Source organism: Schistocerca americana, chromosome 2, assembly GCF_021461395.2.
Source record: "Schistocerca americana isolate TAMUIC-IGC-003095 chromosome 2, iqSchAmer2.1, whole genome shotgun sequence".
Taxonomy (NCBI): Eukaryota; Metazoa; Arthropoda; class Insecta; order Orthoptera; family Acrididae; genus Schistocerca; species Schistocerca americana.
In genome coordinates this window covers 630,820,355-630,964,533 of record NC_060120.1, presented here as the reverse complement: position 1 = coordinate 630,964,533, position 144,179 = coordinate 630,820,355, and positions in this window count along the sequence as shown.

Below are 144,179 nucleotides of genomic sequence, written 5' to 3'. Positions count from 1 at the left end.
TTTTTAAACTCTACCACCTCTGATGACTGTTTCGTTTTTAACTCATCAGATAAACTATAATCCAATAAATTAACGATTTCTGATTTCTGCTTTACTACAGGGGTCTCTATTATTGAATCATTGCCCCTTTTCACACTACTGTCAGGAGACAATACTTCATATTTCACTTTAACATTACTATTTTCATGCATATTTACACTTGAACCGTTGTCTGGATTTACAGTTCCCTCAACAGACGTAGGTTCTCAGTTTCTTCTGGCGGTTCCATCGTGGACAGTCTTTTAGTGAAGGTTAGTAAAAGTGTTAACAGCTTTTCACTTAACTTAGTTCCTATTGCACGACGTATGGCATTGCCGGCGCGGCGTACCAGGATTACTGATGCGACACAGCGCGTTGAACTGCAGACGGCACTTCGACGGCTGCTGTCTGTTTGCGTGACCCGCAACTCCAGGAGCGGCTCCGGTTGCTCCGGCAGACGACTTCGGTGAGGCGAAACTGGCTTCTCGCGATGCTGGCGGCGCCGCTAGACTCAGTGCCAGCTCTGTCATTCCAGATGCGTTGTTAATCCAGTTGCGTCGTCCACATGCACACGTAACACCATCACTGTTCTATTACTCAGCTGCGTGTCGCATTTCACTCCCGAATCCGAATATTTAAAGATCACTTTCACTTTTACTCAGTTTCTTTCCCGGCCAATTGGCACCATATGTGGGGCGGCGGGTGGAATAATTGTTAATGTTCCTATTATTTATTTAATGCTGTTGTTTGCCATTCTCAACACTGGCTCTCTAACTACAACATTGGCAACCAGAAAGTGATTACCAAATGTGAAGGCTGTAATTAGAATTCCTAGTGCCCACTTCATTTGAGAAATACATTTATAGCTACAGCTTATAGCTCTGAGGAATTAGGAGATTGTTCATAATCAAAAACCATCCTCTCTAAAATGTTCACTATATTCTGAAAATCACAGACCAAAAAGAATGCACACAATCCAACTACCAGAGCAGTTGATGCAACTATAACTGTTCAAATTAAATGTTTAAGTGAATGCTCGCCATAATTTCATGATAATATTCATCAAATGCCTCGCTAATAATGGTAGAATGTCTGTCCTGCGGCGGCACGTGAAAATATGACATACGCAAACTAAAGATAGATCATTAGTGTCATCCCAAAATTAACACTTCACTCGAAAACAATTTCATGGTTACGCGTATCCCGAGTAACTTATTACTGCATCCGAGGCTGTTTATATCAACGATACTGACGCGACGCGACTCCCGGCACAGGTGGTGCGCTAATCAGCGTCTGGAGAGAACTGGGCCTTCCTTCTCTCCTGCAGCGTTCTTACATATAAAGCCGCGGTGCGGACGGCTAAGGGAACGCCTGATCAAATCTGCTCTCCCGACTAGCCACTGGGCTAGTAATGCACTACTTTAAGTTATCGAATAAATCATTGCTTCCTTTGCTGATGAAGCTCTCAATTTAACTGTGCAATCATCACACAGGTAAGTAATCATAGTAAAAGTCTGTCGTGGCTAAGTCAAATATTTTGGGCGAGTTTCTAGCTCTTTTCTGTTGCGCCAATGATTTTTACAGAAAAATGTCCAAATTTTGAAAATGGTTAAAGTTATTGAACTGATATTCAACACATGCTGATTCAGTATTATTCCTGATAAGCTAGAAACGTTTCAGGTTACGTACTTGATTGTTAAAGTATTGCGCAACATTTATGACGTCAGAGCTAGTTACAGTGGACTGGCTGGCAGACAATGGAAAGACTGATGTGAATTTTATAAGGCATGAGTAGGCTGCTTCCCTACAATGTATTGAGCTTAGTCTTCTGGAATCAGGCTATAAATTGTGAGCTACTCTCAGAATGTGTTACTGAGTTTGAAGCTAAGTGTGGAAAAGTAGATTTGGCTTAGTTGAACTGCACGTTCTTGTATTACCGCTGGTTCAGGATCTCATCAATATTTGTAAAATGTAAACATTTTACGTGACTACAGTTACAGTTAACTGCGACTGGCTTTATAGAAATATATTTAAGTTGAAGAGAATTTCAAGTTGTATTCGTGAATCGTTGTTTTTCCATGCTGTGGCCTTAAAGTCATCTCCGTGGTTGCCCGCATTAATATTTCTTTTAACTTAACTTACCTCATAATGGAGTGTCAAAACTTTACCTTGTAAACAATATAACTTGAATGACCAGGTCAGAGGTTTTGAGTAGAGTCTTTGATCATTTCATGCAGTTCTTCAAAGTTATCATATTACGTTTTCATAATTTATTTGCGGCCCAGCACTTTAATCCTCCATGCCGTCTCCCTACCACTACCCAGTTAGCAAGATGCTTTATAAACCAAAAGTCATCAAGGCTGAATCGAACTATCTTAGTAGTTACGATTACACGCCCACCGTTTGCCTTACCATAAATATCTGTCTCATCTGATTCTTCTATCTTTTTCGTGTTTACAGCTGCCAAAGCATACATTAAAAATGTATTATTGCCAATGTGAATGTTTTATTCTTGTCGTTATTGTTATTCTATAGTTTATTGCAACAAATCACTTGAGAATTGATATTATTTTCCTTATCATTATTACTATCACTTCTCACTAACATTATTAATAATTATATTTTGATTTCATTTTATTATAATTTATTGTGTTCATTAATACCCAGTGGCTATTAGATGATGGAAGAACTTGGGCTGAATGGCCAATTTCAGATAAGAGATGACATGATTGTCGTCCCTAGCCAGCTATAACTAATGCACAGATAAACTAAATTAGTGAATGGCCGTATCTCTGACAGACGAGCAAATTTGATTCTCCGATTAGCTTCTCCGTGCGGTGATAATGTCTTATATCATTGAGCGAGAAGCTACATTTTCTAGTACTTCTGTCGGTCTTTCATCTTTATAGGAACCACTTAATACAACTGCCTCAATAACGGAAACATTTCGTTTCAGTGATTAAATTTCGGACTGCAAGGTGTCGTAACTTTTTGATAAGGGAATGCGGGTCTTTTGCGCTCTTGTAAGCTCTAAAGATGCCTTATGTTTTCTCCACTTTCATTTGCGATTGAAACTTCGTCCACACTGCCCCAACGATTCTAAACTAAAGGATAGTCCTGAAAAACTTATTGACGCCACTGAAGTTATTCAGTAAGTTACTTCCTCCTATCCCTGTAGTGTACCTAGCTTTTTCACTTTGGAAATGTCTGGACATACAGAAATTACCGAATGCGGGGTTTTTAATATACCTTGTTTTATTTTCGAACAAATACTAAGTATAAAAATCAGTGTACAGTGCACATGTATACACCTCAAAATAAGCGACCAGTCATTCTGTATCATCTTTTGACTATTGACTTTTCTTTCATGATGCACCATCTTGGTAACAAGTTGGCAACAAAATACAAAAAATAACACCGACAAAATAACTGCTGTTGATGTGACAGAAAAAGAGGCAAGAATTAAGGACGAAATGGCTTGGGTGTGGTGATTTCTATTGGAAATCCTGGCAAGCAGATGGAGAAGCCAGGTAGATGCTGTTAAAATTCACACGGACTTGACACAACCACTACGTGTTCACGATACAGCTGTATGTAGTGAACTGTAAGAGTCAAAGATATCCTTCCTCCCGGAGACTAAACTCACTGCCAATGAGTCTTGGTTCCTCGTACTTACATCATCGATAGTGAAGATTCCACAAATGATAATGCGTTTGGAAGAATCCTGAGTACAAACATTAATCATATATCAGAAAACAAGGGATGCGAGATACTCGATCGCATAAAAGTTGACGTCATTCTTTTTAGCTGTGCATGCCGTTGTGTGGTAAACGGCGGGAACTGCAAAGAGTACACGGCTCGCCCTGAATGTGGACCGCGGCCGGTGAACTGCCACGTGACGCTGCGTGGACGCTCTGGCGATGCCGCGCTCTAAGGAGAGGTCGGCCGCTCTGAATGACGCCGCAACTCTTTGGATTATTTGCGCCGCTGCTACTCGAGATGCTGCTGCGGCAAAAACGAAGCAGACGCAGATAGCAATTAAGATAAGAGGATATCCCATTTCTGAGCCCTCGGTCGTTGCATTAATCTGCAGAATGCCTGACCGGCGCCGCGGCTGTAACCTCCGAGTGGTAAACCAACTTCTTGCGCCGAGGCCGCTGGCCTCACATTGAGGAACTGCCATGGCCGGTGTGTGGTGTGCGTGGCACTGACAACTACTTGGGGCTAATATTTTCTCTGGAATCCATTATTGTAAATCACGCAAGGTCTACATCCTATTTTCTCGGTTTTCTTTTGCTATCAACTTGTACCGATTAGAAAGGCGTGTTCAAGATGGGTTAAGAGAAGTGTAACATAACATTGTAAACGCTGTAGAGTAATGACTTGTTAAAAGTTAAATTAATTAAGCTTTTAATGTAAACGGTACTTATCTCTGATGATGTACGATGATACTCAGTTAATTCGATTAGTACACAAAGCTTGCTTAAAGAAAGCAAAGAACTCCAAACGGTGTTGTGCATATTGGTAAAATTATTTTGTCGATGGATGGTGCCTGCCTTCTGAACACTTCACATCGGCGTGGTATGACGGAAATCACACGATAACCTACGTTTGCAGAAAAGAATCCAAACAACTGCAACAGCTATCGTGCATTTTTCTTAAAGAGATTGTCAAAGATGGCACGTCTCGCCTTGTTCTTATAAAAATACTTTCAAAATATTTTTTTTAACGAAGACAATATCTATAATTTTCTAACTTAAACAATACCTTTAAAATATTTGATTCTTTTTAGTGATTATTAGTGAACGTAATCTTGAAAGATAAGCGGCAATCATTAATTCTGGTTAAGTAATACTGGAGACATGTTCGTAGAAGAGCGAGTATACAAGGAAATTTATTAAGAAATCGGATTTTCTTTTCGTAGCGTGTATCAAAGCAAATAATTTATTCTTTACCTTTTGTGTACTAATTTCATTTCCTCAGGACTAGTTTCAGCCTCCTAGGCCATTCTCAAGTGATTGTGTCATATATTCAAATGTCAGCGTCTTAAACTTGTGTTTCATACTCATTTTGGTTTACAAATGCTATCTTGTTGGTTTGACAAGCCGACATTAACAAACGTACAACCATTTTACGAAAAATTGGAGGTCAGATTTTTGTAGGGCATGGAAACCGTTGGACGGGGGCTGTGCAGCATGAACTGGGTTAATCATTTACCATTTACATTTTAATTATGACGGTGTTTCTGAGTCCGGAAGTGTGTGCGAAGCAGTACCAGAAACATCAATTTAGGCCTCGATAGCGATCCGATCCTGGGATTCAGGTCGGCGGTGGATCGACTTTAGATTCGAGTTAGAAGCCGTCTTGAACGATGTAAGAGTAAATCGCTGCCCCATTAAGCACTTGAGACTGGCGTGTCAGCATCATAAGCTCGCAGTGCTCTGTACAAACTCAAACTGAAGCCTTTGCAGCCACCAGTAGTGCATCTTCTGACCAATTCAGGCACTGTTGCTCGACATCAATTTTTCAACTTGTTACTGTAGTCTGTGTGTGACGCAGAGGTTGCTCCTGAAATGAACGTTTTGGCGACGAATCATGACGCATTTACTGAGGTATGTGATATCATGTTACTAACGACGTTGGAATTTTAGAGTAGCGTTCAACAACTTCAGCTGTTTTTCTCAATCAGTTTAGGTTGAAAAATTTCGGAATTAGCTGCAGACGCAATCCGGGACCAACAACGAAGAAGAATGCCTGAAGCGATGTTATCCACGATAACGCCCGCCCACGTTCTGCTGAACTACCAAGAAGCACCATACAGAAAATGAATTACGAATTCATTCCACACCCACCTTATTCACCGTATCTTGCAACATCAACTTCTAAGAAAAATCTTACGGTGAAAAGGTGGCAACTTCATAAACTAAAGTGATTATTGAAATAAAAGCCCATGAAATGCAATCTTAAATAAAATGCTACAAGGTTGGCCAAACAATAGTCAAGAAGCTCTACAGTACACAGATACCGCCTCTCAAGATCATAGGCTAAAATATCAAGCCAAACAATAGTCAAGATGCTCTACAGTACACAGATATCGCCTCTCAAGATCATAGGCAAAAAAATCAAAGTTTCCAAAGATCAAAACATATTTCAGGTACTAGGACGTTACACTCCAAGCAATAAACTCGTTAACACACCAAATCCGACAAACATGACAGAAGCAGCTACTAACGTACGGTAGATTGATAGGGAGATTACCGAACAACCCGAAACGCAGGTTGCTCTAACCTACCCAAAGGGGAAAACGGACCACCCAATTTATAAACAACCACCTACCCACGGGTGGGCAAACCGAGAAAAATCGGGGTACGACCCCAAAGCAAAACGGCTGGTGACCTCACCAAGAAAATAAGTAGAATTTAGCAAGAGTAAATCAAACAACATATCACCAATCACTTAACTTCTAATAAAGTGCGATTTCTCGAGAAGAGCTGGCGCAGCACCTCCAAATCGCTCTCCCGAACCATCCGCTGCCAGCAGCATCAACGGACACAGGAAGGCGCGCCGATCTCCCGTCTCACGGCGTCACAGCTCGCACCGGCCTGACTGATGTCGTGGCTTGACTGCTGTTGCTCTCGTGTCGACCGCGAAGCCACTACCCATCGCTATACGCCGCGGCCCACTGGACTGACGTGGCGACCTCACATGCGCCGACGCTCAAGACGGGTAAGTCATATCGTGTCTCAGTGCGCGACCGACCAATCGATCGATCCAACCGCCAATGACCATTGCCTTAACAAACTCGAGCAGACTGGTGGCCTAACGCGCAGACTCAGATGCAGGAACTAAGCCTCGACCGGGCGACCACTCGCTGAGTTCTCTTACTGGCGGAGTGGAAAGACTTTCATTTTGCCGGCTTTAAAGGTTGATCCGAACGACAGACATACTAGCACTCCGAACGACAGACAGACACTAACCGCCTAACAAATGCGGACGAGAGACGGACTAGCAAGCAGGGGACGAGAGACTGACCCAGACTGACTGACTGGCGAGCTCATAGTGCCCCTTAAATGCACGTGAACAGTCAACCTTCCCGCTTTCCGACCAGAGGGAGACACCAAAGATGCGATTGCCACCGAAGCGCCACCGCCAGAAACGGAGAGCGACTGCTTCACACTACGCGCTGCGGCGCGCTCTTCAAAACAGCAATTTTTACCACGGCTCAGCTACTCCTGTGATTCTTTAACAGGGCATTCACTATTACCAGCTGGAACTTGTTACAGAACTCAATTAGATTTTCTTCTCTCTCCCCCTCGTTCCAAGCCCATATTATCCTGTAACCTTTTCTTCTACTTCTTCCCATACAGCTGCGTTCCAGTCCCCCATGACTATAAGATTTTCACCTCCCTTTACATACTGTATTACCCTTTCGATATCCTCATATAGTTTCTCTATCTCTTCATCTTCAGCTTGAACATCGGCATGTATACCTGAACTATCGTTGTGGGTGTAGGTTTGTTGTCGTTTCTGATAAGAACAACTCTGTCACTAAACTGTTCACAGTAACACACTCTCTGCCATATCTTCCTATACATAATGAATCTTAGTCCCGTTACACCATTTTCTGCTGCTGTTGACATTACCCTGTACTCATCTGACCAGAAATCCTTGTCTTCTTTGTATTTCATTTTAGTGACCTCCACTATATCTAGATTGGTCTTTATCATTTCCCTTGTTATATTTTTAGTTTCCCAGCCATTTCAGACTTCTGACACTCCACGCCCCGACTCGCAAAAGTAATCTCTTCGTTAGTTATTCAGTCTTTTTCTCATTGTCGTCTACCCCTATGAAGTGCCCTCCGGAGATCCGAATGGGAGACTAGTGCAATAACAAACATTGTAGCCCATCTCTTAACTGCTTCGATTTCTTCCTTGAATCCGACCTCTTTCGAATCTAAAATACTTGAACTGTACTCAAGAATAAATCGTACTAGAGTCCTATATGCCGTCTCCTTTATAAATGAAACACACTTTCCATAAATTCTCCCAATAAACCGAGGTGGTTCATTTGCCTTCCCTATTTCAATCCCTACATGCTCATTCCGCTACATGTCGCTTTTCAGCCTTACGCCCAGATACTTAAGCGACGTGACTGTTTCAAACAGCTTACTGCCAATGCTGTATTCGAAAATTATGAGTTTGTTTTTTCTGCTCCACACTTTTCTACATTCATCCCTTACCCTTTCTTTTATGGCGTCAGCATCTTCCTTCAGGATAACTGTCCTTGTGGCAAGGCCAGAATCGTCGTACAGGAGCTTGAGGAACATAATAGTAAACTGACTTCGACGTCTTAACTATCATATTCACCTGATCTGAACACGACGCGGTTGATATCGCGAGCCATATCCGTGCCTACAAACCACCGGTCGTAATTTAAAGGAACTGCATGATGAGTGCTTAGGCATTCTGTTCCACATACGTCTCGAAATATTAAAATAACTTGTCAGATGCCTGGCACGTCGAAACGTTGCTGTATTGCATTCTACACGTGGACATTCACGCTCTTAGGCAGTTGATCACATCATATGTCAGATCTTTCTTAGCTATTAATCTAGTTCCTTTCTTGGAGTAAAACCCTTTCTTTCAGACAACAATGTTACCTCATGTCAAAAAAAAAAAAAAAATGGACCTAACGCATCTCAATAAGCAACTGTTACAGTCTCAGAAGGGATAGTTTCTACAGGATGTTTCAAAAATGACCGGTATATTTGAAACGGCAATAAAAACTAAACGAGCAGCGATAGAAATACACCGTTTGTTGCAATATGCTTGGGACAACAGTACTTTTCAGGCAGACAAACTTTCGAAATTACAGTAGTTACAATTTTCAACAACAGATGGCGCTGCGGTCTGGGAAACTCTATAGTACGATATTTTCCACATATCCACCATGCGTAGCAATAATATGGCGTAGTCTCTGAATGAAATTACCCGAAACCTTTGACAACGTGTCTGGCGGAATGGCTTCACATGCAGATGAGATGTACTGCTTCAGCTGTTCAATTGTTTCTGGATTCTGGCGGTACACCTGGTCATTCAAGTGTCCCCACAGAAAGAAGTCACAGGGGTTCATGTCTGGCGAATAGGGAGGCCAATCCACGCCGCCTCCTGTATGTTTCGGATAGCCCAAAGCAATCACACGATCATCGAAATATTCATTCAGGAAATTAAAGACGTCGGCCGTGCGATGTGGCCGGGCACCATATTGCATAAACCACGAGGTGCTCGCAGTGTCGTCTAAGGCAGTTTGTACCGCCACAAATTCACGAAGAATGTCCAGATAGCGTGATGCAGTAATCGTTTCGGATCTGAAAAATGGGCCAATGAGTCCTTTGGAAGAAATGGCGGCCCAGACCAGTACTTTTTGAGGATGCAGGTACGATGGGACTGCAACATGTGGCTTTTCGGTTCCCCATATGCGCCAGTTATGTTTATTGACGAAGCCGTCCAGGGAAAAATAAGCTTCGTCAGTAAACCAAATGCTGCCAACATGCATATCGCCGTCATCAATCCTGTGCACTATATCGTTAGCGAATGTCTCTCGTGCAGAAATGGTAGCGGCGCTGAGGGGTTTCCGCGTTTGAATTTTGTGTGGATAGAGGTGTAAACTCTGGCGCATGAGACGATACGTGGACGTTGGCGTCATTTGGACCGCAGCTGCAACACGGCGAACGGAAACCCGAGGCCGCTGTTGGATCACCTGCTGCACAAGCTGCGCGTTGCCCTCTGTGGTTGCCGTACGCGGTCGCCCTACCTTTCCAGCACGTTCATCCGTCACGTTCCCAGTCCGTTGAAATTTTTCAAACATTGTATCGCTTCTCGGTCCTTTGGTTACATTAAACCTCCGTTGAGACCTTCGTCTTGTTGCAATAACACTGTGTTCTAGGCGGTGGAATTCCAACACCAGAAAAATCCTCTGTTCTAAGGAATAAACCATGTTGTCTACAGCACACTTGCACCTTGTGAACAGCACACGCTTACAGCAGAAAGACGACGTACAGAATGGCGCACCCACAGACTGCGTTGTCTTCTATATCTTTCACATCACTTGCAGCGCCATCTGTTGTTGAAAATTGTAAATACCGTAATTTCGAAAGTTTGTCCGCCTGAAAATGTACTGTTGTCCCAAGCATATTGCAACAAACGGTGTATTTATATCGCTGCTCGTTTAGTTTTTATTGCCATTTCAAATATACCGGTCATTTTTGAAACACCCTGTATGTCAGAATAAGAAAATAGCCTGAACAACTGCTACCAGTATATCTAAAAACATATGTGTTATGTAACTGAAAACAACTGCATGAAACTTATATAATTTGGATAAATTGAGTGTATTTTTTCAGATGATCTCCGAAATCTGTTCTTTGCAAATGTGACTTTCTGTTAGAAGACATGTCTACAAAGCCGGCCGGTGTGGCCGTGCGGTTAAAGGCGCTTCAGTCTGGAACCGCGTGACCGCTACGGTCGCAGGTTCGAATCCTGCCTCGGGCATAGATGTGTGTGATGTCCTTAGGTTAGTTAGGCTTAATTAGTTCTAAGTTCTAGGCGACTGATGACCTCAGAAGTCGCATAGTGCTCAGAGCCATTTGAACCAACATGTCTACAAAGCCTGTATTTCGGTAGTTTCAGCCATCATACATACAACATATCCAACTGAGCAGTCGAGCACAGATAGGACGTCTACATCTGCATCCATACTCCGCAAGCCACCTGACGGTGTGTGGCGGAGTACCTCTATCGATTCTCCCTTCCATTCCAGTCTCGTGTTGTTCGTGGAAAGAAGGATTGTCGGTATTCTTCTGTGTGGGCTCTAATCTCTCTGATTTTATCCTCATGGTCTCTTCGCGAGATATACGTAGGAGGGAGCAATATACTGCTTGACTCTTCGGTGAAGGTATGTTCTCGAAACTTCAACAAAAGCCCGTACCGAGCTACTGAGCGTCTCTCCTGGAGAGTTTTCCATTGGAGTTTATCTACCATCTCCGCAACGCTTTCGCGAATACTAAACGATTCGGTAACGAAGCGCGCTGCTCTCCGTTGGATCTTCTCTATGTCTTCTATCAACCCTATCTGGTACGGATAGTATTCAAGCAGTAGGCGAACAAGCGTACTGTAACCCACTTCCTTTGTTTTCTGATTGCATTTCCTTAGGATTCTCCCAATGAATTTCAGTCTGGCATCTGCTTTACCAACGATCAACTTTATATGATCATTCCATTTTAAATCACTCCTAATGCGTACTCCCAGATAATATATGGAATTAACAGCTTCCAGTTGCTGACCTGCTATATTGTAGCTAAATGATAAGGTATCTATCTTTCTATGTATTCGCAGAACACTACACTTGTCTACATTGAGATTCAATTGCCATTCCCTGCACAATGGGTCAATTCGCTGCAGATCCTCCTGCATGGCAGTACAATTTTCCAATGTTAAAACCTCTCGATATACCACAGCATCATCCGCAAAAAGCCTCAGTGAACTTCCGATGTCATCCACAAGGTCATTCACGTACATTGTGAATAGCAACGGTCCTACGACACTCCCCTGCGGCACACCTGGAATCACTCTTACTTCGGAAGATTTCTCTCCATTGAGAAAGACATGCTGCGTTCTGTTATCTAAGAACTCTTCAATCCAATCACACAATTGGTCTGATAGTCCATATGCTCTTACTTTGTTCATTAAACGACTGTGGGGAACTGTATCGAACGCCTTGCGGAAGTCAAGAAACACGGCATCTACCTGTGAACCCGTGTCTATGGCCCTCTGAGTCTCGTGGACGAATAGCGCGAGCTGGGTTTCACACGACCGTCTTTATAGAAACCCATACTAATTCCTACGGAGTAGATTTCAAGTCCCCAGAAAAGTCATTATACTCGAACATAATACGTGTTCCAAAATTCTACAACTTATCGACGTTAGACATATAGCTCTATAGTTCGGCACATCTGTTCGACGTCCCTTCCTGAAAACGGGGATGACCTGTGCCCTTTACCAATCCTTTGGAACGCTACGCTCTTCTAGAGACCTACGGTACACCGCAGCAAGATGGGCGGCAAGCTCCTTCGCGTACTCTGTGTAAAATTGAACTGGTATCCCATCAGGTCCAGCGGCCTTTCCTCTTTTGAGCGATTTTAATTGTTCCTCTATTCCTCTGTCGTCTATTTCGATATCTACCATTTTGTCATCTGTGCGACAATCTAGACAAGGAACTACAGTGCAGTCTTCCTCTGTGAACAGCTTTGGAAAAAGACATTTGGTATTTCTGCCTTTAGTCTGTCTTCTTCTGTTTCAGTACCATTTTGGTCACAGAGTGTCTAGACATTTTGTTTTGATCCACCTACCGCTCTGACATAAGACCAAAATTTCTTATAATTTTCTGCCAAGTTAGTACATAGTACTTTACTTTCGAGTTCATTGAACGCCTCTCTCATAGCCCTCCTCACATTACAATTCGCTTCGTGTCATTTTTGTTTTCCTGCAAGGCTTTGGCTATGTTTATGTTTGCTGTGAAGTTCCCTTTGCTTCCGCAGCAGTTTTCTAGCTCGGTTGTTGTACCGCGGTGGCTCTTTTCCATCTCTTACGATCTTGCTTGGCACGTACTCATCTAACGCATATTGTGCGATGATTTTGAACTTTGTCCACTGATCCTCAACACTATCTTTACTTGAATTAAACCTTATGTATTGAGCCGTCAGGTACTCTGTAATCTGCTTTTAGTCACTTTTGCTAAACAGGAAAATCTTCCTACCTTTTTTAATATTTGTATTTACGGCTGAAATCATCGATGCAGTAACCGCTTTATGATCGCTGATTCCCTGTTCTGCGTTAACTGTTTCAAATAGTTCGGGTCTGTTTGTCACCAGAAGGTGTAACATGTTATCGCCACGACTCGGTTCTCTGATTAACTGCTCAAGGTAATTTTCAGATAAAGCACTTAAAAAAATTTCACTGGATTCTTTGTCCCTGCCACCCGATATGAACGTTTGAGTCTCCCAGTCTATATCCGGCAAATTAAAATCTCTACCCAGAACTATAACATGGTGCGGATATCTACTCGAAATATTTTCCAAATTATCCTTCAGGTGCTCAGCTATAGAGACATCCAATTACCATGTCTGAGTCTGGTTTAATCGTGACCTCCACCCAAATTTATTGTGAAATATGTTATATTACCGTCTTGAGCTGCTTGTAAGATACTTTATTTATATAACCACATTCAGTCGGCTGACGATCATCAGGTTCGTAAAACTATTCACAGCATCACTTAGGCGAAATATGAAATCGTTATCGTCAGGTAAAAAGACCTCGAGAGCTACATTGTTATCATATCTGGCAGCTTTAACATGAATGCACTTTCTAACAAAATTTTTAAACAACGCAATTTATATTACGATATGATAACGAATTTATATTTCGCCCTGTTTTGATGCTGTGAATACTTTCATGAAACTGATGATGGTCAGACGAGTGAAACTGGTTTCATAAATAGATTAATTTACCTGCAACATATTTAAAAGGTATAAACTCTGTGCGGCTCCAGCTCCTGAACGTAGTTTCATTGTGTTAGGAACAGAGTTCTGAAGGCGGAGAGTCTCATACTATTTCCTTCTCAAGGTTTTAGTTTGCAGTCAGCGAAATACCAAGTGAACATTTATAGATAATTAAAAGTGCATCTCACTGGAAAATCGAGTACAAGTTGCGGCAAATAACCAGCGAGATTGCAGTTGCAAGTTACAACTTGCTCTTTTTGTTTCCTTCGTCTCGCTGCAACCACGTTCCTTTTGATAAATATGTTGCATCCCTTAAATTAATCTCGTAACTCATCAGCCGTCGTCCTGTGCAACAGGCGTACCGTTTCTGTTCCACATTTCATCCAAACTTAGCACGTTTTTGTTTCAGTACAAGTTTCATTTATAGAAACAGAGAGAAATCGCATGGAGCGGTTATTTGTCACTTTCTGTAGCTTACAAGTTTGAGCGAGCGTTAAACAGTTATTAAGGTAGATCATTGCTGACTGACGCGTTGTCTTTATATGAAATAGATTATAAGTTCCTTCGCAAATTCGTTGTTATCACCACTCGTTGCCTATTGGTTGGTACCTCAATATATCATTCGATCCCTCAATCTGGTTGGAATATGACAACCCTTATTAAGACGTTCTAGTGAGTGGCTATGTCTCACTCGATATAGAGAAGACATTCACCATTGTCTTCAGTTCCAACTTCGTCATTCCTATGTTGGTCCTCTTCATGTTCCTACTTTTTCTCAGTCTGGAGATATGCATTAACTTTAGATCATGTATAAACGTTGGCGCTGACAAAGCCTATGTTTTTAAGTTTTGCCTTCTTTTCGTGGTCAGGAGCTTTTGAGACCATTTTTGTCCTCTTTTGTCATGTTCAAGTGAGTTTGTCAATTGGTATTTTGTGTGCTATTATTCTGATTCTCTGCTATGGGATATTTATTTAATTATTTATTGGTTAACCCTAATGATTATATCGTTATTTTTTGTACTCACAGTTCGACCGGATCGCTTTCCTCCCGACTCTCGGAAAGCGGATGTGTCACTGAAATAGTGACACACATGAGGTAATCGTTACGCTCAATAAATAACACAACATTTTTTCATAAATACTAAAGGACACACACAAAAATCCAACAACCGAGCAGTCTGACGACATAATCAACTACTTCATTTCAATATCATTCTTCCGCCATATGCATAAAACTTGTTATAATGATTTACAACTTGAACTGTACGGTTTTACCGCGCTAAATGGTTGGCCATACTGCCCTCACCCAATACACCTAGAGATGAGTGTGGTTGGAATAGGTCAAGGAACCAACAAACTCATAAACAAAAGGATACAACGAATTACCACAAAAATTACTTAAGATAAAACTGTGGTGTCACCGCCAGACACCACACTTGCTAGGTGGTAGCCTTTAAATCGGCCGCGATCCGTTAGTACACGTCGGACCCGCGTGTCGCCACTATCAGTGATTGCAGACCGAGCGCCGCCACACGGCAGGTCTAGAGAGACTCCCTAGCACTCTCCCCAGTTGTACAGCCGACTTTGCTAGTGATGGTTCACTGTCTGCATATGCTCTCATTTGCAGAGACGACAGTTTAGCACAGCCTTCAGCTATGTCATTTGCTGCGACTTAGCAAGGCACCATATTCTTCTAGAATGTATTCTGAACAGATAAAATTGTGAATCATCTACCGTGAAGAGCGACGTTCATCATTGAAGGATTAAAGTTAAGTATCAAACTAATTACGTCCGCTTTCTGAATTCTAATTCCTTGTCATGTTCCTGACCTCACGTCTGTATAGTCCTTCCCTCCTCACGCCAGCCTGCGTGAGCTAAAACGCGTGTATTTCGGCCCACACTAGTAACACGGTGTTGGCTCTTCTGCCAACACAACAAAAACAACCACCTAAAGAAGTTCATATAAAGGAGTTACATGAGACATGGGCAAGACATAATGGGGAATAACTGTCGAAAAAATAAATCACTAAGTAGCAAGACAGAAAGATCTGAATGGGTGCGAGACTACTGTGTCTTGTTAAGAGTGGTGTGTCAGACAACAAACTGTAACACACTCTTATCTTCCCAACATTAGGGCAATAGTGACACAAAATAGACAGTACCCTAATCCGCGTACCACGTAGTCTCATCGTCATTTGAAGCAGTGGTCGAGACTACAAAGAAGGGTAAAGCCTCAGACCATGAAAATACCCAACAGTCAGATGGACGAGGTGTCAGTTGTCACCTAACAGAAGCCTAGAAATAACTATGTGTTTTGATATTAGACACCACCAAGGATGAGCAAGTGAAAAGTCATCAATCAAAAAAATTGTGAGAAACAAACTAGTGGCAGTAAAAACATCAAGACAATCAAGAACTAGTCTAAACCAGTCATGAGATACAGTGCATGCACCCAGAACCGTGCATAAGTAGAGCTGGATTTCCTAGACAGGAACACAACAGAACCTATGATAATTCAACAAGCATTTCGCTCTCACAGTGCCGTTGACAGCCCATGTTTGCTGAAAAAAACAGGTGGTAGAGAACTACGGCGGTTGAGGCAGACAGTGGAGTGTAGAACGGTTCATTGGCGGACTGTTTGAAACATAGTTAACAACCGTCTTTGAGTGAAGTCAACGAGAGAAAGCTCCTCATAGTAGTGGAAACCTAGTATCAGTACCATAAAGTTTTGTCCTATGCTGAACTGCGAGGTCGCGCAATAACTGACTGTATGGGCAGTTTGTGGAGGAGGTTAATGAAAAAATATTTAAATTACGTATACTGGCTGGCCAAAAACCCTTAAGAAGGAAACTTAGGAGATGAGTTCGCTGTGCAGGAAAGCGACAGATGAACTAACACCATCAAATCAAAAATCGCTATCTTAGCACAATACCCAAAGAACAAACACTGTAAATAAACTTGGAAAGACTTTTCTTTTGTGTCATCAGTCTTCTGACTGATTTGACGCGGCCCGCCACGAGTTCCTCTCCTCTGCAAACCTTCACATCTCAGAGTCTCACTTACAACCTACGTCCTACAGAACTTGCAGGATGCATTTCAGTATCTGTCTTCCTCAACTACTTTTACCCTCTACAGTACTCTATAGTACTGAGAAAGTTAACCCTGATGTCTTAATAGATCTCTTATCATCCTGTCCCTTCTTCTTGTCAGAGTTTTCCATATATTCCTTATTTGGTCGATTCTGCGGAGAGCGTCTTCATTCTTTACCTTATCAGCTCACCTAATTCTTAACATTCTTCTGTAAAACCTCATCTCAAATTTTTCTATTGTCTTGTGGTGTGGTTTGCCCATAGCCCACGTTTCACTGCCATACAATGCTGTACTCGAAACGTATATTTTTAGAAACTTCTTCCTCAAATTAAGGCGCATGTTTATTACTATTAGACTATTCTTGGCCAGAAATGCCCTCATTACTAGCACTAGTCTGTTTTCCATGTCGTCCATATCCCTCCATCATGGGAGATAGCAGAATTAAGCAATTCTAATGTTACATTTCTCGCTGTTCTCACTTCAGATTACTCTCCTCTTTCTCCGATTTTCAATTCTTATTCTGTAGTCATTAGATTGTTCATCCCATTCAACAGATCCTGTAATTCATCCTCACATTCACTGGGGATAGCAATGTCATCGAATGTTATCACTGATATCCCTTCACCTTGAATTTTAACCGATCTCTTTAACCTTTTTGTTATTTCATAAGTTACTTCTGCGATGCACAAATTCAATAGACGCTTAACACTACATTCCTGTCTTAAGCCCTTTTTAATCCGAGCACTTCGTACCTGATCGTCGACTCTTATTGTTTCCTCATGGTTCTTGTACTTTTTACATTACCCGTTTCTCCCAGTAGCTTACCCATATTTATCTCCGAATTCCGATCTTCCACTGTTTGACATAGTCGAACGCTTTTTGCTACTAACAAGCGACAGTTTTTCTTCAGTCTTGCTTCCATTCCCATCCGCAACGTGAGAACTGCCGCTCTGTTGACTTTACCTTTCCTAAAGCCAGACATCGTCATCTAACTTGTCCTCAATTTTCTTTTTCGTGCTTCTATGAATTATTATTTCCAGCAGCTTGGATAAATGAGCTATGATGATGATTGTGCGATAATTGTCGCAACTTTTGGCTATTGCCGTGTTTGGAATTGTGTGGTACTTTTCCGAAAATCTGACTGTATACAGATTCTTCACACCAACGTGAATAGTCATTTCTTGCCACTTCTCAATACGATTTTAGAAATTGAAGAAAATGGCTCTGAGCGCTATGGGACTTAACATCTGAGGTCATCAGTCCCCCTTAAACCCAACTAACCTAAGGACATCATACACATCCATGCCCGAGGCATTATTCGAACCTGCGACCGTAGCGGTCGCGCGGTTCCAGACTGAAGCGCCTAGAACCGCTCGGCCACAAGGCGGGCTTAGAAATTCAAATAGAATGTTGTCTATCCCTTGTGCAATATTTGACCTAAGTCATCCAGAACTCTCTTAAATTCTGAATTAATACTGGATCTCCTCTCTCTCCTAAGTCGACTCCTGTCTCTTCTTCTATCACGTAGACAAATCTTCTAGCAGAGAGGCGTTTCTTGTACTCTCTCCATCCATACACTTCTCTCCTTTGCATTTAACATTAGAATTCCCACTGCACTCTAAATATTACCACACTAACTACTAATTTCACTGAAGGTTACTTTCACTTTTTTATACACTTTTCGATTTCTTCACATTTTTCATACAGCCGTTTCATCTTAGGTGCCTTACATTCATTATTTATTTTCAATACTGCTGAGCCATAGTCATAAGGTATATTTTGAAAGATTACGCCGCCGTTTAAGTGTATATTACTGTCTTTTCTTCTGTAGAATCTAGACTTCGGCTTTTATATCATTATCGAATACTGATTCCTGCACCGTTAACGCGTCATATCTGGTAAAGATGTGTTAATGGTAGAAGAACTTTAAGCATTGTACTCGATAATGGCGTAAAAGCCAGAATCTAGATGGTCCAGAAGAAAAATTTGGTAATATATAGTCAAATGGTGGTGTATTCGTAAAATAATCCTATTTATCTCATTCCAAAGTGACAGATTTTCCTGTATCCCAGAATTTTGCTGATCATTTTTTGCACATCTTTCTTTTGACAGTCAATAGAAGTTTTTCTTGTCGTTTCTTCACAGTTAACTTTCTAGTACCTATCTTTTTCTTTCTATCTTCAGTGCTTGTCCTTTTTAGAGATGTCCACTCCTCTTCAACTGGATTGCTCATTGAGCTATTCATTACCGCAGAATCTATAGCCATAGAGAACTGTTGACGTTCCTCCTTATGCTTGGCATATCCGTATGTTACTTCTTTGCGCATTAATTCTTCTGGTATAGTCTCTTAAACTTCATCCTACTCTTCATGATTACCAAATTGCGATGGAAGTCTATATCTGCTCGTGGCCACGACTTACAATCCAATATCTCATTTCAGACACTTAGCCTGACCATGAGTTAATCAAAGTGAATTTTTCCTGTATCTTCCGGCGTTTCCCAATGTATCTTCACCTCTTGTGGTTCTTGAACAGAGTATCTGGAATTGCTAGCTGAAATTTAGTGCGGAACTCCTCTTTCATTCCTACCAACAGGCCCACATCCTCCCGTAACCCTTTCTTATACTCCTTCCCTTACAACTGCATTCAAACCCGATATGACAATTACATTTTGGCTTCCTCTTACGTACTGAAGTGTCCTTTCAGTGTCATCATGTACATCTTCTACCACTTCATCTTTTGCATTTGGCGACAGCGTGTATACCTGAACTGCTGTTATTTGTGTTGGTTTGCTGTCGATTCTGTTGAGAATAAGTCTATCAGTGTGTAACGCCGGAAATGCATATCCTCCTCTTTCCATCTATTGTACTATAAATTTTTTTCCTTATTTTGTACCTGAAGATATGTCGTTTCTGTGTCCTTGTATATTGTAATTGTTTTACTATTTGTATATATATATGCATTTATGTCGATGTCTAATTGGTTTGTTTTGTAAATATTATTTGATTTTTTACGGTGGGTCTGGCCTAGGGAAAACTATGCTATCGAACGATTGCATCTATAGGTCGTGTGGAGAACCAAAGTGTTTAGGATCTTTGGTAGTGTTAACTCTGCCACATGGAGCGCGGGCAGAGGGTGAGTCTGGCGGGAGTAAGGCAGTGGAGGAGGTGTCTTGTGTGACGCTCCCGCGAGTTGCCGCGCTTTCGGGGTTTGGCGGCATGTAATTGCGCTCCACTTGCTATGATAGTTTCTGACATGGTGTCGCGGACGGGAAGCATTAGCTGGCGCACATCATGAGCCCGTTTCGCCTGGTGACAGTGTCGAGAAGAAGGCGCGCCAACATGCAGCTTCTGCAACAGTGACGGCCGACAATGAGTGACTGTCGCCACCTCCTCGATCGACGGCTTCAAACCTTCAATCAACCAACAAGGATGACTGGAAGCACGTAAAGTTTTAGATCTGTATGGCAGACCTCAGCTTTTAAAATTGTTGCATCACAAAATTACAGCAACTTAGCATGAACCTCTGTTGCTCAATGTCCCAATTGCATTACCAAGCAGGGTCCCTTCCTTTTCCGAAATGAATCCGAGTGTCGTTGAAATTCAGATGCCAGCATTAAAGTAATATCATTCCATTTCACTGCTTTAATTTCAAAGTTCAGTTAAGGTATTCATAGCTGGCTACAATATTTAGATTACACAAGCACAAATTAAGAGTGCGAGTTTTGTTAGCATATTTTAGCTTACCTGTGACTGCAGCTAAGCTTGATACGTACTAAGTGTCACTATTGTTAATTGTCCAGAATCATTTAATTCAAGTTCAAAGTTAAATCTCTTATTTCTAAATTGCGTAGATTCAGGTAGCTTTTGAAATGATTGCTGGGGTAGCCCAAGACTAACCTTATTTTACTGAACTTCGTAGTGCTTCAGAAACAAATCTCACTATTAAATTCAGTCACTAAATTAACTTTCAATTTTCTGGTTCTGTTAATTCTTTTGCTAAACTAAGTCAGAGTGTAACGAAATTTATTACTTCTGACAAACTTTCAGTTTTCGCGCAACACGTGTCAACCTTCAGTTGTCACGCTTTTAGTGCTAACTGTATGCGCAATAACCTTTCTTTTTCAGTTATTATAGTAGTTGTCCACAGGACTGGCGACCATAATTTTCCCCAAATCTCAAATATCTAATTAACGCCAATTAATTGTTAACGTGACGACCGCACATTTACTTTCTTTATTAATATTACCCTTTTCTCAAAATTAATTTCCACCAATTTAATTTGCATTTTTCCTATCATTTAGATGTAACCCTTTCCTCCCTCTTTACCGACAGATTAACTTCGGTGACGATTGCTTTCCCCAAACTTCCATTAGGTACACGCGGGTTAATTTTTCACTGTCATTAAGGTCGGTAAGTGAGGGGGAGGTTACAAGTGAGCTGTTCACAGTAAGTCACTCTCTCCGTACCTTCCTATTCATAATGAATCCTACTCTCGTTATACCATTTCCTGCTGCTGTCCATATCACCCTACATTCATCTGACGAGAAATCCTTGTCTTCTCTCTGTTTCACTTTTCTGGCCTCCTCCTCTAACATCTACATTTAGGTATAGCATCCCCCTTTTCCCCTAGCTTTCCTACCACGTTTAGACTTCTGACATTCCACGGATCGTTCGTTGTTCAGTTTTCATCTCATGATCACCACCCCCGTGGCGGTCTCCTTCTAAAGATACGAATAGGGGACAAGTCTGGGATCTTTTCGCAAAAGAGATATCATCATGGCATTTCTTCAATTACTTGGCACAAGTCCATTGGATACATATTACGTGTCTTTGATGCTGAGGTTTCCGTGGTCGTCTACGTCCACACGCCATTGATCATAGCCGACTCTTCCGCCTTTTAGTGACAACTTCCCAGCCGACGGGCAAGAGAGCGCCCTAAAACTCTGTCCGCTCTTCTGCTCTCTTTGACATGTCTGCTGGCAGTACAAGGATAAGTTCTTGTGCCAGATGTCACCGACCGCCACTGCTGATGATTTTTCTGAACTTTTAACAGTGGCAAGGTTCAAACCCGGGACCTAGGACGGTTTGATTACTGGTCAAAGCAGTTACTGCCCTCCCCAGTTTCTTCTTTGTTTTTCATTTTTGTTGGATATTGACATTTTGGTCTGGATGGACATCGTATGACAACTCTTAGTGGTTCATTGTTGAACAGTTCTCTCACCTTTTTTTATTACAGAAAGCGCCCTGACCGAAAACGCTGAGCCCTATAGCCTTCCTAGACCACGGTTTTACTGAACGAGAAAAGCTTACCTTGATACATTGAAAAATGTCCCTCGCACATAGATGCACAATGAGGGAGCACAGGTAATTCCCTGGAAATGGGCAGTGGAAAAGAAGTAGTTACAAGTATTAAAAAATTGTCGAAAACGAATGTTCCAAATTATTATGAGACTTGAGACCTCAGGCAGATCGAATGCTGGAACGCAGTACACCAAATGTCATACCTGTAGAGGAAAGGGAAGTGTGAATCGTTGACAGAGCTGAATCGATGAGAAACAAATGGAAAAACTAATAAGATACTGACTTGAAAACATAACGCATGCGAGTCTGGATTCATATGTTGAAAGTGGTCTCAGTGGTGTGTAATACACAGGAAAAGGCAACAAGAAATCACACTGGGCACTTGAAATCCATTCGTATAATACGAGGGACATTCAATAAGTAAAGCAACGCATTTCTTCCTCGGTCACTTCCGACTGAAAAAAATGCGGAATATGTTATGTGACATAATGGACTATTTCCGCTTCAGTCCTTATAGTTTCATGAAAATCATTTTGGGTCAGTTAAGAATGCACTCCGTGGGAAGCAGTATGTGGATTATGAGGAGATTATTTACGCAGCAAGGCGTTGGCTCAGATGTCGTCCAGTCGATTTTTGCCATGCATTCACAGTGGCCCACCCATTACGCCAGCGCAAGGCCATCACATTTTTAAAAATCGAGTTTCATAGCCAAAAGATTGAGGAGTGATATGCTCTATTGGAATCTTGAAGAAAATGTACCTGGTTCAGAAAAATTGTGTGTTGCATTGCTTACTGAACGGCCGTCGTATATATGTACCAATAGCAAAAAGCCAATTTTCTGGGCTCTACACAAAGCGCTCGTCATTATATGACGTATATCCAGACTTTTCGGAAGTGTCAGATTAGTGATAAAATAAGAAACCCAGTGTAATGATGTCATTTACTGTGTTTAATACAACAACGATGGTAATAATAATAATAGTAACAATAACAATAATATTAATGTGAAAGATATGCTCATTTTTCCAGATAGCCACAATGAAAGAGTGAGCACCGCAACATATGACACATGAAAAACATTTGCATGTATCATCAAACATTTTGTTGTATACTGCAACGCAAGACGCAGCTGCAAAATATGTTTCCGGTTGCTCATACTCTCTACCATTTTCACTTATCGTTGAAACTGCTGTAACGCTCGTGTAAAACCTCGAACTGGTTTGTAAGTTTCTCGGTGAAAAAGATATTGTCGGAGGTACTGGAGGAGAAGCCGTTATCAGGTTGAAACGGTAGCCAGTGCCGCCGCGCCCAAGGGACGGCGTCGCAATCTCATTGTGCACATGTTAGCTGCGGAAGAGCCAACATTCGTCGGCAAACAACTTCCACGGGTAGAATTACTTTATTCCCGGCGGGGCCGCAGCGGCGGGCCTGGTCCGCCGGCCCTGATTGGTGCCCACCGCGGCCGGCTGCCAGGCTGGCAGGCGGGCTGCCTACCTCGCGTCTCTCTGCCGGGCTGCCGTCTGCTGCCGCCGACTCCTTCGTTCCACAGCCATGAGCACCTTCCAGTACAAACAGCGGCACGGCAGTAATTTAGTACCGACACTGTGGCGCTACCCACCAACTGAATTTCGACAAATCCTGTCATAAAGTCATCCACTCGAAAGCGCTACCGCTACCACTACATTGGTCGCAGAAGAGGCATGCTGCTACACAATTTCGCTAATGTTTAACCAGTGAAAAAGAAATTAGTAGGTGTACCTGTATCACTCAGATATTCCAGGTTGCTACCTTTTATTGAGATGCTCTGTGATATCTGTTGAGAGCAATGGAATACTACGACTATGATAATGTTAATTCATATTTTATTTCATATGTCACGCAGCCACAACTCCTATCGTTCGCACTAACCGTGACCTCGCAAAAGGAGAAATACCGGGTGTTCAAAAAGTCAGTGTAAATTTGAAAACTGAATACATCACGGAATAATGTAGATAGAGAGGTACAAATTGACACCCATGCTTGGAATGACATGGGGTTTTATTAGAACCAAAAAAATACAAAAGTTCAAAAAATGTCCGACAGATGGCGCTTCATCTGATGAGAATAGGAATAATTAGCATAGCAAAGTGAGACAAAGCAAAGATGATGTTTTTTACACGAAATGCTCAGTATGTCCACCATCATTCCTCAACAATAGCTGTAGTCGAGGAATAATGTTGTGAACAGCACTGTAATGCATGTCCGGAGTTACGGTGAGGCATTGGCGTCAGATGTTGTCTTTCAGCATCCCTAGAGATGTCGGTCGATCACGATACACTTACGACTTCAGGTACCCCAAAGCCAATAATCGCACGGACTGAGGTCTGGGGACCTGGGAGGCCAAGCATGACGAAAGTTTCGGCTGAGCACACGATCATGACTAAATGACGTGTGAAAGAGATCCTTCACGCGTCTAGCAATATGGAGTGGAGCGCCATCCTGCATAAACATCGTACGTTCCAGCAGTTGTTTATCAGCCAGGCTGGGGATGATGCGATTCTGTAACATATCGACGTACCTCTCACCCGTCACGGTAGCAGTTACAAAACCAGAATCACGCATTTCCTCGAAGAAAAAAGGCTCGATAACGGTAGATGTGGTAAATCCAACCCATAACGTGACTTTATCGTCGTGCAATGGAGTTTCCACGACAGGTCTAGGATTTTCTGTAGCCCACATTCAGCAGCTGTCGGCGTCGACAGACTCTCCGAGCGTGAAATGAGCCTCGTCGGTCCACAACACGTTACTCAACCATTTGTCATATTCCGCCATCTTTTAAACGCCCACACCGGAAATTCCCTCCGTTTCACTAAATCGCCAGGTAACAGCTCATGATGCCGATGGATTTTGTACGTATAGGATCGGAGGGTACGTCTCAGTGCCAACCAAACAGTAGTGTATGGAATGCCGGTGCGACGTGCGACTGCACGAGCGCTGACTTCCCCGCGCGTAGACGAACCCGCTACAGTCTCCATTTGTTCCTGAACTGTCTCAGCAGCATTACGCCTTGTGCTCGGTCGGCCACTACAGGGTCTATCGTCTAAACAACCCGTGGCTTCGAACTTCATAATCATTCTCGCCACAGCTGCATTTGCCAACAGACCTTTACCCGTTTGCATCCCCCTCCTATGGCGATAGGACCGTAACGCTGAACTAGCACATTCCTCATTCTGATAATACAGTTTCACTAAAAGCACCTTTCCAGGTAACGTGAACATGCTGCTACTGCTGGCGCATCTGATTCTCTCTCTTTTTACAGCTCTTTTTATACACAATTGTCAAGCGCAGTCACTGACGTTTTGCTGTCCAGCGCCATGTGTCGGACATTTTGTGAACTTTGTTTTTTTTTTGTTCTAATAAAACCCCATGCCATTCCAAGCATGTGTGTGTCAATTTTTACCTCTCTATCTACATTATTCCGTGGTTTATTAAGTTTTCAAATTTATACTGACTTTTTGATCACCCGGTGTATTACACTGAGATGACAAAAGTCATTGGGTACCTCCTAATACAGTGTCGGACCTCCTTTTGCCCGGCGTAATGCAGCAACTCGACGTCTCACGGACTCAACAAGTTGCTGGAAGTCACTTGTAGAAATACTGAGTAATGACGCCTTTCGATTGTGTCCCTTAAATGTTCGATAGGATACTTGTCGAGCGACCAGTGTGGCCAAATATTTCGCTGGCATTATCCATAATATTATTAAAACCAATTGCGAGCAATTGTGACCTGGTGCCATGGGACATTGTGATCCATGAAAAAAATCCATCGGTGTTCGGGAAAATTAAGTCCCTAAATGACTGAAAATGAAGTAACCGAACAAAACTTTTTCCTATAGATAGTCGGTTCAGTTGGACTAGAGGACCCAGGACTCATCCCGCACCATTGTGGAGCCAAAACTAACTTGGACAGTGCTTTTTGGCATGTTGGGTACGTGGCTTCGTGGGGTCTGCGCCTCGAACCGTAGCATCAGCGCATAGCAACTGAAGCCGGGACTCATTAGATCGGGTGAACCGTAAATTTACTTTCAAAATCTTTTTTTAGAGAATCTACTTTATTTACTAGCGATTCATCAAGAACATTAACACATTTAATCACGCAAGGTGACCGTGGAAGTAGTTGCCAGGAAGTAACTGATGGAAAATTAAATTACTTTTAACAAATGTGAATTTTATTCCTAAAAGCTTTTTCAAAAACAGATTTAAAATTATTAGCAAAAAAGCACCCTCGAAATATCAAGTTACAATTATATTTAGAGGCAGAAAGAACAATATTAACAGCATGAGCCTTCGGGCTGAAAAGCTTGCCTGCTCCCTTTCAACACGGCCGTAGTCATGACCGCTCACAACAACCTCTGAAAGAGTACACTAGTGCAAACCTGCAACGCAACAGATTACATTAAACTAAAAAAATTTTAACAACTCACACAAACACGTAAACTATGCACCCCGTAAGAGGGTGGAAATGGTACAGCACTCAAATTATTCGCCACCGTAAGTGCAGTTTTTTTAAGGACTCTTACGGTGGAAGGGTGGCAACCTTATAACGTAAAATGACTATTTAAATAAAACCCATAAAATGCAGACTTACAAAAAATGTACAACATGCTCTACATAACACGTATACCAAATCGCAAGATGACAGGCAAGATAAAAACATATTTCAAGAATTCGGCCTTTAAGCAATAAATTCGTTAACACCGAATCCGACAAACATGACAAAGGTAGCTATTAACGTATTGCAGATTGACAGCGGGGGGGTTTACTAAACAACCCGAACCGCGGATTGCTCTAAACCTGCCCAATTCCACAAGGGAAAAACGGACCAACCAATTGACAAATAACCACCTTCCCGCGGGTGGGAAAACGGAGAAGAATGGTGGGACGAACCCAAAACAAAGCGGCTGGTGACCTCACCAAGAAAACAAGTAGAATATAACAAGTAAATGAAACAGCGTATCTCCAATTACTTAACTTATAATAAACTGTGATTTCCGGCGAAGACCTGGCGCAGCACCCCCAAATCGCTCTCCCGAATCGTCCGCTTCCAGCCGCTTCAACGGACGCAGGAAAGCGCGCCGATCTCGCGTCTCACGGCGTCGCAGCTCGCCCCGGCCAGCCCGATGCCGTGATTTCGCTCCTGTTGCTCTCGTGTGAACCGCTAAGCCACTACACCTTTCTATATGGCGCTGCCCACTGGACTCACATGGGGACCTCGCATGCGCCGATGCTCAAGGCGGACAACCGTCAATGACCGTTGCCCGAGCAACTCGAGCAGACTGGCGGCCTAAAGCGCAGACTCAGATGCAGGAACTCAGTCCCGACGGGGGGCAATACTCTCATTTTCTGGGTTTAAAGTTTGATCCTAAAGACAGACATGCTAGCACTCCGACGACAGACAGACACTAACTGCAGCACAAAATGCAAACGAGAGACAGACCAGCAACAGGTGACGCAGGACTGACCTAGACTCACTCCGACTAACCCTCTTAACGTACGGCAGACCAACAGACAGACACACACCGACTGCCCCACACTGAGCCGGCTGACCAACTGACCGGCTGACGAGCTCATAGTGCCCTTTAAATGCAGGTGAACAGGCAACTTTTCCCCTTTCCCACGAGAGGGAGACACCAAAGCTGCGATTACCACAGCGGCGCGAGCGCCAGAAACGGAAGGCGACTGTTTTACATTCCGCGCTGCGGCGCGTTCTTCAAAACAGAAAATTTTACCACGGCTCATCGGATAACGTGTTTCTAGTCGTCTAGGGCTCAACCGAAGTCGTCACGACCCCGGGAGAAGTGCTGCAGGCGTTGTGTTGTTAGCCAAGGCACTCGCTTCCGTCGTCTGCTGCCGTAGTCCATTAACCAAGACTTTGCTGCACTGTCATGAGGGCTATGTTCGTCGTACGTCTGCCGTTATTTAACGGAATGCTGCTCGTCTGTTAGCACTGACAACTGTATGAAAATGCTGCGGCTCTTAGTCGTTAAATGAAGGCCGTCAAGCACTGCGCTGTCCGTGGTGAGAGGTAATGCTTCAAATTTGGTATCCTCGTCTTACTCTAGGCACTGGGGATCTCGGAATATTGAATTCCGTAACGATTTCGATAGCACAATGTCCCTTGCCACTGGCTCCAAGTACCATTGTGAGTTCTAAGTGTCTTAATTCCCGTCGTGTGGCCGGAATCACGTCAGAAGCATTTTAACATGAACTACGTAAAACCGACAGCCCGGCCAATGCACCACCCTTTTATACCTTCTGTATGTGATACTACCGCCATCTGCATAAGTGTGTATCGCTGTCACATGACTTTCTTCAACTCAGTATACAGGGTGAGTCACCTAACGTTACCGCTGTATATATTTCGTAAAACACATCAAATACTAAGAACCGATTCCACAGACCGAACGTGAGGAGAGGGGCTAGTGTACTTGTTTAGTTCAAACCATACAAAAGTGCATGGAAGTATGTTTTTTAACACAAACCTACGTTTTTTAAATGGAACCACGTTAGTTTTGTTAGCACATCTTAACATATAAACAAATACGTAATCAGTGCCGTTTGTTGCATTGTAAAATGTTAATTACATCCGGAGATATTGTAACCTAAAGTTGACGCTTGAAACCCCCGACGTTCAGTTGCGTGTTGTATCATACACGGGCCACGGTCAACGAGCAGCATCTGCAGGGACATGTTTACGATGACGACCGTGTTTACGGGTGTGGCTGTAGTGCACTGTTGTGGTTTAGTCTAGCTGTCGCAGTGTCCGCATGTAGCGCTTGCTGCTATTGTTATTCTGCATCCGTCTCCGCACGCAGACCAACTGAAGTACACCGTGTTACCAGACGTCTGTGATAGTGTAGTGTTGTAGGAACTGTGACCATGGTGTATTCGAACTCTGAAAAGGCGGAGATGATACTCATCTATGGCGAGTGTCGACGAAATGCAGCTCAAGCCTGCAGGGTGTATGCAGAACGGTACCCGGACAGAGAGCATCCAACGTGCCGCACATTGCAAAACATCTACCGCCAACTGTATGCAACAGGTATGGTCGTAGCACGCAAACGGGTCCGTAACAGGCCCGTCACAGGAAAAACGGGTGCAGTTGGTGTGTTAGCTGCTGTTGCCATGAATCCACACATGAGTACACAGGACATTGCGAGAGCCGGTGGACTGAGTGAAAGTAGTGTCATGCGCATACTGCATCGTCACCGCTTTCGCTACATCAGCAATTACATGCCGATGACTTTAATCATCGAGTGCAATTCTGTCAATGGGCATTAACAGAGAATGCGTTGCAGTTCTACCTGTTTACCGATGAAGCGGGTTTCACAAATCACGGGGCAGTGAATCTACGGAACATGCATTACTGGTCTGTGGAGAATCAACGCTGGCTCAGACAGGTAGAGCGACAGCGACCGTGGACTGTAAATGTATGGTGCGGAATCATTGGCGACCACCTCATTGGTCCTCACTTCATTGCAGGGGCCCAAACAGCTGCTACATACATCGCGTTTCTACAGAATGATCTGCCAACGTTGCTCGAAAATGTCCCACTGGAAACGCGTCGACGTATGTGGTATCAGCATGATGGTGCACCTGCACATTCCGCAATTAACACTAGGTTGACCCTTGGCAGGATGTTCGACGGGCGTTTCATAGGATGTGGAGGACGCATAAATTGGCCAGCCCGTTCTCCTGCTCTTACACCTCTGGACTTCTTTCTGTGGGGTACGTTAAAGGAGAATGTGTACCGTGATGTGCCTACAACCCCAGAGGATATGAAACAATGTATTGTGGCAGCCTGCGGCGACATTACACCAGATGTACTGCGGCGTGTACGACATTCATTACGCCAGAGATTGCAATTGTGTACAGCAAATGATGGCCACCACATTGAACATCTATTGGCCTGACATGTCGGGACACACTCTATTCCACTCCGTAATTGAAAACGGAAACCACGTGTGTACGTGTACCTCACCCCTCATGGTAATGTACATGTGCGTCAGTGAAAAAGACCAATAAAAAGGTGTTAGCATGTGGACGTAATGTGCTGTTCCAGTCTCTTCTGTACCTAAAGTCCATCACCGTTCCCTTTGGATCCCTACGTATTTCGGTGCTCTCCGATACACACGATCGAACAGGAGTGGTACTCAAGCGTCAACTTTAGGTTACAATATCTCCGGATGTAATCAACATTTTACAATGCAACAAACGGCACTGATTACGTATTTGTTTATATGTTCAGATGTGCGAACAAAACTAACGGGGTTCCATTTAAAGAAACTTAGGTTTGTGTTAAAAAACGTACTTCCGTGCACTTTTTTATGGTTTGTATTAACCAATTACACTAGCCCCTCTCCTCACGTTCGGTCTGTGGAATCGATTCGTCAGTATTTGATGTGGTTTACGAAATATATCCAGCGGTAATGTTAGGTGACTCGCCCTGTATATAGTCATTTTAGACGTCGAGTCATGGACTGATGGTTACAATTTTTGTGTTGATACAGTGTGTACATCTTCACATTACAAAGTGTTTCAGACGTGCATTGTCGTTGGCATTTAATTGCGAGGGTACACGCACTGTATAAAAACAGAGAAGGTAACCGTCAATGATGGGTCCCCACCTCGATGGGTTAGACTGCCGGTGTAGTATTTATCTCACCTTGTGGGAGTCACGAACTGTGCGAGCATGAATGTAGCGACTATGCGACATATGGGAGATTGGATAGGTGCTGTAGGCGTGCTTAGGTATCCGGTGGTTAAGGCTAACCCTCGCGAAGTCAATACACAGTCAGAGAACACGGCTCTATCTCGTAATGGTTGGTTCAAATGGCTCTGAGCACTATGGGACTCAACGGCTGAGGTCATTAGTCCCCTAGAACTTAGAGCTAGTTAAACCTAACTAACCTAAGGACATCAAAAACATTCATGCCCGAGGCTGGAATCGAACCTGCGATCATAGCGGTCTTGCGGTTCCAGACTGCAGCGCCTTTAACCGCACGGCCACTTCGGCCGGCTCTATCTCGTAATGTTTACCGCAACTGTAAGCGTCAGCGAAAGTGAGTGTTACTCCAGGCATGTATGCATTTTTAAGAACAGTGTAATGTCCTTCAGACCATGATTATCGTCACCATGGTATTGTGATGATACAGGCAGTGTATAAACACAGAAATTATAACCATAAATGATGCATTGAAATATGTTACGCTTGTGATTGGTGACTGTACTGAGTTTCTGCATTAGTTATAACGATCCTAAACAAAACTTCAGGTATCACACATTATACGTTAGGACCTACTGATGTGCGATGTACAACTGTGACAAAGCTGTGTCCAAGTATGATGTGCAGAAGGTGTGCCACAAATAAGAAAGATTTTGATGTAAATTTTGTCAAAAAACACCTGTTCACTTGAATACGAAATTTCATGTGTCAACCTCTTCTGTCAAGATGTTTTCCTAATAATGTATTTTTACATCGACTTGAAAATGGTACTTCCTAACCCAACGCCCCATGATAGTTGGATGGGGCATCATCCCGCCGGAAAATGAATTTGCAAGGTATCTATGCTACTGCTTAGTTCGCCAACATGTCGAGATAGATGTGCCCTGTCAATGGCGCGCATGTGCCATGTGACTTAGCGCTGTTCATGAAATGGTAGGGACCACTTCTTGGAGTCTCTCTCTCTCTCTCTCTCTCTCTCTCTCCCTCGATTGCATAATCACCCAGCAACATAAACTGTTGAGCTCTTCTTCATAAGCATTTGATTGTCTTTACCTCTAGCCCACACATCCTATATTAGAGCTGTGAGCACATCATTTTACAGAAAATATCAAACTCAAAAAAAAGTATATATCATTCCAAGCATAGTACCGTATATACAGTTTGAAAGTTTCAATAAGTTGTGTCTTATATTAGTAAGTAATGTCAAAAGTAAGAGGATGCCCAAGCAATTTAATTCGTATGTGTGTGTGTGTGTGTGTGTGTGTGTGTGTGTGTCTGCGCGCCTATGAGAGAGGCAGAGAGTGAAATCACTTTTCCATAGGTTCTTGTTTCTTACAGCTTTTACAAGATAGCAAATAATCTAAACAAAATGTGTCACTATATACTAAATTTACAATTTACTATCGATTACACAAACAGCTTCGGATACTGTTATTGCTCGCTGTTTTCTTATCAATAAACCATAAATGCTTCCACTCGCATGTGGTATTTCATTCTTCACGGGAAAAGTTGTATTACCGAATGCAACATATTCCAGGCTAGACAAACCCTGTGCAAGCATTGACCGAAGTCCTCGGCACTTGCAGTGAATGTGGTGTAACGACACTATTGTTCCATGAATTAGCGGGTCACGGCACAGTCGTATTCCTCCCTCACTTGACTTCTGGTGCTAGGTTGCTGTAATCAGTCAAAGCAGACCGATGTGTGGAAGTGAGCAGGGAACAAGTGAACAGTCAACATTAGCTTTAAACCAGCAGGGGGGAGGCGTTGGGCATGAACAGCAGGCAGATAAGCCTTTGTTTAAGCGCCAAGCTATGAATGAGACGCTGGCCCACTTCTCTGTGTCCCGACATGGCTGACCCACAAGTTGTTTGTGATAGCGGCCAGTGTACACAGACTGGGCGACCGCTATTGTCATCAATGGAGTCTCGGAGGAAGGCATCTTTCAGACGGACAGTTAGGAGGTACAACAGCTAGACACTTTTTGATCATGCTAAAGGAAGAAACAGTGGACCAAAGTAGCGTGGCAGCCTGGTGCGATTACAGCCAGGGTTGGTGGTGGCTTGCTGTCTTCATGAGGAGCAGCCTTCACGGGTCCGGTGAATGCAGCGCAGTTAGGAGTCTAGCTAGCCGCAGAGTGTTTTCCAATACAACGCTTAAATGAATTGTGCTGGTTGCAATCGGTGCAGCCTTGTAGTGCAGAAGAGTGTTTCTGGGATGGCCAGATTATGTAACCTACAGATCGCAGTTTTCAACTATGGCCAGGTCGTTGTGGGACGTAGTGTGTTAAAGTGGGAAAGCTTTGTTACATTGCTGCCGTATTCAGTGACATTTTAGTATCTTCTTCTTGCTCGCACTCACTGTTTTATTGTTCTTGTTTATTGCGCCTAGCAGACACTAACATTCGCAGGCGTATTTTATTCCTGATTATCGCTCTCTTGTTCATTGTCTTTTTAGTCTTAGCTAAGAAGTCGACTTTTGGACCAGCACATTTTAAGGCATAGATATTGTGGGCTAGGTATGATTATTGTATGTATCTTTCTCTTCTTTTACTGTTGTGTAACTACTTTTGATATAATGTTTCTTGCCCTCTCTTATTGTTCGAGATTTGGTAAAATTTAAATGTGCAGATTACTTTATCACTTTTATATTGTGTTGGATGTTAAGATTTGCCAGCCGGTGTGGCCGTGCGGTTCTAGGCGCTTCAGTCTGGAACCGCGTGACCGGTACGGTCGCAGGTTTCGAATCCTGCCTCGGGCATGGATGTGTGTGATGACCTTAGGTTAGCTAGGTTTAAGTAGTTCTATGTTCTAGGGGACTGATGACCACAGATATTAAGTCCCATAGTGCTCAGAGCCATTTGAACCATTTTTGATATTAAGTTTTTCGGATTGGTAAATTGAGCACTGTGAACTTTACTTTGGTCTTTTGTGCATGCGCTTAGAGATTTTGAAATTGTTTAATAAACATTTTCCAGTATTGAAACTTCCTGGCAGATTAAAACTGTGTGCCCGACCGAGACTCGAACTCGGGACCTTTGCCTTTCGCGGGCAAGTGCTCTACCAACTGAGCTACCGAAGCACGACTCACGCCCGGTACTCACAGCTTTACTTCTGCCAGTACCTCGTCTCCTACCTTCCAAACTTTACAGAAGCTCTCCTGCGAAACTTGCAGAACTAGCACTCCTGAAAGAAAGGATATTGCGGAGACTTGGCTTAGCCACAGCCAGGGGGATGTTTCCAGAATGAGAATTTCACTCTGCAGCGGAGTGTGCGCTGATATGAAACTTCCTGGCAGATTAAAACTGTGGGCCCGACCGAGACTCGATCTCGGGACCTTTGCCTTTCACGGGCAAGTGCTCCTTTTCCAGTATTGTTAACTATCTACACCCAAAAAATTTCAGGAGTTTCACTCCAAAAGCTACCTGTGCCACATTATATTTCCTGTTTTGTTGTAGTGCCTCATATCCCGCTGAATCTTGCGGCCATATGCCATCTATGTATGTCACGGAACGAGTTGTCTCGTGTCGTTGAAGTCCTTTGTCCCGTGAGTGACCAGACATCCGTCTAATACTCTCCAGTTTCATACAAATTCCATGACAATTATTAGGAAACTGGCAGGCGACTGTCGACAACTTTAACCAACAAACACTCGTTTACGTATCTGGGAAATGTGAATTTAGTGCTGATTACATTTTACTGAAACAGATTACATGAATCTGGGTAGTCCGATTAAGTAGTGCTCGCCCAGACAGATCTCACGCCGTGCCTGAAGGTATTAAATATATCAAGATAGTTTTGCATCACCCCAGTTCGAAGAACTCCTGATGATAGACGTTGACTGTGGATATTGTATCACAGACGCAGTACTTTGACTGTTAAAGGTTGTCACTAAACCACCACGCCTGTTAGACGGAGGTGGTCCGACAGCCGATCAGTTCCAGTTATTCCGCCAGGAAGGAGGTACACGGCTCGTGTTGTCTGTAGTTCAGCCAAGCCTAGACGGTCAATACTAAGGTTCGATCGCGTTCGCATTGTTCAACAAGGGAAATGTCCAGGCGTCTCGGAGTGAACCAAAGCGACGTTGTTAAGACATCAAAGAGATACAGAGAGACAGGAACTGTCGATGACATTCGTCGCTCAGGCCGCCCAAGGGCTACTACCGCAGTGGATGACGGCTACTTATGGATTATGGCTCGAAGGAACCCTGACAGCAACACCACCATGTTGATTAATGCTTCTCGTGTTGCCACAAGACGTCGTGTTACGACACAAAATGTACGCAGTAGGCTGCATGCTGATGCGTGACTTCACCCCCGACGTCCATGGCGACGTCTATCTTCGCAACCACGACACCATGCGGGGCGGTACAGATTGGCCCAACAACATGCCGAATGGACCGCTCAGGATTGGCAACACGTTCTCTTCACCGATGTGTGTCACGTATGCCTTCAATGAGTGTCGCATATGCCTTCAACCAGACCATGGTGGGAGACGTGTTTGGAGGCAACCCGGTGAGGCTAAACGCCTTAGACACACTGTCCAGCGAAAGCAGCAAGGTGGTAGTTTCCTGCTGTTTTGGGTAGGCATTGTGTGGGGCCGACGTACGACGTTGGTGGTCATGAATGGTGCCGTAATGGCTGTACGATACGTGAATACTATCCTCCGACCGATAGTGCAACCAAATCGGCAGCATATTGGCGAGGCATTTGTCTTCATGGACGACCATTCACGTCCCCATCGTGCACACCTTGTGAATGATTTCTTTCATGATAAAGACATCGCTCGCCTAGAGTGGCAAGCACGTTCTCCAGACATGAACCTATCGAACATGCCTGGGATGGGTTTAAAAGGGATGTTTATCGACGATGTGAATCCCCAACCACTCTGAGGGATCTACGCCGAATGGCGGTCGAGGAGACGGACCATCTGGACCAATAGTGCCTTGATGAACTTGTGAATAGTAAGAGACGACGGATACAGACATGCATCACTGCAAGAGGACGTGTTACTGAATATTAGAGGTACCGGTGTGTACAGCAATCTGGACCTCTACCTCTGAAGGTCTCGCTGTATGGTGGTACAACACGAAATGTGTGGTTTTGATGAGCAATAAAACGGGCGGAAATGATGTTTTCTGTAGAGGTTCCGGATCTCTCGAAACCGAGGTGATGCAAACCTTTTTTTCACGTGTGTATTAATTATTTTAGATAATATTTTTGACAACATGTGAGAATTATCTCCATAACTGTTATTACATTCATCCCACTATGATACGAGGCAGTCAATGCCCACAACGAAAACTGCTTGCGGTCCCTATGATTGAACCTAGACGTGTACCTCTTCGTCGGAAGCAAGTAGATGGCGACGAATGTCTCTCTTCAGGGCTGCAAAACTGTGAAAATTGCATGGGGACAGATCTGGGCTGTATGGACGATGTGTAATGGCTTACCACAGAAATTCTGCAGTGTAGTGGAAACAACCTTAGCAACATGCGAGTGCGCTTTAGCCGGCAACATTCCTGCCTGGGCGTTTGGCCGACCTTGGTGGCCACGCGCTTCTAGGCGCTGCAGTCCGGAACCGCGCGACTGCTACGGTCGCAGTTCGGATCCTACCTCGGGCATGGATGTGTGTGCTGTCCTTAGGTTAGTTAGGTTCAAGTAGTTCTAAGTTCTAGGGGACTGATGACCTCAGATGTTAAGTCCCACAGTGCTCACAGTCATTTGAGCCTTTTTTTTTATTTTTGTACCACAAAATTCTGGACACACCCGACTTCACCTCCTGTGAGATTTTACGTCGAAGATATAAGTGATTCTCTCAGGTTGGTAAGCAATCATTATTCCTGTAAGGACAATATAATCCTCCTATGTAGTCTTAGAAGAAAAGCGCGACCGCTCTTTGTAATTAATAGCTCTATACTCCATCCGAACAGGCCGCAGAAGGCCCTGTGGTTCTGACTGGCCGCCGTTTCCTCCTCCGGCTTGTCCCGGAGGAGGTTCGAGTCCTCCCTCGGGCATGGGTGTGTGTGTTTGTCCTTAGGATAATTTAGGTTGTGTGTAAGCTTAGGGACTGATAACCTTAGCAGTTAATTCCCATAAGATTTCACACACATTTGAACATTTTTTGTTTCCACCTCAGGCGACAGGCGTCGCTGAATGTGGGTATGGAGAGGCATGCCGTGAGCACACCGCTGTCCGATTGTTATCAGCTTTCATGAGAGGAGAGGCTACTTTCAGTCAAGTAGGTTCTCATTTGCCTCACAAGGGTTGAGTGCAGCGCGCTTGCCAACAGCGCTCGACAGATCAGGACGGTCACTCTTCCAAGTGCTAACCAAGCCCAACACGCTTAACTTCTCTGGTCTGACGGGAACCGATGTTACCACTGTGTCAAGTCCGTTGGTTCTTCACAATTAATAATTACTAAGTTTCTTCATGTTTTTCACTTGAACTACGAAAATGGTACGTTAAACTCTATTCCAAGGCGGAAGGTACAATTTTAAGATGCGACTTTCTTATTTCTTCAAGTCATTAGTCTTTCGACAGATCATGCCGTCCTTAATTGCTTCCTATGTTGTCCTAACTTTGTTATCTATATTGACGTATAAGTCAGACACTGTATTCTTGGTTTACCCATACACACTCCTGGAAATTGAAATAAGAACACCGTGAATTCATTGTCCCAGGAAGGGGAAACTTTATTGACACATTCCTGGGGTCAGATACATCACATGATCACACTGACAGAACCACAGGCACATAGACACAGGCAACAGAGCATGCACAATGTCGGCACTAGTACAGTGTATATCCACCTTTCGCAGCAATGCAGGCTGCTATTCTCCCATGGAGACAATCGTAGAGATGCTGGATGTAGTCCTGTGGAACGGCTTGCCATGCCATTTCCACCTGGCGCCTCAGTTGGACCAGCGTTTGTGCTGGACGTGCAGACCGCGTGAGACGACGCTTCATCCAGTCCCAAACATGCTCAATGGGGGACAGATCCGGAGATCTTGCTGGCCAGGGTAGTTGACTTACACCTTCTAGAGCACGTTGGGTGGCACGGGATACATGCGGACGTGCATTGTCCTGTTGGAACAGCAAGTTCCCTTGCCGGTCTAGGAATGGTAGAACGATGGGTTCGATGACGGTTTGGATGTACCGTGCACTATTCAGTGTCCCCTCGACGATCACCAGTGGTGTACGGCCAGTGTAGGAGATCGCTCCCCACACCATGATGCCGGGTGTTGGCCCTGTGTGCCTCGGTCGTATGCAGTCCTGATTGTGGCGCTCACCTGCACGGCACCAAACACGCATACGACCATCATTGGCACCAAGGCAGAAGCGACTCTCATCGCTGAAGACGACACGTCTCCATTCGTCCCTCCATTCACGCCTGTCGCGACACCACTGGAGGCGGGCTGCACGATGTTGGGGCGTGAGCGGAAGACGGCCTAACGGTGTGCGGGACCGTAGCCCAGCTTCATGGAGACGGTTGCGAATGGTCCTCGCCGATACCCCAGGAGCAACAGTGTCCCTAATTTGCTGGGAAGTGGCGGTGCGGTCCCCTACGGCACTGCGTAGGATCCTACGGTCTTGGCGTGCATCCGTGCGTCGCTGCGATCCGGTCCCAGGTCGACGGGCAAGTGCACCTTCCGCCGACCACTGGCGACAACATCGATGTACTGTGGAGACCTCACGCCCCATGTGTTGAGCAATTCGGCGGTACGTTCACCCGGCCTCCCGCATGCCCACTATACGCCCTCGCTCAAAGTCCGTCAACTGCACATACGGTTCACGTCCACGCTGTCGCGGCATGCTACCAGTGTTAAAGACTGCGATGGAGCTCCGTATGCCACGGCAAACTGGCTGACACTGACGGCGGCGGTGCACAAATGCTGCGCAGCTAGCGCCATTCGACGGCCAACACTGCGGTTCCTGGTGTGTCCGCTGTGCCGTGCGTGTGATCATTGCTTGTACAGCCCTCTCGCAGTGTCCGGAGCAAGTATGGTGGGTCTGACACACCGGTGTCAATGTGTTCTTTTTTCCATTTCCAGGAGTGTAGTATTTCTTATGTACTGTTTCTTCCACATTTAATAGCATTGGAAGGAATAATATAGTGCAAAAGGTCGTAGTGACTCATCATCCCTAACCGATTATAGAAAATTTTCGGTGTACTGAACAAGTCGTGTGTCCTGCTTGGCTGAATCTGTCCATCACGCCTTCCTTTTCGGCGAACTAGATTATTTCCTAAACGCAGTTTTATGTTATGCTTTGCTGTTACATGAGTTCCACAAAATATGTAAATTACGTAAGTACCAGAGAAGATTAGTGCAGGGCAGGATAATATGGAGAACAGCATCATATCCGAAAGGGAACAACGTCTCCTTTGAGCGATGCTGCAGCAGATGTCCCATTAACTTTTTAATCTACCCATCAGTCTAGTAAGACTCTTCTGTATACTTTGTGCCCGAACTACTGTATTCAATACGTCTCCGTTAAATATTTCAACTGTCTGATTCATTTATAACAATTCACGATATCAGCATATTTGAAATGCTTCTAGAGTGATTAAATTTTCATTGCCTTACATTTATGTGCTCCAGATTTACACTTTTCAGGATTTTTCCTGCAGTGAATGTAACTACAGCTCTATGGCTTGTCTCCCTTATTTCGATCATTCCCTGTAATGGATTTTGCTTAATTCTTTGATTACTCTGAAACTCCTAGTTTTGATGTTGCTCTCTTTGTTAAATTTATTCTTAATCGTTGTTTTGAGCTAAGTGTACTGACCATTCATCTCAGTAGGTCTCGTATGTCTTCTTTAAATCCTATTTGAAGGCTTATTGTATGTCGTAGCCGAACTTGGCCACGGTATTTCATCCCCTTAACCTTTTAATCGAATACAAAATTCTCCTCCATTACCTTTCGCCAATTTCAATCTATTCTTCTGGATTATGCAGATGTATCAGTCTTGTTTTTCTCAGTGTGTAATATCTAAGTGCTCTAAATCAACAGCATAGCTCCAGCTGTTACCAATATTGATTCCTGAAGCACGACACTCACTCAAAAATTACCTAACGATGCGCAGTCATTTTACGGCCAAAAACGTGTGAAAATAAGAAACTAAAATGTAATATTGCCATTTTCCTGAATTCTTACCATCGAAAGTTAACCAACATCGAAAATAACGTATTGGATATGTTTAACTCGAAATAGTTGGATATGACAGCTGAAACAGAGCTGCAGACTACGACAACCAAATGATACTCATTTCGCCCGAACAGTAGGCCACGTTAGATGACTGTCAAAGGATATGTGGCAAATAATCCGTGATACCTCAAGCGTCGAGGGTCAGACGCATGTCATATATGCAACTTCTATCGAAAAAAGGAGACAATGTTACTAGTCAAATAAACACCGTCTTACAACCGTGTCACAGGGATAGGAACCCGTTAACTCTTACAACGTACACCCACAGAATTTCATTCTCATATTGCACCAAAGTTGTCTAAACTTGCATTTCTATCAAGCCTATTTTATCGCTTTTTCTTTCTGGTCTGGTGGCCAATTTGAAGGATTTCGTGGAATATTGGTGTTCGTTTTCCTTACTATCATCATTCCTCAAAACGCTACGCTTTTCTATGATTCACGCGTCTTGGGGAAGAAAAAGTACAGTGAAACGCTGCGACCGCTATTCAGGCGTGAAGTACGTGGATGCGCTCAACAGCAGAGTAGCGAAACCGGGAACAACTTCAAACTAGCGCTTGCTCGTTCTGCTCAACATAAATGTTTCAGCGCGGATGTTCTGTCCTCCGTGGGGTAGTTTTATTTCAAGAATTTACGGACAGAGCTGTGGTAATAAATAAAACAAAACTACACCAGTGGGGATAGCGCGCCAGCGTTGAATCATGTACGAGCGGCTAAATAAAAACAAGGCCGACATGTCGAGGTCCGTCCCACACTCGCTGCGCCAAGCGAGGCCCGGCCCAAACCGTAAACAAATGAACACAGGGTAAACACGTGCTTACTGCTAGAGGCCGGAAAGCGTTAAGTTCGTCACTAAAAGCGGAATAATGACAGAATTTGGGGGTGGATAAAAATTCCTATGTCTCATAGGGATGCTGATACCTACTATTGATGACAGCGTCGTTCAGTGCAATGAAGAGAATAATTACAACGCAAAAATTGTTGGGAAATGATACTGCACTTGAAAGGTTATGTTTGTATAACTTAAACTAAATGAAAATAGCTGTATAGCATGCTTTACGCGAATCAGTAATGATCATACAGTACCATTAATCTACACTAATCAGACAGCCTTAGCACGTAACGAGTCACGTATTTGCTTACAGTTTCAAGAATTGCTGTGGTGCAGTTCACCAAATGATGGCTATGACACAGACAGAAGGGATACATACTGAAATTTCTTCACTTACAAAATGCATTGTGAGTATTATTTTATAGGTAGATATACATTTTGTGAATGAAGGTTCGTCAGATGCCTGTTATCGTTGTTTATTAATCCACATGTACTTCTGATGTTTCATAAGTGACATGAAATTTTTCTACACAGCCTGATAAAACAACGACCACGTGATAGAAACACATAAAGTCAAGAAAACGCTTGAGAAGGAGGTAGTTAAACCCAATAACAGAACTAAACAAAACACAAACAGTATAAACCGAAAGAAAAGAATGTAACGTCGTTTTCGCTATGGTAGGTAATGGAAATACTATGGTTGTTTTGCCAGCAGCAACGTGTATGAACTAACCATAGTTCATTGATGGCAGCAGTGTCAAATTAAGAATGATTCAAATTTCACGTTTTCAAAGAGCCATTGTCTCTGACAATGATGGCCTCTCGTAGGCCTGTCCACTGGTACGCCACTGAACTCTATAAAGTTGATATACATATATTTAAATTTTTTTTATTTTGAGTCATCAGTGCTCTCAATGGTTTGATGCAGCCCGCTACGAATTCCTCTCCTGTGACAACCTCTCCATCTCAAAGTAGCACTTGAAACCTATGTCCTCCTTTATTTACTGGATTTATTCCAGTCCCTGTGTTGCTCTTCCTGCCATCTGTCCCTTCTTCTTGTCAGTGTTTTCCACATATTCCTTTCCTCACAGATTCTGTGGAGAAACTCCTCATCCCTAACCTTATCAGTCCATCCAGTTTTCAACATTCTTCTGGACATCCACATCACAAATGGTTTGATTCTCTTCTGTTCCGTTTTTCCCACAGTCAGTACATCACTACCACACAATACTGTACTCCAAATGCAAATTATCAGAAATTTCTTTCTCAAAATAAGCCTATCTTTAATAGGAGTAAACTTATCTTGTTCAGAGATACCATTTTGCCATTGCTACTCTGCATTTGATGTACTCCTTGCTACGTCTGCCATTTGTTATTTTGCTGCCTAGGTAGAAGAATTCCTTAACTTCATCTACTTCATGACCATCAATCATGATTTTAAGTTTTCGCTGTTTTCTCTTCTGTTACTTTCCATTACTTTCGACATTCTTAGATATACTTTCAGTCCGTATTGTGTACTCATTAGACTGTTCATTTCATTCAGCAGGTCGCTTTGGATGGAAAAGTAATCAACGAATCTTGTCATTAACATATTTCACCTTGAATTCAGCTCCATTCCCGAAGTTTACTTTTATTTACATTAATGCTTCTTCGATGCATAGATTGAACAGTAGAGGCGAAAGAGTACATACATGCCTTGCACCCTTTTTAATCTGATCATTTCCTTCTTGGTTTTCCTCTCTTATAGTTCCCTGACAATTTCAGACATCTTGCAGCATTTGATACAGTTGAACACTTTTTCTGGGTCGAAATATCCTATGGACGTGTCTTGATTCTTCTTTAGTAACCCTTCCATTATTAACCGCTAAATCTGAGCTGCCTCTTTGGTGCCTTTAGCTTCCCTAAGGCCAAACTGATCTTCATCTAACACATCCTAAATTTTCTTTTCAGTTCTTCTGTACATTATTCTCGTCAGCAACTTGGAGCATCAGCTGTTAGGTTGATTGTGCGGTAGTTATCGCACTTCTAGGTTCTTGCAATTTTCGGAATTGTGCGGATGATATATTTCCAAAATTCAGATGATATATCGCCAGACACATATATTCTTCCCACCAACGTGAAGAGTCGTTTTGTTGCCACTCCCCACAATGATTTGAGAAATTCTGACGGAGTGTTACTAAGCCTATTTGCTTTATTTGGTCTTAAGTCGTCCTAAGTTCTTTTAAATTCCGTTTCTAATATACTAATACTGGAACCCTATCTCTTCTAACTCTACTACTATCTCTTCTTCTATCACCTCAGACAAATCTTCCCCTTATAGCGGCCTTATATATTCTCTGATCACCAATCCGCTCTCTCCTATGCATTTGGCAGTGGGATTGCCTTAGCTCTCGTAGAGTGTCACCCTTGATTTTAATTTCAGCAAACGTTGTTTTGACTCTTCTACATGCTGAGTCAATCCTTCTGACAGTTAATTTCTTTTCGATTTCTTGACATTTTTCTTGCATTCGTTTCTTTGTAGCTTCCTATATATTTCATCCCAATGCGACGCTTTTCCATTTTCCTGAATTTCTCTCAACATTCTTGTATTTCCTTCGTTAATCGATGCTGTCCTGTCCCCCCTCCACAACCTCCTATACACATCTACATCTACATGATTACTCTGCAATGCACATTTAAGAGCTTGGCAGAGGGTTCATCGAACCACAATCATACTATCTCTCTACCATTCCACTCCTGAACAGCGCGCGGGAAAAACGAACACCTAAACCTTTCTGTTCGAGCACTGATTTCTCTTATTTTATTTTGATGATCATTCCTACCTATGTAGTTTGGGCTCAACAAAATATTTTCGCATTCGGAAGAGAAAGTGGGGGACAGAAATTTCGTAAATAGATCTCGCCGCGACGAAGAACGTCTTTGCTTTAACGACTTCCATCCCAACTCGCATATCATATCTGCCACACTCTCGCCCCTACTACGCGATAATACAAAACGAGCTGCCCATTTTTGCACCCTCTCGATGTCCTCCGTCAATCCCACCTGGTAAGGATCCCACACCGCGCAACAATATTCTAACAGAGGACGAACGAGTGTAATATAAGCTGTCTCTTTAGTGGACTTGTTGCATCTTCTAAGTGTCCTGCCAATGAAACGCAACCTTTGGCTCGCCTTCCCCACAATATTATCTATGTGGTCTTTCAAACTGAAGTTCTTAGTAATTTTAACAACCAGGTACTTAGTTGAATTGACAGCCTTGAGAATTGTACTATTTGTCGAGTAATCGAATTCCAACGGATTTCTTTTGGAACTCATGTGGATCGCCTCACACTTTCCGTTATTTAACGTCAACTGCCAGCTGCTACACCATACAGCAATCTTTTCTAAATCGCTTTGCAACTGATACTGGTCTTCGGATGACCTTACTAGACGGTAAATCACAGCATCATCTGCGAACAACCTAAGAGAACTTCTCAGATTGTCACCCAGGTCATTTATATAGATCAGAAGCAGCGGAGGTCCCAGGACGCTTCCCTGGGGAACACCTGATGTCACTTCAATTTTACTCGATGATTTGCCATCTATTACTACCAACTGCGACCTTCCTCACAGGAAATCGTGAATCCAGTCGCACAAATGAGACGATACCCAATAGGCCCGCAGCTTGATTAGAAGTCGCTTGTGAGGAACGGTGTCAAAAGCTTTCCGGAAGTCTAGAAATACGGAATCAACTATAGATGCCCTGCCGATAGCGGCCATTACTTCGTGCGTATAAAGAGCTAGCTCCAACCCCCTGACCCCTGCAGTCCACCTCCTGCAGTATGTCGATGATACCGCCTTCCTTGTCCTCTGTCGTACCCTTCAATGGGCCCATCGCCTTCTGCAGAATCACTTTGACCTTTTTGCCACATGGTCTGACCAGAGGAAACTATAAATCAATCCTTTGAAGATCCGGGCAATCATTGTAGGTCGTTGAATTTTCCCTTACTATCTGCACTTATCCTGTCCATCTCTCCCCTCCCTCACCTACCTTGGTCTCACCATTGATCATCACCTGACCTGGATCCCTCTTCTGCGCTTTATCCAATCCATAGCCCATAGCCATCTCTGTCTCCTCTCTCGCCAGACATGGGGGATAAACCCCTCTACCATCCTCCACTACAAATCCTTAATCTGTCCCATCCTCTGTCTTACCAGTCCAGCCAGGATATCTGTCCTCCCCCCCCCCCCCCCCATAATTCTTTAAGTCCCTCCAGATATTCGAGCACCGTGCACTCCGCCTTGCCTTTCGTATATGCCTCCCATCCCCTTCGTAGATCCACTATGACTTGATTCCTTTCACCCAACTGCTTCTTTTTCTTGAACATATCTCAGTCGTATACACATCCTGCGAACATTGTCCCCCTCACCCCATCCCCTTGTTGCTCCTCTCCTCTCCAACACCCTCCCACTGCTGCGACTACATTGTTTGTGCCCCCTACCCTCCACCTCTAAACACTTCATCTCCTTTTCCAAAGTGGCTTCTGTCAACTCCTCCTGCTGGATGATGCCCTCTCTCCCTCCATTCATCCCTTCTATCAACTCCGATCCTCACCTCCCCCTCCCTCCCTCTGTCTTTTTCCTCTGCTCCCTCTCCCCCCTTTCCGTCCTGTTTTTCCCTGCCTACCCTCTCTTTGACTCAATTCTCTCCCCCATGTCCTTTTGCTATCCCCTCCACTACCTCCCTCACACCTTCTCACATCCACCCTGCCCCCTTTTCTGTCCTATCCCTCCACCGGCTGCCCCTCTTTTCTGCTTCTCCTATCATCCACCCTTTTCCCCTCATCTGTCTGGGGCCTCCGCCACCTCCCCCCCCCCCCCCCCCCAAATCTGTCTTCGTGTCTACTCTATCCTGCAGTGTTTACATGAGTGTTCAGTGTTGTGCGCCCTTTTTTAAGTGTTGTGAAAAGACACCATGAGCTGTGGCTGGCTCATGCTATGCATTGGATTAAACCTTGGTTGCTAGTCCGCAGCTCGTGATCGTGCGGTAGCGGGGGTCAGCGATTTTCTCTGCCTCGTGATGACTGGGTGTTGTGTGATGTCCTTAGGTTAGTCAGGTTTAAGTAGTTCTATGTTCTAGGGGACTGATGACCATAGATATTAAGTCCCATAGTGCTCAGAGCCATTTGAACCTTGGTTGGTATTCTGTGTTTAGACTCCCACAGTTATCTAGATTAAGCTGTTACCCTCTGTTTCTGCTGGTGGCAGTAGCGGTGTGTATCGATATTCGCACCTTGGACTATCTTTGGCCCAGCGCATATAGTTTCCCGCCTGGACCGTGTGCGAGAAGTTAATCGGTTCACATGGAGTAGCGAGGAAATCTCCGCGGCGCACAGTTTGGCCGGGCCTCTGGCGGCCTCTATACGGTGTTGAAATGTGTGCTGCTGTTCCCCTTGCTACAAGATTCGTGGCTCACCGATCCTGGACATGAAAGTTGAGTTTTGACTTAATCTACCAGCAGGTCACGACTGTTCACGTTGTGTCGTTTGGAGTTCATGTGAGCTGTTGGGACATTCCCTCAAGCAACAACGTGTTTTCAAGTTTGCAAATTTTAGTCACCCTCAGGTGGAGTTTGACTGTACTTGGTTATTTGAACTACAAATGTATGTACAACTTCATTTCGATTTGTAGATCCTTTATCCTCGAGGGTTTCTTCTAGTTCTCAGCATTTATCTACTGTATTGGCACCTCTGAACGAACGAAGTCAAAATCATTCACTGTCAATCTGCAATGTTTTCTAAACTCATCTTACGAGATACACATGCTTTAATGTTTTACAAGCATGATATGAAATTCATGCATTTCTTCTGAATCCCGCAAAATTGTTTTGCATAGCAATAGAATGAATGAGTGCAGCGCTGAATATAAAGTAGAATCACCTTCGCATTTATTTGCTTATTTATTTAGCGTACGGTAAGCATTATTGTAAATGAAAGTAATAAAAATTAAGACAACAAATATGAAACAATCAAATAATATGTATGTAGGTGATGAAGGAAGCTGAGAACTTGCCGTATCTGAAAGAAGTTAGCTACTTTCCATCATAGTTGGATATCCGAAGATTTCAGGTACTTGACTATTGAAAACGTTGCATCTCTGAAGTGTTTCGGGGAAACCATGAATTTTTGTTTTAGGCATTCGTGCAAAATGTCAAACAATGTTTGTTCCGATTTTCCGCAATCGCACTGGTCGTCATCAGTGATTTCTCATTCAAGTAGAGTTGCTTTGGTTCAGGAGTGGTTAAATATGATACATTTGACTGAGTTCCCTAATATTCTTCGTTAGATCGTTCCCAGGCGTTTAGTGGTCGTATTTATTTTACCTATCTTCTCTTGACCATGGAAGGACGTCCACTAATTTGTCTGTTCTTCTCTCACACCATAGATTTCTTGATCAAACAGAGCCATTGAAGGTCGTGATGCATTTACCAAGGAAATGAGTTTCCTGTTATGAACGTTTTATTGTCGCTCACGCATACAAATCAGGTTATAACTACTGCCATGAAATATGGCCCTGTACGTAAGCCCCTGTCAATGACAAAATGCTTAACTATAACCTCCCTTCCATTGAGTAATTTCTCTCAGAGCATTGTAGCAGGATACTGCGTAGCTGTACAGTATTGTGTGGAAATAAGAAATCATATTATCTGCTGAGTGAGAGCGTATTAGATTACCAGAGAGACAACATTATCGTATCCTTCATCCCAAGTGCTGTGAACCAGTTTTTAAATTTATTTTTTGCTACAGTAACTAAGCATCATGTTTCCATCGCACCTAGTCGGTTTTTAAGCAGGTGTAGTGATATAGTTACTGAGGTTGACAGCACTACGCAGCGGTCACGCAAGATGTTTTGTTCTCTCGTAATTGTAAGGCATTTGGATTATAATAACAGTACAGTGTATATCGTAATAACACATCAGTATTGATTACTCGGTAAAGACGTGTATTAGATGTCATTGAAGCTTAATGTCAACGAATTCACTTATCTTTACACAATATTTGAGAAAACGCGAGAAAACCGTGAAGTTCGTGTGGAAGTGCTTGTGTTTGCATTTAAATCTGTAAAGTTAGGCAGTGTAGAATAATTCTTACTTCATTTCAGCAGTTTAAATAAAGCTTATTCCTTCATTATTTTCAGAAGTTGATGTAAACTCTCAGTTAATTCGCTCAGAAAATTTGCACAAGTAGTTTGTTTACACACAGTTATGTTTGACATTAAGTTTTGTACAAGTGTTTCCTTTCTTGTCGCTAAATTAATGGATTTGTTTTATCATATTAATACTTTTACTATGAGACAAATGTGTGTGACTCATCTTAATATTATTAGATTCTGTGTAGCCTGAAATGGATGCTATAACTTTACCATTGTTGGTAACTGCACCGGTGTGGGAAGTACATGAAGATCTTCACTGATTTTGATGGAACTCAATACAGGTAGTAAGATAGTGGAACAAGTTGGGAAAGTTACTGGTCTTCTAGCTAAATTAGATAAGGCTAGGAAATATTTTCACGTATTAAGAAGGAATAAGGGTAAAGAGAGGGGGAGGGTACCAGCAGATAATAGGAGGTAGAGAAAAGTGAAAAATATATCTGCTTTAGTTAGGAGCGGATGAGTCGCAGGCAGTTTTAAGTGCAGACAGCAACCAACAAACTTTACACCAAAAACAAAAATTGTGAGTATCAGTGAAATTCTCCAACAGCTGTTTAACTAAGATGTTTTGCTTTATTTTCACGACAAACAGTTTCGGCATTCCACCGCACCATCTTCAGGCCCCGTGTACATCTCACAAAATAAACGGTAATGCCATACAGAGCCATATATCCAGGGATTCCGTGAATTCAGACCGTTTCCCAAGCGCTTCATTCTTAGACTTGGTACCAAGTGTAATGTTGAAACTGGTTGCCGTCAGAATAAAATAATGTAACATCTTAGTTACACTGCTGTTGGACCATTTCATTGATATTGACAAACACTTAACCAGCTGATGTCCCTGTCCTTGATGGGCAAACAGAGATAAACAAAAATGGAAGTATCCATAGTAGCTAGTAAACGGAAAGAAAATTTTGTCGTTAGGTATTTCCCATGCTGGAGACGTGAGGCACATTTTGCAAGATCAAATGGGATATTTCTACTAGGTCATCAATCTTATACTTTAATGGAGGTTTGGGTATGCTAACAAAGGACGTATTTTCAGTTTGTTAACTATTCTCGAAGGAAAACACTTCAATTATTAAGAGAATTGTGTACATAATTTTGTACAGTTTTGAATGTAACTCTGTGTTGAAACTTGCCAATTTTGAGTTTGTATCGGTTATGGGACACCGTAACCGACCTCATTTGAAGTCGTCTGCAATGAGAGTCAGTTAGGAGCAGGAGCATGTGCGTATGTCTGTAGCGGTGGCGTGGTTCTTATACCTCTAACATGAGAACTAAGAAAGACCAAATACTCTTTTCTATTTCTGACTTTCCTCTTTTTATGCCAACTGGGACTCAAAAACTCCACTACGCAGTGAGCTGGAGTAGTATATTCCATGAGAATATTAACATAACAAGCAGTTTCTTTTGTGAAACGTTGCGACTGCAAAATCGCAGTTCGGGAGTGTACTCAATAAACGAAAAACCGCTTACACCTTCTAGCTACGTCTCTACATAGTCGTTGCTCCGATTGAGACAATCGTCGTAACATTGCACCAACTTTCCAATACCCTCGGCATAGCAGGCAGCCACTTGTTCTTTCCGTCAGTTCTCTGCCCTGATCTGCAGCTTGTTTTCTGTGCCACAATGGTGTCTTCATAGTCAGCGGTTCATGTGAACTGAGGTGAGACTCAGAGGGAGCCAAATCCGGGCTGTATGGAGGGTGATCAAACACTTGTCATCGAAAACGCTGCAGGAGCGTCTTCTCTGGCTTGCAGTGTGCAGCCGAGAGGTGTTGCATAAAATCTGGCGAATTCTCGCACAGGCACTCATACTTGACGGGAAACACAATATTCTAGGTATCTTTAGGTGCTCACTGTGGGCTCAGAACTGAAAAGAGCGACGTGACGTGATCGACAGGAATTCTAGAGACACCGCTACGCAAAACTTCTTCAGATTTTCCCTGTGGTCTCCACTTCGTGATCGATCAGAACTTACTTTCCAAATAGCTTTCGCATTTGAGTGCTAATGGCTTAAATGAAAGAAAACAGTTCTATTAATAAATTCCTTACCTTGTTTTAAAGCGGTTTTCTTCCAGTAGTAACCCAGTTTACATCATACTCTAAACAAAATCCGCAGGTTACTCAAGGAACATGGGTAGTTTGTAAGACAAAAAGTGAACTACACCTGTCAGTTGCTATCGGATGTGACGTTTGTGCTGCTCCTCCTCCATGGCCGTTGACAGCACTCCCGTATCACGTAACTAATGAGAAGGCATTTAGATAATGACTATCTTTTAGTCTCCGACCGTATAAGACGTGCGAAACGTTTCTACTTGCTGGAGGTTCACAATTAGAATGGAGTCTGAGGTAGACTGAGGGGGGAAATCTGAACACAAACAGAAAATCACTAGCAGGCTTAACAGAAAAATATAATATTCAGCCAAGGGTACGCTTCACTGACGTTAATCTTTACAAAGTTAAAGTACTTGAATGTATAACATATCTATAATGCAGAGATACTATACAACTCGCTGCAAATATACACTCCTGGAAATGGAAAAAAGAACACATTGACACCGGTGTGTCAGACCCACCATACTTGCTCCGGACACTGCGAGAGGGCTGTACAAGCAATGATCACACGCACGGCACAGCGGACACACCAGGAACCGCGGTGTTGGCCGTCGAATGGCGCTAGCTGCGCAGCATTTGTGCACCGCCGCCGTCAGTGTCAGCCAGTTTGCCGTGGCATACGGAGCACCATCGCAGTCTTTAACACTGGTAGCATGCCGCGACAGCGTGGACGTGAACCGTATGTGCAGTTGACGGACTTTGAGCGAGGGCGTATAGTGGGCATGCGGGAGGCCGGGTGGACGTACCGCCGAATTGCTCAACATGTGGGGCGTGACGTCTCCACAGTACATCGATGTTGTCGCCAGTGGTCGGCGGAAGGTGCACGTGCCCGTCGACCTGGGACCGGACCGCAGCGACGCACGGATGCACGCCAAGACCGTAGGATCCTACGCAGTGCCGTAGGGGACCGCACCGCCACTTCCCAGCAAATTAGGGACACTGTTGCTCCTGGGGTATCGGCGAGGACCATTCGCAACCGTCTCCATGAAGCTGGGCTACGGTCCCGCACACCGGTTGGGCGTCTTCCGCTCACGCCCCAACATCGTGCAGCCCGCCTCCAGTGGTGTCGCGACAGGCGGGAATGGAGGGACGAATGGAGACGTGTCGTCTTCAGTGATGAGAGTCGCTTCTGCCTTGGTGCCAATGATGGTCGTATGCGTGTTTGGCGCCGTGCAGGTGAGCGCCACAATCAGGACTGCATACGACCGAGGCACACAGGGCCAACACCCGGCATCATGGTGTGGGGAGCGATCTCCTACACTGGCCGTACACCACTGGTGATCGTCGAGGGGACACTGAATAGTGCACGGTACATCCAAACCGTCATCGATCCCATCGTTCTACCATTCCTAGACCGGCAAGGGAACTTGCTGTTCCAACAGGACAAAGCACGTCCGCATGTATCCCGTGCCACCCAACGTGCTCCAGAAGGTGTAAGTCAACTACTCTGGCCAGCAAGATCTCCGGATCTGTCCCCCATTGAGCATGTTTGGGACTGGATGAAGCGTCGTTTGACGCGGTCTGCACGTCCAGCACGAACGGTGGTCCAACTGAGGCGCCAGGTGGAAATGGCATGGCAAGCCGTTCCACAGGACTACATCCAGCATCTCTACGATCGTCTCCATGGGAGAATAGCAGCCTGCATTGCTGCGAAAGGTGGATATACACTGTACTAGTGCCGACATTGTGCATGCTCTGTTGCCTGTGTCTATGTGCCTGTGGTTCTGTCAGTGTGATCATGTGATGTATCTGACCCCAGGAATGTGTCAATAAAGTTTCCCCTTCCTGGGACAATGAATTCACGGTGTTCTTATTTCAATTTCCAGGAGTGTATTTGGACTACACAGACAGCCACGTGTTGCAAGATATATATTGTTGGAGAGAATTCGTTTAAGCCAGAGAGGGGGTGATGAAACGCAAGATAGCGATTCAGGTGACAAAAGATGAGATCATGGTGGAATCATACTGCGTGGGTGGTGATATGGACTTGCTTGATCTGTGAACTCGAGCGGCGTTGTACGCGGACGACGTTGCCGAGCTCTGTTCAAGTCAGTCTCTCACCTAATTGAAAATGGCGAGTGCCTATAGGAAGTCGCGTCCACGAAGGAGATGAAGCTGCATATGTTGGTCGGCATATATGATTATTTGAATTGTTTGGGGTGACGGTGATCAGACCTGTTGTGGCTCCAGACTCTACTCGCCCTCCGACCCCGAACCGTAGAGCCGTTACTAACTTATGTGGAACAATATGGGCCGAAGCCTATGTACTCTGACATAGGAAACTGACATTATCTTTTGCGGACAAGAGTTCTGAATTCTAGCCCAGTCCCATTTGTCAAAAAGTGGTTGCCACAATGTTTCTAAACGTCCATGCGGAACAAGAACGAACTGTTTATACTTGAATAATTTTTTTAATGATTTTACGCTACTATGAATAAATTAACAACTTTCCTGCGAGAGACTAGTGCTGTAATCCGTTTCTAGAATTCGGATCCTTAGTACTTCTGGAATGATGACAATTGTTATAGATAGATTAAACTACAACTGAAGATTGGAAGACATCAAAATAGAAGTTAAACCTTAAATTGAGTACAGCAGTTTATGTTCGTTATCAAAGTCTTCTGAATCTATAAAGCCAGGAACAGATTTTTATTAAAACAAATTTTTTTCTTTATCTGAAGGCTAAGAGCATACACACTTCCGCATCTCAAAACATAGCATTACAACTGTCACCCTCATTGGCTCCGAGTCTGAAACAGGTATGGTTTAGTCATCCATTCCTCTGGTATAAGCCCATTCCTCTATCTCAAAAGTTTACCAGCCGGTACACATAAACATTAAATAAGGGGAACCAGTGCAAGTATGAATAGTTTTCTAGAGTCTACGTTATTACAAATAAATATTTACAGGAAGAAACCAATACCAAGTTCACGTAGCACATAATATAGAGCAACAAATGACTTCATGAACAACATACAAAAATGAATGTAAGTAAAAAAAAACAGGCATGTAACTGCAAATATAAATAGCTAAATCCAAAGATACTCCAGGGGAAACTCTGCAAATCTCACGCCAAAATATGTACAATCCAATAATTTTGTATTTTGCATACATTGGAGATGCCTAACAGGAATATCTGGTATTCAAGAATAAATTTCAGTTGCATTAGACTGAAGTCTTCTTACCTTTACGATAAGACATAATTGAGTTTATTATTAGCAACTGAGGAAAACTGCTGCAAGTATTAGCAATATTATTACTGCTTGTCAAGCATTTCCATCGCAAACTACGAGACACACAACGACTCTTTTCCAACTCCAAAGGCCAAGAAACTTTTTAAAGTTCAACAAAAGCGTAAACAGTACCATTTCATTTCGAATTACATTAATGTTAAAATAAGTAGTGAATCTCTAGAGGCTCAAAAGGCCAAGGTAATATTGTAGAGATCGTGCTCAATTAAAGAAATTAGGCAGTAGTATTCCGTAAACTTGAACTGATAAAAAATCTGTGTGGTTTGCACCTACAGATGGCACTTTACCTGGACATTCCAGCTGTGCTCAGCTGGTAGATCCGACAATATGAATTCACGCAGCCCTCTATGAAGATGGACTAGCTTCAGTCACATTATGGTGGTGCACACGAACTCAGGACAGTGCTACAGGGTTCAGGTCTTTGTCTACTATCATCTACAACAAATGCAAACCCTGTGAGACATCAACCCTTAGATGTTTGAAATTAACAAACATCTAGTTTGACTCTACTGGATTTTCTTCCAATGGCGTTGTCGACCTTACTGTCGTTGAGACAACACTTAAAAAACTAGACATTTAATTATATATGAATCTTGATCTACAAGTCTTGTATGGCACAAATGAAGGACAAGTCTGGAGTCTTTACATTGGTCAGTATTTTTTTATTCAGCTCACATATTTCTTAGTACTCTTACCCTGTCAAAATCTTTTTAAGATCTGTTTCCTAAATCCTCTAGCAGATTCCAGCTGTATGCTATGCAATTGTCTACTTTATATGATCTTTGGTTGGTTCGGAACAAGAACAAAGCCCTCTATTTCAGATGGAAATACCTTGTCTTTCCTGTCATGCTGCTTCTTCTAAATCTCTTCCCTTTCCCGGATTTGGGAATAGCTACGACGATCTCCTCCAAAGTCCTATCAGACGGCTGAGGAATCCCGTGACCCTTCGAATTGGCATTTCAATTTAAGCTTTGTTAACTAATGCAGTGGGGTGTCATTCAGTATTGTGTAGCCTGGTTAATTTGCCCACCTCTCGGAAACATCATTATGCAAGGTTCCCTGAAGCGCGATAGAAACTTGTGTTAACAGTAATGTGGTACTGTCGCATCTCGCTAATTAAGGATACCCTAATACCAGAATACCCTTAGGCATTCCCTGCACTGCTGGTAGTCAGTCCTTTGCCTTACCGGTGCGGTTAGTTCAACGACTGCAGGGAGCTGACTGTCGCGAATATTATTCCGTGGCCACATCCGCTTTCGTCTCCAGAGGAGGGCCTTACATTACCATAATCTGATTCCCCTAGGAGTCCTGCGGAAGCTTAGATGTGGCTGACTGTTGACTATCAGGATGAGTGTCACTGTTTTGTTGAATGTTGCTGGGAATTCACCTCTTCGATACATTTGAGCCAACTACCAAGGAATACATTCTCTGTCTTTCTACGTAGGACGCATGGTGGAGAGACTGAAAACTTGCTGCTAAAAAAATTCACGTAACATACCTCTTGTGGCGTCATAAGGAGGACCCTTACTGATATACTTTCCTCACTAATGCTGTCGAGAACAGGAAACAGTCATAGTACGTGCAAGTAATGTCCCACGAGAGAAGAAATACTGACGTGGGATGACGACCAAACACGTTAATCAGTAGTCTGTGTGAAGGCGAGAATGTGTCATAAATATCCTAAGGCAACATGCACTGACTGAATCTAGCAATGCGAATTTTTCCCAAGAAGGATGTTGTAGACTGGTAAGCATTTATCAAGGAGGTGTTTTCTTCAGCTACAACAGATCATGATGTTTCACAAGACTTGAAAATTAAGTTAGGTGAATCTGTTCTTAGAATGTTGTATGGCGAGCTGCTTTAGCGAAAGTTTTCCACTAATTTGTGGAACTATTCCATCCGGTTAAAATCCATGGAATTTAAGTTTCTCAGAGCGATATGATCGTTATTTCCCTACGTTGAGGTTGCTATTAATTTGATGTAAATCTATTACTTCCCTGTAATTAGCTAATACTGTTTCCTTGGGTGTTAGCAGGTGACCAGGTGGTAAGAAAGTTTGTAACATCATCACGGAATCGTCCTGTAAAGAAATAGTAACCTCTGCGTTTGAGACAGCAAAGCATTTTTTCTGTGTTTGTTTAAATAGCTGTAAACATTGCTCACTTCCAGAACTTGAAACGGAAGAAAATTTTATGTCATTTTTTGTATCAATATTCAGGTTAAGCAGAAAGAAAGCAGTCAGCTTATAGTTACAAATGTTTCGACTTTGCCTGAAAGTTGTCTAAAATCAGTCCATCTTTCACCTCTCTTTGCTTACGTCTTTTCTGGTAACAGAATGAAATGGTTGTAAATCTAGAGCACAGTAAATAAGATGTGCAGTGCTTCGTCAACTCGTTAGCGACGTGCCACACAATAAGCAAGTGAGACTAAAATGATGAAATGTTGCTATCGATAGGAAGAAAGTGTTCCCTGAATTTCGTGTTAGAAGACATGCCCATTTCTTGATGAAGAAGTTGCCCCAGATGAAACAGGTCATTTTGTAAATGCACGACTCCGTGAACGGGTTACGTTTCTGTGTGCTGTGCCAAATATCTTTCCCGAAGAGTCATTAAAGCGAAAACTCATGTTTGACAACAGACCAGTCTCCGCACTACCATACGTACGAACAACTTCAGCACACGTCAACTGGTAGAACACATTTTTTACTATCCAAGTGGAGGATTCTCGTCTGTAAAGAAATATTCTCTCTAAGGTGTGCAATTTGTAGGAGACGGAATTAGTCACAGCCGTTGTCATTATGTTTTCCCACTTTCGTCAACTCATACCTCAACTTCATAATCTGTATTTGTCGTGTCCACTTTCCAGATGTCTTTAATACAATAAGATCGATTCATCATTTCTCTTTAACTCTGTGTATATTCTTCTACATTTCCTCCTTTATAAAATATTACTCGTACAAGTATTAAGTTAGGTACTTTATAGTGTCACTAAATACGCTGTCCACCAGAAAAAGATAATTTACAAGTGATTGTGTCAGTCTGAAAGACAGCTTTTCTGTTATATTTATATTTCATGGTAATTTTTCACCGCCCTCTATTAATCCTCCTGTGACTCAGCTGCACTCATCAAAGTATAAATTTAAAACGTAGCTACAGCTTTATGTTCGCTACTCGTCGTTGCGAGACGCAAAATCGTTGTGAAATGTAAAACATAGCCGAATGTAATATGAAGTAGTAATGACTGGTTCATGTGGCGATACTTTTATGGCTCCCTCGTTGATGAAGTAACAACGAAATTAGGGTGAACGCGATAAAGCCGATTTTTAAATTTCGATAAAAATTCGTAATGGTGGCACACTTATGGTTTATTGCAAATATACGACGATCTCCATATTTATTAGCGTACGGCATTTAAATACGCATTTATTGTGTGCGTAAGTCCAGCATTTCTAACTGTGGCCTATAAAAAGCAAGTTTTGAGTATGGCTACGTAGTCAGTTAACAGTAAATACAGCTCTTGATCACAAAATTTAGCCCTTTTGACCAGGCTTCGACACTTATATCAGTGTCTACATCAGAAATTAAATATTCTAATTGGCCTATAAAATAAATACAAAATTAAGGGAAATTTTTTAAAATAAAGACGTGTAAGTACTGACTAACAGTACAGGAAATAAAGTACTAACATGTCACGTATATGATAAATATCTAGCGGGAAAGGCTTTAGTCACAAAAATTTTCAAAAAGAATATGTGGAAGGCGAGCCACTATGGGCTGCTCATACATATAAAGCCACAGGTAGCAACAGACTGAAGCGCCCGCGCTAACAACTGCGGGAAGGTGAACATTACATCAAGAATGCCATCTAGTAGCTGTAACTATAAGTAGGCTACTTAATATTTAAAATATAGACAGTTGAATGTTAAGACGAACAGTGTTTAGTATATGAACCAAAAGGCAAAGTTTTATTTGACAGCAGCAGACACGGTAACTTTTTGTTTATGCAAAGCCTTACAAATGTAGTTTTAAGACTGAAAACTGATTAACAGTACAAAAAGAAACAGTACTTACAAGTCACGTATAAATTAATTACTAAACTGTAGTCACAGTTTTAAAATATAAAGCGTAGAAAACAATCCACTACGGGCTGCTCGCATACGTCGAGCTACAGGTAGCATCAGACTGAGGTGTCCACGTTAACAACTGCGGGCAGGTGAACGTTCCATCAAGAGTGCCAACTGGTAGCCGCAACTGCATCCTCGCTACGTAACATTCAAATAAAGACAGACGAATATTATGATAAACATTATTCAGTACATGACGTGATTAGGTAATATTTTGTTTGACAGCAGCAGGTAGGGTAATGTTTTGTCTACATCACACCTTAGAGATACTGTTTAAAGGATGGAAACACGATTATGGAAAATACAAAGAGGTCTGAATGACACAACCTGAAGAAAACTGATATAACATGAAATGCAGCCAATATAAACCAACGAAAAATTATGACTTAGATGGAAAAACATTTCGGTAACTGCACGAGGAAACCCGAAATCAAATATAAAGAAACGGCTTTATACCGTTGAAGAAGTTTTTACTATTCAACTGCAGCTGCTTATTGACATTGAGGCTATCATTTCAAGAAAGATGGTTAAAAATTTCTAATTCTTCGATAATATCTAAACTACGCACTTTCTTCTCGGTGTGCTAAATGTTGATATCGTGAACAGCTTTAGGCGCGTGATCTTTAATCAGAAGGTGGTCGCAAAAAGACGAATTATGGGTGCTACTGCCATTTTTGTAAAAGATGTTCTTTATATCTGGTTGTGAAGGCATTTCCTGTTTGCCCTATGAAGTAAGAAGAGCAGATGTCGCAGAAGATCTTAATAGACGCCAGAATTTTCCAAAGGGGAACGAGTCGATTTCCGTTGATGAATTAAGTTAGTTTATCAAATTATTATTGGTGGAAAAGGCAACGTCACAGCTCTATTTATTACGAAGAAGACGCTGAATGCGATAGGAAATGGGCTCCAAGAAGAGAATAGAAAAAAATGTTTCGATTAGATTCAGTGATAGAGGTGGCGAGCGTAGTAACTCTTTTAATAGCTGTCTTTTTAAGGATGTCACCTACTATGCCAGGATCATATTCGTTATTAACTGCCATCGAGTAAATTAATTTCTTTTTTCGAAAGTGGAATAGAGGTAACTATGTGGACAGCAGAGTGAAAGAAAGCGTTTTTATCAGATTGTGGATGCATGGAAGTCGCAGCTACGACCTTATCAGTGTGTTTCTTTACGAAAAACATAGAATAAGATTTCGCTTTCTTCTACTACAAGCGTCAAGTCAAGAAAACTTAATTGGCTGGCCTCGTTTTAAGCTCCATGGTGACAGATATTTTCTAATGATGTTCATTAAAGAGATTGAAAATACGGTCAGTGCCATCAGCAGGTCCCTTGTAGACGACTAAAATATCATCAACGTAACTGAAATAGGAGGGAATTCCCAGTTCTGTAACTGAAAAACTGATCAAAATCTTTTCTTCTAGAGAGCTGAGGAAAATATCAGCAAGAATACTAGCTAACGGATTTCCCATAGTGAGATTGCTGCTACAGTTGTTCATTAAATTCAAAATAGGTATATTGGACTAAGACTAATGAGATTCATGAAGCCACAGATTTTTTCTTCTGAAAGATTTTTATGAAGTGACATAAATTTTTTTCTACGATTGTAAGCGATTCTTTCACGGGAACGTTAGTATAAGGATTTTTCATGTCTAATGAAAACAACTTGTTATCTTTTATTATATGGACGAAGTGGTGAATATTGGGGATGGAATAACTGTTCTCGAAAAAGATTTATTTTTTCAGAGTTTCATACAGAAATTTGGGTAAATCATGGTACGCGCTATTCATACTACTAGAAATCGGCCGTATCGGATGGTTAGGTTTGTGAATTTTAAATTGAGACCTAAATTTTTGGGGCTGAGGGTTCATGTTGATAAGCATTTTCTTTAGAAAAGGATCGCTTAGAAATTTTGTGTTATTGATGGCAGACCTGATTTCTTTTTGTAATTCTGGAGTCGGATCCTCATGCAGTTCTGAAATATTATTTTCGTTAAAAAAATCTAAGGTTTTAGAAATATGTTCAGAATTGTAGGCAATAACTAAAGAGCAACCTTTGTCAGACTTGGTCATTAAAGCATCAGCTTCTTTAGGATTACCATTAATGGATTTAACCAAATTTCTATCGTTATGCAGTAACATTATGAAGAGAGGCTGAGTTTTTACTGAGAATGTAGGCTACACCATAAGCAATTCTAGTTTGATATGAATTACCGATTTTTTTACAATCAAACCAATTTTTAGGTCGACAAGCCTTTCTTCAATTACATTTTTTGTCTGACAAGTTGGGCATGACATTGTACTTCAGATCTTTTTCAAGCAAGATAGTTTCATTCTGTGTAAAAGTAATGTTAGTCTTGTTTAAAATTCTTTTATAAAATACGTCGCTGCTTATCTTGAATGTACTCTGAGGACAGTTTTCAGCAGGAAACAGGGAAAAAAGTTTACTAAATAAGCAATATGCCCTGTTTACAAGTTTTTAAATATTCATTAATCTGCATCCAGAAATCGTCAATGTTAAAATTATAATTAATACGAAGGATATTTGTGACGTCTAAATACAGATAATATGCCTCTTCATTAAGAACGTCTTTTTTAGCGTATAGCTATTTAACATTAGCAGGAATGAAAATGTTAACAAAAGGTTTGAAGGACTTGGGAACCTTCTTACAATTTGACAAATTGATTGCATCTTTCACATAAATAGAGACTAGCCCCCTTTTTTTCATATTGCTTATTAAACAGAGTGGCCTTACCTGTTCTTAGTAGTTTCTTCTTTAGATCTTTATATTTAGAGGCAGCCTTGGATCTACAACCACATCTAAATGAATACTCTGCAAATCACATTTAAGTGCCCGGCAGAGGGTTCATCGAACCACCCTCACAATTCTCTATCATTCCAATCTCGTATAGCGCGCGTAAAGAAAGAACACCTATATCTTTACGGACGAGCTCTGATTTCTCATATTTTACGTAGGTTATCGTTTTTCCCTATATAGATCGGTGTCAACAAAATCATTTCACGTTCTGAAGAGAAAGTTGGAATTTGGTGAGAATATTTCGTCACAACGAAAAACGCCCTTGTTTTAATGATGTCCAGCCCAAATCCTGTATCATTTCTGTGACGCTCTCTCCCATATTTCGCGATAATACAAAACGTGCTGCCTTTCTTTGGACTTTTTCGATGTACTCCGTCAGTCCTATCTGGTAAAGATCCCACACCGCGCAGCAGTATTCTAAAAGATGACGGACTTGTTACTTTTTTTAAGTGTCCTGCCAATAAACGCAGTATTTGGTTAGCCTTCCCCAGAACATTTTCTGTGTGTTCCTTCCAATTTCAGTTGGATGCACGTGCAACCAATAATCTTGAGGTTTTAGACACGGCTGCGTAGTCAGCGAACGTTTATAAATTAAAGTTAAAGCAACTACAGCCCTGACTCACAAAATTTAAGCCTTTTGACGAGGTTTCGACACTTCTGTCAGAGTCTTCATAAAAAATTAAATATTCGAATTGGCCTATAAAATAAATACATAATTATGGGAATATTTTTTATACAGAAGTGTAACCACTGAATAACAGTAAAGGAAAGAAACAGTACTTACATCTCATGTATAAGATAAATATCATGCGGGTAAAGCTTTAGTCACTAAATTTTCAAAAAGAATATGTGGTAGGCGAGCCACTATGGGCTGCTTATACATATAAAGCCACAGGTAGCAACAGACTGAGATGCCAGCGCTAACCACTGCGGGAAGGTGAACATTACACCAAGAATGTCATCTAGTAGCCGTAAACATAAGTAGGCTACTTAATATTTAAAATATAGACAGTTGTATGTTAAGACGAACAGTATTTAGTACATGAACCAAAAGGCAAAGTTTTATTTGACAGCAGCGGGCATGATAACTTATTGTGTATGTAGATTAGAAATATAGTTTGAGGACTGAAAACTGATTAACAGTACAAAAAGAGACAATACTTACAAGTCACGTATAAAATATTTACTAAGCGGAAAAGCTTTAGTCACAGTTTTACAATATAAAGCGTAGAAAGGAGTCCACTACGGGCTGCTCGCATATGTCGAGCTACAGGTAGCATCAGACTGAGGTGTCCACGTTAACAACTGCGGGCAGGTGAACGTTCCATGAAGAGTGCCAACTGGTAGCCACAACTGCATCCTCGCTACATAACATTCAAATAAAGACAGACGAATATTATGATAAACATTATTCAGTACATGACGTGAAAGGCAATATTTTGTTTGAGAACAGGAGGTAAGGAAACTTACTGTCTACATCGGAGCTTAGAAGTACAGTTTAAAGGATGAAAACACCATAATAGAAAATACAAAGAGGTCTGAATGACACAACATGTAGAAAACCGGTATAACATGAAATGCAGACAATATAAACCACTTAAAAATCGAAAAATTATGAGTTGACTTAGACGGAAAAACATTCGCGGTGGAACAATTTGTCACGAAATAGAATGCCGTCCGTTGTGGCTGAGCGGTTCTAGATGCTTCAATCCGGAACCGCGCTGCTGCTACGGTCACAGGTTCGAATCCTGCCTCGGGCATGGATGTGTGTGATGTCCTTAGGTTAGTTAGGTATAAGTAGTTCTAAGTCTACGGGACTGATGACCACAGATGTTAAGCCCCATAGTGCTTAGAACCATCTGAACAATTTATTTCCGAAAAAGAATGATCTTTTCTGAGTTTCATTCTGAAATTTGGGTAAATCATGGTACGCGCTATTCATACTGTTAGAAATCGGCCGTATCGGATGGTTAGGTTTGTCAGTTTTAAAGTGAGTCCGAAATTTTGGGTGCTGAGGGTTCATGATGATAAACATTTTCTTCTGAAACTGTTTGTTTAGAAATTTTGCGTTGTTGATGGTTGACCCGTCTTTCTTTTATAATTCCGGGGTCGGATCCTCATGCAGTTCCCAAATATTATTTTCTTTAAAGTAATCTAAGGTTTTAGAAATATATTCAGAACTGTAGGCTATAACTAAACAGCAGCTTTTGTCAGACTTTGACATTAAAGTAAAAGCTTCTTTAAGTTTATTATGCATACCAATATGAAGAGATACTGTGTTTTTACTGAGGATGTTTGCTAAATCTTAATCAATTCTAGTTTGACATGAATTATCTACTTTGCTACAGTCATGACTTTCAAGGAATGCATCGACGTATTTTTCAAAAGAATTTTAACTAAGACTTACTTTACTTTTACGCAGAATAAAACAGTCTTGCTTGAAAAAGGGCTGGAGTAGAACGTCACGCCCAACTTATTAGATGAAAATGAAATAGAAAAAATGCTTGTCGACCAATAAATTGGTCTTGATTATAAAAAAAGAAAAGGAAAATCGTGTCAATTATACTTCCTTCGAGAGAAGTAACTTGCTTACACATGAGGTTACTTTAATTTGATATAAAACTTTACTTCTCTCTGCTTAGCTAACTTTCCTCCCTTTGGCATTATTATCAGGTGACCAGGTGGTAAAGTATGTAATATCATCAAGTAATCATCCTGTAAATAAAGTATCCTATACTATTTGTGAGAGTAAAATTCTTTTTTTTATTTATGTGAATGGTTTTAAACATCGCTCACCTACACATTTTGAAAAGGAATAAAATTACATCTTCTTCAAAATTTAGGCAGTAAGGGGGGAAACCACAGTAGGTGATTCAAAACATACGATTTTTTAATTAGACAAGTCGTTAGCTTAAATATCCAAGAATATGCTGTCAACATTTGAAAGCGAAATTCGCATTTGTTTAGATTTTATGAGCAAAGAACCGAGTGCATATCGGACATACTATCATATCATTTCCACGGATGAAAATCCTCAACAAGATTTTTGCCCAGAGGGTGAAGACAGCTGGTGCGAGTGGCAGAAACGAAGAGATCTTGGAATGGAACATGAATCGCACCCCATTCCATTGCACCCCGACGTAGAGAAGGAAATAAATATTAAGTTTTATCAAGGGATCAATTGCTGGAGAGATGTTTAGCTGGTCATACACAATATGGGAATGAAAGTTTTAATTCCACTATTTGACGATTGGCTCCTAAATGCACTCCTAAAGAAAAGTCGTTGAATTGGTATCCTATTTAGCAGCGGGCTTATTCAACGAAGGATATTCATCTCTTCTGATGGTCATGAACGAGGCAAGAGTTGTAGTATGGACGCTAAGCTTCAGTTATACCGAACAAATGGATAACCAGCGTGCGAGCCGGCAGAATGGACCTTATTCATTGGAATCGAAGGAACAACGGAAAGCTCGGAAAGCACTGCTGGAAGCACAAAATGAAGCCTTTGAGGAAAAAGAATGATTTCTATATAGTGCTGGAATCGCAGATTAATCGGTAAGTATTTTACATTATTGTTAACATACTTGAATTTCTAGTTTCCGACAATTTATTTTTCAAACTTTGTTACCTCTTAATGATATATTTCACATTTGTGTGCATTTTAATGAAAAAAGTATAGGGCCGATTATTACGAAAACTGATTATTCATAAAATTAAGAAATTATATGAACCAACTTGTGAGATGATATCATGGTTTTAAGGGTATTTTTATTTGCATAATTAGAGAAACAAAATCGTGAAAATGGAAGTAAATTGTTACAGCGCCTGCAAAACTTGTAATTTTCATTATTTTCACCTGAATTGAGATTCATATTCTTAGAAAAGAAGTTATTAATGTAAATCATAACCTTTCTGATTTCAGATGAAAATGAAAATGGCTACAGTGCACTCATAGAGAACTATACTCACAACCTTCAGCGAACATCAAAGCGTAACTTTGATATTTATGCCTGAAATTATTCCAAAATATTCACTAAAGTTTTTGAAATATGAATGAAATGATCTCAAAATTTCATTAATTCTAATTAATTCTCCCCCCAAAAAAATCTCAAAAAATCAGTGTCAAACAGCCTTCTAATGTCGTTCCCCCCTTAAGATTCATCAAACGCAGAAGGAAAACAATCACCATATAGCTACAAATGCCTCAAGTTTGTGTAATAGTTGTCTAAAAGCAAACCATCTTTGAGCTCTGTCTGTTCGCTTAATGTCTCTTCTGGGTAAATAATAAAATGGTGAACCCGTAATTAATATGTGCAGTGTGTCGGTAACATCCATAGCGACGTACCAGTCAACATGCAGGTCAGAATAAAACGATGAAGTTTTGCTAACAATAGGAAGAAAGTGTTCCCTGAATCTTATATTTAAAGATATTCCTGATATTTATGAAGAAATTACGTTATCGTTCAGGATATTATCTCCACCATTGGTTACAGGTTCAGACGTTGTGCTGAAAAGGCGATATCAGTATCAAATGAGACAAATTTTGCACCAACGAGGATGTATACACTATTTATTTATTTCACCATATCCGATAGATGTTTGGACTAGTAATTTGTGTCAAAATGTAGTTATTTTAACATGCTATTCGGTTATTTGTGTTTATAATTTTTGATCACTTGCAAGGCTGTTAATGTAGTTGACAGCTATTCTGGATCACTATTATTGGGAATTATAGTTTGACATCTTAGGATGGGAATTCTGAGGCTCATTACTATAGAGACCCTAACCTACTGTCCTGAAAACAAATGTCTGATTTTCGGAGCTTTTTCAATCAACACAGTAAATCTATTACTTGGATCTTTTAAAGACTGGTAACACTGTAATATCAAATTATCTCATGTACCTTGTTGCTATATTCTTATTGATCTATGATGACTAATGTTTTACTTTTATATGCTTTTAGCGTCATCAAAATGGTTCAAAATGGCTCTGAGCACTATGGGACTTAACATCTATGGTCATCAGTCCCCTAGAACTTAGAACTACTTAAACCTAACTAACCTAAGGACAGCACACAACACCCAGCCATCACGAGGCACAGAAAATCCCTGACCCCGCCGGGAATCGAACCCGGGAACCCGGGCGTGGGAAGCGAGAACGCTACCGCATGACCACGAGATGCGGGCTTTAGCGTCATCGCATTGTGCAGACACATCATACTGTTTACATCCTATACCACTTTGTTTGTGTAGTCCCCATTTTGTTTTGTATTGGTGTCGCATGTAAGGTGCTCTTCAGTTGCTTGTAATGACTCTTTGCTGGCAAAACGGCTGGTGAGCCATGTCAGGTGACACTTTTGTGTTTGCTGTTTTGTGTTCCATCCTGCTGTTCCTAAATCTGGGTTTAAAGTTATGTTTAAAACCCTTATCGAGTACGCTAAGCTCAGATTGAGAAAACATGACGGTAGTAAGGTTTCCTACTCTTCTAAAAAATTTGAGATTAGAAGCATTATGTATCTCTTGACCTAATACAAACCACATTAAAAGCAATCTGCAAACACTTCACTGGTCATCCAGCCTCTATTCGTAGCGGGTCTCATTCTACTTCACTCAATCTGTTTCGAGGCCGACGATGCCTCTGGAGACGCCCCGGGCAGCAAGGAGACACCGATTTAACAATCGCCCGACAACAGGGAGTGGTGGTCTGGAGTGCGTTCCTTTTCACAGCAGCAGTGTGTGACGATATTCTACACCCTGTTTTGTTTCCCTTCATGTCAAACGGCCTGGACTTTTATTTCAGCAAGAAACTGCCTACCAACACGAGTCAAGAGCTTCTACAGCTTATCTTCGTGCTTGGAACACCTTGTTTCGTCTGGAGGATCGACGGATCTCTCCCCAACTGAGGACGTTCGGAACATATGGGTAAGGCTCTCGGACCAGTTCCGGATCTTGATGATCTAACGCCGCAGTTGGACAGTGTTTCGCAGAATACCCATCAGGAGGACATTGAATCAATCGATAACTACCAATGCCAATGCGAATAAGGATAGGTGGACCAAAGCGTTATCGATTCGCCCGCTATTTGGAGCTCTTTCCATTGCATAAATCGTACAGTTATTCTGATATCGTAATATTTTGTCTGTACATGTACGTCACATCTACTCATATGTATCTCATTTGGATGATTCCTTCGCGGTACGGCGTTTATTTTGTCTACGAGCGTAAATCGGAATTCCTGTCTGTCTAATTGGCGCTGCACGTACTCCCCTGCACCACTTTTACACTAGAATTCTCCACTGGTATCAGACTACTGATATCGCCTTTCAGCACAACGTCTGACCCTATAGCCCACTGTACGGTTTGTCAAGATGTTTAACTGTTATGGTGTCCGGCAAAAGGCTTGACAGACGTGCTCTTTGTAATGTGAACTTTGTTGATGGTAAGGAGTCAGTGGATTTGCCGCACTTTTGAGGAAACGGAGGTCACGATTGGCTGGTATCTTTCAGATGAATGCAGAGTAATTTTTAAGGTCGTTCGGCACCTCGTACAGAATTTACTCATGTAAGCATCATGGACATATAGCTGCACAGCGCCGAGTATCGAAATGGTTGTTGATTTGACGTAAGTGTTAGGTCAATGTACTATGTTTGGCATGCAATTGTTGGTGTTTCAAAGTGAGTCCTAAGAAGGGCAAGGATTTGACGAAGTCAGAGACGCAAGGTGTAAAGGAACCACAGACATTTCGCATATTACTGGAAAAGGCAGCATAATTAGAAAGCAGACAATATGGAGTTATTGTTTATTCATTTTATGTGAAATGAGGTTGGAGGGGAGGGGGGGGGGGGCGGAAGGAAAAGGAAGAGGAAGGACTGTTGATTCCAGCTGCAACGGGAATTTCTGCCGAATCAACAGTGACTATTTTAGTGATGCACGATTAAGTATGCTGTACCGAGACTCTAACGTGGGATTTACGGCTTACCAGGCAGTTACGTTAACCAATGCACCACCCATGCATATTTTTCGACGCAACTGCTTGGACAATTTCTGCAAGCTTCTCGGCCAGACCATACCTACACCTAGCGCCACCTATCCGTAGTCTCCGTCCATGTCTTCCATAACCGCTACTTTCAGATTCCCACAGGAGGTCAGACGTAATTGTGCATCCGCACTGAAGGCAGTGGATTCATTGCCCATCAGGGGGAATCAGTTGTAAGAATGAGTAGTTTCTGTTCTTTCGGTCAGATATAAAGGCACAACCACCACTCATTCATATAATACAGTAAATTATGAAGTTGCAATGTCTAGCGGAGTAGCAGTAGCCACCGCGAAGTATAGATTTGTGAGCCCCCATGTTCAGTTGCTCATTTTCCTGGTAAATCTGCTAAGGATGTGGAAGCGTTTGTGGAGGATCTTAGGAAACTGGTAGAGATGGGAGGATTGTCTGATACGTACGTTTTTTCATTAGCAAAACTAAGATTGGAGCTAGAAGCACAAGCTTTGTGGAGACCACAGAGACATTCAAGGGGGCTGGAACATATGAATTTTTCAGCACAATGGTCTAGGGGTAGTGTCTTTGACTGGCAATCGAAACGTCCTCGGTCCCAGGTTCCTGCTTAAATTTTCAATAAAAGTCATCATAAATGGCAGCCGAAGACTTCCGACATAATAGGTCACTCTCGTTGTGCAACAGACTTGTTAAAGTCGAACAGAGGCAGACAGAAGTTCAGGGCACTCTATTTCCCTTGGAGTGCGAAATTTCCCCTACGGTGGAAGAATCAGCAATAATCAACGTAATGAGGATGCAGAAGCACTGGAAACCTCTGCATTATACACACATAATACGTATCCACAGGACTTCTTGCCTTAAATTCAGAACATGTCATCATGATCTCTCTATTAGCAATAGATTCCGCATCAGTCACCCATTCGGATCTCTGAGAGCAGACTACAAGGGGGAGATGACCAAGAGACAAAGAAAGGATAACAATCTACGAGTCGGGGCATGGAATGTCAGAAGTTTGAACGTAGTAGGGTAGGTATGAAATATGAAAATGGAAATGCTCAGGCTCATTCTAGGTATGGTGGGGGCCAGTAAAGTGGAATGGAAAGAAGAGAAGGATTTCTGGTCGGATGAGTATAGGGTAATAACAACAGCAACAGATAATGGTACAACGGATTAGGATTCGTTATGAATAGAAAAGTAGGGAAAAGAGTGAGTTATTGTACACAGTTCACTGACAGTGCTTTTCTCATTACAGGAGGCAGTAAACGTTCACCGATAAAGATGGTTCAGGTATACTTACCGACGTCGTAAGCCGAAGAGACAGAGAAAGTATTTGAGGGTATTGACTGGGTTATGCAGTACCACAAGGGAGATGAAAATCTAATAGATATGGAGGATCAGAATGCTGTTTCAGGGGAATGAGTAGAAGAAAGGGTTACGACGCAATAAGGGCTTTTACTAGGGATTAAAGAGGAGAAAGACTAATTCAGTTCTGCATTAAATTTCAGTTGGTAATAGCGAATACTCTGCCAATAATCACAAGAGGAGGATGTATACTTGGAAATAGCCTGGAAATATACGAAGGTTTCAATTAGATTACATCATGGTGTGGTTGAGATCCCGATATCAGATATTGGGTTGTAAGATGTACACAGGAGCTGATGAAGACTCTGATCACAATTTAGTGATGATGAAGAGTAGGCCGAAGGTTAAGAGACTGGTCACAAAGAATAATGCGTAAAAGAAATTTGATACGGAAGAACTAACGAATGAAGAGGTACACTTCAAGGTTTTTGAGGCTATAGATACGGCGATGGTTAACAGTTCAGTAGGCAGTTCAGTTGAAGAGGAACGATGTTTAAAAAGGGCAACCACTTAAAAATTGGAAAGAAAAACATCCACATCTACCTCGATACTGCGCAATCCATCTGATGGCGCGTGATGCCGGGTACCCTGCACCACTTCTAGTCATTTCGTTTTCTGTTCAACTCGCAAATATCCTGCCCCTGTACGAGCCCTAATTTCCCAGAGTTGTTTTCGTGGTTTTTAAGCGCAGTGTATGTTGGAAGCGAAAGAGCCGTTCTCAAGTCAGCTTCAGATACCGATTCTCTAAATTTTTTCAATAGTGCTCTTTGAAAAGAATGTCACCTTCGTTCTACTGATTCCCATTTGAATTTCCGAAGCATCTCTTTAACACTTGCGTGTTGTTCGTATCTACCAGTAAAAAAACATAAAGCCCAACACTGAATTGTTTCGATGTCTTCCTTTAATCCGATCTGGTACGGATCACAAATACTCTACATCCATGTTACTGGAAAAAATGATGTCAGTTGTCTTTTTGAGATGATATCAATGGCTTATCTGCTATTTTTAGCAGGTACACTCCCTTAACCTTCTTGACTGGTTTATTAACTTTCGAAACAATAGTTGCTATACTGATGTCATGGTCAACTAATCCTCGTCTCTATACTGACGCTGTTGATACTCCTGCCTGTTTTGCTGACACAGTGTCTAAGATATTTCCTTTGGGTAGGGCTGCGAAAATAACTGCCCAAGACAGTTATCAGAAAACGTGTTGAGAAGTACTTCGAATGACTGACTGTCTGTACCCCATACAATGAATCCATAGACATCGCAGTCTACAATCAGTAGCCAAAACCGCCTCCAATTACCACTGCAGGTTCTGGATATTTACACGCCACTGACTATACACATTCTTTGAATGACTCTAGAGCTGTCACAGCAGAATTGGGTGGCCAATAAAAAATGCAACAATTAACATGGTTTCAAGTAGACCTGGTATACGTGTCCTGATGACTTCACTGCCACACTCGACTTCTACCTCAATAGAGACAACATAGGTACAAAGAAGGTAATTACAAAGAAATCATGAGTAAACTGAGAAATACTTCAGCTCATCGAAGAAAGTAGCGAGTAGAAAAGTGCTAAAAAAATTCAGAAATACAAGTCCCTGAGTAATGAAATAAATAGGAGGCGCAGGGAAGCTAAGGTGAAATGTCTGCATGAAAAATTTGAAGGAACCAAGAAAGAATGATTGACGAAAGGACTCTCGCAAAACATAGAAAATTCAGAAAAATTTTCGGTGAAATGAAATACAAGAGTGGTAAAATTCAGTTGGCACTCGGATTTCCAGTGCTAAATGCACAGGTGAGGGCGGATAGGTGGAAAGCGCATAGCAATTCACTACTAGAATCAGAACATAAAAGACCTTTGGAGAATTGAAGATCAAGTAAGGCAGATGACATAGATAATATTCCATCATAATTTGTAAGGTCACTAGCGGAAATTACAACAAAATGACTATCCAAGATAGTGAATAGAATCTATGAGACTAACAACATACCATCGAAAAAACATAAGCTCCATAATTCAGAAGATTACAAGAGCCGACGTGTGAGAAAATTATCGCAGTCACCTTAATAACTCATGTATTCAGTTTTCTGAGAAGGATAATATAAATAAAAATGGAAAAGAATGAGGACCTGTTAGATGACGATCCGTTTGGCTTTAGGAAAGGTAAAGGCACCAGAGAGTAAATTTTGACGTTGCGGTTGATAATGGAAGCAAGATTAAAGAAGAATAAGGACACCTTCAAGGGATTTGTCAACCTGGAAAAAGCGTACGACAATGTCAAATGTTTCAAGCTGTTGGAAATTGAGAGAAAAATAAGTGTAAGGCATAGGGAAAAACGGGTAATCAATATGTATCTTAAAAAGTAAGTGCGCAGAGTGTGTCCGATAAAACTGAGAAAGGAGTTCGGGTACGATCAAGGGAGTTATGTGGTGCGATAGCCCTCCATCCTCCATGCATTAAGAAGGTTGCCGTTTTCTCTAGAAGGGCGTGCTTTTGAAGATATAAGGACTGGGAAGATTTGCCCTCTAGAGATTTCTTGAACATTCCAAAATATTCGAGAGTATTCGAGAAGATTCCAGAACATTCGTGAATATTCGAGAGCATTCCGTAACATTCCAGAAGGTTCTGGAATTAGGATAAATGATTGACGAAAGGACTCTCGCAAAACGTAGAAAATTCAGGAAAACTTTTCTTAATCGTGGACGATAAAAACACAGGCTATGACATAACATTACAACGAAAAGGAGGACTGCAACCCATTGCACACACATCGTTCATATGATGGTCTCCAATATCCATTAAAATTGTCACGGAGAGCACGGATATCAATTGAATGTGAAACAAATCCAATCTGATATAGGCGTAGGAACAAACAAAAAAGGCATGATGGTCTCCAATATCCATTAAAATAGTCACGGAGAGCACGGATATCAATTGAATGTGAAACAAATCCAATCTGATATAGGCGTAGAAACAAACAAAAAGGCACTTCCAAGAAGTTATGTGCTTACTGCGTAATGATCGGAGAGAATGAAACATACAATTACATTCTCAAAGTTCGCTGTTTATTCCAGCAATTCCGGGTGGATACGTATGCAAAAATGGAAGCGGAACGGATGTTTTACATACGACTGAATAAGAAGAAACTACACAAGGAAGAATATTTACCGCCTTCGAGTCACAGTCATAAATGACGGAAACATTGACGACATTCGAACTGTGGTAATCTTATCCTTATAATAAATAGGAAGTCCGTGACATATGCAGGAATACACTCAAGATGCCTGACCTCTTCGTAACATTCACATGCAACTCGTCGTAGCCAGAAATCCAGTAAAGCCCGCATGCATCGTCACGACGTAACAGTCTGACTTCTCAAACAAAAACAAATGAGATTTACTGAAGACATCAGAGGATACCATGACTTGGGAATCATTAGATGTTGGATATACACAATCCAGCGGCAAAAACGAGGACTGCCTCGCTCACACAATCTGTATGGTTTCACAATAGAGTTCATCCGTTGAATATCGACAAAATCGTCCAAAGTGAATTTCCTAAACCACAAAAGGTCCGTAACTATATGACATAGTAGTGAAAAACTTTATTTCCGGAACATTCGGCCCATTAAACCCCAATTCGCCCCGTATGAATGATGTAAAATGTACCAAAAAAGTACCCAAAGCCATACGTGGACGACACACAAGCCACAGCTGATTGCTATCGCTTACACAGAAATCACAAAAAAACGGCAGCGACGAACAGATAGTAGAAAATCAGTACCACATAACACGCTGATTACCAAAATGTGCCAAGCACATGTAAAGCTAGAATAATGCAAATCAGAGAAATCCGTCAAATACGTCATTAAGGTGTGACAAGGCAGTATTTCAAATAGCTAAAGACAGCGAAAAACAAAACAGAAAAGGCGAGATCCTCATGTAGCAAATGGGACGGTACATAACAGTAACGAAGGAGTGTGGCAGATTTACGATTTTCCCGCACACGAACGCGAACGAACAGTGCATCATCTAGCAGTACATTTGGAGAATGGACAGAGAGATTACTTCATAAAAGACACCGTCAGAAAAATTGTAAGCTAACCGCCTCAAAACACAACAATAACAGCTTTTTAACAACTGTGCCAAACGGATCCATTGACGAAGACATTACTATATGTCGGCGTCTACACCCATTATACTTGGAACACAACAAGAAAAATCTTTTAACGATGAAAACAAGGAATTACAGCAGAAGAACATCCAGGAACTATGAAAACTGGCGCACTAGGCCGAGTATACACCATACATCCGAACAGTGCCGAATGTTTCCGTCTCGGGATGTCGCTACACGAAATACAGGGACCAACAAGTTTCACAGATCTCGAGAATGTTGACTGGTATCTGTGCCAGACGTACAGAGAACGACTCCAATGCTTAGGACTACTGGGAAACGACATCGACTGGGAATTATCACTACAAGAAGTCTGTCTCACAACCTCAGATGATCAAATGGGAGACTTACTACCCATAATTCTAGCATGTAACCTATCGATTCCAAGTAGCTATGGGACTCTGTCAAAGAGAGTATGAGTGATAACACACTGTACCAAAGCCGATGATCTCATCCTGAACTGACCATCGAATAAAACGACAACATCTTCAATCAAACACTCATTCTCCTAGATGGTAAATGTGTAGCAATAAACAACCTGACACTAGCATATTTAGGGATGCAAACACGACGAAATGATACTATCAGTGTGCTGAACTTCTAAATGACATAGGAAAAAAGCTACAGCACCAATGAACTACTTCAATACATTGCTCGCAGCGAACCGCTCCTGAGTGAGAATCAAACGGAAATTTACAACGTTGTCATGGACCAGATCGACAACAACAATGGCGGAATTATTTACTTGGACGCACCAGGAGGCACCGGCAAAATGTTTCTAAGAAATATATAACTGGCGCAAATACGTGCTAAACAACCCATCGCACTTACACTGGCATCATCCGGCTTTGCAGCCCCACTTATGGAAAGAGGACAAACTGTATATTCAGTCCTACAACTGCCTTTGATGTTCAAATGTGTGTTAATTCTCAAGGGACCAAACTGCTGAGGTCATCGGTCCCTAGACTTACAGACTACTTAAACTAAACTATGCTAAGGACAAACTACACACACATGCCCGAGGGAGGATTCGAACCTCCGGCGGGGAAGGCCACCCAGTCCGCGACATGGCTTCTGAAACCGTGCGGCCACTCCGAGCCAACTGCCGTTGAATATAGCCGAAGAACTATTCCCGGTATATAAAATCTCAAGAGCATCCGGATGGAGTGAACTAAAGCAAGCTAAAGTTATTTCCTAGGACGAATGCACAGTGGCACATAAAACATGTACTCGAAGCCATGGACAGAACAATGCAAGACTTGCGAGGAAACTCTGAAGTGTTGGGAGGAGCTCAGCTCACATTCTCAGAAGATTTTCGACAAACACCTCGCTTTATACCGAAGTCATTACACAGTAGCCGAGATCGATGTATGCTTACAAAAATAACATTTCTGGCCACACATACAAACACTGCGACTAACAAAAAATTTGACAGCCGAACGATCGAAAGACGAAACAACAGCACATTTTGCTCAACAACTTTTACAAATAGTCGAAGGCACGTATCCTACTCACCAGACGACTGGCTTCATTAAGCTCAACAGAAATTTGTTTCTGCAGCGTAGCCGCTGCTGAAAACTAACTCATAGACCAAATATATCCAAAATTTGCGCACAACTACACAAATCCGGATTGGCTATTTCAAGGGCACTTTTGGCAAGTAAAAATAATATTGTCAGCGATATCTATATATTCAAAAGAAAATTCCAGGTGAAGAGAGGATATACAAATCGATGGAGACGATGGTAAACGTTGGTGCAAGTGTGAACTTCTCTATAAAAGTTCTACACCCTTCGCTAGTACCAGGAATGTCATTACACTGCCTCAGTCTTAAAATTAAATCTCCGCTTATACTACTCAGAAATTTCAACTCATCAAAGCTATGTAATGGAAAAATGATGTTCGTCAGACAGTTATCGAGTAACATCATCAAAGCCGCACTTCTAACTGGAGAGTAAAAAGGTCACACACTATTTTTCCCCAAGACTGGCACTGACCTTTACTGAACTGCATTCCAATTTAAAAGACTACAATTTTCTATCAAATTAACTTACAGTTTCACAATTAACAAAGCGCAAAGACAAACTTTAAAATATTGCGCCATCAGTCTCAAGACTCCTCTTTCTCTCACGTAGCTTGCTCTCGAGTAGAAGATCTCATAAATTTATGCCTATACACCATGGATAACAAAATTAAAAAATGTTTTTTTATAAATAAGTGTTTTCAAGAAAAAAAATTCCCTCATATACTTCAACAGGCATTGTAAACAGTTGGAATATGTTTCCAATAAAATTGTTTTATCTCTCTATGCTTTAAACTTTCTTGTTCTATTCCAACTACCACACAATCTCATACTAACTCCCTGAGCGAAGCCGGATACCCCAGCTTGTACACAATATTTACAAGAACCAAGACGGGACAATAACAGCGAAAAGGGTTAAGAAAGGGATGTAGTCTTTTGACCCAATGGCTCAATCTATAAACAGAAGTAGTAATGACGGAAACAGAAAAATTGAAGGAGTGGAATTAAAATTAATCCCGAACGTCCATGGAATATAACAAATGTAGTCTTGCACGTACCAATCAGCTTAAAGCGCAACGTTTACAACAAGTCATGTACGCAAAAAACCTTACAGACTGCTAGGTTACTACTGCTTTATATTCGCTTAATAGCATACCATGTATTATTACGCTCTCTGCTATAAATCGCGGGAAACATGCATCATCCAAAGAGTATGCGAAGCTCTGTCATTTTGGAGAGGCAGAGTTGTCGCCACAGGGAGCTGTAGCCATGCAATCACAGTCTTGGGAAAGTGTCAATTGCTCGCCGCGGTGCCCGAGAGGTTCTAGGCGCTTCAGTCCGGAACCGCGTGGCTGTTATGGTCGCAGGTTCGAATCCTGCCTCGGGCATGAATGTGTGTGATGTCCTTAGGTTAGTTAGGTTTAAGTAGTTCTAAGTCAAGTGGACCGACGACGTCACATGTTAATTCCCATAGTGCTTAGAGCCATTTTGAACATGTCAATTGTTATTAATGTTCTTATATAATATGCTTCGACATTACTTACAACCATTACAGGCACAGTTAAAATTCGTTATTGCTGCAAGGGTGTTACTGTGTCGCATTGAATCTTTTTAAAAGTACCTGACAGTATAGCTTCTGCAGCACAGTAATGCACAACGTTTTTCACTCCGACAACTCTTAAGGCAAGATAATCCGCAACACCACACAGAAAGGTTACCCGTTTACGCACGTTCTCGTTTACAAAATCAGCTGTTGCTGCTGGGACAATTGCAGGTAATTTAACTAGAGATTCGGGGAACGCATTCTTCCTAGCGACAGCAACGTTTCATCATTTCAGTCCCACCTGCGTGTTGTTTGACATGTCACTATAGATACTAAGGACAATTTGCAGACATTACTCAAAACTGATTAGGACCGCATCATGAATATTTTGGAAGAAATCTAAATTTATAGCCATTTTAATAAACAGTTAGAGAAGACGTTAAACGAAAGACAGACTGTTTCTAGTCAAATTTATATGAAATTGAAACCTTTTTAGCTATATGCTCATTTTTCCTTTGTGCTTGCAGTGAATCTTACTACCAAATAAAATATAAGATATAAATTTCCTCATTTATAACATTCTGAAAGTGAGGGATATTTATAGCCAGGACCTCCCTTTTACAAATAGCAGAGGACACCTTTTTAAAATATACCTTCTTATTGATATATACTAAAAGAATTTTAATTTCCTTATAACGTTTTCTGACTGTATTCTTGTTTCAGTATTTAACTTGCTGACTGCAATACGGGCTTGAACCATCCTAATTTGCAAGGTATGAGATGGTCTCACTGAATGTGGGAATATTACACTTAGCTGCCTTTCGAGCCGGTAGAAGATTGGAAGAAACTTACATTCGCTCTATACATGTATTGTAACTACTTTGTGATCAAGTTATGTTCTACTACTTCTAATGTCCCATTATTTTTATTTTATTTGACTAGTTGTTGCTCTATACGCACATAAGAAAGTCTTGTACACTTCTCATCCCCCTCACTTTTATAATCGACATGTCGGCGATATAGGTATGTTTCGGTTGCGATATTTCCTGTAAGACTTTATGCTAGTTATATGTAGTAGTATCGTCGGCAAAATGTGCATCTCTTTTTGCATATTATTTTATACCCTTGACGACACACTCGTGCACACTGAATCCGTTCACGTGGACTCCATTTGATTTCCAGGTTGTGACCCACCAGGTATAGATTTATTTTAAACGTTACAGTAACGGATTTGAATGTGTTGTAAGCTGGCACGACGACAAAACAGTCAATAGTGTGGTACTTTTCTCTTTTCACTTATGAAAAACATATTTCTTTTCGATTTTAATGTGAGATATGCTAAATAGCGATAAACATACAAGTTTCGCCCGTAACTGTCTTGGTCACAAGAAACTCTAATTAAGAATGCCGTGAGATGTTGCTTCCACCACATATATGTGTGGAATATAAGATTTTATGCGAATAAATTTCTGCTGTATTGCAGGTAACAGTGTTTAGTAAGTTTTTTATGTACGTTTATATCATACATTTCTGCTCGTCTGTTTTTTAAGCTGCTGTAGCATTTGTTATTGTTTTTATTCAGAGGCGAGCGAATTTACATAATAGTGAAATCATGGAATAAATTGATGATTTCAAAATAGAAACAAGCTAGACGAGATAATGACTTACCTCGATAATGAAAGAGTACTGACCTATACTGTGTCTCAGTACGGACTCTATGCTGCCATTGTACATCAGTTCAGCATTCGTGTAGTGGCATGTTCACCGTAGTACAACTATTTGTTACAGAATGCTAAGTCCTAGGGAGAACTGAAACTCAAAAATTTTAACTCCAACGCGGCCGCACTCAGACGGTCAGTTTGGCTTATGCAGAACTGCCGAAGTACTAGGTAATTTCGTGACAAGATATAATAGAGCAAGGAGTCTAGCAGAAATGAGAGTAAATGTATGGAATGATGTGGGAGTTAGAACGTAAGATATACTGAAAGTAGAGAGTTGCTAGAAACCATAAAGAATGCCGCACCAAATTTGAGTAGCATAAACGGTATCTCCCACATGTCTGCGGGAAATTCAACTCATGTTGACGAGACGTCTTCGTAATTTAGTACACAAATTATCAGGTATCATAAGAGAAGGGACTAGTAGCGTCCACAGGTGAAGTCATGAGGGACGTTAGTCAATACTTTACAAGTACTCGAAGAAGTTCTAGTGTGACGGCAAATGACAATATTGCATTTCCGGACGTATAAGGGTGCGACAGCGCAATATGCTCTTTTAAGACACCTTAATGTCTGTTAACTACCAGAAAAATTAATATTCCGTATTCTTCAGATTGTTTTATGACCTACATAAAAAATAAGTATCGTTACGATGATCAAAGAAACAGAGACATTTCACCCTGAAGGGACGGAAGCACGTTTCATTATCTGAAGAAAGCAGTCTGACGCAGAGAATGATACCGCATGCAGGATAACAAATTGGTACCATCTGTGGGGTAGGGATAGCGTTTTTTATTGGTAATTTAAATGTGCTCTGCCCCGTTTTCGAAGCACGCTTAGATTTTTAATAAAATTAATCAGCAATGGGAGAAGAAGACTTCCGGCATAAAAGTCACGCCGCATTCAGCCAACGCCTTTTTCAAAGAGAGCGGAGGACTGGACAGAGGTTCCGAACACTCCCTTTCCCTTGCGGTGACAAATTGCCCCTAAAGGCAGAAAAAAAGCGATGATCAACAGCATGCAGAAGAAAGTGGAAGCCACTGCATTGAAGAAATATAATGTGTGTGATGCTGCTCACTCGTCCAACATAGTGTGCCTAGGAAACTGTTTTCATCGGATAGCTAGACAACATTCAAGCAAATCTTATTAATTGAGTTTATTACAGTAGTTTAAATAGACAATTCTTAACTTTTCCTTCTTACAGTGATGAATCACAATCAAGTGGCGACAAGAAAATAATCAATGTACTTCGAAGTATACAGTTTACATGCAAGCAAATCACGGCCAAGTCGTTTGGATCACGACTCGTCTTCTAGTGCGTCTTCTAGTGCGGCTCCCCTAGTGCGTCCGAGGCTTGTTTTAGTGGCGATTATATTCTCTTCGTACTGGTGTCGCTTCTGTCGTGGGGCGGTCCTAGTCAGCCTACTACTGGCTGGCGTCGTCTCACAGCATTCTCTGATGTATCGTTCAGGCCGACGTGCCGGCGCTTGATGTTGCGCCGGAACATAATGTGTATCCACAAGGCATGTGGCCTGTAATTAAAAATGTGTTATGATGACCTCTTCATCGGCAAAATATTCCGGACTAGTCCCCCATTCGGATCTCCAGGAGGACTGCCAACTGGGAGGTGACCATGAGAAAAAGATTAAATAACCAAAGAATAGGGCATGGAATGTCGGAAGCTCGAACCTGGTAGGGAAACTATAAAATCTGAAAGGGAAATGATAAGGCTCAATCTGAATACAGTGGATGTCAACTAAGTGAAATGGAAAGAAGATATGGATTTCTGTTTGTATGAATACAGTAAAGTGACCAGAAAAGTTTTATAACGGAAGTACGATTCGTTGTGAATAGCAAGGTGGGGCAGGGAGTGATCTACAGTGAACAGTTTAGTGATACCATGGTTCTCATCAGGATCGACAGCAAACCAACACAGACATCGATAGTTCAGTTTTGCATGCCGACGTCGCAAGCTGAAGATGAAGTAGAAATAATATTTATACGGATACTGAAATGGAAATTCACTATGTAAAGGGAGATGAAAATCCAATAGTCATCGGAGACTGAAATGCGCTGATAGGAGATCGAGTAGAAGAAAGAGGGGCGGGAGAGTATGGGCATATTACTAGGAATGAGAGAGGCGGAAGATCAATTGAGTTCTGCAACAAATTTCAGCTAGTAATGGCGAATACTCTGTTCAAGAATCACAAGCAGTGTTGGTATACTTGGAAAAGGCTGTGAGATGCGGGGAGGTTTCAGCTACATTACATCATGTTCAGACACAGTTTACTATATCAGATATTGTTTTGTAGGGTGTACCTAGGAGCAGATATAGACTGAGACCACAATTTAGTAGTAATGAAAAGTAGGCTGAAGTTTGAAATAGTAGTGAGGAAGAATCAATATGTGTAGTAATGTGATACGGATATACAGGTGTGATGAGACACGGTTGAAGTCGTCTAAGGCCATAGACAGTACGGTAATGAATTTCTCGGTAGGCAGTTTAGTTGAAAAGGATGGGACGTCTCTAAAAAGGGCAGTCACAGAAGTTGAAAAGAAAATCGTGGGTACAAAGAAGGTAAATTCACAGAAATAATGGTAACAGAAGAAATACTTCAATTGATAGATGAAAGAAGGAAGTACAAAAACATTCTAGGAAATTCAAGAATACAGAAGTACAAGTCACTTAGGAATGAAATAAAAAGGCAAGGGTAGGGAAGCTAAGGCGAAATGTCTGCGTAAGAAATGTGAAGGAATGGAAAAAAAAAGATTGTCGGAAGGACTGACTCAACATATAGGAATGTCAAAAGAACCTTCGCTGAAACTAAAAGCGGTAACATTGAGTGCTACGGGAATATCGCTGTTAAACGCAGGTTAGAGAGCGGATAGATGGAAAGAAATATTTAAGGGCCTGTATGTCGGGGCTGACTCGTCTGATGACTTGACAGAGGAAGAAACAGGAGTAGACATACAAGAAATAGGGGATCCAGTATTTGAATTCAAAAGAGCTCTGGAAGGTTTAAAATCAAATAACACAGAAGAACTTTAAAATCATTGGAGAAAGTAGCAACAAACCGATCATTAACATTGGTATGTAGAATGTTGGAGTCCTGCGATATATCATCACAGTTTCGGAAATTAATCGTCCACATTGTACCGAATATTGCAAGAGCCGACAACTGTGGGAATTGTGGCACAATCAGCTTAACACCCCTCGCGTCCAAGATGCTGATAAGAATGATATACAGAAGGACGACCGAGCGAGGTGGTGCAGTGCTTAGCACACTGGACTCGCATTCGTGAGGATGACGGTTCAATCCCGCGTCCGGTCATCCTGATTTAGGTTTTCCGTGATTTCCCTAAATCGCTCCAGGCAAATGCCGGGATGGTTCCTTCGAAAGGGCACGGCTAACTTCCTTCCCCGTCCTTACCTAATCCCATGAGATAGATGACCTCGCTGTCTGGTCTCCTTCCCCAAAAATAACCCCAAAAGAAGGACGGAAAAGAGACCTGAGGATGTGTTAGACGATGATCAGTCTGGCTTCAGGGAAGGTAAAGGCACCAGAAAGGTATTTGGGTTAGTAGTAGAATCAAGATGTAAGAAAATGTAACGTACGTTAACAAGATTCCTCGGCCTGGGAAAAGCGTTCGGTGACGTAAAATGTGGCACGAGGTACGAAATTCTGAGGACAGAACTGTAGGCTATAGGAAAAGTCGGGTAATATAGAGAATTTAAAAGAACCAAGAGGGGAAAATACGAGTGTAAGACCAAGTACGAAGTGCTCGGTTAAAAAAGGATGTAAGACAGGTATTTAGTCTTTCACCCCTACTATTCAGTCCAAACAACGAAGAAGTAATGACGGATATAAAAGAAAGGTTCAAGAGCGATATTAAAATTCAAGATGAAATGATATGAATGCTAAGATTCGCTGATGGCACTGCTATCCTAATTGAAAGTGAAGAATAATTACAGTATCTGCTCAACGTAGTGAACAGTCTATTGACTATAATATATGGACTGGGAGTAAATCGAAGAAAGAAGGAAGTAATGAGAAGTAGCCGAAATGAGAACAGTGAGAAACTAAAGATCAGGATTGGTAATCACGAAGTAGAAGAGTTACGGAATTCTGCTACATAGGCAGCAACATAATCCATGGCAGATGTAGAAAAGAGGAGAGGAAAATTAGGCTAGAACTGTCACAAAGAGCAAAAGCGCATTCCTGGCCAAGCGATACCTACTTTTATCAAACATAGCCCTCAATTTGAGGAAGAAATTTCTGAGACTGTCCGTTCGAAGCTTATCATTATATGGTAGTGAAGCTTGGACTGTACGTAACAGGAAAAGAAGAGACTTGAATCATTTGAGCAGCGACACTGCAGACAAATGTTGAAAATTTGGTGGACTGATAAGGTAATGAATGAGGAGATTCTGCGCAGAATCGGAGAGGAAGGGAATATTTGGAAAAAACTGACAAAGAGAAGAGACAGGAGATAGTACACCTTTTAAGACATGATAGAATAGGTTCCATGGCACTAGATGGTGTTGTAGAGGGTAAAAAGTGTTAAGGAAGACAGGAATAGGATTACATCATGCAAATAATTGAGGAAGTACGTTAGAAGTGTTACTCCTACAAGAATAGGTTGGCGGAGCAGAGGAATCTGAGGCAGACCAGACCGCGTGAAACCAGTCAGAAGGCGACGAAGGAATCGTATACTAGAGACAAAATTTAAAACAGCTTTGGAAGATTTGAGATTAAGGAAATCAGGAGAGGTAGATAACATCCCATTTGAGTTTCTAAAATCAGTGAGGTGAGTGGCAACTGTTGTGGCTTGGCAAGACAGCCAAGCCACTCGGAGGTAGCCGAATGGCACGCGTTTAAGCTCACGCAGACTGGCGTGAGGTCTGGAACCGGACAATGTAATTAATATAGCCAATAAGGTACGTTGCTGCTGGAATACTTAACTTTAATCCATAATTGGTGTACATCGCTCTTGTTGATACATTAATAAGAATCTCAATATAAACTGGTAATGGCGCCTTGCTAGGTCGTAGCAAATGACGTAGCTGAAGGCTATGCTAACTATCGTCTCGGCAAATGAGAGCTTATTTGTCAGTGTAGCATCGCTAGCAAAGTCTGCTGTACAACTGGGGTGAGTGCTAGTAAGTCTCTCTAGACCTGCCGTGTGGCGGCGCTCGGTCTGCAATCACTGACAGTGGCGACACGCGGGTCCGACGTATACTAACGGACCGCGGCCGATTTAAAGGCTACCACCTTGCAAGTGTGGTGTCTGGCGGTGACACCACAACAACAACTACTCACGTTACAATGTAAAAGCATGACGCTGGCGACTTAACAGCATTATCGGGACGGTATCACTCATTCATTTCCGAAGATAGCAAGAGAAGGTGCGAGAATATTTAGTGAAGGCCGAGAAGAATGAGAAGATCTTTTCAATAGAATGAACAGTCTTTCGAATACAGAAATGAACTGAGATTAAATAGAAGAAAGACAATGTAGTGACAAGTATCAGAAATGTGAACAGCGAGAAACATAAGATCAAATTTTGCTATCACTACGTAGACAAAGTTAAGGACTTATACCACCTTGGAAGCAAAGTAACCTATGACGGAAGCAGCAAGGAGGTCGTAAACAAGATGAGTATAACTGGCAAAGACAACATTCCTGGCCAAAAGAAGTCGACTAGTAACAAACGTAGACCTTAGTTTGAGGAAGAAATTTCTGATAATATAAATTTGCATCACCGTACAGTATGGCCGAAAATCGTGGACAGTGGGAAAACTGGAGAAGAAGAGAATCAGAGTTCGAGATGCGGTGCTATAGAAGTTGGTTGAAAATTAAGAGGACTAGGAATATAAGGAATGAGGATGTTCTGACTCCAGGGAATAACTCCCACGGTACTGGAAGGACCTATAGAGGGTGAAACCTAGAATACAACGGTAGGCGGTGATGAAATTGCCTCCTGTTTATGCTAGAATGACGAAAATTTCGGAGACGTTAGTGTCTTCATTTGCAGCTAAAAATAAGAAAAGAAATGCAGACACTGATTCAGTTACAGTTCGTTGCCGTTGGTATATATTTAACCAAGTCTTAGGAAGCTCATTACCAGGAAACAAAGCTCAAGATACAAAATAATGAAGATATTAATTTTTATCGAAAAGTATCGGCCGAATCAACAAGAGAACTGCAAAGCCCTTCAAAATGGTTCAAATGTCTCTGAGCACTATGCGACTTAACTTCTGAGGTCATCAGTCGCCTAGAACTTAGAACTAATTAAACCTAACTAACCTAAGGACATCACACACATCCATGCCCGAGGCAGGATTCGAACCTGTGACCGTAGCGGTCACGCGGTTCCAGACTGAAGCGCCTTTAACCGCACGTCCGCACCGGCCGGCCGCAAAGCCCTTCCAAAACTACGATATCCTCTATATAACCTTGACAGTTGTTAATAGAAGACCAGAGAATTCGATATCGGAGATATGAGGCGTCTCAACAGAAAGTGTTGTAATTCAATTCGTAGGCTTGTGAGAAGGTATCAGTGCGGCGTTCTGGCGTACAGAAGTGACGATTCAAGTCCATAAGCTGAAGCATGCATGAAGGACTCATGCGTATTAAAAAGTAAAAGTTTCCTGCCGTTACACTATTTGAATAAATTCCCATCACCTTTCATGCAGACGCAGTCCTTGAGCTAGTACACCCAGAGTATAGAAAATAAACAATATTTTCGGCCTTCAGTTGCAAGGTAATTTTTACTCTTTTACCTAGGTTTCGATTCCAGTCATGGAATCTTCTTCAGAACAAAAAATTAAATTATTTTGTGAGCCAAACACTGGTCATGTCACAGATTAAAAATTAAAACAATAAAGACGCATAATCATAAGATCATGTCTGTCAAGATTAAAACCATTAAGGCGAACGTAGACGGAGCTACGCCGGCCAGAAATAAGGACCACATGTCCATATCTTAATTTCATTTTTTGTTCTCAAGAAGATTCCATTACTGGAATCGAAACCTAGGTAAACGAGTAAAAATTACCTTGCAACTGAAGGCTGAAAAAATTGTTTTTTTTCTATACATATACGGTTGCTGACGCGCTGCATGATGTTAAAGATTTGTAAACCCAGAGTACACTTTATGTTAATTTTGACGTAGTTCACAAGGATGCTAAAGGCTTGGTAAATACGAGTAGAATGATTCTGTGGCTAATTTCTGTCACAAAGCCGACTAGAAACATATATTGTGATTGTTAGCTCCCCTTCCAGATCTACATCTACATCTACATTTATACTCCGCAAGCCACCCAACGGTGTGTGGCGGAGGGCACTTTACGTGCCACTGTCATTACCTCCCTTTCCTGTTCCAGTCGCGTATGGTTCGCGGGAAGAACGACTGTCTGAAAGCCTCCGTGCGCGCTCTAATCTCTCTAATTTTACATTCGTGATCTCCTCGGGAGGTATAAGTAGGTGGAAGCAATATATTCGATACCTCATCCAGAAACGCACCCTCTCGAAACCTGGCGAGCAAGCTACACCGCGATGCAGGGCGCCTCTCTTGCAGAGTCTGCCACTTGAGTTTATTAAACATCTCCGTAACGCTATCACGGTTACCAAATAACCCTGTGACGAAACGCGCCGCTCTTCTTTGGATCTTCTGTATCTCCTCCGTCAGACCGATCTGGTACGGATCCCACACTGATGAGCAATACTCAAGTATAGGTCGAACGAGTGTTTTGTAAGCCACCTCCTTTGTTGATGGACTACATTTTCTAAGCACTCTCCCAATGAATCTGAACCTGGTACCCGCCTTACCAACAATTAATTTTATATGATCATTCCACTTCAAATCGTTCCGCGCGCATACTCCCAGATATTTTACAGAAGTAACTGCTACCAGTGTTTGTTCCGCTATCATATAATCATACAATAAAGGATCCTTCTTTCTATGTATCCGCAATACATTACATTTGTCTATGTTAAGGGTCAGTTGCCACTCCCTGGACCAAGTGCCTATCCGCTGCAGATCTTCCTGCATTTCGCTACAATTTTCTAATGCTGTAACTTTACTGTATACTACAGCATCATCCGCGAAAAGCCGCGTGGAACTTCCGACACAATCTACTAGGTCATTTATATATATTGTGAAAAGCAATGGTCCCATAACACTCCCCTGTGGCACGCCAGAGGTTACTTTAACGTCTGTAGACGTCTCTCCATTGATAACAACATGCTGTGTTCTGTTTGCTAAAAACTCTTCAATCCAGCCAAACAGCTGGTCTGATATTCCGTAGGCTCTTACTTTGTTTATCAGGCGACAGTGCGGAACTGTATCGAACGCCTTCCGGAAGTCAAGAAATATAGCATCTACCTGGGGGCCTGTATCTAATATTTTCTGGGTCTCATGAACAAATAAAGCGAGTTGGGTCTCACACGATCGCTGTTTCCGGAATCCATGTTGATTCCTACATAGCAGATTCTGGGTTTGCAAAAACGACATGATACTCGAGCAAAAAACATGTTCTAAAATTCTGCAACAGATCGACGTCAGAGATACGGGTCTATAGTTTTCCGCATCTGCTCGACGACCCTTCTTGAAGACTGGGACTATCTGTGCTCTTTTCCAATCATTTGGAACCCTCCGTTCCTCTAGAGACTTGCGGTACACGGCTGTTAGAAGGGGGGCAAGTTTTTTCTCGTACTCTGTGTAGAATCGAATTGGTATCCCGTCAGGTCCAGTGGACTTTCTTCTGTTGAGTGATTCCAGTTGCTTTTCTATTCCTTGGACACTTATTTCGATGTCAGCCATTTTTTCGTTTGTGCGAGGATTTAGAGAAGGAACTGCAGTGCGGTCTTCCTCTGTGAAACAGCTTTGGAAAAAGGTGTTTAGTATTTCAGCTTTACACGTGTCATCCTCTGTTTCAATGCCATCATCATCCCGTAGTGTCTGGATATGCTGTTTCGAGCCACTTACTGATTTAACGTAAGACCAGAACTTCCTAGGATTTTCTGTCAAGTCGGTACATAGAATTTTACTTTCGAATTCACTGAACGCTTCACGCATAGCCCTCCTTACGCTAACTTTGACATCGTTTAGCTTCTGTTTGTTTGAGAGGTTTTGGCTCCGTTTAAACTTGGAGTGGAGCTCTCTTTGCTTTCGCAGTAGTTTCCTAACTTTATTGTTGTACCACGGTGGGTTTTTCCCGTCCCTCACAGTTTTACTCGGCACGTACCTGTCTAAAACGCATTTTACGATTGCCTTGAACTTTTTCCATGAACACTCAACATTGTCAGTGTCGGAACAGAAATTTTCGTTTTGATCTGTTAGGTAGTCTGAAACCTGCCTTCTATTACTCTTGCTAAACAGATAAACCTTCCTCCCTTTTTTTATATTCCTATTAACTTCCATACTATTCCATACTATTCTAAAATGGTTTTTGTTATGGACACCTCGTCACATATTACATCTAGTACAATATAATCACTGGAACCGTATGCCATCTGTTGAATTTTTCGTCGTTGTTTCGGCACGCGGACCTGTACGCCAATTAAGTCAATTAGTCTGATTACTTTTGCTAATGAGTGGAATGACGAGTATTCTTAAGAGAACTAACAAGACGGTTTCATCTACAACGAATAATCGACGGAAGTCCACCTAAAACTCTTAGAAATAAAATTCATTGATCTGCAGTCACTTACTCGTAATTATTATCTACAATTTTTCTCTGGTAACACAACACCAGCAACATAATTGAAAGCATTCCGTTAATTCGAAGTGAAAATAAAACTTCAGCAGTGAAAAACGTTACCTGATTCAGCACCTAATGTGACGAGTGGTTCCACCCATTTTTACAAGAGAAACAACACCATAGTGCGTTGACCGGGAGGTTTCGAGTCACGTACAGTCCAGATCAAAATATGCCACTAACACGCTTGAATATGTTCTGTAAGGTTGAAATCAGCCAGTCATGAAAGATGTGACAAAGTTAATACTTGTCCAAAAAAGTCGAGGTGGAATGCTTCTGCGTCCTTTAACAATTATACGGCTATGGTACATCGCATGAACGAAGTGACAAAAAAGAACAAGGAGCAATGTTAAAGGTGTCACTAAATTGCTGTTTTATCTCTGTGGAGTTGCATTCGATTTTCTTAAACGTCATTCTTTTATTGATTATTGTCTTGTATTCATTTTCTTCTTCACTTTTGACCTATAGACAGTGGTGTTGGTCACTAAACGGTGGGCCACACCTTCAAATAAGCGCGCCGTCAAGCGCACCGCCGTCTTTCTTAGAGCAGTCGCCGCTGCAGGAGGGTGGTGCCACGGACAATTACGCCGCTTCCAATGAGGTACAAGCATCCCCTCTCCGAAGTCCCATTGGTGAGTGTACTGAATTTCTAACATACAAGCACTCAGCCAGTTTTTTTTATGTTTGCCACTGAATAACATTTACAGACTTTTATAGTGGCCAGGGATCTACATCTTCTTAACAGACATTATATTGAAGTGTGACAGATTTATAAATCTTCCGTATTTGCATATATTTCTACAGTGGAATCTACTGTTAGCAACTGTCGCTGCAGCTTCAGCAGCAAAGCTATGTATGATTTGATCTTAAATGTAGAATGAGTTAATATCTGATTTCTCTGTTTATTAACGGCATCTGTTTCTCGCTCTTTTACCCACTAAAGAACCACGCAGCGAGCAAATGAAGTCATAACACAGACAACATCGAGATTGTCTCTGACTTTAAATTTACTGTAACGCTGTAAGGGCCAACGGACCACGTGCTGTCACAAGTTTCTTTGTCCATCGTCTTCAGGCCATCGCTCCCATACGCCATCCGCCCGCACCTATCGCTGACTGTTACAGGTCTTCATGGAGCCCATCCCTCCACCTATTGATTGAGCTTCCCGTGGGTCATCTAGGTGTGACGATAAAGTTCAGCCGGCCGGTGTGGCCGTGCGGTTCCAGGCGCTTCAGTCTGGAACCGTGTGACCGCTACGGTCGCAGGTTCGAATCCTGCCTCGGGCATGGATGTGTGTGATGTCCTTAGGTTAGTTAGGTTTAAGTAGTTCTGAGTTCTAGAGGACTGATGACCACAGATGTTAAGTCCCATAGTGCTCAGAGCCATTTCAACCATTTGATAAAGTTCAGGAGCTTCCGTGATCTCATGCCTAGCCAACTGTAGTCGCTTGCTTCTGATAATTCTTGCTATATAAGGACCTCAGTACAATTCGTTTAACTCATGGTTGTGTCCGATACTCATCACCCCAGTCTGCGTCTAACGCCCGACCGAAGATCTACCGTTGCTCTCAAATACGAGAAGAATATGGAAGCTCTACTTTCGAGAAATCCGCATCTCACAGCGAAATAGTAGCACAGGTTGGATCAAGGTTTTATACAGCCGAATCTTCAAAAGTCTCTAGACACATCTGGACCTAAGCAGTTGTGTTATTCTGTAGAAGGATCGTTTCCTCTCCGTATCCCGGAGTTGATCCCTACTTTCGATGACAAGTTCTCCGTGAAACGCTCACCCAGGTATTAAATTCATAGACCCTCCTGCAGGACTGATCTCCCACAAGCAGTGACTGTAGTTGTCCAAAATCGTGTTGATGAGTCGTAAGGGGATAGTCCACATTGGCTTCGTTTACGAGTTTCCCTAATCTTCTGGCAGCCATCTCCATTGGCCTCTTATTTGTTTCAATTCCTCTTCAGAGCTGCAGGGTAAGCAGTTATCATCTTCAAGGGCTAGAAACGTCAGCGACTTAAATTCCTTCCAAGTTCTCTTTTAAAACTTCGTGTACGATCTTCTCAAGGGCAAAATTGAACGGGGCAGAGGATGAAACATTTCTTTTCCGAGACGCATCACAATTTCAAAGTTATCCATTAAATAGTTTTCTATCTTCACCTATCCTCGTGTTTCAAAAATGGTTCAAATGGCTCTGAGCACTATGGGACTTAACTTCTCAGGTCATCAGTCCCCTAGAACTTAGAAGTACTTAAACCTAACTAACCTAAGGACATCACACAAAGCCCGAGGCAGGATTCGAACCTGCGACCGTAGCGGTTGCGCGGTTCCAGACTGCAGCGCCTAGAACCGCTCGGCCACTCTCGCCGACCCTCGTGTTTCACTCAGGCATATCTTCACCAGGTTGATGAGTTTCTGTGGAATGGCGACGTCCTTTAGACGCATAAAAAGGGTCTTGCGCTGTAGGTGTACTTTACTATGGTCTCTCAGTATTTCAGTGTGCTGTCAGAGTGCAAAGATGAAAGCCACTGTTGACAGTCCTGGCCGAAAACCTCCTTGGTTGAATTCTAGGTATAAAGCAGTTGGACACCATCTTGTAGCACACATTAATGGAGGCGATTCCAAAAAGGTGGCCACATTTTCTGTCACCCTACTGATAGACTCGACAGATTAGGCCCGTATTTAATTTACTGGTTGTTAATTCAGATTGTATCAGCCTGTAAAATCTTCTAGCAACTTGCTCACCTACTGCGAGGACCATCTCAGCCTGTATTCCATCTTCTATTTGGCTCTTATTCCTCTTAAGCCGTTTGATTTACATTACTATTCCATCGTCTGTGAATGGGGTTGGTCGTGTTTGGAAATCGAACTGTACTTTTTGGGTTCATCACAGCTGAGAAGCAGGTCGATATTTGGCGATTTCGCTATCGTTAGTCAGGATTTTTTCATCCCAGTCTTTGACAAACTTTTGCCTGGTCTGATACTCTCTGGCAAAATACTTCACTTTTTGGAATCAATCGGTGGTATTGTTCCTCTAAAGTCTGCTTCCACCTTAAAGATGATGTCCTTAAAATAACTTCTCTTTGCTCTTCTCAGAAATGATTCGTATCTCTTCGAATCTTCCTAAACTGCGCTACGTACTGCGCAGATCTGTCTCCTTCAGCCATTTTCCCCTTGTTCGCTCACTCCGTTCCAAAGCATCAAGACGTTCCTTTCCCTATCAGATCTTCTTGCCAACTGCGTCTTCTTTGATAGTTTCTTCAGCTGTGTCACTCACTGAGGTCCGAATGTTTCCCCATATTAGTTCTGGGCCTTCACTGCAATCCCGTTCACTTAGTGCTTCCAAACGTTTGTTAAGTTGCAGCCGATATTCTGTCTTCATTGATTCATGTTTTAGCATTTCAACATGGTATCTGACCGCCTTCTGTAGCTTATCCCTGTGCCTACCTATATACTGTACTTTTACTGTGACCACAAAACAGTCACTTCCGCCCTCCGTACCCCGCGCCGTCTTAACATCTCACACCCATCTTTTAATTCCTGTATTAATGAAGATGTAGTCTATTATACTTTATTAAATTTAATTATATATTGTTAATGAAGTGCCATTAGGACCCTACAAGGTTGCATTCCAATCTTAAGAAAACATTTGGTGTAAAGTAAGTATATCTGTTCCTACGCGAATTCTCATACCCTTAGTACTACTGCTTATATCTCGTTCGTATAAATTTGGAAGTACGCACAGGCGCGTACAGCTCTTTTTTATTTTCTGCTGCGGTAACCTAACTGTACGCAGGAGTAAACATTTATTTATGAATCATCATGTTTCAGAACGCATATCTGCACACTGATTAAGTACATTGTTTGTACTCGGGCTTCCACTGTTCCGGACAAACACTGATTAGCAGATATTGACGTCACCGTAATAATCACGGCAGTAGATGTTACACAGTGAGATACAGTTCATGAAGGAAATCAATCAGGTATGCAGGTAGCAATCATAATGAAATACTTAGGGGAAAATATTCTTTTACAAAAATATGGACGAAACATTCGCTTTAGGAAATACGTATTTCATAGAACAGGTCAGTAAACTAATACAGTAGTAGAAATTGCAATCTATTCGCTAAACTAAAGTTTGTTCAAGGATTGATAATATTTAAGAGATACTAAATGCTTTAATCAATTAATATAAAAGTTTGATACTAAAGATTAAATTACCATCCTTACATACGGTTCATTCCTGCAGCTGCAATCCTTAGAGTCAACTAATAATTTAACCTACTGCATCCTTAATGAACCAATGATTTTCTGCCAATGTTTGTGTAAAATTGTAATCAGAATCCATATTATGGGCCAATTTCTGATCCAGTAACTTTGACTTTCGTCCATTGTCGTTCACCCTCACATCGATTTCAATTCTTTATCGGAAAACTATATGACAAATGCGTTCGTCCCTGACGTCAGTGTTAACCCGTCAGTACACGCAGGTGGTCTGTCACACCACGGAGAATATTTTCACATTAATGCAATATCTGAAAGTTGTTTCCAAGAAGCAATCTTCTCAGTACCTTTAAGTGAGTGTAACAGGAGGCGCGTGCACTGGTGTGAGTTTATTGTTAGCTCCGCCAGGTTATTCATGAGCGCGCATATTTGCGGTATCTGCTTAGTTTAGTGGCAGAACGGATTTTTTCGTGCTTTGTACCTTATTTTGGTGTGTTGTAAGTCTTGTAACTGCATCATGGCTTATTCTTACGAGGCACAGGAGGAGAGAATTGGGAACTTTATTGAAGAAGTAATGGCTGAAAGTGACGCTGGTGATTCTGGAGATGGAGAAATCGACTTTGAAGAAATCCAGGACCCAGAGTGGAAAAGTGATTCCGGCACCGAACAAAACGCGGTGAGTGATGAATCAGAAGACAGTTATTGTGTTGCTGACAGTGATGTGTTTGTCGGTAAAGACAGAACACTATGGAACTCATGTGCTCCGCCAAAGAACTCCAGCACACGTTATCACAACATAATAACTCATATACCAATTGTGAAAGGTGCAGCGAAAAGTGCTGCAAATCCTCTACAGTGCTGGGAACCGTTCGCGATAGAAACGTTATACACACACTCGTTGAATGCACTAATAAGTACATTCTAAGTATCCGGGGAAACGTTTCAAGGGAAAGAGATTCGCAACAAACTAATAAAGCTGAAATAAAGGCCATATTGGGATTATTGTACTACGCTGGTGTAATGCGTGCCCATCGACTAGGTCTACAAGATTTGTGGCGAACAGATGGCACAGGAATTGAAATATTTCATCTCACAATGGGCATAAACAAATATCGTTTTCTCCTTTGATTCCTCAGATTCTACGATAAACAAACGAGAAGGGAAAGGGGGAAAACAGATCACATGGCGACGATGAGACAGGTGTTCAGTCTAATTGTTGAAAACTTTCAGAAGACTTATACAGTTTCTGAATACGTGACAGTTGATGAAAAACTAGAAGCATTCCTTGGAAGTTGCGGATTCCGATAGTACATACCAAATAAGCCAAGCAAGTATGCAGTAAAGATTTTTGCAGCAGTGGATGTCACAATGTTTTACACATTCAACATGAAGGTGTATGTTGGGCAACAGACTGAAGGCCCTTACAGACAGGGCAACAGACCAGCTGAACTTATACAGAGACTTTGCCAACCTATCCTGAATACAGGCCACAACGTAACTTGCGACAATTATTTTACAAGTTACGAGCTTGCAAATGCGTTGATTACGAAGAAGACGACCATCGTTGGTACCCTGAGGAAGAACAAGAGACAAGTCCCAAGGGGATCTATTAACACTAAAAACCGACAAGAAAAGTCATGTATGTTTGGGTTTCAGAAAAACTGCACCTTAGTCTCTTATGTGCCGAAACGAAATAGAGTGGTATTACTACTGTCAATGATGCACCACAATGGAAATATTGACGAAAATACAGGGACCGATAAAAAACCAAAAATTGTCACTTTCTATAACTTTACTAAGGATGGAGTTGACGTTGTAGACGGAATGAGTGCAACATACAATGTAGCTAGAAGCACAAGAAGATGGCCAATGGTTGTTTTTTATAGCATCATGAACACAGCTGCGATAATTGCTGCTATTATTTTCAACTCAAATCAGAAAGAACAATTGAGAAGAAGAGAGTTTTTGAGGCATCTTTCTTTTGCGCTTCTGCATGATCATCTTCAGCAAAGCGTAATGCCAGAACTATTACCAAGGTAGATAAATGAGAGAATTGGAGAGCTTTGCAGTGTGAAAATTTCTGAAGTGGAATCAACTGCAACTTCACGAGGACGGTGTGTGGACTGCAGAAGCAAAAACAGAAAAACATGATATATTGGTAAGAACTGCGAGAAATACATTTGCCTTGAACATTTTGTTACTGTTTGCCAAGACTGTATCGACAAAATATCTGATTGAATACATGCATTATTTTGATAACAGCTAAACTTTATTTATGTCCATTTGTGTAAATATTTTTGACCAAAATATTAAACTTATCCCTTAAATATATTTACTAAACTGATTTTTAATGATATTACTTATTTAATAACGCTTCCCTCCATAATATACATCTAAATGCAAATTCAGAAAGATAGAAACTGCAAGGGTCTGTGAGACCAGCTGCGTGTACTGCCGACCTGTTTCCAGGTGCATGCACCGCCGGGTTAAGAGATAATAAATGCAAGACCTAGCCGGAAAGGATACATCGGATACAGTTTATTTGAACAAATCTCGTCTACTTCTATGTCATAAATGCTCTTTCAGAACTCCAGTCCTGGTGTTCCGCATTTCTCTGGTAAAGCTTTAAGACATATATCTCAGTAGGCATTATGAATGTACACCACATAGAGTACCAGTGTGCATCGAGTTATTCACGTCTGTCAAGCTAATAACTAATAACTACTGTATCTTTACTCACACGAAAAGAGATCCGAAAAGTATTCTAAACTAACAAAAACTGTATCGAAAAGTGCACAGCCATCCTCGCCCAAAGAAGAAGTAACTTCTTAAACGAAGTAAAACAGAGTAATACTAATTACATTATACATTTTTTATATGTACGACAAACAAAGTGATCGCACGGATTTTACAAACAACAGAAAATAAGACAAAGACGAACCGATATCTTCGATTGACAACTAAATATACTCGTTCATACTTATACAAGGACTTGCTGGAAACAAGGTAGAATTAAATTCTATTTGGGGATAAGAATAAAATAAAAACAAGTACTTGACATCCTGATGCGCCACACGCAAAACTGTAAACAAATCTCAACTCTCATAATATACTAGATTTCCCAGGAGAAATGGCCAATATTCAAGAATTAGACGTAATTTCTGTCTATAAATTGTACGAGATAATACACATCCCCAGAATATACATGGAAGAGCGCATTCAGATTACCTAATACTGTTATAACGCAAGCTGTTTGGAGACCTGTGGCTTATCACTGTCATGTGTGCTCTAATTCAAGTAATCATTCGTCAACAGCCAAGAGATGTACTCCAGCGAGCTTCCCGACAGACATCTACTAAGATTCATCGGCAAGCGTCTGAGGGTACCTAGATATCATATTCCTGCTTGTGTGTTACGAGCAACGGTTATCACAGTAGGTACTCACAGTACCATACCTCGACAACGGAACCGTGGGGATTCCTGATCATACAGAACATCGGAAAGCCTAAATGTTTACGATATTTCGATTACAATCTCCTTGTTTTCAGTCACTGGCGTACACTCTTACAATAGTGAGTGAACATAGCTAGTTAGTGGGTAACCTGCAGGGAATAATGCCGAGACACGTACAATGTTGGAGATCTGATTTTAGTGTTAATTCTTTTCAGAGTCTGAATTTTCTGGATTTGTAAGTTTCAATTCTTTTAATAGTGTGAACTGAAATATAGTTAAAGTGGTAGCGTTAAATAGCATGGCTCCTAGAAAATCAATTTAACATAACTTTTGCTAACGTGGAAAAAGTGGAAGGTTCCTGGTAAACTTCGTATTTGTTCCTAAAATGGAATTCGTCTCCATAAACGGTATCTGTATTCGTAAACTAAATGCGCAATATAGAGTGAAATACAGATTTTCACATGCACTATTTAGCCTCATCATACTGCTCTGGATTACATATACGACATTTGCGAGACCATTAACCCATTCTGTGTGTGTGTGTGTGTGTGTGTGTGTGTGTGTAGTCTTTCACATGGTTAAAGAGAATGAGAATTTGAAATTATCAGAGGTCCCTGTGAGACTTTGGAGAGCAAATGAAGGTGCCCTTAGATGCCAACTATATGTGCCTCGAGAACATATATGATTAGAGTCCTCAGTTCTCAAAGAACAGTACTACCATCTATTGACGTAGCAGGACGACAATATAGTCGTAAAGACCTGTGATAAATTACAGCGCTAGAGCGTTTGCATTGTAGGTAATCCTGGGAACTGCCCTAACTGCGGTGTCATCGATTAACGTTCATCTAAGAAAACACAGGAAGGAATAAATTTCCGAATATTGAGGTTAAAACTTGGGTGCCTTAAATTCTCTTCTGATTGCGAATGATGAATACCACAATCAAATTTTGACTTACCACGGTGTAACTACATGTGTGCGGAGCCGGTTATCACTGTATAATGATATATTTTATATCTATAATTATATTTTATGATTTTGGTTGGGATGGCTTTAAATAGTGTGGGCTAGCATGGGACTTTTAATTAACTTATACCGCAATAACACTCATACGGACATCGGCTGCCCCGACGTTCGTACGATATAATATTTTGTAAACACAACGCGCGACTCAACGCCTTCTAATAAATAGTTTGCGTGATCGCTGCTATTTAGAAAAGAATATATGCGTATTCTTACGCAAACTGTAATTATTAATATGAGTCTCAGGGGCTACTGGTTATTTATATACCAAATGTCACAAAGCTTAACTGAGATATTGTGGAGCTTATTGAATGGAACGATTTTCAATATTTCTTGTTCATTGATTTCAAGGCAAAACTAGAGAGAATCTTATCTAGCGTTAGGCGGCCAAAATGAAACATACAGAACTCATTCAGTGCTGGGAATTTTGAAAAATGAAATCTATCACTACTCTTTTTAACTTAGAAATTAATGAATGATACAAATTGAGAAGTCTCTCTCATTTACATATTATGACACGAAATTTTAATTAAATAACACAGTCAGCGTAATGGCCGACTAAATCCTGCTAAGGGAGATGAGCTCCCTGCACTACGAAATTCTGTAAAAGATTTTGTTACTTATAGTTAATGGTTACTATCATGGGAGGTGACAACTAAGTCAATAACACACACTTTCTAATGACAATTATAAGTATACATTACTAAATTACAACCAAAGTTACATTAAATACGGTCCTCCTATACAATTGCGGCTTACCGCTAGGCGAAACAAAAACATGAGAGAGAGTTCAACCAAAGTATTGCCTTTGATCTTCATGGCCTATGTTACACAGAGATTATACAAAAAAACTGTGTGTTTTTAATTACATCGATATTTGTGTTTTTATAACAATAATTTACAATCTTTACTATTTGATATACATCGTGCAGACGTACTTAGTCTTTAGATAATTTATGTTTCACACGTCGCATATCAAAAACTTCTTTTTCCTTTCTCCAAATGTCCATTTATGTGACGTACCGTCACAGTGCCTTCAATTTTTGTTCTGACTGCGAATGATGTCTACCACAAACAGCTTTTGAAGAAATATATTCAGTGTCTGCACTGGCAGAATGCCTGTGAATCACTACATATTGCACAGATTGCATAAGCAAAATGAGTGAGACGTTGTAATATTATGATATTAACGGGCAGCTGCAACACTACAGTTTAACGAAGAAATTTTGGACGAAACTTTTTCTTGATCCTTTCGACACGTCTCATCCTCATTCATGTAGCGGAAAGCATGTCATGAGCTCTCTCTTCTCTTACGACTCTCTCGCAAATGTGATGGTCCTCAAAGACAGAAATGCAGATTAAGACCTCCCTGAGTAAGTGGAGCTTAGTGTTTCAAAAATAGGGGCTTTAGTGGCAGGCATAACTAGATCTGCGCAGGTATGCTTTTTACAGCCATGTTAAATTGGAAACACAGGCAGCGAGGTCGAAAAGCAAGGGAGGACTCAGTTAAAAGAGAAACAGGCTGACCGGAGAACAAGTGAAGCTTAGAGGAGCAGCAGAAGGGAAGGAGAGAGGCGGTGGCCAGCAGCCGTAAGCTGCTGGGGTCATAGCGGGCTACGGAAGGATTACCGCCGAAAAATAGCCGGCCTTGGGCCGGAGGGCGGAGACACTGCGTAAACACTGTCCTGTGAAAGGGGGGGGGGGGGGCGAGAGGGGTGCGACGAATGTGCGCAGGGCCGAGGCACCACGTTACTTGCAGTCTGGTCGACCTGCGGCAGGGCTTCTGTCCCAAACCCCAGTCCCCTCATTATGCCGACACCTGACGAATCGCTGCTCGTTGCAGCGAAATGCCGCCTCTTGTACACTGAGTGTATTTGATGCCAATGATGTGTTCCCTGGGGTACGTTTCGGTGAAGCCGAGACATAAAGTAGGGAAAGCAATCTCCCAAATGGATTGTACTTGGTGTTTAGTCCGGAGAATAACCGCAGCTTGTGCAGAACAGGAAATTACTCAGCAGACAGTAAACTGATAAACTCTTAAATGCAATACAGATGTTTGTTGATGCTATAGAAGTAGTTGGAGCGAAGCTGACTGCAGGAATTACAACAGAGTAGACTTACAGTGTAACGAAGAATAAACTGAAAATTGATAGAAAATTATAATAACCAACATCAAAATATGCTTTCTTTCTTCTTGAGTGAGTTTCACTCCTGACTTCAGTACTTACAAATACTGATGTGTTCATTTTAATGTTACTGCTGGTTATTAAACTGAAGCGCCACGAAGAGGTATCCGAAGAACATCAGACTGACGGAACGTACACTGTATAATTTGATATACTATTCAGTGGAACTGCGGGGAGTATATAAGGAGAGACTACACAGCAAGTTACAGTTCAGAAATCGCACATTGGACTTGTTTCTTTGTAAAATGATTGTACATTTGGCTTATGTATGTAGGAGAGACCTCTATGAGCACGTGTGAGAATGTGACAGTGGTAATATCGTGGCATATTGCTGCTTTGATCGAGCATGATCACACTGTTGTCATTCCAAAAAGGAATCAATGATGTCAGACAAACCATAGCTGCTGCCATGGATTTTCATGGCCCAGCGCAGCTATCGCCTGGATAGACATGCATATTGTTCACTTGACTTGCAAGAGAGTATGACCACGTCTCTTACCTTGTATCTATGGAGGACCATGGACTGCCAACACAATGGGCAGTTTTGCGCCTTCCATTGGTAGGACATTATGTAGATGCATAGCAATGACACAGTGTCTGTTCAGTGGAGTTCTGGTTCTGTGTTCAGTAGCATGATGGACATATTCCTGTTCGGAGGCTTCGATAAGAAATAATGTTCCCAGATTGCAATCGCCACCATCATACAGGAGCCCAGCACGTAGTATGGTGATATGTGGAGCATTGGATGTAATTGGATAGCATCTGCTACGTTCTGACTTGTTGAGCCTATTGAGTTCGCCTTTCTTAGAGTTATCCATGACGTCATTCTTCAACAAGATAATGCGAGACTACTTGTCACCTGTGCTGTTGTGGCCTACCTAAACATACAGGGTTTTCGATTATTTCTGTGACCAGCATGTTGTCCAGGTTTCGCAGCCAATGAAACCATCTCATCATGTGTTGTCGAGAGACTGGCGCACCACTATCCGACTCCTCGGCAGCCACTATTATTGATGGACTCTGGGACAGACCTGACGCAGCCAAGAATGATGTATCCGCAACACGTCAAGTTTCTCTCTTAAGTCCAGCTGGCTTTGAGCCACTGATACCGTCTGAGACTAGCTCTGTATATTACTTATTCCGTATGCCCTCAAATCACATACAAATTTAATTGTGCATTGTTCCTACTATACTGTACATGCACAATAAATAAGGCTGCATCCAAACAAATACGTTACGTATCATTTCAGTAGATATTCAGGCAATTAGCAATGCAGCATGTGACTAACTGGAGAACTAACTAGCAGTTTCATCTACTTACATTTTGTCACTACACGTTTCAGTGGTTCACACTGTCAGCTTTAGGACTAAAGTTGTTTAGTTATAGTTGTGCTATTTACTTTCACTGTAATTTTATTTGTGTCACGTGACTTTCGATTTTCTATCAATAGTCGATACGCTAGCTGGGCGAAAGCCGTGAGAAAGACAGAGTCGAAACACACTAAACATAGCAAAATATCAGCATTTAATGGAAGAAGGCGTAGATCCAACAACAGGTTTTTCTGTCCGATAATACCGGATTACATAAGCAGCGTTTCGTAATACATGCTTCTGCTCTTCGTTATTCTGTAACAAACAAGTGAGGAGTGCGAAATGCACCCGTCGTATAGCTGGATGAAACATCAATTTGATACCAGGAATATGTCTGAAAATTTTGGACGAAATCAGAGCAACAAACCGACATTTCCCCGTCCTGTGTCTAAGTCACCATATAATTATACCAAGTGTCAACAGATGATCGTACGATCGTGTTGTGTATGACAGATGGCATTCCGGACAAACAACAACCACGCCAGAGATGACATCAGGGTACCTATCAAACGGGGCAAAAGATTTTACGCGAAGATTTAAGGAAACGGAACTTAACGAAAAATTCGTCCCTCTCACACTAACAGGCGAACAGAAATATGAAAGACGAAGAATCTCTACTGAACTACTGGATAGAGCCAGAAGTTATTCCACATTTATGTCAAAGTTCGTCACCACGGATGAAAGTAGGTGCTAACAGTATGACTCTCACACGAAACGTCAAATTGCTGAATGGCGGAGTCCTGGATCACCAGGCTCGAGAAAGTCAAACCTTCAAGAACTAAGACAATGGTTATCGAATGTTAGATAGCAAAAGATAAGTTCACCATGAGTATGCCCCTATAAGTCCAAGAGTGAACCAAACTCTTTACATCGAAGTCTTGAAACCTTTGCGATAAGGAATTCAACGTCGCCGCCCTGCCCTGTGGGATTCTCAGGACAGGTAGTCACAGCATGGCAGTGCAAGACCCCATACTGTTCCATGTTACCGATTATATGGCCAGACTTTCTGTTAATGCCATCCCACATCCGTCATATTCGCCCGACATATCGCCTTGCGACTTTTTCTTGTTTCCATGAGTCAGAAGGAGACCGAAAGTAATTTGCAGACATCCAACGGGCTGCGACAAACGTGCTTGCAAGCATCCCTGTTGAAACTTTTACACTGCTTGCTTCCCAGTCTCCAGAAACGTTGGGATCGGTGTAGAGTCATACAAGGGCACTACCTCAATAGGACGTAGGATCATTACGTGATAAGTACAGCTTTATTGAAGAAAATCTGTCCTAGAACTTTTCTGAAAAATTGAGTAATACAGCTGTCAGACATACTTCCTGCTGTCCAAGTCAAATTAAGTTTTATTGTGCTTCGACATGTAAGCCTATTGTCATATCGCTGGCTTAGTTGCGGAATATCTTTGCGGGCAGCCGCATCTGTAGAGAGTCGAGCACGGGCCACGGAACTGTTAATTTGTGTTGTGTGTAGCTCTTCATGTAAGAGGAATTGTTAGTATGGAAGTTGAAGTGTTGCTACAAGTGCTGTTACAGTAAAGTGATAAAATAAGCAAATTATTCAGAGGAAAGTGAGACAAGAAGTAATTTAAAAATTTGCAGTGATGCTGATAACGTATTTATATATCCTCTCGTTGTTTGGCGCACAGCATCAATCATTCGCGCCGTTTTCGGTCTCCCAGAATGAACTGAGGTGAATCAGTAAAAATCAGTTACCATAAAAGAGAGCAGTGAAGTGCCAGTGTCTTGCAGTGAGCGTGAGGACGCGCGTTCGATCACCGCGTTTCCGCATTATCAACAACCAGCCGCGCCGCGACGGTTACGTGCACGCTCGTACAAGTGAGAAGTGATAACTGAAAAATGAACTTTATGAACAGTATGATATCATTACTAGTGTCAAGGAGGACTGGTACCAAAAGAAATTTGTGTAAGCGTGGCGAGCGTAAGAACTTTCGTTCGATTATTCGGCTTTCGCATCATCAACAATCATCCGCGCCGTGTTCGGTACGCGTACGCTCGTCCAAGTGATATTGTGGACAGATAATCATCAAGACTGTCAATTAGGATAAACATTTACGACTTAGAGTGTAAACAGTACAACCTGTGATTTCCATATCGTCTCAAAATATAGATGTTCATACCAGACGTATAACAGTGTTGCGCTTAACGTTGAGTGGCTCCCCATACTCGCTTGCATATTTCGATGGATAATTCAGGCAAGCCGGCTGCAGTGTGGAGCAGAACAGTACGACCGCCGCGGGATTACCAGATACGTGGAATGGATAGGGCGCACGGTCCAGAAGTGAAAAAGCCAGTTTAAGTGTCCCCCACCCCCATTTGTACCCCCGAGCGTGTTACAGACAGCAACAAGTCAACTAGCAGACGAAAGAGTATTGTTTCTGTTCTCCGTTTACCTATCAGTACAACAATCTGTATTTCTAATCACTATAGAAAGTCATTCATTGGCGTTTGCAGCAGTGTGCATAAGATAATACAAAAGTCATCTGAAACGATTCTCCATTATTACGCATCCATTCTTCTTCTTCGAACTAATTATCGCATCAGCTAGGGACACCATATGCATTCTCTAGATTCCTCTATCAGTCATCTGTGATCCAGGCTTTCGTGGTCCATTACAACAAACTGATAACTGTGAATTGGCGAAAACATTTTTACACCGTTTTACTCATATTGTTTCACTGTAGTTACGGACCCGTGAGATAATATTTTCAGAGGAAGCAAAGAAGTGAGACAGAGGTGTTTTAATTTTTTTCACGGGTGAAGAACTAAGCATCCTTCCAACTATCTTCCTACCCTTAGTCTTTGCAATATGCACACCTTTATAGAGTTTGCTAAGTGTAGTCGCATTTTTATGTTTGTATGATATTATTAACTCGTAGGTTAGTGAATGAATTTCCCTCGATATTAACAACTGGCAAAACAATGGAAAGTCTACCCACACACGAAATATCATGCAATGAACTTATAAGTAAATACAGTTTTTTGTACCAGAGTAAAATACTTGAGAGCCAAAAATAGATCGAGCAGAGAGTGTGTTATTAGAACACTGGGTAGACCATAAAGTATCATTTCTGGTCATCAGAGAGTCCTTGTGAGCAATATATTCACCGTTGCTTGCTTCATGATTAAGAAAAACACATGTCAGGTCTCTCAACTAAATGTGTCGATTTCCGGAAGAATATTGTATGTAAGGCTTACAATTCCATCGTAATAGGAGCTTCTTAAGAAGCTGTTAACTGGAATGTCGGAGCAGAAGTTACAGTTACCGGCTTTGGCTGTTTTGTCCAGACCACATCAGTTCAAGGACTAATTACCAGCGTAGTGGGTGCTCCACTACATGTATGTAATGGATACTCCACAGTATTAATAGAATATTGCTGATAAACAACTAACATAGAAGTGATCCAACGGCAAACGTGTTTAAAAAGGCGCAAGCCGTAATCCAAGACCCAGTATTTACAATGACACTGGCAAGGGATACGTTGCCAAAGTCCCGGTAACACCAAGAATTTATGGAGAACTTCAAATGCTTCAGGAAGTGTGCCCCCTCTGGTTACGTATGTAGCTGGACAACTGACAGAAACGTATGTAAAGAACTGGACTCACATCGTTCACTTATAAAAACAATGGTAGCTGTACAGCAAACCGATATACTGATCGGCTGAGACGTACCGTATCCCTTCACCAACATACATGTGGCAGAGACTATGAAAATCATTGAAGAACGAGTATAACCTATATTTGTGTTCTGGTGCGGCTATGTTTATAATCAACCTATTTCACCTGACGTGGTAATTATTAGGATCATATAGACGGAGTGGTAATGGATGCTGCCTTAAGCTCCCTGAATTTCCATCGGCTGTGATACGTGGACAGCACATTCTTCGTTTCGCCACATGGACATACACGGCTCCAGAAATTTAACCATCATATTAAAAGCCTGCATGAGAACGAGAACGAGAAAGTAGAAATTCTGACGTCTACAGAACTCCCAACGGAAACTAGGACACAAGATCTATTGGAAACCCATCAACACCAGCCGATGCCTCCATCCGAATCCTATCACCATCTAGTACACACTTTGACCTCTCAAATGTACCATGTCACTGAAAAACAAAAAGAACGTCCGCAGCTCGTGGTCGTGCGGTAGCGTTCTCGCTTCCCACGCATGGGTTCCCGGGTTCGGTTCCCGCCGGGGTCAGGGATTTTCTCTGTCTCGTGAAGACTGGGTGTTGTGTGATGCCCTTATGTTGTTAGGTTTAGGTAGTTCTAAGTTCTAGGGGACTGATGACCATAGAGCCATTTGAACCATTTTTGAACAAAAAGAAAAACAATATCAAACAAGAATTGAAGGAGCGGCGTGATATCATCCCAGCCAGTGGGTACGACAATAAAACAGTGAAAAGAGTTTTATATTCAGCAGGAAACGAGATTAGGAAATAAAGGGATTATGGTGGCGCACCTACGTGATGTCAAAGGAGTCAGTGATTGAATAGGCAAGGTACTTCACCGAGAAAAGGCGTCAAACTCGTTTTCCGAAGTACCGGCCCTCAATGCCGCCGATATATACGAGATACAGTGTGAGTACGGTGACGCCTGTCTTTGAGAAACCAATAGGCCTGTTGGTAACTTCATAGCTGAGCATGAGCGCTGCATCCAGTAGAGCCAGCACAACAGATCGGCTCTCCCGGAGTTTCAAAAACACCAGTAGTTTCAAGACAGCCGTGAACCGGTATACGCAAAATAAGAGAGACAATCAAATTCCTGAAGTAGCCTGACAACATCGGCAGGGGAGAAAGTTATATGTTACCGGCGTCCGGACTTCCAATAATTCCGATACGATGTGCTACGTGCGATTGCAGTGCAGCAAAATCACCGCGACCGCCTAAATAAACAGTGTATGTGCAACTGGCGCCATTCCTCTATAGGGAATATCAGGGAAACATGGCCGTGAGAAGTTTTTCACTGATGAGTAGTGGGCTGCAACTTGCCAGCAAGACGTGCTATCAACAAATAGCTTATCAAATATCTCCTCCTTCTTTACTAAAACTGACTACTACAGTTTTAGGGATAATAAAATCTAGCACTTGTGAGATCAGTCCTGTAGTAACACTGTCCTGAGGAAGGCCACTGCAACTGGGCCGAAACGTTAGGGTTTTTACTAACGTAAGCAGAAGGATTTTAGTTAGGACTCTCTACTGACGAGTCGGTCACATCGACATTGGTCTCGCGCACTTCGCTTCCAAATTACCCACCTATACCGATCTTCTGTTCAGAATGGCGAGGACGGTGCATCATACGGCCAATTTGGGACCCCAAATATGGTGGTACACTGTAACATTGTCCAAGATTTCTTGGTGATTGCTTCTTCTGTTTCTGTTGGGCTTCGGCATTGGTCCCCATTACTTTCTTGCTATTTTCCACCATCTAAAAGGGAAATAAATCGGTGCCATGGCGAAACAATCGCTTGACACACCAAACCATTTTGCTTTACGGAGACGTCTTCCTGGTGGGCCCGCAGCCCGCCTGCCAGCTAGGAACTGAAGGAGCGAGGTGTGACGAGGCTTGATATAGGAACCTCTACTTCCTCTGCCTTGTATGACATTCTGCAGCTGCCCTGAAATCAGGCAAACAGAAAACTATTTACGCAAGAGCCGTCTGATACGCTGCGCACACAGCGATTCACGCTTTGTCTGGTGGCCAGAAAAATACGGATAACGGCCTACGATCAGATACTGCAAGCACATCCAACTTATTAGGGCTCCTATTGTGCCACATTTACCGATTTTAGACACAAGTACTCGACGTGCATCGATCTGTCACAGTGAATGAAAATCTCCACATAAACCGATGAGTGGATATCGAGGCCCGAGAAGGGAGTCCCACCAAAATAGCGTTGTATCTGTAGTACAGACGAAGTGTCAACCAGTAACAATCCTCTCTGGCTTCACCAGCTATTTCGTAGAAACGACATCTATTACGAATAGATATAACGAAATACCTGGTAGAAAACGAGACATAGACGTAGAGCAGCAATGGCTAACCACATTGCGGAAGAAGTTTTCCACAGTTTGTCAAATGTTTTTAAATACATTTTTGGGGAAACTGTGTCAAATGCCTTACATTTAAGATTTACTTTGTTCTGTGACACTTCTGATTCTTTATATAAAAAATCTATTCCAGTTATTAATTACGTTTTACTTTGACTAACGAAGAATTTTCCATAAGTGATATCACATTCTCCACCTTCTAGGAAATGCGCCACCATGCCTTTTTCGTACATAATGATCCTCCTCGCCATCATTTTAGAGGGACTCACCTTCTGAGTAGTGCACTGATAAATCTGTATAGTTACGCGTAATAACGTCGAGTACAGAAAAACGCATGACAGTCTTTTACCACATCGTAAATTAATTTACTGGTCTACCTGATAATATTTGCAAATGGAATTATGTCGCTTGCGAATCTGATTTTGTGTACTAGAATCGCAGTTGGTGATAAATACGGCCTGCCAGGTAAATAGGTAACACAAAAGATGACAAACTTTCTGGATGGATATAACACCCACGGAACCTTCGATTTGTTCATGCGGTCAGCTAATGGAGGCCGGCGAGCACATATAGCATATCGATTTGTGGCTGATGGTTTTACGCCGGTTAATGGAACACGCATTCCAGGTCAGTATATCTCATGGTTCTCTGCATGTGGTTCTCAATGTCTCGCACTAGTTAATGGATGATATGACTGTGTATCGACAGCTTACGGCAAATTACTGCTGTTTATATCACACCTAGAGTTTTGTTGCGTTTACCCATCAGGCCTGGAAAAAATTATTCCCAGGAACATAATGAAAATCTGCTGACAGTTGACATGTTAAGGAATAAGTGACTGTTATTTATTAGACAGTTTCATTGCACGGAAGGGCAGTCGACACAACAACTATTTGTTATGCTTCGATATCCTCTTTGTAAACAGCAGAGCCCTAAATTTAAGCACAAAATTATGAAGGAGAAACATTCACAATTAAATCGTGATTTTACCGGACGGCGGATTTGAACTACCTGTTTTTGTTATGAAGAGATTTGTCTCCAAAAATATTTAATATCTGTGGGTTATTCTTCGAATTTTTCTACCATGTGAGGCATTTTTTATGTAATCTCTTAGTGAACATTTGATTTTAATAACGTATAAAGACTATTAACACCTGGCTTTGCGGGACAGAATCCTCGGACACCATATTGTAGTTAAGAGGGCAGTGTCTTAGCTCCGTTAAATGCTCCAAAAATATTGAGTTCAGGAGTTTTCCGACAGTCCATTGATCGAGGAAATTATTTGAGTAAAAGACCTTCTCACACGAAGCAAGATACCAGGACTTAACTGCTTGAGACACGTGCGAGGGAATTGCTGCAGAGGTGCCGACTGTAGATGCTGTTTCTCGATAAACTGTGTATTGTACACTCGTGGAGAAGGGGGGTGGTGCCGGGTGGGGGGGGGGGGGGGGAGTGAAGCTAGACGTTCGGCTGCGTGTGCCTCGCTGAGGCGGAGTAGAGGTTGGTCCGTTTATTGTGAAGTCAGCAACATCGCTATTGGAGCATGGATGAACACCGATTAAGTTTGCAGAATGATTCTTGTCACAAACTGGCCCGCAGGAAACAAGGTAGACTGCACTATCACAGCAACACTGAGGCAAGAGTCAAGCATAGAACGAACAATGAAATTTACTAATCCACCTAGCATACAGCGTCCTTCGTCGCTTCCAAGCGTGACCGGAAAGTAGGTACGTCCATGCCATTCAACAATTATTTGTTATAGCGAAGACGTCTTTTGGCTTTGATGTTACATGTTTTGGAAAATGGTGTACGAAAAATATCTCGTGAGTAAAATTCGTTTTGTTTCCTGAACATTTCTTACGCACTCTTAAACATTGACTGTCTTTATATTTCGGTCACTAGAATCTCTGTTGAAGAAATTATCATGCACCATAGACCCCATGAAAGCCCATGTACAGTCTTCACCCGTCGCTACACGGTTCTTCAGTGTCATAACACTTACTAGAATTCTTTGCTATATATCTCACAATAAGAAAGCTTTTGACAATATTGACTGGAATACTCTCTTTCAAATTCTGAAGGTGACAGGGGTAAAATACATGGAGCGACAAGCTATTTGCAACTTGTACAGAAACCAGATAGCAGTTATAAGAGTCGAGGGGCATGAAAGGGAAGCAGTGGTTGGGAAGGGAGTGAGACAGGGTTGTAGCCTCTCCCCGATGTTATTCAGTCTCTATATTGAGCAAGCAGTAAAGGAAACAAAAGGAAAATTCGGAGTAGGTATTGAAATCTATGGAGAAGAAATAAAAACTTTGAGGGTTTCCGATGACATTGTAATTCTGTCAGATACAGCATAGGACTTGGAGGAGCAGCTGAACGGAATGGATAGTGTCTTGAAAGGAGGATATAACATCAACAAAAGCAAAATGAGGATAATGGAATGTAGTCGAATTAAGCCGGGTGTTGCTGAGGGAATTAGATTAGGAAATGAGACACTTAAAGTAGTGAAGGAGTTTTTCCATTTGGGGAGCAAAGTAACTAATGATGGTCGAAATAGAGAGGATACAAAATCTAGACTGGCAATGGCAAGGAAAGCGTTTCTGAAGAAGAGAAATTTGTTAACATCGAGAATAGATTTAAGTGTCAGGAAGTCATTTCTGAAAGTATTTGTATGGAGTGTAGCCATGTATGGAAGCGAACATGGACAACAAATAGTTTGGACAAGAAGAGAATAGAAGCTTTCGATATGTGGTGCTACAGAAGAATGCTGAAGATTAGATGGGTAGATCAGGTAGCTAAGGAGGAGGTATTTAACAGAATTGGGGAGAAGAGTTGTCTATGGCACAACTTGACTAGATGAAGGGATCGGTTGGTAGGACATGTTCTGAGGCATCAAGGGATCACCAATTCAGTACTGGAGGGCAGTGTGTAGGGTAAAAATCGTAGAGGGTGACCAAGAGATGAATACACTAAGCTTATTCAGAGGGATGTAGTTTGCAGCAGGTACTGGGAGGTGAAGAAGCTTGCACAGGATAGAGTAGCATGGAGAGCGGATGAAACCAGTCTCAGAACTGAAGACCGCAACAAAAACAAGGAAGAGGGTGGGAGGAGGGGTGGGAAGCACTTTTCGTCCATATTTTCCCAATTTTGTAATGAAATCAATTAATTTATATTTCAAATCTCCGAAGAATATATTTATTTTTAATGAATTTTCGTACGTTATTCCATATATGTTTCAAATTTTCCAGTTAAAATCAAGCCACAAGTTCAAGTCTCAGTAGCTAATGCCACTTACCCCAGCAAATTTCCAGGTTCAAGGCCGTACTTAAATATCAGTATCACTTTAAAAATTGTTTTGAGACTAAAAGTGAACGAAGTTGAGCGAAAATTGCCTTTTTATTAGTTTTTTTTCGCGCTGGATATGAAGTCAGACGTAGACGGTACTGAAAGTGCATTGATATTGTTAAGATCGAGCTAAACGCTTTTTTCAGGTTTTTTACAGTATTTACGCCTCAGTACTTCTTTCAAAACTATGTTGTTTATTAATTCTGCAACCATTAACGAAATTTATTCTTGTTTTAATTTTTTTCCGGTGGGCATAAGGTACCCCTCCTTGGTACGGTGACACGGAAAATGCATTTGTATTTCTAGGGATATCTGTCTTACGAGGCGTTCAGCTCCGTCTGTAGAGTGACGCATGCCAAAGTTACCAAAATTGAGAAAAGGTATTTTACTAGTATGGTATTGAAATTTGAATACCCATAAGTTACTTCGAGTTCCATTCCGGTGATGAGATTATAGTTTGCAGCAGGTTGCACAGGACCATGTCCCTGCCTTGCTCCATATTTTCTAACTTTACTTACTCCAACGAAGCTGTTTTTTCAGTTACGAGCAGTGAATACGCTGGCAATGTTTACGTATTACATCCAGAGGTATGTGGCATAACACGGTTGCCTTTTGTAAAAGGGGTGTATACAAGGTGTTACAAAAAGGTACGGCCAAACCTTCAGGAAAAATTCCTCACACACAAAGAAAGAAAATATGTTATATGGACATGTGTCCGGAAACGCTTACTTTCCATGTTAGAGCTCATTTCATTACTTCTCTTCAAATCACATTAATCATGGAATGGAAACACACAGCAACAGAACGTACCAGGGTGACTTCAAACACTTTGTTACAGGAAATGTTCAAAATGTCCTCCGTTAGCGAGGATACATGCATCCACGCTCCGTCGCATGGAATCCCTGATGCGCTGATGCAGCCCTGGAGAATGGCGTATTGTATCACAGCCGTCCACAATACGAGCACAAAGAGTCTTTACATTTGGTACTGGGGTTGCGTTGATAAGAGCTTTCAAATGCCCCCATAAATGAAAGTCAAGAGGGTTGAGTACAGGAGAGCGTGGATGCCATGGAATTGGTCCGCCTCTACCAATCCATCGGTCACCGAATCTGAGAAGCGTACGAACACTTCGACTGAAATGTACAGGAGCTCCATCGTGCATGAACCACATGTTGTGTCGTACTTGTAAAGGCACATGTTCTAGCAGTACAGGTAGAGTATCCCGTATGAAACCATGATAACGTGCTCCACTGAGCGTAGGTGGAAGAACATGGGGCCCAATCAAGACATCACCAACAATGCCAGCCCAAACGTTCACAGAAAATCTGTGTTGATGACTTGATTGCACAATTGCATGCGGATTCTCGTCGGCCCACACATGTTGATTGTGAAAATTTACAATTTGATCACGTTGGAATGAAGCCTCATCCGTAAAGAGAACATTTCCACTGAAATGAGGATTGACACATTGTTGGATGAACGATTCGCAGAAGTGTACCCGTGGAGGCCAATCAGCTGCTGATAGTGCCTGCACACGCTGTACATGGTACGGAAACAACTGGTTCTCCCGTAGCACTCTCTATAAAGTCACGTGGTCAACGTTACCTTGTACAGCACCAACTTCTCTGACGCTGACATTAGGGTTATCGTCAACTGCACGAAGAATTGTCTCGTCCATTGCAGGTGTCCTCGTCGTTCTAGGTCTTCCCCAGTCGCGAGTCATAGGCTGGAATGTTCCGTGCTCCCTAAGACGCCGATCAATTGCTTCGAACGTCTTCCTGTCGGGACACCTTCGTTCTGGAAACTAAAATGAGCTCTAACATGGAAATTAAGCGTTTCCGGACACATGTCCACATAACATCTTTTCTTTATTTGTGTGTGAGGAGTGTTTCCTGAAAGTTTGGCCGTACTTTTTTTGTAACACCCTGTATATTTGTAATTTCTGTCTCCAACTTGCCTCGTTCTAGTTTGTTAGAAATGTCGTGCTTCTCGATGTCATCAAGACAAATAAAAACCTGTCCCAATAATAACGAATGAAGGCTTCATGCAAGAAAAGTGCATTGACGGTGGTATACACAAAAATTATTAGTGGTGTCAGGCTTTATTGTCTGATAATATGTCAGCTGTTCGTATGCTCGGTGCGCGCATGTATGTATGTATGTGTGTGTGTGTGTGTGTGTGTGTGTGTGTGTGTGTGTGTGTGTGTGCGTGTGCATTGTGTTGACAGTGGTGTATTGAGTTTAAGATTTTAGAACGAAGAAGACAGAACTGGATCTGTTGCATCTCAATTGTGACAACTGTCATTCTGACACATCTTTTGATCTTGAATGTAGGTGTGGGACAAATTTGCAATTCCTGTATGGTACTAGATAAGTAGAGAAAGCATGAGGCTTTTTTCTGGTGTCATTAACATACCCCAACTCAGCTCTAGGAACTCCAGTGCAAATAAGTACTTCTAAGAGCTATTCGAAAAGAAATGGAAGAAACTTTTATGTCCTCTTCCCAAGAGACTGTGAAAATAACGGTTGGAGGCTGAAGCAGATTACACATTAGAAATGCATTTGTGTGTCTTAATTGATGGAACATGGGTGAAGTACGGTTATGGAGAGTAACCATCATTAGTATTGGTGATGGTACAGTTCTGGACGTAATGGTAATTAGTAAATATTGTCATAACTGTGCACTCAGGAAGAAATGTAAGAATGAAGAGGAAAAATGGTGGCATGTGAAATACACAAAAATGTTGTGTGGAAAATGTTCGGTTTAGTTTTGGAGAGGAATTTGCACTTATAAAGCTTATGCTTCATTTAAGTTTATAAAATTATGTTTTTAAATACATATAACACCTTGGTGACTAGCTCTAGCTCATTCAAAATTCATTATGTAAGTGAACCTCCAAGTTGTACTACAGAATAGTTAGAGTGGGTTTGGTAACTGTGAAGAGACAAGGCATGTAGAAATTCAAATCTAAAGAATGAATCTAAAGGTAAAAAATTTGAAGAAACCAAACCTCTAGGCGGCGTTAATTTGCTCACAGACAAGGAAATCCTATTTTTATAAGTGTGTTGTGGCAAAGCCAAGAGGGACAACATTGTTAATGTGAAGGGCAAGAAGAAAGTTGTGTGGTGCAATTATTTTTATAAACTGTCTACTAATGCGAATTCTGTACCTAATTTGTGTTCCACTTTAAAGAAGCTGAGTATGATAGCACCAACAATTCTCACAAGTAGAGTTCCCCTGAAACGGTATTAAATACAGTAAAAGTTACGGGTAGGTGTGTAGCGGACCCACGCCTTCTGAAAAATTTTATGAATGGAAAAACTCGAAGTTCGAACTAAAGTGGCAACTCCCTGATATTGAAGCGATGCTCCAAGACCACATTAGTTTCTGCAATTGCTGTCGAAAATGCTGCTTGCTTCGTCTTTAACTTTGGTAATCTTGACAGGCTAAGAACCCTACAGACGGTAGGATTTCATTGAACTTTGACACTGTCACTACTGAGGGAAATCGATAACATAGTAATCTCTTTCAGGTAATGTAAGTATGCATGGAAGACAAGCGAACGAAGTATTACTTAGAGGATGAAAAGGGGTTCGCATATGGTTTGCAGTAGCTCATCCAGATAAAGATCTAAGATACGTATTGTCGGTATGCTGGTAGTCAGTACTATGGCGTAAAATTCTATGCAAGAAATTTTCTCTTCATACAATAGTAAGGACCATATGGAAGAGGAAAGGTGTAAAATAAGGATAATTTTTTCGATGTGTCTGGAGAGCTGTAAAAATTCAGAAAAGATGATATCAAAACTCTGTTCCATAAACATCTCTAAGAAAGATATATCAAACTGTGCCCAAAAACACAATTCATTGTGATAGCGTTTCCAAAGCTCTGTATTCAAACGGCTGAAAAAATTTCAGTTATCTGTAATTAAAGACAGAAGTTCAGTCAACATGAGAGCTTTTTTTTATGTGCTCGTAACATTTCTTAACATTTGTGTCGGGTTAGTTACATTACCTTCAAAAATTTAAATTTATTAATATTTGGGCATCTTTTGTTGTGTGTCCTACATTAACACTGCAAGCTGATAATTTCGTGCATTTTTAATCGTTTGCAATATACAAAATCGTCTTCTTGTCCCAGTCTACCATACAATCATTCCGTCGTTGAAATCAATTTCATTGAAGTATATGTCCTGCAAAAAATTCTTCCCTAAACTATTATTACTCTTTGTTTTGTTCCATTTCCTTTTCTAAGGAGAACTCCTTCAGTCTTCAGTTCGTCGTGCCATTTCACGTTAAGAATTCTCTTCATTCGTGTACCAGGTCTGTGCAGTTCTGCTAGGCCTTTTTGAGTATCTTTTATTCGCTGCCATGTAATATTGCACTTCAGACCAAAACCATGGCGTGTATCTTTGTTAAATCTACTTACTTTACTTTCAACAAACCTCACACCTCACCAAAGGCCATTTTGCCTACAGAGATCCCACTTTTTATTTAATCGACATCCTTTCCCTGTCCTATAATCAAATAGCCTAGTTACCGAAAACTAAGGGTCTTGCCTTCCAGTGTCGTCTCAGGCGACCCACATGCTTCAAGCTTCTCATCACTGGTCCTTCCGTCTTTTATGCTAATTCCATAATATTTTCCTACTTTTATAAGGCTCTTCTTCGTAAACTGTAGCTGGCACTGATTTATCACCTGCATATTGTTCTCAAAGAACATTAAAACCGTGTGTTCATCATTAAACTCATTAGACACTCGTCATTGATAAAAATATTCCTATAATCCAGCTAGTTTAAGTGGTTCAAGCTTAGTTGTGTATCTGGTGCAAACAGTAACAAACGTTCTACTGCAGTGAAAATATCATTCTGTGATGTATGTAAACAGTATTAAAACCCTCGGTTCCATCGTATAGAAAGGAAATAATGTATATTTTGAAAATTTTACAATGTAAAATGGTGAAGTAAGACTATTGCTCTACAATTTGTAAGCTTTTTGTCCCGCTCGTACAACAAAAATAAAAATTTAATTTTTTTTAATTACACATTCTTAGCCATACTTGGCATTTGCTTACGCATTATGTCTCATGAAACCGAATCAAAAATCATTACATACCACAGAGGTAAAACCGAATTTCAATAAATCTGCAATATTTAATAATAAATGTTAACTGTGTAATGCGCTTTCCTAGAGTATGGAGCATGGTAAAACGTATTTCGTGCAACTGTCTTCTCAATTCCTTACTTTTAGCTGCAGATAAAATGTCAAAGTGAATAGTAAATTACTACTGCAACAACAACATACATCTAGTCCACACGTAAAATGCGAGTGGACGCCAGTTGTTCAACTTTTTTCACTATATTTGTGTAATTCTACGAAGCAATATTCTTGTGGAGCCCATAGTGAAAAAAAAAACTTTTAAATCGCATTTAACTACAGAGCTGAAAGCACTTAACTCGTGCAATCAAGGCTATATTCGGATCGTGGCACTGTGAATGAAGTCAGCATTTGTTTACTGGAGTTCTCGTGCCGAAGTTCCCTTCCGGCTGCGCGGTGTTCTTTAAGTACCTGCATGGTGCGAAGTTCTCTGTGAGATGAGCATGAATAATTCATGCTTAAGTTTACTGCAGGATTAGCACGGAGCTGGAGGCTGAAGGTGTTCCGAAGCACAGACGCGACGACCTGACGACTTGTAAGGAAAACAACGGTTTCAAGCAAACACTTACTGTTTAACAGTACTGTATTTGACAGTTTTACTTGTTTCGTTATAGTGTCCCACATTAATAAAAATAATGCAAGAGATAAAAAGTTTCTATTCAAGGAATATTTTACGTAAATCATGAGTCTTCGTCGGACAGGCAATAACTGTAGTTCGAGTCTCGGTCGGGCACACAGTTTTAATCGGCCAGGAAGTTTCAACTATAGTACTGTTTCTGACTGTTTCACTACAGGGCTCTTTCGGTTGTGTTTGTGTGTGTTAATGACTTTTTAATTCCGGATTCCATTCTTCTCTATTCGCAGATGACGCAAATACTGCCAATATTAACAATTAATGAACATTTTAATCATGATACTTTTATAAATTTTCATGCTTAGTTTGTAGGAGAATGATTGCCATTATCATTGGCTCACAATTTTCAAAAGCCTTATATTATTCATTCCCATAGGAAGTTAACAAATACAAGAATATGAAACGAAAAGAGCTGATGAGCTGCAACTACATTACCAAAAATGCCGGTAGAGTTGGAAATGCCACAAGAGTACTGAACGAAAAACCAGTTTTTTGTTTTGATTGCGAATTTTACCAGACAAATGTCACCCAGTATCTTGCATTTAATAGTCTCCTACACTATAAGATTTTGGAGGCAATAGTTTTTCATGTTGATGAGGATTCAATATCAGTTAGTTTTAGTGTTAATTCCAAAAGATATTTTCTGTTACTCAGTTACTTTGCTTTTACTCTTTATATGCACACAAAAAAAGTATTTGTCAAGGAAAATCTATTTCGTCTGATTTACAAGTTACACATCCAATTCATTTAGAGTGCATGGAATAAAAACTAAATCCAAAATTATCAGCCCTTGTGTAAAATATATATTCTATATTTGTACGTTTAACATGTTAAGCATACGCTTAGTTCTTTTCGCTTCGTCTGAGGACATCGTAGGAAACCACTCTAACGGCGCTCTACAACAAGGGGGATTTCGTTCTCTGCATTCTGTTTCCTGTCTCAAATTTATCTGTTCTCTCTTTTTACTTTGTTTAGGATGTTTCTTTTCTTATAATTTCATCAAGTTTTCCACTGATATAGGAAGCAGCTTGTTTTCCTGAATTCTAGCCAGATTCTCATCTCCATCACCTGAACAGAACTGTTTACTCCATGCAGTCTACGTTATTCTTCATTTAGAGCGGATTGTTTCCACATCCTCCTAAATGCCAGTCTCGCATTTACACAGCCCTGTCACAATCTCATTGTAATTCCGGCCTTACAACAAATATAATATAGAGCATTCTTGAAAACTACTTAATGGCTCATAAATCGTTGCACCCGTCCTCTTTTTATCAATATGAAATCCCACCGCTCGTTTGTAACTTGAAATTAATGAATAAATAACATAAATCACCTTGTACATATTTTACACTTTTTCTGCAGACAGAATGGAAAATTTCTAAAACAAAACTGTAAGTGGTTTGATTTAGTCAAAGAGTTGAGTGTGATTAAATGAAGAGAGAGTTATGCACATAATGCTATTTATGCAACCGGACATGTCCGAAAGAATAGAAACCACATATATACAATTATGGCGAGGATGGCCAATCATTTCTTCAGTGTGGTCACACACGAGGCTCGAACTTCCAAGAGAATTGGTGATATACCAGAGTACTGAGGACAATGATCAGGCGTCACTACGGTAGTAGTGTGTCCGTAAGTTGAGAATTTGGGTGTGACGGGAGGCGTGCTAGGGTAGCCTGTGCAGTAGCGATAGCCACTGTGTTCAGATGGTGCAATGGTCGGCTCATGTGTGTAGTACGAAAACGTGGGTTCGAAACCCGGTCTGGCAAAACATTTTAGATTAAGGCCCAATCGTAGTCAATGTCCGTGATTCCTTTGTGTCTTAATTTGTTATGCCTACTTGATCAAAATGGTGTGTATTCTTTCCGATATGTCTTAGAAACAGACACCACAAGTATATAATAACTGCTTTGTTTGTGAAGTTGAAATCATGGAAATGCTGGCAGGTGCCCCTAATGAATGTCAGTTTTGGAAACCACAGAATTTTATCCTCATTTTGTGAACAAAACATGGTTTTTCCAAATAACCTACAAATCACTGAACTACATTGCCACGGCACAACCAGCGAAGATTGTTGCACATTAGTAAGCTATTGTACTCGGAGGCGACTTCACTTAACAACCCTTCGAGCTTTCTCTTACTAAAAGCTTGTGATGATATAAGGTTCATAATTTTTATGACTATGATCATTATATTACATAGGGTAGCGAAACCACGCCTTGCAAACTACGCATATTAATGTATAATGTGGTTCAACTCGAGAGCAGAATGTCTAACGTGTGCTTGGAATAAAGTAATGCTACCATGGTTTTTTCCCTCCAAACTGAGAGCGCCACTAGTTGATAAGTAAATTATTTTTCTTAAATTTTCTTCTTTCTCAAAAAGTGAACTTTTTAACAGTGATATAAATATCTGTGGCCTTAGTAGTTGCTGGCAACGATATTTTGTCATAAATTGTTCTTTGATGTAGTTTACGACACAATATCGACGAAACGCAGCTGAACGGACAGATTTAGTTAGATCTTTACTATCGACCAGAGACAGCGGAATACAAGGAGAGCTGTTTTGTTACAATTTCCGTCAGTTTTAGAGTTCTGTCTTGTGTTGTGATTCTAGATAAAAGAGCATCTTTGATGTGGTCAATTATCTTAGTTTACAGAATCTTCAAGAAGGTAATGGACCTCATGCTAACCTGACACCTTCAAAAATTATCCATCTCTAATTATTTTTTTAGAGAAAGGGATCTGTTTCATATACAGCCATATCTCCTTCATTATTCATGCCACATTTCTCAGTTCACGAAGTTTGTAATTCCCTATTAAAATTATCTTTCGCATTTTATCTGCCAAACTAGCCTTGATGAATAATACTCACGACATTTAGAATGGTACAAGCAATATGTAATTGCAGCACAGGACGAAAGCGGGCAATAACCAAAAACAGGTGGACACTGTTTCGCTCTGATACCTGGGCAGTACGGTATTTGTCGGTCGAGGTCGGAAGCCGTCGTTTTCGGAACAGCTGCCCACAGAAGGGCTCTGATAGTGGATGACGGTCTTATTACTAATGCATTTGAGTACACCGTGACTAACAGCAAGTGAGCATGAGCGAAGATCTGTCACCTACACCTTCTGCGACGCCTCGGCTTCGATAGCCAACTCACGACGCACTTTTGTAAAACTTCCAAAGGAGTGCAGGAAATAAACTATTTCGGTTAGGGACGTCTACCTATATTACTCATTTACCTCCGTGCTCAAATTATTAGTTCGCGTGGCCGGCCGAAGTGGCCGTGCGGTTAAAGGCGCTGCAGTCTGGAACCGCAAGACCGCTACGGTCGCAGGTTCGAATCCTGCCTCGGGCATGGGTGTTTGTGATGTCCTTAGGTTAGTTAGGTTTAACTAGTTCTAAGTTCTAGGGGACTAATGACCTCAGCAGTTGAGTCCCATAGTGCTCAGAGCCATTTGAACCATTAGTTCGCGTGCCTCTAGCGGCATTATTGCCAAAGGTTCGCCGTCCCTGTTCCGTGTGATACATTATTACACTACTACACACGAACAATGAGTATGTGAAATCAAATGAACAAGAAGTACGAGGGTGACTCCAAAAGAAATGCACACTATTTTTTTTAATTCACCTTTTATTCTACATGTTTGAAAGTTTTACAGTGTGTAGATACATCCTTTAGGAACAATATTTTCATTTCTCCACATAATAACTGCCTTACGCCAACTAGGAACCAGCGCCTGTATACCCGCACGATAAAATTCTGGACCAACCTGTTGAAGCCACTGTTTGGCAGCGTGCACAAGGGAGTCATCATCTTCAAACCTTGTTCCACGAAGAGAGTCTTTCAGTTTTCCCAAAGCGATCATAATCACATGGAGCCAGGTCAGGACTGTAAGGCAGGTGTTTCAGTGTTGTCCATCCGAGTTTCGTGATCGCGTCCATGGTTTTGTGACTGACATGTGGCCGTGCATTGTCGTGCAACAGCAAAACATCCAGCTTTTGCCCATGTGGTCGAACACGACTCACAAGGGAAGTGCCAGGGTTGCGAAATGAAATTCGGAGTGAGACGGCGCCTGTTTGCAGCACTACCCCATAGAGTTACAATGCCCCAGCCCCAGACAGATGGCCAGCCATTTACGAGAAACACGCTCCGAAACTTTCAGTCCTACACTATATAATGCCCATGCGACCGCTCACTGAACCGAATGGCGCGGTGGCCGATGCAATATTGATAAATATTCGTGCTTCGTATTTTCAGAGTATATGTTTCCTTTTCCTTATTTTAAAAAAATACAATGACGTTCAAATTGAAAACTGTTGTTCTTTCAACATTTTCAACTTTTCCAACAAAATTGTTTCTTTCAAATATTCGTTCGTATTGTATATTGAAAACTGTGTGCATGGTAGAATAATATTCATATTGCGAAGACTATGAATAATGATATGTTTATTCGCTGGATTCCGAAATTACACAAGAGCCAGAATGATATTTGTCATAAAAACACTCGAAACAAAAGATGTCTGAACAATATACGCATCGAATAAATGAAGATTTTTTACACGAGCAGCGAGTTTTGAGGATATCTGTTGAAAAGATGTGACTTTTAGCGGTTAGTTTCGACGTGAACCATGAGTAGTGGATCATATTGTGAAAAACAGGAGATGATAACTGATGGCGAATGATAGAGTGAATTTTAATACAATCTGTCGTTAATTAATCTGTCGTTCCTGTTCAATTAACGTGGCGCAATTTTGCAGGCATTTAATGAAATTTTTCACGTGACATAAAAAATAAACATTACAGGGCTGCACTAGTGGTGTACACTTCGGTGGAATAAGTTTGAGGGTACAGGTGCGACGTTGTGCGTCGTCCTGAAACACCTCGTCATACAGTTGTGGTTGTGTTAGCCCTCCCCAGGAATCGACGATGAGGAGAAACCTTTTGTTCCCAACATAGTGCTTCAAAGATGTTTTAAGAAAATCGTTGTACGTGTTTGTAGTCAGCTTTCGAGATTTTGAGGACGTCATAACGACGTTCTTGTATCTTTGGCGTATTCATCGATCGTCTTCTGGACTCGGGGCTCGGGGTCCAAATGCACCTGTTGTCTCCTGCAGGCATACGAAAGCACTCGGCAGGACACGTCCAGAAAATGTAATAGCACATTGTCCTCTATATGAATGGGTAACTTTCTTCATGTCCACACTCTTCACAAGTACGATCTTGCTTCCTTTGTGGGTGAGAGGTCGGTTGAAAGTTGACTGGTACTGACATCCTGGAAGCAAATGAAACAGCATGATATTAAATGAGCGAAACTATTGTACAATTGCATGATTATATAACAGAATTATTCAAATGGTTATTCGTTGTTTGAATTACCATTTATAGAATGTGAGTTCATTTTGTGTCGCACTGATCCGTTTTGATAATATAGTCCTTGTCAAAAGTGGGTATTAAATCTCGAGTTTGTAGCCGGAAAGTTTCTTCAACAGCCAAGGTGTCTTCCAATGTCACTGTTTCCTTTACGAATTTTGTTACTTTCCGTTGACGAATTCTGTGCCGTTGTTTAAATCTCGCCACCCATCGACCAGAAGCTTTAAATTCAAAGTTTTCATATCGTGCGGCCGCGGCTAAAGCCCATTGTTGCAGATTTCGAGTGGTAGCTTGCTCGTAATTGTGCCTAGTTTCGACAAAACGAACTTAAGTCATGAATCTATCGCTGTGTATTTGTCAAATACAGATCCACCCTTTTTAATTACGTCTTCCCACCGTCACAAATATTCCTTCTTTTAAAAGTCGACACCCTTTACTTTTCAGCGCCTGCAGACTCCACCGAGGATGTGCTTTCGCAATGTTGACGCATTGTTTTCGTATTCTAGCGGAATATACGTAGGCTCTTTGGATTGTTTCCCTGGGGGTTCATACTCGTCCGAAGAATCGTCTATTGTAACCTCTTCGAATTCTACATCTTCACCACCTTTATTCTCGTGAAGTAACTCTTCATCAACCACGATAGTGTTTTCACTCAAGAAATCTATCTACAAGCTAAAGACATTTTGAAATAATAGCTATTGGCAATCAACACAAATTTCAATCTATCACAGTGTTGTACAACTTCTGTGCCATCAGCATAGTTTCGTGTGGAATTGACGGCAAACCTTCTGACGCTAGTAAATCGTTTTCAACCAGCAGTGTGTTGAAATGGGTAACTGCATCTTTAATCAGCAACTTAGATTTCTCTCTGTGTAGAGAATCGTTGGTAATATCTTCTACAAGACCCTCAGAACTCGCGATTTTGTCACTTCGAAGCATTGTAACCACAAAACGTTAGCAACACGAAGAAAATTCACTCACTTCTACTCGTTCCAAGCGCGCAAAAGCAACAGCTAGATTCTTCTTCCCTGTTTGTAGTGCAGGGAGCGCGGATGCGCGGCTATCCCTTCGCTCTCCTACTTTGTCAAATACCCCTTTGTGAGGACCCTCGTTTATAGCGGTCTCATGACATTGAAGTCGATCGTGTAACTGAAGTGGTCGGATAGAAACCGTACGCTCCTGTTCGACGGATGTTATGTATAATATACATGACAGAAATGAAATATTGTCAGTATACAATACGAATGAATAATTGAAGGAAATAATTTGGTTGGAAAAATTGAAAATGTTGAAAGAACAGAAGTTTTCAATTTGAACGTCATTGTATTTTTTTAAATAAGGAAAAGCAAATCGATACTTTGAAGAAATGAAGCACGAATTGTTACCAATATTGTATCGGCCACCGCGCCATTCGGTTCAGTGAGCGGACGCATGGGTATTATGTACTGTAGGACTTAAAGTTTCGGAGCGTTTTTCTCGTGAACGGCTGGCCATCTGGCCGTATGGCTGGGGCATTGTAACACTATAGGGTAGTGCTGAAAACACGCGCCTACCCACTCCGAACTTCATTTCCCAACTCTGGCAATTCCCTTGTCAGTCGAGCTTAAAGTTTCTTCAGTGTCGTCACATATGCAAGAGAATTTATGCTGGTTCCATTTGGCATGATGTCCACAAGCAAGAGTCCTTCGGAATCGAAAAACACCGTCACCATAACTTTTCCAGCAGAAGGTGTGATTTTGAATTTTTTTTCTTGGGTGAATTTGAATGATGCCATTCCACTGATTGCCTCTTTGTCTATGGTGAAAAATGATGGATTCATGTTTCATCACCTGTCAAAATTCTTCCAAGAAATTCATCTCCGCCATTCTCGTACTGTTCCAAAGTTCTCTCCATACCATTTTTCTTGTTTCTTTGTGAGCCACTGTCAACATCCTGGGAACTCACCTCGCACAAACATTTTAACGCCAGCACTTTCAGTATTTTGCAAACACTTCCTTCCCCTATCCCAACGTAGCGTGACAATTCGTTGACTGTGATGCGTCTGTCAACAGTAACCAATTCTTTAACTCCCTGCACATTGTCTGGAGTGTGTGCAGTACGAGGCCTGCCGCTGCGAGGACAATCCTCAATATTGCTGTGCCCGTTTTTATCACGTAACCTGCTTGCCCACCGACTAACTGTACTGCGATCGACAGCAGCATCTCCATAAACCCTTTTTCAACCTCTTGTGTATGTTTCCCACTGTCTCGTTTTCACAGAACAGGAATTCTATGACAGCACGTTGCTTCTGACGACCGTCAAGACGTGTAACAGCCATCGTGAAGATATACTATGATTGTGCCACTCACGGGAACAGGTTGAACTAAGTTTTAAAACAAGCGGGAAGGATCTATCTACACACTGTAAAACTTTCAGACAAGCAGAATGAAAACTGTATTTTTACAAAAATAGTGTGCATTTCTTTTGGAGTTACCCTCGTATTATCAAAATATCATCTACAAGCTAAAGACATTTTGAAATATTAGCTATTGGCAACCAACACGAATTTCTTTCATCGAAATCGGGAAAAACTGTTCATAGATTAAAGAAACTCAGGTCATTTGCTAATATAACGTATTCCATTGTAGAGAGACCTTTCATTTCAAGGTCAAATGAGGTAGCAACCGACGAAGTGTGGCATAACCACTTGCTATGTAACCAGTTATTAAAAAAATACAGAATTTCAATCACCGTACGCCGATACAGTGGATGGAGAGAATTTTTAAAAAGTCCTCAAAACATCTTTAATATATGACATAGCGTTATCATATGTACAACTCGAAATATTTGGGAACACTGCAATAAACACAAAAGAAAAAAATAATTTAAATTTCCGGTTACTGCTTATTGCGGTCTCTGTTGTGCGTCCTGTCGTGTGTTTCTAAAATCAATCGCTTGATTAAAACAGCGATAAGAAAATGTCATGTGCTCCTAGGTATACTATCCTCCAGCTACAAAACTCTCCGTTATAGATACAGTTTTTATGAGTACAAGGAATACAGTATGCTCACATTGTAAACTGAGTCAAAAGTGAGAAATATTTTCCCGTGAATCTCCGTTTTTACACAGATCGCGGACATATGTTCTGTTTCTCGTCTGAATTAAGCATTTTGGAAAAAAGTTTACTCCTTGAGGTATTTAATTTTATCCAAATGTTGTAAAATTTTATGCATTTTAACAAGTATTTTAAGATACAAATCTTATAACACAAAATAGTCCTACATTATTTTTTAAATTCAAGTGTATCAGAAGACCTTAAGAAACAAAGACATGAAAAAATTCATCTTTCTATTATAAACATATTCTGAGAAAATGTACCTACAAACAAAAAATTAAAGTTGCAGGGAACGAGCTTAAAACACTTTACTTCAGTGCATGCTTGCTCCACAGCTAGTATCAGCGGAAATTACCCACAGCTTCGTCTTGATGGCTCTTCTACGCTACCTATTCATCTCTGAATTTTCACCGGATTATTTGAAGACCTAAGCCATTTCTTATCTAGAGAAAGCGTAACTGCTGCAGTTTTTAATCCTAAGTAGACACCCATCTTTTGCAAAACCTTGCACTTCTTTATACTGTCCTCACTGAATGATGAAACAGCATCACAAACGACAAACTGAAAAACATTTATAGCCAAAAACACAGTTTTGGTAGTCTGTTCCATATCACATGTAGTCCAACCACCATACTGTAACATACTAGTATCTGCGAGATCTGGGAATATTAGTTTCATTTCGTTCATTATTGTAGGTGCATATTATGAGGGTGATTGTGTTGTTGTTTAGTAACCTTGTCTCTTTTGTACTTGCACTAACTATCGTACCCTTTTCTTGATGCTATATGAATAAACTCAACCCAGACTGCTCTTCTAATTAATTTTGCATCAGCTGTATTCTATGTAACTGCTGGAGCATAACACTTCTGATTATAGCATACTGTAGCATCTGTCAGTCCTTCTTTCCCATCCAAAGTTTTTCCATCGCTCAATCTTGCCTTTCATGTTAGTCCTGAGCCATCGAAGCCGTAATTCTATCGGTTTCTTCGAATGGCTTAGAGTCAAGATAACTGATTTATCAAACGTTGTACCTTTTTTACTGCGCACTCATCAATATTTCTTACTCGACCAGCATCCATATCGTCACTTAATAGAGAATAAATTACCATACAATCCTCTTTTTCTCTTACATCTGCAATGCTAGGAAAATTTTGCCATCTCTGCTACTTTGCCAGGATACACATGTACCTATTACAACACCTTTGAGAGATGTGCGGCTGTTCATCAAAAGCTGTCGACAAATCCGTGTTATTATTTTCAACAATAGCTTCCTCAATAACATGTTCGATATTTTCCTGTACTACATCTGCAACAGCAGATACTATTGCGATGGCGTGTTTGTCAAATTTTGAGGATGGAGCGGGGAGGTTCATCGCATCATAATATCGCAATTACAACCCTGACATTCCTATAGACCATACTCCACAAACCATTCAAACGTTTACCTGTATCTGCAGTAATATATGAGGATTGGAAAAAAAGTAGCTCTGTGTTTACAACAATTCCACATAAACTCTAATTCACAAGCAGGTCATACATGTATGTATTCTCTAAGTGAAACACCTCATTTTCCTCGTCTGTAAGTTAAACCAGAACTTCTCAAAAAATGACAAGAAACGTTTTACAAAGTTGCAAGAAATGTTACTGAATATGCAAAAGAAATTATATATTTTTATACGGTTGCTAACGTACTTATGAAATAGGAAAATTATTTAAAACAGCCGTTCAAAGCGATGTCATTTATATGAAGCTAATGGACTAACAGATACCACATTTGAAAGAAATATGGATGTAAATACTCTATAGCAGAGGAAGTCACTGGGAAGTAGTGTTGATTCTAGGAGATGTCATAGCCATCAAATTTAATCCCTAAATGAAGCATTTCACCACAGGTTCAGGCACAGTCCTACAAATATCGTCTTCCTCGGATCAGGACACATCGGAAAATTAAGCAAAGAAAAAAAAATTCGTTCTCGCGTGGAATGCCATTTCCACGAAACGTTATTTTATCACCACCGCTAAGTTGTACAACATAATATTTACACTTTTCTTTGCAGGAAACGTCACTAGAAAATATTTTCTTTGAAGCACACCAATGCAACTTGCAGTATCTATCGTCAGCTTTTTCTCCAGCTTCTAAAATACCATGTACTGTCTATGACAATCCCCTTCATCACTGGCGCCACTTCTACGTAGGTTTTTCAGAAATTAATCATCATTTAGCTCATAATCACTTGACACTGAAGTTCATATTTTCTTTATTGTTTTCCCTTCTTCAGAAAGATGAGACATCAGCAGCTGTTTAGATGGAGAATCTCTTTTCTTTCAAATCACTAAAGGCTTATCCTGACTTATGAAAGGCTGTCTTTGTTCATATAAATCCTCTAGACGAATGATTTTACGAGCCTGGATTGCTACTTTTCTCCTTTCGTCGGACGTCGATTCGATAGCTCCTTTTGACCCTCAACATCACGAGCACTGTTCATTCAGCATCAGGTGGAAAAATTTTGCACATTAGTAGTTACTTGACATTCAGGAAGTCTCTTGAGTACTTCATGCTTAATCAGGGGATGGATGCCAGTAGCCAGGAAACCTGATATCAAATTGGCTGTAGAAGTCGCATCACTGTTTGGTAGTGTGGATTTCAACAGAGAGGAAAACGAGTCTTTTGGTAGACTGCTCTTTATCACACATTCCTCTCTACATTTTGTGAAAACCTTCTTCCATTGAGCCTTTAAAGGTTAAAAGACTACCACATAAAGCGGATGCATCAAGTGAGCGCACTAAGATGGTAGGTGTATAAACTTAATATTATTATAATAATTATTCCATTCCACTGTGGCTGAGTGCCACAGCAACCAGTTTAGAATTATTTAATATCAATGACAAGATTCACGCTCTTGGGGCATCATCAGATTGTGTAAAAGTAGCTGAATATGCAACCCATCCGTCATAAAGCCACATAAAGTAGAAAATGAACGCTACAGTACCTGCATTTGTAATCCATCCGTCATAAAATTATACAAAGTGCAAGGTGGAGCTTGAAACAAAATGAGAGTCTGCCCATGGGCAACTGCTTAGATGAGTGTTGCGTGGATATTTTTCTCAATCATCTAGATGTAAATAATTTAGACAGAACAAAGGTCCCTCTCAACAGGTTCTGTTTTACCGCCGGTATGCAGAAGGTATTATTATTCTCTTCAACGGCCCTATCTGGGACATTAAGTTACTAGCCGAGAATTTTATGCCTAACACGAGAAGACGTTTTTTACTTACGAAGCGATGGCCCATAATAGGATGCGTAACTATTCAGACTTGCAACTTCATCTTCTTGGAGGTGTTATCGGATTCGACATCTATTACAACACAAAAACGACTAGCGATTATAGTTCGCGCATCCTCCTGCCACCACCATCCGTATAAGTTGCGTTTTTTATTTTTTTTAAGTCGATGTTGTACCGCATTATTGAGTTACCGATCAGCCAATTCTCGACAGCAAAAGAGTAAGCGATTTCGAAATGCATCGCTGTAAATAATGCCTACAGTCCTGCAACCGTTGATAAATCAGAGATAGCCCCCTCCCCCGTCACGCTTTTTCCAGGTACAAATTTGTTAATATCTCGTTCACGGGGAACCTCTCGTATCATCCCGCAAAGATTTTTATACACCAGGATTTGCATGTTGTTTTCACCAGTGTTCATAAGCTTCAGCATAATTACGTTTATAATGAACGCCCCCATAAGGATAAGTATCCAGGATCGAGCGTTTACAAATTAGAGCGTAGTGATTGTGAAATGTATATAGGCCAAACTGACAGTATGTTTAAAACCAGGGTCAGGGAGGACATGTTACCTAATAAAGACCAATTTCAACGGTATTCCGTGTTTGCTGAGCATCTTAAGCGGACAGCAGTCTCCCACAAAGGAAAACTTGAGAATACTACGCTTTACACAGAATGGGAAAATGCTGAATCTATTCGAGGAGCTTGAAATTCTTAAACATCTTTTTGTTGTTAAAGTTACTGAACGCTTAATTGATAAGCAGCAGTGCTACCAGTCTTTGGAATCCTGCCACAACCACACTCTTCTATTTGTTGATAGCCTAATTTTTAACTGGCTCGTTTTGCTGTGAATAATGTAATGGTACTAATATTTCAAGGAGACCTTATTGATAACCTTATTTTGTCATAGATAACCTTACCCTTTTATATTTAGTAACTCTGCTGCTTTTTATTTTAATGATTAAAAATATGCCTTTGTCTGTAATTTGCAATCCTTACGACTGTCCCTGATCCTGATTCTTTCAGATTTGGTTGTTCGTCTTATACCGCTTTAGGCAATGAATCAGACAAATTCTGAATTAACTTTACTTTTTCGCGCCTTTGTTCAAGCTTTCTAATTATCTTCAGAGTAGGTCTAGATATGTTGAGGGGAATAAAACGCAATTATTTAACCAAATATGACTTTCCCAACAAACACATGGATTTACTCACCAAGGTAACGAGACAAACGGGGCTAGATAGATTGTCAACTGTCTTGCAGTGTAGCCGACAGAGGAGACAACTCTCTCGTGCTCAGTTATGTCTCTAACAAGGCACGCTGTATCCGGCATTATTCGTGTTCCATAAACGTAGTCCGGAACATAGTGTGCAACAAACTTTAAAGCAACGATTTAAAGAACTTCTAGCACGTAAGCACAATATAATATACACAATTTTAAATGGCGCACAAAATATTTATAAAATGCATTTTATCGTAAATCGACTTTCCCGTCGAAAAACTCATTCCATATACAGTTAAGTGCGTTATAAAATGTTTTTATGCATTTAACTTTTATCGTATGTTATCCATCACATTTTCTCATCATTTATGTAATGTGCTGATTTTAGAATTATAATACACTGCATTTATTTACTTAACATACAGATTGTACCATATTTTAGAAATGTATAATTAGTAACCCCACTGTATTTCTTCTGAATAATATTTTTCTTTTCAGTTGTCTGTAACTTGAATTATACTATCGCCACTGTCGCCGATCTTTGTAAATTTTACTTAATCTGTATACAGCCACGTCCTCCTCTTGCCCTTCTATATCCCAACTCGATGCCTACATGTTGCTGCTGTAATTTTTAGGCAACTTGTTTACTTCATTTTTACATTTAATTAGTCCATCTTCTTGGTTTATAAATTTATTGATGATTCTCTTTATATTTTCTCGTTTCTGTATTAGTATGTATACAAAGCCGAAACCAGTAATCAATTTTGATAATATTTAATCCGATAGAGAAGTCACCGGTATACTCCAAACTTCCAAACGGTTTAATTCCACTACATAGGTATTATCCATCGAAGCTGGAAAATACGACAGTAGGAGAAGATGAAAGTGGAATTTCCGTGTTGTGTAATGTCGGTCGAGTAGTAAATGCGAACACTTCTGAAATCCAGTTCAATACTCAACCGATTGACGGCTGTAGCAATGATGTGGCACTTGTAAGGAATGGTGATTGGTTCAAGAGAATTCATCGGTGTTTTCTTGGATTGAATCGTGTCTGTCTAACACACTCGCTGGAGGGTAGTAGATGATGATTCGTGATACGATTTACTCCAAAAATTCTCGTTTCACTTTAGCACACTTGTAATACGTTGCTTCCAAGCCACATCAGTGCATTCTGTTCTATGACATGCTACTGATGAATCCTACAGGATGCTGCCTTTCAGTGCAGTGCTTCGGTAAAGTAAGATGCATCAAAAACACTCACCTACAAAGTGCCCTGCATAATCGGCTGGTGTCGTTTGCTCCCCCTCGTGATCGCAGTGCTGTTTGCCATCATCTGATGGCTTCGCTACATGCTGTAAATTCCCACCTACCTGATAGTTAACAAGAATATATAGGCTGCTGCGGGCCACACAAAGTACTACACTGAAGAGCCAAAGAAACTGGTACACATACCTTATATCGTGTAGGGCCCCTGAGCATGCAGAAGTGCCACAGCACGACGTGGCATGGACTCGGCTAAAGTCTGAAGTAGTGCTGGAGGGAACTGACACAATGAATCCTGCGGGGGGGCCCATAACTCCGTAAGAGTACGAGGGGGTGGAGATCTCTTTTTAAACCGCACGTTGCAACGCATCCCAAATATGCTCAACAACGTTCATGTCTCGAGAGTTTGGTGATAGCTGAAGTGTTTAAATCTCAGAACAGTGTTCCTGGCGCTACTCCGTAGCAATTTTGGACTTGATGGGGTGTCCCATTGTCCTGCGGGTGACCAGACAAGATGCTTACGTGTCACCTGTCAGAGTCGTATCTAGATGTATCAGGGGTCTCATATCATTACAACGTCACACGACCCACGCCATTACAGAGCATCCACCATCTTGAAAAGTTCCCTGCTGACATGCAGGGTCCATAGATTCATGAGGTTGCCTCCATACCCATACACGTCCATCCTCTCGATACAATTTGAAACGAGACTCATCCGACCAGGGAACATATTTCCAGTCACAAACAGTCCAATGTCGGTGCCCACGGGCACAGACGAGGCGTAAATCTTTGTGTCGTGTAGTCATCGAGGGCACACGAGTGGTCCTTCTGTGCCGAGAGCCCAAATCGATCATGTTTCGCTGAATGATTCGCGCGCTGACACTAGTTAACGGCCCAGCATTGAAATCTACAGCAATTTGCGGAAGGGTTGTGCTTCTGTCACTTTGAACGATTCGCTCCAGTCGTCACTTTTCCCGTTCTTGCAGGATCTCGTCCCCGCCGCTGCCACGTCGGTGATTTGATGTTTTGCCGGATTCCTGATATTCACGGTACACTCGTGAAATGGTCGTACGGGAAAATTCGCACATCATCGCCACCTCGGAGATGCTGTGTCACATCGATCGTGCGACGACTACAACACCACGTTCAGGCCCACTTAAATCTTTATATCTTGCCACTGTAGCAGCAGTGACTGATCTGACAACTGCGCTAGACTCTTATCGTATATAGGCGTTGCCGACCGCGATGGCGTATACTGCCTGTTTACATATTTCTGCATCTGAACAGCATTCCAATACAAATTTTTGGGGCTTTAGGGTAAAACGATACGACGATGTGACTGAAAGATTGTCAAATTCAGAACTGAAGTTTTTCCAAGGAAACACATCTTTTTTATTAAAACATTTTTCCTGTATTACAACAGTTACGTATAAGCTCTCCACCCTTCGTTAATGATTACTCAAGGTTCATATTCATGTACTGTTCAGGTGTCTGCTACCAGTACACACCTCGGGGCTCAGATAACACTTTTAACAGACATGTCTCCATCCATACACTCTCAGATGCAAACAGCCTCACCCACTTTCACGTATCTCTCACAATGGCAGACAGGATGTGATAGACTCTGCAGCTTAATTACAACGTCAGGAACCGACATCAGCACAAAGTGCGTGGTTGTGTTCAGTTGTCTGCTTTGCCCTTTCTGCAAGGAATGTAAGACCAGGAGCTCATCACGACAGCTGCTGTAGAGATTGCCTGTAATAGCGGCGTGCACGAAAAGTAGGACTCATTTGTTGTCTACTGCTGCAGACTAACAAGGTTCAAGTTCCCGCAGACAACTTTTACTTAGCATAATTGTTTCATTGCAGTGTGTTCGACGTCAATAGTAGGAAAAAAAATACAGTCACATTCAGTATTTGGGTAGTACGTAATTGACGATCTGTGAATGAGACAGATATGATTCGATCCATTCCTCTATGGATCTCTTCGTACGCCCACAGCAGAAGACAGAGTGTTAATTCAGTATCCATTTATTGTTTACCAACTATCTACTGAAAAAGAAGCATGCCTTCTAATTTCCCCTTGTCAATTACCAAGACGATTTCTGTTCGAAAAACCATTAATTTAAAGACTCCGCCACCAGAGTTAAATACTTCAGAAACTCTGAAAAGAAATGTTTACTGGCTTCGTTATTGAAAATGCACCGGTCCGATAGAGAGCCAACATAATGTAAGAAAGGGCGTTGGAGGGGGTAGAGGGGTGGGGGCTGAGTCTTTGGCACTTTGTTGTTCATTGCTCGAAGGATAATGAAACGAAGTCGCCTACAGCATTTCTACAGTGCTCCCGGCGTGTTCCGTTTTCTCACTCTTTTGTGCTGGAAATTACGTTTCTGCTTTATTTAGATCAAGTTACGAGATTAAATATTTTTCAAGAGATTTTCCTTAAGCGCCGAAAGAACTTTAAATTAAGTTTCTTTGGATACGACGGAGCGTCAAACCGTAAGCCAGAGCAAAGCTTCAGCTTTAATTGTGCAATTAAATTCCCGATCAATATGAAACGCATGAGAATTAATAACTCGTTAAAACTTCTGCTATTACTTTCTGCAAATTTCTGGTACTGCTGTCACCCTACAAGAGTAGAGGAAGAAGTATTAATAACTGCGGTAGTGCATAGGCGATCGAAGTTTGAATAGAATGAGCATATTGTATACATCATCCCTGCTATGCACATTACTAGAATATTTTCCAATGAGGCGTAATTGTAGCCGTGGTACCCAAACCACTTATTCAGCTACGAGAATTATATCTCTCATAAACCTCAGGATTATCTTGACACTACTACTTATTACCGTATTCGTGTTCATGGACGACTTTGCATCTAGATGGACAAAGTTCAGAGACTAAAACGCGAGTGATATATGGTTCAAATGGCTCTGAGCACTATGGGACGTAACTTCTGAGGTCATCTGTCCCCTAGAACTTAGAACTACTTAAACCTAACGAACCTAAGGACATCACACACATCCATGCCCGAGGCAGGATTTGAACCTGAGACCGTAGCGGTCGCGCGGGTCCACACTGTAGCGCCTAGAACCGATCGGCCAAGCCGGGCGGCTGCGAGTGATTTACCAACGACCTGTATAACAGTCGTCACTGCAGAAAAGCTATGTATTGAAAGACATATTTCTTAGGACCTATGACAGTTCTCCATTTATAGCTTTTTTTATCGTAATAGCGCTTTCACTAACACGATGGAGTCTATATTTCCATGGTGCTGCATGACCATTCTCACTGTAAACCGGCATGTGAGATTCCCAAGATATTGTGAAGGCAGCAGACCACAGTACACTTCCGAAGAACTTCGATGAAACGGAGTGTACCATGAAATTGTCATAAAGCTGAACAGCCTGTAGTAAAATGACGTGGATGCAATGTGCCACAAGACAGAAAAGACGATGGTTATATTCACTGGAGTCATTCATGACAGAAAGAATAAAGGGCGACTGGGGGGACTCAACTGTCAAAGAACCTGCAAAATGATTTAGATAAGATTTCTGTATGGTGCGAAAAGTGGCAATTGACCCTGAATAAAGGAAAGTCCGAAGTTATTCACATGAGTACTAAAATAAATCAGCTAAATTTCGATTATGCGAAAAGTCACATGTCTGAGTGCTGTAAATTTAACTAAATACTTAGGGATTACAATTACAAATAACCTAAATTGGAACGATCACATAGATAATATTGTGGGTAGAGCAAACCAAAGACGGCGATCCATTGGCAGAACACTAGAAGGTGCAACAGGTCTACCAAAGAGACTGCTTACACTACGCTTGTCCGGCCTATTCTGGAGTACTGCTGTGCGGTGTGGGATCCGCATCAGGTGGGTCTGACGGATGACATCGAAAAAGTATAAAGAAAGGCAGCTCGTTTTGTATTATCGCGAAATGGGGGAGATAGTGTCACAGACATGACATGTGAATTGGAGTGGCAATCATTAAAACAAAGGCGTTTTTCGTTGCTACGGGATCTTCTCATGAAATTTCAATCACCAGTTTTCTCCTCCGACTGCGAAAACATTCTGTTGGCACCCACCTCCATAGGGAGAAATGATCATCACGATAAAATAAAAGAAATCAGGACTCGCACGGAAAAATTCAAGTGCTCGTTTTTTTTCGCGTGCCGTTCGAGAGTGGAACGGTAGAGGGACAGCATGAAGGTGGTTCATTGAACCCTCTGCCAGGCACTTTATTGTGAATAGCAGAGTAATCACGTAGATGCAGATGCAGAATGGAACGATGTTGAAATTCTTCCAGTTTCCAACCGAAGCGTTTTCTGAAAGATATGTGGGAGGCTACAAACAACAATGAGTCTAGGAGGTAGGATTAGAGATTGTTAGTCCTCAATTGTCTCTCTTGGCATAACTAATGAGTTGATATTAATGGTATCACAGAACTGTATGCCACTCAGTTAGTTTCAGTTCTTTTATATTCTATGACTGCATCGCAGCTCATTTGTTACGCTGTAATACTCAGTTTGAGTTAATAGAAGTGGGTTCCTTCTACATTAGTTTAAGTCTTTAGCTACTTCTAGGCGATTGGAACGGGTTCCTAGGACTAAATCTCTGGCTATACATATATAATTCGAACTATACTAAGACACGTATTTGTATTTTCGTAAGAACATCTGATGCATTCAACTGAAACAGCCATGCCGGCTACAGCACATTACAAGATACGTCGATTTAAACCATCCTGCCCACAGAAAGGAACAAACGACATAAGAAGAGAACTAATCTACGCATGCGAGCTGCTGACACGATTCTTAAAAGAAAGACGCTTCCTAAGGAAACATTTACCAAAATGAATATTTGTCCCTGTACACAGTAAAGGTTGAATGGATGGAGGAGCGATTAGGTTGTGGGGAGATAAAATTTGGTCTGGAGTTTGTGAAGACCTACTGAAGACGCCTGCCCTATTAGTATGGGATCAGTTTCGTTCTCACTGGGCGTTAAAGGTAGACAAAATGATCTGAAGACTCAGTTAGCTTTAATTCCAGGACGGCCGACTAGTTTACTTCAGCCATCAGACTTATGTATCAACAGATAATTTAAAGGACTTATGAAGAAGGAGTGGAACACATATGTGCAATCTACGTATTTTGAAAGCGCGCCGGCAAGAAGAAAGAGATGTAGCATTTCTCAAGTTTGTGAGTGGGTCGAAGTTTAATGGGACCCTATAAAAACTGAAACAGTGATTTAATCGGTTAAGTATTGGGATATCATTAATGTACTAAATATTACAGAGGGAATTTGTGGTATGAGGATTCAGATTAAGACATGGCGGCTTCAAGAAGGAGGGATATTCATTAAGTAATGCAACATATTTCTTTCTGAAACCAGGTTGGTTTTATTCATGATTCCAGCATACCGAACTGGTCGCCACTTTCTTGGTTAAAACACGATATTTTTCAACATAGTCTCCTTTCTGTGTTACAGCCTTGCGCTATCTTACTGGGAGCACCTGTGTGCCCACATGGTATCACTCTACTGATCGACGTCGGAGCCAACGTCTTGCCGCATCAATATCCTCCCCACCATCCACGTGCTGCTTCCCGCGGAGTCCATCGTCCATTGGGTTAAACAGATGAAAGTTGGAAGGTGCGAGATCCGAGCTGTAGGGCAGGTGGGAATGAACGGTCCAATTTACTTTTTTGAGCTCCTCTCAGGATGGAGAGACTTGTGTGAGGTTTCGTTCTCGTTTCTGTGATGACGGCAAACAGAAGTCGTTTCTTCAGTTTCCTTATGGTAACACAGTACACATCAGAGTTGGTCGTTGCACCAAAAGTGAGAGCCGTTAAAGACGGTCGCCATGTCTTTACCGTCTGAGGGTGCGTCTTTGAACTGTTTCTTCGAAGGAGAGATGGTGTGGTGCCACTGCACGAATTGCCCTTCTGTTTCCAGTTGGAAGTGATGTACCCATGTATCAGCGCCAATGACGATGTTCGACAAATATTTTCACGATCAGCATAAGAAATTCGGCACAGCTGGTCTTTCGTTGTCATTTATGGTTTTCTGTTAGTCCGTGAGGAACCCAGCGATCACAGATGTTACCCCGTCTAGTGGACGAGTGCATCAACAACATCAATAGAGACGTCCAGATGAGCGGCGAGGTGTTTCATTGTGATCCTCTCCTTGAGTAACAGCGTCCTTTAAGTTCCAGCAGTGCAGCGGCGACAGCTGCGTGCGGCCGACCGACACGCGGAAGATCAGAGAGGATTGCGTGACCTTGTTGCAATAATGAGACACATAGTGCTTTCATTCACAGCCAGATCTCCGTTGACACTCTGTAAGCGCCTATGTATATCGGCGATGCTCTGGTTTTCAGTCAAAAGATATTCAGTGACAGCTATGTGCTTGGAACGCACCTAAAAACAGACGGCAATCTGAACATTACATGTAGCGTCGCCATGTGTCGGTGCTTCTTAAATCTAGAAGGACTGAAGCGACGATATTCTACGATGTTCCACGACAAAATCCTTGTGTTTAAACCGAAGTTGGTCGAGCAAAAAAGTTGTTGCATTACTTATTCAATGAACTTTGTATTTCTTCCTTAAGGTCTAAGAATAAATTAAGCGGATTTGAAGACAGCGATTAAAAGGTGAGCACAGTTTCCCCATACATATTTTATGTAAGAGCACATATGTGGTATCATTATTTTGCGGTGGGTGTATTAAGTCAGAAAATTTTCATGATTTTATACGTAGTCGCCAGCTCCTTGGCAGCCATTTCCTGTAGATTCCACAGGGCTCTAATTCGCAATCTTTCTCCATTGGGATGACCTCCATAAAACCTTTTTTCAAATAAAAGCAACATTTCTTGTGGATAAAATCCTTATGGTGTCTTCATCGCCTTCTGCATCCTCAAGGTCACCGTGGATTCTTTTGACTTCTGGGCCATTCATGCCCTGTTCAGTCATCCGCTTGTTTGAGAAGGCCTTAGGCAGACTGATGGTGATTCTTTGAACAGGACGTCTTGATTCAAAATATCACCAGTAGTTGGGATCAAACGGTGGGTTCGTAGACCGGTTGCTTTTTTTCACTAGTGCTACCTTCATGTTAGCTCGACCAAATTTTTTGCGAACTGTCTGTCATTGGCCAAAGTTATTTGACCTACTTTTTCAGATCAAACAGTTCTTCCCATTGCACCAGATATGTTGGAGTGATATTTTATGAGTTTACATATAAGAATACAATCTGAATTTCAAAACTATTATTTAAACAACTGAGAAGCTAATTTTCGAGTAACAATTAAAATTCATTATCGAGACATCAGTAATTCCGCTTTTTGTGAAATGAATAATTCCTGTCCGCGAAAGTAATGACACATTAGTTAAAAATTGTTTCTTGGAAAAAATTTTCTTAGAACAAATCCAGTGCTCTTCGAAAAGACGACAGCTCTTCAGAAAATCTGGTATCACGATGACTGCATTTGCTGTTGATAGGTAAATAATAAATCTAACGAAAGAATACCGTGACTCACTTCCTTCACAAACGATCACATTATCCACTCACTTCCTTGTACATTAATTTCAAAAGTGTTCACTTTGGTCGTGGTATTCGGATGTTGCTCAAAGTTCATAATTTGCAATAAACACTTGCTGCTATTAGTTACATTAACGAATAGCCTGCTCGTTAGTCATCCTTAATGAGCGCTAATAGGTAATACAATATTGGATGTACCGAGAAAGAACGAACTAAGACGTTATCCTCGTAACAGGAAATCATATTACGTAAATGAAGGTGGAGTTGGAACTGAGATTCGGTTTTCCAAAGTCAATTAATTCGTGGCTCCTCGCTTCGTTTTAAGACAACGTTACAGGAAAGCTCATATCCACTGAAGTATCAGTGCTCACCAAGGGGTAATTTGTATGATTCTAAAGACAAAGAGGAATCTACCTCACTCTGGAGAATATGAGAATATAGCTCTTCATACTGAACTAACCAATTTGATCTGCAAGGAAGACAGTTTTCATGTAAACCATGTTATAGGGAAACCTTAAGAATCACACCTCATCCACGCTGTGAAGACATTACAATAATGGTATCAGAAGTAGCACTATAGTACTTCGTTTATATCGTATTATACAACGGCTCTCCATATAGACCTCAAGAACCAGGCCTCCACCCTGTCCTAGCATAAGATCAAGACAGAGAGTAAAACCAGTGGACCTCTCCCCATTGCAGTACAAGCAGAAGATGAAAAAGTTATACATTAATAATACATTAATACATTAATAATTATTTACGAAAAGCATTTACAGAAATATTAAATATATTTCTATTATGTTAAAAATATGCACAATTCGATTTACTGTTTGCAATAATTAAGCTAACGCAAATTCACGTATTGCCTATTGATTTCCGTATCGCGTTCTTCGGCCCCTATGTTTTTATGACGTTTTTTATTACTTATCACCAGGGCGATGAATGGTAGTCTGAATAATACCAGCCTCTCGTGCTGGTGGAACGACAGAAAAATCGCCAAAGAAACCTTGGCCTAAGAAATGGAGACGTAAGCAGCAGGCAATAAGATAACCTGTAACAACGATACACTACCTAATTCTGGAAAATGCAAGTTCCAGTAAGCTGTCGCAATATATACTATCCCAGTGTTCGTATATACTGGTTGTCTCTCATAATTATTTGTACTTATATTGGCCTTGGATCAACACGTTTAACACAATAACAATTCAGGTAATATTTTTATAGTGAACTGACTTTTGTCAGTACTTATCATGAACCATCATTCAATGAATACAGCATATAAAGAATTACTTAAATATTGTAACATCTCTCACAGCAAATTCTTTAATACTGTTATGTCTTTGGATATTTCCGTATTTCTAAATAAATAACCGCGTGACAGAAATATTAGATGTGTGTGTGCGTGTGTGATTGGCCTTTCTTTATGTGTGCAACTGATTATTGAACCGCGAAATATGAACTTGTTCACAAGCAGTCAACAGTGCCACCTAATCCTGTTCTTACCTTATAAATATATTAAAATTGCTTTAGTTAATTAGTTGATACAATTACAATAAAGTAGGTAAATATTTATGTAACACAGATGTTTGCCTTAGTGCACCATCACACCATGGAAGTTGCGCAAAAGCGAAAAAGAGGCTAAATCACATTTTCAGCATACGATAAACATAACAATAAACGTGAGAATTCGTCTAACGATCAATTTTATGGTTTGAGATCATTGGCGACGCAATTCGTTCGTATTAATCAAAATGATTAAAGGCCACTGATTGCTGCTTCTATTCCATAAAAGTGACCGTGTATTTTTGTACTTAAAGTCTCACCATGTCAGTTTTCGAAAAACTAGTGCCTTACTAAACTTATTTAAGTATTTCTAAAATTTACGTAATTTCATATGATTACACCGTCAGAGCTAAGTGGTAGTACACATGCTTTCCAAATATGTAGATCCCTTTCAGATACGCAAGCCAGAACTTTTAAATTCCGTTACACTGTTAAACAAATTTACATCCATAAGGCTGTCGTAGAATCAAAGACCAACAGAAATTAGGAGAAAATGTTAATGATGGGAAATTCCAAAGTTACGAGACTATCTGAGCCATCTACTTGAAACTTCCATGATGGAGACAAAAATATCAAATATGTGTTATAAAATTGAAAAATATTGCACAGTACGGTTTATATATATATATATATATATATATATATATATATATATATATATATATATATATATATATATATCGGAAAATGCTGTATGTCAAGATATTAGTCTCATCACGCAATACCTCTATTACTCCCTAGCGGCAGTAGAGATCAGAATACAGATAAGAGACTGATGTGTAGTCATCCTTAAATCAGTTTCTATTTAGCCGTTGATGTTACATTCAGCCTTTTATCTGGCGATCACTCTTGCAGTAAATCTGGTTCGATTCTTCATTGGATGCAAACTAAGAGTTATCCACACCTTTTATATCTACAAGGGTATTGTGTGTAAGTACCATAAAAATCAATGAAAATAAAAGCACTACGACCTTTAGTATCTCGCTCTCTGGATTATGGGGCATATTCTTCAATCCATTGGTGATGTCCATCTGGTTGTAACTTTGTGCTTGGTGGGGCAGGAAGTATTGGTATGTAAGTCGAGGAATGACTGACTGCCATTGCATGAAGTGAAGATCATGGCTAATAGCTTTATGGATAATTGATAATCCTTAGGAAGTTTCGGCACTTTTATATTGTAGCATTAATAAACCGTTTTAGCTATTACGTGGTGAAATCAGGAGGTACGTTCACGAAAAACAATTTTCTGACTTGGAAATTATTATTGTTATTATTATTTTTATTAAGGTTAATAGACTATCACACAAGCTTCTTCGAACAAAAATGAGAAACTATAAAATAGTGAAATAGTCATAAATAAGGTATTCGTGGGAAGAAAGGACATTCATGTAAAAGAAATGACTCTTTTCGAGTCAACTGTATTTAACACAGTATCTCGTATTTTGTACCAGCGAAGTGACACAATGAATAGCACAACTGACACGCATTCGACCGTTAAAATCCTCCTCATCCGACCATCAAGATAGAAGTTCTTGATTTCCCTAAGCCATTCCAGGAAAACGCTGCGATCGTTCCTTTGTGTGGATATGGCCGAATTCCTTCCAAATTCTTGAAACAATTCATGCCTGTGCTCCGTCTCTAGGCTCGTCGATGTTGGCGGGAGGTCTCCTTTTCTGTCTAATGGTCAGACAAAATTGTAAATGCAAGAATGTTCAACATTTCCTAGGAATAGGACACTGCAACATTGCACATATCAGTGTAGTATATGTTGTTTTAAGCTACAAACATCACGTTGCAGGCAGTATAGTCACTGTATTGTTGCAGTGATGACGGAATTCCTTGACGCTCCTTACCGTCCCAAACACATCCTTCTGTATTGCTTCGTGCGCCTTCATCTCCGACGAATTGTCCACAAAACCCCCATCACCTGGTTGTGAGAGCAGGATGCCATCATGACAGACCAGAATAATGGCTCTTAACCCATCTGTAGCGCCGATATCACACAAGCCTCTACAGTGTAATGAGTTTCAGTCTTTCGAGCTTCACTTTTTTGCCCTTTGTGATGTACAAGGTTGGCACCACAATATGAACACACAAACACACACCGTATTACCATGGCTAATACAGCGCACGAAGCCCGGTGACATTAAATAGGCTTCTGTTTCTTTCGAAATGGGTAAGTATAGATTTAAAGGAGTCTTATATGAATTTTCTGCAAAATAGTGGCAAGCTGAGGTAATTATGACGATCACTCATCCTTCTGTCCAAAGTAAACAGCAAAGGTTTAATGGTACTGAGATAGGGTCACTGTGGTTGCCCCGGGAGAACTGACAATACATAGGACCCGAGTTTGAGTTTCGCTCCGGCACACAGTTTTAACTCTCAGGAAGTTTTATATCAGCCCTCACTCCGCTGCAAAGTGAAAATCTCATTCTAGTCACAATACAACCTCGGGCCCATGAAATCCTCGACTCACGCCCATTCGTCTTGGAACACGGCTTCAGCATTGGAAAACAGACATAGAGGCAAGGGATAAACCAGCCAAACTTCTCACATAACCTTTAGCAGTAACGCGAGCTCGTAGAGTTGCCAGTGGGTTCACGGCATATCACGACATCGTTGCGCAAATCATCACCGAACCTCGGTAAAATTTCACTCTATGAGAGTAAATTCGGGCAGAAGTTTGTAAACAGCCTGAAAATAAGACTCATCCTACCAAATGACTTTCTTCCATTGCTGCATAGTACAGGTTTCAAGGCTTCGGTAGCACATTTCACAGTTACGGGCATCAGTGATGAGTCTTTTGGATTTAAAGCTCGCCACGTTTTCACCTGCATATGGAGCTTCCTTCGTGTTCTTTTGGCTCTGACAGGGTTCTCGAGTGAGATACTCATTCCTGCAGTGAATTTTAGAGGTGTCCTCCGCCTATTTTACATCACTATCCTCTTCCGTGACTGTCAGGATCACTCAAGAAAAACTTTCGTCAGTGTTGCGATTTAGCAGTTGATATTTATTCGTTTACCCCGAATGCGGTATGAATCTTCGATATGATGTCTCTTGCACCACCAAATCCTTGGGAAAACTCACCATACCAACTCTAACAATCTGCTAACGTTCGAATTCCCTTATCTCCGACATAATGCACTCACAGCTACACAGAACATCGTTCTGACCACGATTGACATTCGCAACCTACTGAGGACATTCCACAGGTGCCGTTCGTGGTCCGGTGCAACAAAGCCACCTCCAGGCTTGGCTAGTATCTTCATTCATGTTAAAGCATGCCTTTTTGGCGATATTTCCGCATTTTTGTCCAATATCTGTACCTGCATTATCCGTCCTTTTGCCTGACTCAGATTTAGTTATTTCATAACTAGTCAAGTTTTTTACTTCTTTTAGTTTATTTTTTATTTTTTTAAATGTGCCAACGTATGCCAATGACATTTTGAGGAATTTTATTGCAGTAATGTTTCTCCTCTATCTCTGACTTAGAAATTGTGCTCGGGGAATACAATGTCACGAAAGTTAAAGACATTTCTGGAGATTGTGTCACAAATTTTAAAGTTCGGTCCATAAGAAATAACATGTGACCGTAACTGCGAAGATGATTTCTTATACTTCCTCGAACGCATGTGTTGAAACATATTTCCTTAATGTCTTCTCACAAAACAAATTTTTTTTTCCATCCATTTTGTGGTTCTTACGTCTTAGTATTATATTAAAATATATATAGGAATATGTATAGCCTATGGTTTATTGTATATATTTTCGTACTGTGAGCTGATTTCTGTCTTGATATGTCTTTCAAAATTAATTTATTCGTATTTAATTGAAAAATTTAATTTCCCTGTACAAGTACAATCATATATGCGTATCTTTCTTATCAAGCAACGAAGGAAGGAGTGAGGTGTACAGTTTAACGAACCATCGATATGGAAGTCATTGGAGACGGAGCACAATCTGGGATTTGTCTGTAGCGATTTAGGGAAATGACGGAAAACCTAATCAGGATGGCCCTATAGATGAAGGTCAAAATAATGTTATTTTTTTCTAAGTTTACCATTTTACTCAACACTGAACTAATGTAATACAATTTTTCCTTAAATTGATATTTGTGCTTAGTTTAGGGGTCCCACACACATTCACCATACTCAGTAGTATTTCTAAATGTTGATAGTTACAAGTACAGAATAATGATTTCGCTCCTTCTTAGTTCTAAATTTGAATCACGGCATATAAGGTTGGTGGGTTCCTTTCAGCCATGCTGTGAGATACACACTTGTTCCTCGTCACTTACTTGTTTGTATGAAAAGGTTGCTAATCACTTCTAAATTTGCAACTCTACCAGTATTCCTCATTCTAACAAACTTCACTTTATGTACAACATTGAAACTTTTTGAAACGTAATAATGAACATTTCACTCAGCGCTCTATATCCCTATGGGTGATCTTGTTGTTATTTGACATAAGAGAGACTTTTTTTATCACTATAACATTATTATTATTGCTTCTCCCTCGACAGTATTTCCAAATAATTGAAATTTCATTCTTCTTCAGTGGTTTGATGTTTCCTCTACCGGCAAGCATAAAAATCACCTAGCGAATGGATCTGATCCATCGTCTCATTGATAAATTTCAATATTTCTCTTATAACCTACGAACTGGTGATGGTTCTTCGGTTGTAATACAAAACAACCATCCAATGAGGTGAGGGTGGGGAAATAAAACTAGAAAATGAGATACTTACTATAACCGGTAGATTGATTTTGCTTTTTGAGTTGCAAATTTTCTTTCCAACGGGCGATCTGTCCTCTCAACTTCAATTCTGTCAGTACCTCGTCTCTTATCTTCCTAATTTCAAAGAAGCTTTTTATCGTTCATCTAATTTTGTTACGATTTTTTGCTTCAAAATTTTTACATAATGGTACTATATTCTCTGTATATGTAAAGTGTGCTTTATTGGAGGCTGAAGTTCTTTGCACTGTATGTGAGTAACGCGTGTAAAATACTATGTAAATTGAGTATTACGTTAAATAATTTTCCTATGACATTTCGTAATTAAAAATAAGTGTGTGTATAAACTGTTTACGTTAATGTAAATTTGACAATTGTAAGAAATGATTACGCTTAGGGACAATGTAAGGAATAGGTGTCGTAAAAACCAGTGTGCTTTTGTTTCAAACGAAAGTTGCTCTGGGGGGTGGAAGAAGTGGAAAGGGCGAATTGGTGCGCTATCTAGACCAAGCACGGGAAGAAGCTACTTAAACATTATCAAGAAAGTAGGCAAAATTCATACTTTTGCTTTCCCAGAATTTCACTGTTTCATTGCCTGGATAAGTTGGCGACCGTTAGTATGTATTTTAAACCACTACATAAACTTGTGGCTGAGTTGCCCTAGTTTCAATATGGTACTGTTCATACTCCGTAGCTTTCTAACAGCTGGGTAAGATATTAGGAAAAGAATTGAGTAGTCTAATTTAGTTATCCATTAGACACAATCCTGTAAAATCCTGCAGAAAGGGTAACTCTGTTTATTAGCTTTTCCTATTAACAGGACTATCGTTCTACAGTGTACCGTATTTAGAAACTAAACTAAATTTAATAAGAGGGTTATACATGGCAACATAGAGGCGGTGTTTTCTCTTTACGTAAAAGCATATTAAATTACAATAGCAGTGGTAGGATTATATGCTCTCCTGCGAACCTTGCAGAATTAACACCCCTGGAAGGATCGATATCGCAGAGACACGGGGAATGTTTACAGAATGAAATTTTGACTATATCCATTCACCCCGAATTTTAATCCCACTCTTCAACCTTTCTCTTATTTCCGTCATTGCTTCTCCGATGTATAAGTAGAACAGTAAGGACTAAAAGACTGCATCCCTGTATTACACCCATTTTTACTGTGGCAGTTCGTTTTTGGTTCTCTACTCTTATTGTTTCCTCTTGGCTCTTGTAGCATATTACCTGCCTTTTCTTATAAGTTACACTATTTTTTAT